Raw genomic sequence first — 144,179 nt, forward strand, 5'->3', positions numbered from 1 at the left:
GTGAACAGCCTATAAGGGCTTTTTCTACTGCAATTCAGTTTATTTCTGTGTTTTTAAGATGTGACCTTGGGATGCACCAGCTCTTCAGTGAGGGGCGGGGCTTCATGAGTCTGTTCATTTGCGAGATCATTCGGACCTGAGACAATAGTTCAGCTGCTCATTGCATGTGGAACGTGGCCCCTATCCCCAAGCAAACCAGGGCAGGCTTTTTTTTCTCCAAAGCATTGTTCGCATTTTATGATCTTGTTGCAAGTAATTTTCATGTATCTGATCTTCTCGGCGGACTACTGGACCACTATGCTTCTTTGGTTTTCAATAAATCTTACAGCCCGAGAGATCTTTGCCGTTTTATTTTCTCAATCCAAACCCGAAGGTGTTTTAACCGCTGAACCGGGGGAGAGAGCGAGAGGGGTGAAAGGTGAGAACGGAACAGGAGGAGATGACAGAAAAGGATGGTTGTGAGTTTAGCGAGGAAAGAAGGAGGAGATGTGAAAAGCGAGCCTCCAAGTGCTGTTATGATAGGAGCCGTTCTCGCTAGGCCATTGCGCGTGTTGCCGTGCATTCACTGGACCACAGGCTTCGGCAAGAAAGGGCCCCATTCAGCAGGCTTCGCCCGGATGCTCGCCTCAGCTCCACACTCCTCCAGGCTATGGCAGAGAGCAGGGGAGCAAAGAGGGGCCACCACAGGAAAAAGAGATCGGAATCTGATATCCTATCATTAACAGGCCAAATAAATGGAGAAAAAAAAAGGCCCGGCTAAACTATTGACCTCAATTACAGTGTTTATTGGCAGGAACATTAGCAACAAAGGTGTAATTAGCTCACAGCTCTGGCCATGAAACAGCATCTGGAGAGAAACCAATGAAACTACTCCAGGCTCTAAAACATGTTTATTTGAAAAGGAACAAATATCTTTTTTCAGGCTGCCTGAACACATGAAAGATTCAACAATAGTGGTTTCGGTAACACTTTAGAATAGGTATCAACTATTAGTTGCTTATTAGCATGCAAATTACTAGATTATTAGTCATGTATTAGTGCTAATTAAGAACACATTAATGCCTTATTCTACATCCCTAATCCTACCCAATACCTAAACCTAACAACTACCTTACTAACTATTAATAAGCAGCAAATTAAGAATTTATTGAGAGAAATGTCGTAGTTAATAGTTAACAAGTGTTGCCTATTCTAAAGTGTTACCATGGTTTCTTTTGGGCCAAAAAAGTAGCCTTTATAACTTGGTCAACAAATGTCTGCAATGAATGTCTACAAATTAATTCTAAATAAGCATTAAAAATGCAAATCATACAAACAATATTATATTCATCATAGAAGTGGTGCATTTAGGGTTTATTTAGGGTTAAGTGTTTTTTTATCATCTCAGGGTGATACATGATTTCATCATAAGATCATCATAATGAAGAAAAAAGCCTAAAAATACAATAAAATAGAATAGAATAGAATAAATAGAATTAAATAGAAAAAAATCATAAGTAGTTTGGAATAATTATTGACAATAATAATTATTTCTACAAAACTGTTTCACTGTTTAATAATGTTCAAACACATCTTGCCCATCATGTGGTCCAACTAATATGCAGAAAAAACCAAATAGGAAATGACACATCACTGTATCACAGTGAATAAAACTCTTCAATATCAGGTCAATTGACTTTTACAAAAGGCAAGTTTAGTTTAGGTTTTAAAATGGCATGTCGTTCAACCAAAAGCATAATAACATTTATGATCAATATTAAAACATTATATTAATAATGGTATACATTTTATGAAAACCATATGAAACCTACACTAATACAATTGAATATCATGAATAGCAAGAACTTGGCAAGAACACTAGATTTTAAAAAGAGTTGTCCTTTTCTTTGTCATGGACACTCTTCATTGACCAAGGTATGCAAAACAGTAAAAAAAAAAAAAAAATAGCCACCAACCATATAACAAACATGCTACCAGACAGCATGAGATTACATTTTCTGGAAGATTCAATAATAAAATAAATTATGAGCACAATTCAATTAAACAGAATTTTCCTTTTCTGACATTAAGATCAGCATTCTCGAAGAAAGGTGACACTGCTGTTTATATCATCACAGAAATGAATCCATAAATCTGTATCCACCAGTCCACCTCTGACTTCTACAGAGTGACCGCTACATAGTGACCCCCACACAACACATCATTCTCTCCCTATGCATTTTAAGGGGCTAAGGCTATGAGAATATATCAAATAGAAATAGTAATTTAGGCATCCATTCCCTGGGGGACGGGCCAGGACGAGAGAGCATGGAGCAGAGTGGGACCTGTCCACACAGCCCTGAATAATACATGCAGTCTGCCTATTACAAATCTAGCAAGGACATCCAGGCGCCGCGTGCTAATATTGCTATACCTCACCTCTCACACACACAAATGCAATACACATGAACGCAAATACAAGCACTAGCAATTACAAACTTAAGTTCTATGTAGCAATGCATACATATGCATGCACACATGGATTGCAAAACATTCTTTTAGTTAAATAATGGACAAACACGATAAAAATGAAATACAGAAACAAATTAATTACTTATTATTACCTCAACCAGTAATTACTTTGACTGGGGTGCAAGACAATGGAGGAAATGCACTCAGAATTTCATCAGATGAATGAAACATCCATGGCAATTTAGCAAACATTTTCCAGCTCTATGTTTACAGTAATAACAGACTCATGATTTTGAATCCGTCATTAAGAAAGGACTGTGCCTTGGCTGGACAAGTGGGACAGACAGTTAAACAAAATTGTATAGACAGAGGAGAAACTGTGCCATCTTCAGATAATTTAATGAACTGCCACCATAAACACGACAACTCTCACTCATGACAAATACAAGCCTGAAAATACCTCATAAAACCTCACTTATACAAAATAACTGACAAAATAACTATATATATAATAGGCCTACAATTGAAAAATAAAAATAAACGTAAAAGTGAGAAAAGTTGTTACCTTGTGATAGTGGGCTAAGATTATCAGCTAAATAACGTCCCCTTGTGGATATTATAGGTATACGCATTACTAGAGATACCAAAAATGATAAAGGCTAGGCTTAAATATTTGCCCATTTTAATGTTTTAGATATTTTGACATGAACGTTTATATAAACCTTTGTCTTATAATATTCCCACCATCAAATCTGCGCTGCGAGGTGCTCCCAAACTCATTTCATATAAGCGTGTGTCCGAGAACAGTTTCTTACAGATAGAGTTGGTGTGGTAGACTTATTGTATTTATAAAAGATTTGAATGACCAGAGGTGACTTAGGCTAAGCAGCCTATAATCAAGAGTGTTTGGTTGGAAAATTAATTGGAACGAATAATGATAATAATAATAATAATAATAATACTAATAATAATAATAATAGTAATAGGCCTAAAACTAATAGACTAATAATAATAATAGGCCTAATAATAATATCGTTGATTAAACTACATTTTATTGTTTTAACTGTTGTAGAGGCTCAGTTATGCAAATCTTCCCAAATCTTGACGTAGACATGTGGTGGGGGGTTAAAAGAGACGTTGTTGGAGGACGTGGACCAGTCTTAACTTTGATAAAGAATATCTCTTAGGGTTTCAGACTTCAGACTTTGCAACTTTAGGGATCTTATCTATTCACAAACAGCTTGTAACACTCCAAAGTGAAACGGAAAATTTAAATCGCATCATATGACCCCTTTAATTTCAGCCTTTTAAGACATAAAATAACATATTATAATATTTGTGTTTTATACTTTACTTGGAAAACAATGGCTGACAGTGTTCATGCTTTTTTTTTACTTCCAAAATTACAAAATTCTGCAAGATTAGCAAGCACAAACAAGAAACAGCAATAACTCAGCAACAAAATTAAAACAACAAAGCATGAAATTAAAATGAAAGGACACTACAAACATTTAAATTAAAAAAGGGCTTTTTTTTACTTTACAGATTCTAAATACACTTTAAAGGCTGTTTGAAAATGAGCAATATGAGATTTTGAGTTTACTTGATTTGTTCTGGTGATGATAGTTCATTTTCTTTTGGAAAAGTTATATTCATTTGAATGAATTAAATCTGATGATATATTTATAATATATATAATTTCCCCATAAAACGCATTTATTTATTTATATTATATCAATACTAAAATGCTATAATTTAGCTCCCCAAAACGCTACAGTAAACACCTACAGTACAGAAGAAATATGCCTACTGAAAGTACTAGTTTAATTTTTTATAAATCTATATATAGATTATAGTATTTTAGTATTTGTTTCAGAACGGTTTCCTTTACGTACCCCATTTCAGTGAACTATGAAGAATGCAGTTACGACAGCCACCACTAGACGGAGTGCTTTTACTTCAAAACGGTTTTGTCAGCGCCAGAGACGTTGTCACACGTGATGCAAGAATCCGATCGAGCTTGTAAGCTTCCAAGACCTGCTAACTAAAATGCACAGTTGTAATTTGTCAAACTGGCAGTAGGCTGCTGATTCAGCCACCAGTGGTGCATTCATTTATCTCTAAACGCACCCTCTCTCCTCTCTCAACCTCGTCGCCTCGCTCATACTGAACACGGGTGGTGAGACAGATATTTTAAGATAAAGAGCAGGTCCGTCCCGCGCGTGGCTGTTGCAATCTGAGAATGAGAAGTTGTCGTCATAGCACAAAGCCCCTCCCTCGATATCACGGTCTCCGCCATGTTGGAAGGATACCGGCGGCGAAACAGGATTGTTTAAATGTGTTTTTAAGAGGAGGTTCTCGCAAATCTGCACTTTTTTACCATGCACGGAAGTTACACGATACATATGGAAAACATAGGAACAACGGAATACAGTTTTTTTTTAGGTTACACCAAGCGCAAAACAGTGGTATTTGGAGAAGCTCTCAAGCGGCACAGATACCTGGACCATTTACCTCCATGCACACATATAGACATTGGGAATGATATATTTTTTGGTTTAAGTTACTTCACAATGCCGGAGTTTAAAAGCCACAAGTCTTTGGAAAGTTAGAAATTTTAACTCAATGACACATACTGTAACCAGGTTTTTTTGTTGGGGGCTTTAAAGTGGACAAACCAGTTCTGGGTTAGCTACCGTGGTTAAATGTGTGATTGCGAGATGTAAATGTCCGGGTTAGATTAAAGCCATTAACAGCGTGAATGCAAAGTGACTTACATTGTAAACAGTATAATTCCCAATGTCCATATGTGTGCACTGAGGTAAATTGTTCAGGTCTCTGTGCCGCTGCTCGGAGATGGGATATCATGCATCGTAAGGTTTGGTGAGGAGGGAAGCAATAGAACTAGCCAGGTGACGCGCAGAAAGTCGAGAAGAGACACATTCCTGCTCAGCTGTGAAACGGAGGAGAAGCGAGGAAAAGGTAGAAACAGTTCTGACTCTGAGCGGTTTACATCTCCCACGCTTCCTCTGTTTTGCTTTGGTTTATTTTCGTCCTTTTCCTGTCTGCCATCTTTTTTTAAAATATTCTTACCGACTTTTCTCACAAGGAACAAAAACAGTTTGTTGTTAAGAACATTCTGGTGGTTATTTTTTCATTAATGAAAGTGAATGAGGACTGGTGCTGTCAGACTCGTGCACTGTACCCAAATCTTCGGAAGCCATACAATACATTGTGACACTGCCCATTATTACTGAAAAAACTTGTTATCTACCATAGCTCTACTTGGCCGTTTTATTCATAAGGTAAGTTGCAATAATGTCCATTTTGTAAATATTTTTTTTTTAATGAATCAGATTAATCTTTTAATTAATCATTTGACCCATGGCTTTTCTAGTTGTTCATGATTTACTGGATAATAATTAAATATATGATTTAAAAAATACTTTGTATTTAATATAAGAATGCCCATAGAGTTGTACAATTGTATTCATTTGCATAACTCTTCTAGCCCTAGAAATGACAATTTTAAAATTAGACTTTATCACAATCAGGTTTCTTTTTTTTAAATCAAGTTGAGGAGCTAATTTAATAAGTAAAATAATTTAATTCATTAAAAATGATTTTGTCCCTGGTTGAAACCATCTCAAGATCAACTCACTGACAGTAAGAAATGTCACTGTTTCTCACTCAAAGCTCTTATGTGTTTCAGATGACTATAGTATATAATGCACAAGTCACATGGACCACATTTGTTTTTGTAAGCATTAAAGCTTCAGTCCCCATTTATTGTTGTGAATGAAATGCATTATTCAAATTTGTCTGCTTTCATGTTTACACAGAAGAAAGTAACAATGAGGGCAAGTAAATGATAATCCTTTAAGCAATGCTACACTGGTAATAGTGCAAATCCATTCAACCAAAAGCTAGTGGTCAGGATGCATCCCCCTGAGGTTAGGCATGTCAGATGAGTGTCATTGATACTTAAGCTCACAGCTAATAGCTTTCTATTGATCTCTTTGCTAAACCATAACTTACTAGATGAACAGAGGAGTATTTCTTGCCACAGTCTGCAGTGACTCTCACTTAGAAGTTCATGGTATTCGCGCAAATCCCATCTCACCCCGAGAATCATTTGAAAGTTTCTCATACATCAAAGACAAGACCACAAAATTAAGGGTTTGAGATGACTTACTTCTGCTGAACTGTTGAAAGTGTTTTTGTCCATTTATTAGATGTTGATGGGGTCCAACTTGGTTTTTGAACCCTGTTAAATCAGTTGGGCAAAAACAGTTGAAATTGTTTTTATTGTGTTCCACAGAAGAAAGAAATGCATACAGGATTGGAACAGTTGGAACAAGGATTAAATAATGACCTATTTTTTTTTACCCCTTTTTGGGTGAACTATAACTTTAAGAGTAGAGAATTAAAGTAAATAAAATGTGAAAGGTCTTAATAGGTTTCTGGGGGTGGGGGGCAGTTCCGAGAGTAGCAGATTAAAGACTAATTTCTTGATGTCAGGTGTCTGTGGCTTCTCATTCATGGTCAACAAAATCAGTGACGACTCTGTGCCACTGGAAGGCTGCTTTATTGTTAATAAAAAGTTTCGTGCTCAAATGAAGACAATCTTTTATATATTCTTACTAAGAGTTCCTGTGGTTGTGCCATACACACCATTATATGTCGTCCTGCAACACTGTGTCAAACAAAACAACAGTTTGAAAAGCACTTTTGAAATCTTTTCACAAAATGGAAAGCATTTTAGTCATGCTAAAAATGGAAGTCCAGTAACTGAATATCAATATAAAAGTGAGTTTCAAAGATGGAAAAAAACACAAGTCTGAAGGCAAGCTGTATTTTTTTCTTTTCTTTTTTTTTACAAGCCAAGTGGATGATACACAAAATACAGAAAACAGAACATCAGAAGATTTCAAAACATTGAATCTGGAAGAAGTGGACTTGTTTTCTTGGTTTCAGTGTCCCATTAGCAGTACACCAGACTCCTTGTTCAGACTACAGTCCCTGATTTGCATTGTGCTCCATTTACAATTTTCATGTCTTTACCCCATCATCAACTAAATGTTAAATATGGCACCATCCTCCAAAATTGCAGTGAAATGCAATTCAGAAAATGAAGGAACATGGAGAAAATGCAGTAAAAGGCACACAACAATTAGTGAAGTAGCACTAGAAACAGACCACTGAACACATAAAACCCGGATACAAAATGCATACAAAACTGTTGTTCAGGCCCGCAAGTAACGGCACTGAAGTGTTTGGGGAGGCCTTTAGAGTACAATACATGAACTGTTTTAGACTTTCAGGCTCAGGTGGGTGACCACACAATGTCCATAGACAGGATGGCGGATGTCTATATATGCATAACCCTCTCATTGTACAGTATCAGATTTAAACATCCTAGCAGCGCTGATAACAACCGTGCATGTGTTCATCCCCAACATAATTTTTTGGGACATCAACTGGACATATTGCATTAAATATTACAGTGCTCATTTGTATATCCTTTCATATTATATATATATTATATATATATATATATACACACACACACACTCACATACACGTATATATTCTTTGTATAATATTATTGATACATTATATTATTTAATTCCCTTTAATAAAAGTGAGAAAAAAAAAATTAATATGTGACAAGGGCATCAGCTGGAAGCCATTCTATATCATTGTTATAATTTATTATTAGATTAATAGCAGTATTTCTTTAAAATTCTGTATTTACAAAACCCACAACAAAGCATGCCATTTAAAATAAATTAATATATTACAATGCTCATAGTTTTCCTTAAAAAGTTAATTCTTTTCAGCAATTGTGCCATGTACATCATGACCCTTTCCTGTACATGAATGATACATTAACTTGTCATACAGTCAGTGAGAGTGATTTTTCATTTCACATCTGAACTAAAATGGGAGTTGGGGGGAAAACTACACGGTAGTCTAATTGATTCACCAGGCTTCATTTGGTTCAAGTCCACAGCACCCACACTGATTTACAGATCTCAGGCAGTAAACAGACCTACAGGTCTGAGAAGTAGAGGAAGTGGGTTTGTAAACTAGTGTGCTCTCCCGGACTCTCTGGTGTCCTGTGCCTGCTGACGCAGCGATTGGAGATGTCCTATGATTTCATAATCCTGTTCCTATGTATTAGCATTGTATTACGTTATCTATGATCCACCGTAACACCAGAATAAGTGTTCATCCTTATCAAATAGGAGAGGTAATGAAACATTACTAAAATATTGTAAACAAAGGAATTACTGTTGCAAATTCAAACAATTTCTATTGCACCCAGAGCAAGAAGGAATGGCAGTTTGCTCAAGAGGTAGCAACAAGCCAATCTGTAGTATCACCAACACTGGCTAAAATAACCTACATGCTGTCAGGCAAAAAGTACCCACCACTTCATTCTAAAAGTGCCACCTTCCTTGTTTTCCTGCTGTTTAAGGCCAGTTTACGTGTATAATCCAAGCTGTTACAAATATACATCAATAATTTTTTTCATTCAACAGGGAGAAGGCTATTAAAGGTCTACGAGATGCATTCAAAATGGCTACTCGAGTGCTTTCTCCAACATCTTTCAGACAAAACAAGATGCTAACACAACTGACAACCTCTTTTCATGGTAAACATGAGGATGTGCTGACATGAAGACAAGTACTCCAGGAAAATCGAAGAGATGGTATCCCATCAAAGCATTGTAAGGGTTTAAATGGCATGGTGGCTGTACCTTTTGAAGATCTATTGAAGGCTCTACCAGAGCCTCAGCTGCACATCAAGGGGCAGTTGAATCATATTGCTGGTGTAAAAAACAAATCAAAGGTTTATGAACCCAAGATTTGATTCAAGTGATACTGTTTCTCCAAATGGTCATCCCAAATTCTACTTAGGTCCAGGGCAGTGAAACACCTCTATGTGTGTGCAGATGTGCAGTTGCCATATTGTATATCCAAACGAAGGAACAGCTTTGATCGACCACCTTAAAATACACACATGACGCATGGTGTGAGAGTCGGTTAATCAGGAAGCAAGCCATACGAAGGGTAAGTATACATATACTTGCCATAGCCAGTAGTTAAATATGTTGCTATTGACCAATCATTTCCCAGCTATATCTATTTAATTTGATAACTAGTGGACAGTGTCGAATGTATGGTCAAGCCACTGATGTGGTTTGAGTAGCAGTGCCAAGTGGACTATGATTATACATGCATGATTCCTGATCTAAACATGCCACCATGCAAGTCATTTATATGCATTGAACGAGCACAATTATTTATTTATTTACCAGGAACTCAGTCTGAGTAAGTCCCTTTCAGCCCAAGTCAAAACCCTGAAAAATTCCCCAACCCTATATCGATTTGAAAGCCCATGTATAAAACTTTTTTTTCTGTAAGTATAACAAAGAGATGATGATGAGATGAATGGCATGGGCTGAGCTTTTCCCCTTACTTTTTGTGGGTCAAATAAGGTGAGATATCCATCACAACAACTGAAAACCCTTGCATAATGTGTCCGTGTTTCTTTCTTTTTTTTAAACACGGACACTCCACATGATTGAGTTAACGTCGTTATTACTGGTTCTCCTATGGTTAAAATACAACATCCCAGAATCCACAGGATGAGTGGGAGGTTTCAGTGGGATTTTGGCAGTGTAGTGTTTAAAAAAGGAAGGTTCAAAGCAGTCCATAGCAGAACTCCACGTGTTTTGGTGCAAAGGAATCCATCTTATGAGCTTGCTTTGTACTGCTTTGTCCTTTGGCAGGTGGTCAAAGATGTCTGCCATAGGTCATTATTTTGTTTCTCCTTTTAAGTGCCTTTCAGCTGCAGTTGGAACAGTAAAGTATTGGTCACTGAGCACAAATGTTAAGACAGTAAGCTCATAGGTTGGTTTGGTCATCATTAAATCTATAAAAAACTGAGCTGCTTTCCTGGTGCATTTGTTGTCTGTAAACAACCTTGTTCTCCCAAGATTTCTGTGTTTTTTGTTACAAATGATTTTATATACATTTGTTGGAATAGATAGTTTTAGTCTCGAATCACTAGTTCAGTCTCCGTCATTCTTAACACTTGGATTCCTCGACCTCTTTTTGGTTTGTGCCCTCTTGGCCATTGCTGTCGCTCTCCTCCTGGTTCTCCTTCTCGGGTTTGGTCACGCTGTCGTAGGAAGGCAGCGAGGCAGTAGAAGGCGTGCCCTCCTTCTTGTCCCGATTGGTCCCGCCATTCTCCAGCCTGCTGCTGCTGAGCAAGCGCTTGCAGATGAAGCCTCTCCGAATAAGATAAGCACGGTATGAACGTTGGATGACCGCGGCAGACATGTGCTCCTGCTTTCGGCGCATAGTGGTGGTGATGGGCTCAAAAGACACTTTGGAAGGATTGGCAGCAATGAATCGTTCCTCCATTTGTTGCCGCATCATGTCAAGGTCACCGCTGTCACCCAACACGCGTTTGGTGAAGGCAAACAGGATATCTAGGCAGTGAATACGGTCGCCGCTCACCATGGGCAGGTCCATGGCGATCAGCTCTATAGTGTTGGGCTTGGGAACGCGCAGTGGGTACTCCAGAGTATCAGCAAAGTCACCCAGCTTGGCAAAGGTGATAAACTGGGAAGCAGTGGGGTCAAACTTTTCCCAGATTTCGTAAAAGGACTCAAAGTCATCCTCACAAAGTGGATCAGCGCTTTCCTCTGTGGCGACGCTGAAGTTCTCCAGAATGATGGCGATATACATGTTAACCACGATAAGGAACGAGACAATAATGTACATGACGAAAAAGAAGATGCCCACTGAAGGGTTTCCGCAGTCTCCTTTCACTGTGGTACCTGGATTCTCCTTATTTGGGTCACAATCAGGTGGGTAGTTGAGAATGGGAGCAAGAAGGCCATCCCACCCTGCTGAGGTGGTTATCATGAACAGGCAGATCATGCTATTCCCAAATGTTTCAAAATTATACAAGTCATCTATGCCAGACTCCCGCTTCACGTAGGCAAAGTTTGACATACCAAAGATAGAAAAGATGAACATGACCAAAAACAGCAGAAGGCCGATATTAAACAGGGCTGGTAGTGACATCATCAGTGCAAACAGTAAAGTCCGAATGCCCTTTGCTCCTTTGATCAGACGCAAGATACGTCCGATTCGAGCCAGACGGATAACCCTGAACAAAGTTGGTGACACAAAGTACTTCTCGATCAGGTCAGCCAGAAACATACCTGTGGTTTGGGGGATAGAAAGCAAGGAGAAGAAGAGGACAAATGAGCCAAACATACGCCACTGTATTTCCAAACCTAAATGAAAAACAAAATGGGAGTTTTAAGTGAAACATTGTTTACTTACCCACAATAGAGAGTATGACCACAACACAGTCAAAGACGTTCCAGCCATTGGTGAAGTAGTAATGACGCAGTGCAAAGAGCTTCAGGACAAACTCGGAGGTGAAGGCCACGATAAAGATGAAGTTAACCCAATACAGAATGTTTTCAGTCTCCTTTGACTGATCGTCTGTCTCAACCATCATGGTGACCATGTTCAAACAGATGAGGATCATGATGGAGATATCAAAGACCTGCTGTGTCACAAAGTCAAACACCATGCCCTGGAGCTTGTTCTAAAGAAGAGGAGAAATTAGAATAGATTTGAGATTAGGACTCTATTCAAGTCAATTCAATGAGCGAAATATCACACTTTTTATCAGTGTTGTACCTGTGGTCTGGGTATGGGTTTCTGAGGTTTCTTTGAGCCAAGCTTCTTCATAGCATTGTAGTACTTCTTTTGTTCCTCTGTCATGAAGATATCCTGACCTCCAAAGTATAGTCATAAACAATATTCGGTTAAAATCTGCTCCACTTAAGTCCAAATATGCTGTGAAAATCACTTGTTTAAATGCAAAAGAACAAATAATTGAAAGTGAAGAGAAAAAGTGGAGACTTATCTTTTTCTTCTGCTGGTTGAAGTTATCAATGATGACACCAATGAAGAGGTTGAGTGTGAAGAAAGAGCCAAATATAATGAAGATAACAAAGTAGATATACATGTAGATGTTGTCCTCATACTTTGGTTGGTCTCCCACCTGAGGAGAGAAAGAAAGTTTAAATGGGAACTTTGACTCAAGTGGCAAGTAAGATTGCACAAATAGCTCACCTTTCGTGAATCAATTGCTGCATACATGATGTCCATCCATCCTTTAAATGTTGCCTAAGCAGCATAAAGAGAAAGTTAATATCAGTGTTTAACATATTTCTTCAGCCAAAAAACATCCTACTAGAAACTAAAAGCAGGCAGCTACACTTACCACTTGCAGTAGAGCCAAGTAACCAGCACCCACATTGTCAAAGTTGATTTTGACGTTTCTCCAGCGCACCTCAGTGAAGTTCTGATCTATCAATGCTTGGCACTCTGATTTGTTGTTGACTACATCAATTTCGAACAATGCCTTTTCAGTCATATTGTAGCAGTAGTAATACTTTCCCGCAAACAGGTTGACACCCATGATACTGAAAATCAGCCAAAAGATGAGGCAAACCAGCAAGACATTCATAATGGAAGGGATGGCACCCACCAAGGCGTTGACTACCACCTAGACCATAGTAGGACAGACAAGACAGTACAGTGTAAGAGACCCGAAATGGCCCAGCAAATCCTTAAAGAGAAACACATTTAAAGACTCTCACATTTGTGGCTGCATATTTGTATGGCATAAGAAAAGGAATGACACTATGAACATTGCTCAGTGTCCAATATTAGCAAATTATAAAATATCTTTGATTCATGTTTCAGTCACATGGCCATCCAAGAAAATTGCTATAAAGCTTATCATCTACACTGTCTTTATTTTGTTTCAGTCATAGGCGGAGAGTGTCCTACAGTCCTAGCCATGGGGATTTGGGGCAAAAATGGCTCTAAATTGGACAAAAAAATTTCCCTGTACAAACAAATAAAATATATTACGTCCGTTGCTAACAAAGTGAAAATTAATAAACCGTGTCAATTGTGTAGTCAGACATCACTGAAACTAGACTGTTTTGATGAGTGCGTGCATGTTGTCTGAGTGAATTCTGGACTATTGCAAATTCTCAACATAAACAACAAAGCGTAATTGTACGTACAATGTAAGTAAGAGATTAATTTCACAGTGTATAGCTACAGCTTCAGTGATTATAAATGGTAGTTTTGTTTTTTTGAGAGTACTTAAACTCGTGATAGATCAAAGTTAGTGATAATGTCACTTTCTATAGCCTGTATAATTTATTCGCTGTTTGAATAGCCATGGAAAGGAAATATTATATAATTATCAATTTCTAAAGTTTTTACTAAATTGTAATCACGTTAAATACAATTAAACATGTTTTATTATCCTATATGACACCCATGTCTGGTTCTTGCCTAAAAAGATGGGTTTATGATGTTGAATACATTTGGCTGCTTTTAGCCTTATCCCGGAGTTGGTTCACCCTCCGCCTATGGCTTCAGCTCCGTTTAAAATGTTTCCAAGGTTCCTACTACTATAATTCTACATTTGATATTTTTGTTAGTTTTCCTATAGATGACAGTTTTAATGTAAGATGATGACATCAGTGTGCTTTCTGACAAAACTAGCAACCAAAGATTACTGATTTGCACCCCTGCATATAGTCTCTTTTAGTTGTTCAAGAACTGTTATACTTAAAACAGCGGTTCTTATATGAACTTAGTGTCAGGGAAAGTTACTTTTAAAAGATATGCATTAAAATATTGTGTTACTCCATAAAAAGCTACCAAGTGTTAGCAATTAACTTAGTGGGATTTGTAAATTGATTAATTATTTATTTGCATAAGTATGAATTTATTAGTATAGTACTGGTTGAATTCAGCATATACGTATACGTGAGGTTTGGGAAATATTTTTTTACTGGTTATGCTGTCAGCACAATTTTTCTTTTCCTTGGGTGGCCCTATGACTTTTAAAAAGTAAATACTTTTACTTGTCTATACTAGTTTCAAAGCCAGAAAATCCTTTGAATCCCCAAAATTAGAGTCCTAAATAAGTGCTTCATTGGATTATCCCAGCACTGCATGTGGAAAGATGCATCCAAAATTACACACTGTATTCAATGAAGAACCTACAGAAGGTACTTCATTAACAGTATGTTAATCAGTTTATGTTAAGTATGTAGGCATGTAGTATGAATACAATACATACTACATCTACCATGTTGCCACTGTTATGTGACCTATGATTTTTCATACAAATATGCCACACACTCACACAACTTCTACATCCCCAAAGCAAACAGTTGCATCCTTAACACTACAACCCACCACCCAACTACTTTAACATTGCCGTGGCAAGCTTAAGTAACTTAAAACCTGTTACACATCATCCCATCCTTCCCACAACCCATTTGTCTCCATATCCTTCCCCTCCCCCACTGTCCCAGTCAGGACGTCATCCATCAGTGATTAGCGATGAGCAGAGCGTGCCAGGAGACGCTCACTAACTGTGTTAGGCAGCCGAGCCGCAGCTCTCAGGCAGCTGAGCATGCAGATCTCTCACATACTGAAAAGTGGAGCCATATTCCCCCCTTGAACACACAGAGGCACAGAGGATGGCAGGATTCTCTCAGCAAGTGCAGATGTTTTTGAGTGCTGATTTGTTTTACATTTTCAAAATGAGAAATACAGAAATACACAAAGATTATGAGTGCTGGAGATTGAAAGACCCCCAGGAAAAAGCACTTGTCAAGAGAATTACTGTCCATCTTTCAACAGAGCCTATGTATTCAAATGTCACATAGACATAAAATATTTTTCTGAGAATCGACACAGATATCAAAGTGAGGGAAAATGGCTTTCAAAAGTGCATAATGTGCATTTCCAATTGAACAGGACATGCGTGTTACATGACATCTTTGTGCAATCTCAAGAACCGTTAAAATCAATAAATAAATGGACAGGAGAGGCAGCAGTGTGGAGCAGTTTCTGCCATTTCAAAGCTGGCTGGCTTTCGATAAATGATTTGGGGTATAGAAAAACTAATAATTGAATTAGGTAACTAAAATTTTAGATAATCAAGACAATACATCAGTCGGAAACTAATTCCTATACTTAGTGTGTTTGTATTTGGTCAGAGAATCGGTTATCAAAAATCGCAAACAAACCACTGGTTTTATCTCTCAACTGTTGCGTCTCCTTATCAAGTCATTTATTCATTTTTAACTCTAATTTCAAACAAAACAGCATATCAGTTTAGGAACATCTATTATTCACTAGGGTAAGAACTCATTGTTCCCTCTGTACTTATTTTACTCATATATGCTTCTAAAGGTTACATAAAATGAATTTCATACACCCTCATGAATCCAATTAGATAAAACAAATTGAACATATCTAGGAAAACATCATTTCGATTCACCCAAAAATGACAGTTTAATCTACGCACAATACTTAAAGTATTAATAGACAAAAGAAATACAGAAGACAAAAAAACAAAAAAAAACAATTAGAAATAAACTGCCATAAAATAGTACAACAAGGCTCCAGAATAAAATACAAATGACTAACGAGCCACTGGCTCTTAAAATGAAACATTTAGGAGCCAAAATATTTTGACTATGATCTATAAATTACAAACAAAATAATAATAATAATAAAAATGGTAAAATAATATTTTTTAAAATTAATTCAAGTAACATATCCTGGTCCATTTACAATCGGATCTAAATATAATGTTATTCACCAAGGGAACTCATTGCATGATTATTTCACTGACTGAGCGAGTCTTCTTTAAACAACTAACTCAAGCACATTCGTTTCTTGAAACATTTACTCAAAGCAAGAACATGGCTGACACTATGTTCTTTACCCATTATAGCTGACAAACTGTATATGGACACCAAGGTGCTTTGACTATCACCAGTGGTGACTAGATTTTACATTAGTGGTCGTGTTTTGAAAATCACATTTGCAACCATTTATTTGAAACCTGGAGCCCTGTTAGCAGATGTATACACATAAAGGCAAACATAACATCAAATAAAACTTTAAATTCGATAACTGAGAAACCTTATCTGTCATTTTTGGGTCCAGCCATACCTTTAGTCATAACAGCAGTGAGATCACAGATCTCTTTACTCTGATACCTTTTCTGTTTGGAAGTAAAACTAACACAAACCTCTCACTTCCGTGGTCTCGCACATTTCCTAAGCTTCTGTGTTGACTGCTTGTTAACCACTGACTAGTAACGATTATAAATGTCCTAACTAATCAAATCTAAAAGATGTCATCCATTACACATTGCTAAAGGCTTCAACTGAAAACCAGTTGGAAAATACAGAGCTATACAGAAGCTTAGCAAATATCTCCCTCTCACTCCCGGGGTTTCTCTTTTTACAGTTCCATGTGCAGATCCTCGGTAAGCACAGAGGGGTGAGGTGAGCCTCCAGCGGCTTGGTTCCTCGACGCTGCTCTGGGCTGGGCAGCGCGGGGCCAAATGGGCTGAAGTGAACAGTGTGAAATGGAGGGAGGGAGGCAGGGAGGAGGTGAGGGGGGGTTGAGAGGATACAGCTCAAGGAAACCAAGTCCACAGGTAAGAGAAGAAAGACTGACAACAACCAGGTGCAACGGTTCACATCCATCAATGGGATAAAGTACCTATCTTTGCCAAATTTGTTAGGATGGCCTGCATGTGTTCAAACAATCAGCACTGAAGAAAAACTGTGAAACTGCACATATTTTTGCTCTCTGCCTAAAGTAAACTAGCCCATTTCTTTTACCTTGACCAATTGACTCTTTGCTAAGCCTTAAAACATCACTGACCTATTATACCTTAGTAATTCTTGCTGTATCCAGCTTAGTCAGTTGTACATATGCATCTTCAGATAGTTTTAAATGGAATTCTAAAGATTTTATACTACTATTCATAAGTTTGGGCTTGGGAAAATTCTGTAATGTTTTTGAGAAAAGTCAAAATTTTCCACCAAAGCTGCATTTATCTTGACAAAATAAAGCAAAAATAGTAATATTGTGAAATATTATTACAATTTAAAAATCGTAATCTTTGGTTTTCAGTGTCACATGCTGATTTGGGGCTTAAGATACATTTCTTATTATCAATAAAGCAGCATTTAATTTTATTAACATTATAAATGTCTTAACTTTCACTGTTGAGTAATTTGTTGCATCCTTAATGAATAAAAATATGAATTAAAATTAAATGAAAATCTAACTGAACCTACAGTTTAGTGTATCCACCTTATTTTTCAATGCAGAAGTCATTTTCTGTGAATGAGCGAGACTTCTGGTTCATTAGCTGCTGTAGGGAAATAACGAGAAGAAAAACAAAGTGCAGTACATGATAAAACGGTTTTCACTACATACCAGTGTGTTCTTAATTAAGAAATTACATTAAAATAATATGGTAAGACACCAGTTTGCAATATCAAGCAGCAAAACAAGCTGTTTCATACAGCTAAAATAGCTGGAAGCGGATGACAGTGGAAGCCAGACACATACAATTTACAAATGGCCACATCCACACAAGGGAAAAATAAGGTGGATACAAAATGGTAAAATAATTTTGCTTGATGACATACATGCAGTGTTTCCCAATCTTTATGATCATTATAAGATGTTATATCCCCACCCAAAAAAACTTTAACTTAAATATGGACAATCTGAATTGTAATTAATTTACATATTAATTCATAGTACAGTATTTGATGCATTTTAGAGCTTTCCTTGATTCAACCTCTTAATCGCAGTATTGCATAATGTAATTTCCTTAGAAACTTTTTACATTTTAACAACACTCACAGAGAGTGAGTAACAGTTACCAAGGGGCGTGGAGCTTAGCAAAGAGTAAATTATATTAAATGTGCTCTGAGTCATCAAGAGAATATCTAGTGTGCTGTAGTACTGGTGAAGTGGGGACCTCAGTGGTAAAGTGTTCTGTGCTGCTGGTTGTTCTCTGAGAGACAGGGTCAGTGTAACAGAGGAGAGATGGAAGGAAGGGGCTCTCCATCCAAAGCAGAAGTTGAGAGTCAGGCCAAAGAAACAGCCAATTGCAGATCAAACGCTTTGTGAAATGAGAAAGGATTTGAATGGTGTTGTGTTTAGTTTTGTAAATAATTGTTCATGCTGTTTTTGTCCTCCAGGGCCAATTGGAAATATCATTTGTAATGAGGCAGCTTTGATACGTCTGACAATGACTTAACTGGGAGTCAATCATACACCTGATTTCAGTTAAATCAGGGAAGCTTTTCACATCCTATTTTTCAAGTTATCTCAGCTGCATCATGACTGGATCATTAATGTGGTACAGAAGAGGTGTGCATGAAAAGGTGAGTCCTTTTAATTGGCGTCTGTCTTGAAAAATAAATCCCCAGGTAGGGTTTCGGTTGGTCCTTGTTTTTTTTTTCCTCGATCAGTTCTAGCATGCTTTAACTGCTGAATGGGCATGCAGAGAGATCAGCTCTATAGCTTTGTATCTTACCCTCATCCCTTCAAAACGTGACAATGCTCTGAGGGGTCTCAGGGCCCTTAGTGTCCTGAGAGATTTAATGGGCCCTAGTTCGGAGTAGCCCAGTGCATTAGCTATAAGGCTGATTATAGACACCTACACAGAAACAGAGAAGCAAAAAAGGATCCATACTGTTAGACGAGAGAAAGCTCTTCAGGAAGCGATGGCCTGTAGAGCTGCTGGAACGTTGGTTTACACACATACACAACAGTTCGGATGGGTATATACATATATAACACTGCATTTATACATGTATATATCCCCAAGAATGAGACAGAGAAAGACTCATATTTAGTATCGGTTACAGGATAAACCCAAGATTTTGTGCTCTGTTCGTTTTGGGAGATCACCAACCCTTGTGAGCTTCCTTACACCTGTTGAGAAACTTGTGGTTGAAAGAAAGAGACAGATAGAAAGAGAAGCATAAGGCTCAAAAAAAAAAAAAAGACAGAGATGCACACAGCGCATGTCTGATAGAGTACGTTAGGGGACCTTGGGGACGTGGGGGTTGAGAAGATAGAGGTGACCCCTGTAGATGCATCAAAAAAACAACCCAACATACTGCAAGAACCTTACCCTTGCCCATCTAACATTGTCTCTCCATGTCGCTCTTGGCTGAGGCATTAAATCCCATTAAATTTAAGACAGACAAACTAATGGAACCTGTGAGAAAGAATACAGGTAAAAATGTACATGTATGCCAAATTGCATTGATTTTACAGTTTAAAGAGCATCACATTGACACAGTAACGTGAGGGGCGGGCGCAGATAGTAAATGGACATTAGACAGCACCCAAAGGATGAAATAAAATCACTCTGCGGGAACCCAAGCCCTGGTTACACAAAATGCCATCCATGGGGAAAACTAAACAAAGGTCATATCTGTCAAAATGGCTCTCTAGAGAACCGTACTGATTATATCACATGTCAATGCAAAGGACTGGTGCAAACAAGAACATCAAAAAAGTCTTGTAAATGTTCAGGAACAAAACCACCAATGGATAGACAGTGGATTGGGACACCAGGCTTGAGCACCCCTATGAAAAGGTATACAAATAGTCCACAACACTGAAAGCTAACCAATTCACGGAAGGGGTTCTATTAAAGGTGAAAGCTTTATTCTAAATGGCTATCATATTCCTTTACTGAAGAAACCATGCTAGCTGACATTTTAGAAACCAAAACCCAAGAATTATTGGTGGCTTTTAATAGGTATGACCCACAAGGGCAGCAGTATGCATCAATAATCTCTGCACAGAAATATCCACTGTTAAATTTCCCAGATTTTTTTTATTATAATTGATTTGGTGGCATCAATTAAAATGGACACATTTTTTAGTTTTAGTTTTAATTTACAAATAATTATAAAAATGCAATTTTTTCGTCTCAAAATATACAGAATATCTCTTCACAAAATTAGTACTTTTTAGAAGCTACCATGTAATAAAGCTTTCTCCTTCATCTACCTATCATGTGATCTTTGGGGTTAATTGTCACCTTTAGCCTCAGTTGGAACCCACAAGCACCCCTTTATGGAGGGCCCCGGGGGCCCCGGGGCCCCCTGAGCCGGCTGAGATGGCCCCTCAGTGTAAGCCTTCTTCATCTGCTAGCACGCTCGTTCTGTAAGGCAAGGTCAATGAGATGTGTGGCTGTGGCCAAATGAAGACAGGAAAAAAAATAAACTAAAATTGAATAGATTCAAAACAATCAAAAATGGCTGATGTTTGTCACTCAAACCACTATTAAATGAATTTTAAGATAATAAAGCATATTAAAATAATGTTTTATATATTATTACATATTTTTTTGGGAATGGATCATAGCGCATAGACTCCCTTAATATATATTTTTAAAAAAAAATAATATGAGCATAGTCAAATAATAGTCTGTATGGTTGATGGCACAGATATATAGCATGACAGACAATAGGAAATAATGGAACATATACAGTATTTAAACATACATGAACACACAAACGCATGCTAGATATGATGCCGGTCCCTTGTTAAAGCCCTCTGAGCATCACATCCATAAAAGCAAAAGCAAATAACAGTGGAGGAACAAAGCATAGACTAGTCAGGAGGACAACTCACCGTCTGCTACACGTCCTCAACATCAACACATCTCAGCACTACCTCATGGAAGGGAATAATGAACTTTTGATCCATCTTGGGATATGGAGTTCTTCCCAACTAGCACAAGTGTTAGTCCAGCACCCCAGGAATAGTTAAGATGGAATATTAGCTCCCATCAGCCTCGATTAGGGCTGAGGAGTAGGGTTTGATGGACAGAGGGTGGGTATGGGCTGTAGTCAGAGCAAACTCACAAATTTGGTTTATTTTTAGTTGTGGGATGACTCCTTAGTCAGTTGCTGGTCAGACTAAGTGTTATGCTGCATTCCACTCCAAGTCAGATGGGGAATATTCCTACATGATATCTTAAAATCCCTGAACAGAAAACATTCCCAGACACTAAGACGATGTATAAATAAGATGTTTGACAGCTTCATTTAGGCATTTGGTACAACTTGCATTCAAGGAATGCATTTTGTAAGTTAATGCATTCCATGAGAATCAAACCCATGACTTCAGCATTGCTCGTCATGCTCCACAGTTTGAATCACAGCAACTTCATGGATTTAACCAACTAGTAACCAAATTGTGGAGGATAAATGATACATGTTAAAATATCAGATACCAAAATAGTACCATGTTTCGTACCAGGGGTGTGGGAAGATATTTTAGGTTGGGGGTGCTGTATGCATTGTGGGGGGGGGGGGGGTATTTACGCTGTGAAAATAGCATATTTTCTTAGCAATAGATGCTATTTACACTAAGTGCCATTAAATAGATTCTATTTATACGGTGTTAAAATAGCAGGATTTTCTGCTAATTACTTATTGCAAATAGTGGTTAATTACCTGCACCTCAGCATAGTAATACATTATAAAACAGTATGCAGTAATAACTTATTGATTTATTTCAAATAAATATATTGATTTCATTTAAATTATTAAATGGGTGCCACCTTATTGAGACAAAAGCCTACCCTAAACCTTCCGGATACTTTATTTTCAACTTTTTGATTATTTCCTTAATCTTTATCAAATATAAATGCTTTTCTAATTTGATTTGATATTTGAAAATGGAGAAAAAAAAAGTTTGGTCGATTGCGTCAAAATTAATGTAACACATGCTTTATCATCTACGCCACTGAATCTTATGATTGTAATGTTGACAAGCCCAGTCAAATGTTGGTGGGTGAAGCTAACGTTAGTGTCTCTGCCACCAATGTGACCTATTTGCACTTACTGTACATGGACAATCCATTTTTTTTATTATTATTTTTATTCCTGACAGTTAGACCGTTGCCCACAGAAAGCGCCTATGTTTCATACTATCTGAAAACAACTTATACCCTCATTTAATACCTCTGATTTATTTATGTATTTCATTTGCTAAAAAATAATAATATAAAGTATTATAAATAAACATCCCTGTGCTCATTTCCCTATATACAACTATTCAAACGTTTGGGGTGGTTTTTCAATGTTTTCAAAAGAAGTGTCTTATGCTTACCAAGGCTGCATTTATTTGATTAAAAATACAGTAAAAACAGTAATATTGTGAAACGTTATTACAATTTAAATTTTAGTTAATTTACATTTTATTATAAATCTAATTTGTTAAAGCGATGGCAGAGATACATTTTCAACAGCCATACTCCAGTCCCATAACCAAATCAGACCAATCATGATTTGGTGCTCAAGAAACATTTCTCAGCATTGTCACAGTTGAAAACATTTGTGCTACTTAATATTTTTGTGGACATCATGATACATATTTTTTCAGGATTCTTTGATGAATACAGAATTTATTGGAAATGGAAATTTTTGATCATTTTAATGTGCCTTTGTTGAAAAACAGTATTCATTTATTTAAAAACAAACATTTCCCAAACTTTGAACAGAGTTTGCAAGATGTCATAAAACCAGTGTCTCTTCATGGATTCTGAGATGGAAGTCTGGTAGTAAAGTTCTTTTTAACTTTTGCATGCAGGAAATTAAAAGTTTCAGAGTTGGAATGAAATACAGCACCAGCTATGAATGAGGGATCAGGCTTTGTGTGTAAATAAATAAATGTGATAATTAATTAATTTTCGATGTGTAAAAATTCTCTTTATATAGTGCTAAACAATATATTTCAGAATAAAACTTTTGGGAGAGTTTATATGATTTTGGATAAATTTTTAGGTGGATAAAACTGTCTAAAATAGAATAAACCAAATAGACTGTGTATGAATCTAATAATGTCACACAGCACCTCATTAAACAGCATTTGGTGTACGAGTTCTGCTAAAAAGTGGTTAGTTCAGGAACCAGGTCAGAACACACAATCAAATAATCAAATTGTATCTTGACATGGTCACAGCAATTGTAACATGTCCTCCACATATCATGAGAAAAGCACATCCACATGACATTTCTCTGAATCCCTTAGTTTGGAGTCCAAGTGTGAGCATTTTAGTCAAATAAACAGCTTAATATATTTTCATCAAATACTTTGAATCAAAATTTAAAACTACATAAGAGTCATTCATTTGTTGTATAAAATACTCTGTTGATGGAACAACTGATTGCAATCATAACTTACTTGTAATGGACTCTAAAATGCATTTTACACTTGGTGAGTCTCCCACAATAAGGGCAGAAAATGAAACCAGTCAGAGGCCATGCATATCTTATTGTTCACACAGTATAGACATCATCCACATGTACAAGATTTAGAAACAAGGTTCATTTAGAATGAGATATGCTTGAATATCTTAAATCAATAATCATTTGTTATTGATAGACTAATTCTGACTAGTAATTTCCATTACAACACGTAAACCATATAACGATTTACTAAAGGAAATTGCATACAAAGGGGGAAGACAAAAAAGTACAATTATTTGCACAATACTGGTGACATTCGAAGCCAGTTTATCATTCTTGATAGCAGATATTCAAGCATCTCGGTCACGTAGAAATCTAGCATTTTTGCACAGCTATGCATGGGTGATAGAGCTTAAAGAGATGATGCCATCTTATGAAATAACATGATTTAGACACCAAGAATGTTACATAAGCATTTATATTCAAGATAAGCGCAATGTTTTTCCTTCAAGCTTCACCCCTGCATACCAACACACAGCTTTAGTCTTCATATAAAAGATCACATTTGACTCTTCTTTGTCCAAAACATTAACATCTTGTTGAAAGGGGAACCATCCTGTTGTTGGCCTCGACTATCACATAAAACATCTGCATAAATACAGGAGAGGCAGATATCTCCTCTGCTACACCATTTTCCTTTTTAACTGACAGCTCAAAGAAGCCGCTCCACCAGTTTTAGCTATTTTTAAGTCATCTTTAAAAGTTACCTTGCTGTGAATGGCAACCAGTATTGTCAGGTCTATGAACATGCAGAGTTTATACGTCTCTGCTGTCAGAAACGCCAACGAATTTATTTTATCAGTTTAAACAAAGCTTCTAAAGTCCCTGACTCAGTCCGGTCACTTGGTAACAGAGAAAACAGAGAATTTTCCAAAGCTGTCTATCAAGACAATTTTATTTTACTTCGTTAGTTAAAATCATGTTAAGCAAATCAAGTGTTTTTTCAGTATGGTTCTAGAGCAGCAGTCAGGAACCTATGACTTGCGACCCACACTTGGCTCTTTGACAAAAATCATCGCCAGATCTCTTACCCTTTACCATCAAATGATCTATTATAAAAATGAGACATCACTAGATATCAGCAATTCCTTTGTTTTAGAGCCTATATAAGCTGAAAAAAGGTCTGAAATAATACTTACACATTTTTCAAATAAATTTTTTTGTCCAAAGCAGCCATATGTGTTATCACATCATGCTGCTTGGCCCCACACAATGATGCATCATTGGTGCAAAATCTCGTTCCACATAGCTTCATATTAGAAATGAAATATGTTCTGATCCAGGTTGTAATACAATATAACACTAGTCAGACTTTGCTTTTGGCAGGATGGAACCCATCAACAAAATGTGTACGTTAAGGGCATTTATCAAACTGACAACAAACACAGCACAAATTAGATCGTAGACTTACGTCAACAATGAAGAAGTCCAGCCAGCACCAGGCGTTGGTGAAGTACTTGACAAAACCGTAGGCCACCCACTTTAACAACATCTCCAATATGAAGATGTAGGTAAAGACCTTGTCAGCGTACTCCAGAATAATACGGATTGTCTTCCTCTGTTCAATGTACACATCCTCAAAAGCCTGCAGCAGATAACATTTAGTTGCATTAATAAAACTAGTACTATCTGCTTCTCACAATACCTCTCAGTGGTTTTCATTTAAATTAGAAAACTAAAGAGAATGCAAGAAATAATCATCAGAAAAAATGAAATAATGATAATGATATTATTATTATTTATGCACAACAACAACTGGGAAAACAACTGAACAGAAGGCTACTATTTTGTGCAATAATTCAGTTAAAAACAGTCAGCATTAAAAAAGCAATCGTATAAAGCAAGACCCCTGATTCTATTACATTCCTTTTTTGGCAACATTAGCAGTGCTAAAGACAGAAACATTTCCAGTGCTAGAAATAGATCCAATAGGATGAATAGTACAGTCCATTAATCACAACACCCAGCAGTTCAGCTCTGGTGCCAGGTTTCTACAATGACTCAATGCCTGCTTGAACCTCACATTATATATACCTCACATGAACATTCATTTAACAGTCAGACAGTATCCAAAACAAAATGGAAATCGGTTCAAAAGGACAAAAAAAAAAAAAGTTTTTATGTTACAACACAATATAATAATTGAATCCCAAACAATATTTAAGCAGCATTTTTCTACTCAAGTAGTTAAACACAAAGTGCTTCAGCACATCCCTGCAAGAAATTTGTGTGTGTTTGTGTAGATCCTCACCAACGCTCCACTACTGAGGAGGATCATAAAGATGATGATGGTTTCAAACCAGTTGTGCTCCACAATGAGATAGCAGGTCTTCCGGAGGAACCACCAATTCTTACCCCAGCCCTCCGTGATGGGCACATCACAACACTTGTAGCGGGCCACACAAGCTGCAAAATGCCACACATTATACTTCTGTTCTCACAATCTATTACAGTTTCTGAATTGAAAAATTATTATAATTTGCAAAGAGGAATCTATGAACCCTTTACCTTCAGTCCAACAAGGTTCTGGGTCATCATATTCCTCTACTGCCTCCACCACCACCGCTTCTTCTACCTCTGGTTTAAGATCTATGGTGCTGCCCTCTGAAGAGCTGATTTCACCCAACTAATTAAGAAGAGTTCACAAGTGCCATTTTTTATGTTAATAGCAAAGCAAAAACAATGTTCAATCCCAACTGTAACCGCATTATTAAAATGCTTAAAAAACTCAAGATGCTCAAAAAGAACAATTTCTTAAATAGCACAGGTTTTAGGACTGTTTGCCTGACCAGTGGCAGACAAGAAAAGGTATTTGTAAACTGTTGTTTCACTATGCTAGACATCCAGAACTAACACACTTTAGCTCCAAGAATGAAAAGACAATCATCTGTATTAATGTTTCACAATACAGTGTTCTAAATGGCCTACACACGTTTGAACATCATTTTGAAACAATACACTGCTCTTTACTCCAGATATATCAATATCATGGACAAAAATTAGCAAACACCTCAGTTTAGAATCACTAAACATTTACTCCTGAGGCCAAATCAATAACCACAGGGTATTACATTTCACCCACTAGCAACTAGGTCAAAGCCTCAAAGCATCACAACATCAGCTCTTTTGCATACTCACTTCTTTGCCGCCCTCTGCTTCAGACTCACTGCTGAAATCTTCTGTGTTGAGATTCTCAAAGTCTGACTCGCCCACGGCAATGGGCACGCATACGGTCAGGTTGGGGTTGTGGATGAAGGACATGTGGTCATCATCAATCATGTACTTGCCTACACTACTGCCTATACCACTGCTGGTTCCGTTGCCATTTTTCTGATAGTCCATGTCACGACTGATGTCCACGCCAGTATGATTGGTGATGCAGTTTAGCTTCCGGTCGTACATTTCATCTAGCGGCTTGGCCTCGTCAGTGACCTTCCTCCTGAGGATGATGTTGACCAGCTCTCGAACTTTGGCCTTCACCCAGGCAATTCCCTTCTTAATGCGAATAACGGCAATCTGTAAGTTGTTCATCTCGCCGTCATCATCAGAAGCTGCCAAGTTGTCTGCGCTGAATGAGCTCAGCAGCAAGGCAAGGAACAGATTCAAGACCTGATCAGTGTGAGAGAAAAGTAATATAAATTAATAATAAATAGCCTCAAATTACCAAGACAGCTGCCTTTGGAGTCATTTTATGATTCATAAACTCAGGCATACTGCTACAATTTAAAGTGATAGTTAACCCAAAAATTTTAACTCTGTCATCGTTTACTCACTTTCACATGGTCCCAAAGCCAAATTTTTTTATATTTTTTTATTAAACCTGAGAAGTTCCTCCCTCCATTGAAAGTTTAAGTAACCAAAGCTTGAAAGACCCCAAAAGGCTTTAAAGACATCATAATGCAAAAATAGTAATGTAATATAAATTTAATATAGATATACACATATACTATATATATTGCAGGCAACCATATAGACTGTATCTCTTCACTTGACTTGGATTAAACTGTTTGATTCATATAGGTTAATATAACCCAGATTTATAACCTTTTTGGATCTTTTAAGTTTTGGTTACCTGGGCTTTCAACAAAGAGATAGAAACCTAAATCTTGCATTTATCTCCATGTTTGCAGATTTCAGTACAACTTGACAAATGTATGACAAAATTGCATTTTCTGCATCTAAAGAACACTTACCACCAAGTTTCCTATGACCATGACCATCATGAAGACGATGAGACACATTCCCTGTCCAGCCACCTCCATACAGTCCCACATGGTCTCAATCCACTCTCCACATAACACCCGGAAGACGATTAAGAATGAATGAAAGAAGTCATTCATGTGCCAGCGGGGCAGCTCGCAATCTTCAGCGATCTTACACACACAGTCCTTGTAGCTCTTCCCAAACAACTGCATGCCCACAACGGCGAAGATGAAGACGATGATGGCCAACACCAGGGTCAGGTTCCCCAAAGCTCCCACTGAGTTGCCGATGATCTTAATCAGCATGTTAAGAGTGGGCCATGACTTGGCCAGTTTAAAAACTCTCAGCTGTTACAAGAGAGCACAAGTATAATAAACATGTTCAATATTGCTCTTTGAATGTGGGCTATTGAAAACAAAGGGCAAATTCATTAAAGAGTTGTGCCTCTTTTTCATTATGTCTTATTCACTAACCACCCACAATACTGTTTAACCAGACACTGCTTTAAAATAATGTTGCTCTGTATTTAAATAAAATAACTCATTATTTTCAGTACAAACACACCTCCTTTCTATGCAAATTAGACTTATTATACTCACAATCTGCCTGATGCAATTAACATTGTGCTATTACCTCCCACAGAAAGAAGGTGCTAAACAGAATTTGTTATTTATTTATGAGACATCTGTGTTCATGCTTTTTTATTTGTATGGAAGCAGATGACAATCATAACATAAATGACATACTGTCCAAACCTGACAACATTAGACTTTTTTTTTTATAATCATCAGTGTGCAGTGAGAACAAAAAAAATCATTATGTTACTCAGTGTCTGCACTCAGTTTGTGATATTACTCTTAAACATTATTTTATAATAAACAGTAGGAATGCAACAGCTTCGCGTCTTTGATCAAGCGCTCTGTGTGTGAATGTCATTTGTTTGTCTTGTGAGTCTTATTTACTGTTGTCTGTCCAGTTAAAGCTCCAAGTCATGTCAAAGAGCAATGCGAAAGCAAAGCATATGTTCAACGGGGTCATTCCGACGATAGTCAGCCCCAGGCAGGGTCTGGTTATGGAACAGGAAGTGAAAACCCTATTAGAGGAGGAGGCCATCGAGGTGGTCCCTCCTCAAGACAGGGAGTCCGGGTTCTACAGCCGGTATTTCATAGTTCCAAAAAAGGATGGGGGGTTGCGTCCGATTATAGACTTGAGGGTCTTAAATCGTTCAGTTATGAGATTGAAGTTCAAAATGCTCACGATCAAACATCTTGTAGCTCAGATCAGGTCCGAGGACTGGTTTGTCACAATAGATCTCAAAGATGCATACTTCCACATATCCATCCTTCCACAACACAGGAAGTTTCTGAGGTTCGCTTTCGGGGGCGAAGCCTACCAATATCGAGTACTTCCCTTCGGCCTTGCACTCTCACCCCGCACGTTCACAAAATGTGTAGATGTGGCTCTGGTTCCCCTTCGCATGCAGGGCATCCGCATTCTCAACTATATCAACGATTGGTTGATTTTAGCTCAGTCAGAGCAGGTTGCTCTCGCACATTTGGGGGAGCTGGGTTTGAGACTGAATGCCAAGAAGAGTGTACTTTCTCCGGTTCAGAGAACCACCTATCTAAGCGTAGTATGGGATTCGACCGCGATGCAGGCACGATTGTCCCCTGCTCGTATCGAGTCGAATCTCATCTCAGTCGAGAGAGTCAGAGAAGGCCAGTCACTCACTGTCAAACAATTTCAAAGATTGCTGGGTCTTATGGCAGCTGTGTCCAACATGATACCTCTTGGCCTGCTGTACATGACACCCCTACAGTGGTGGCTCAAGACCAAGGGTTTTTCCCCGAGGTGTAATCCACTTCGCACTATCAAGGTCGCCAAGCCTCACTCTACTTGGGGTATGGCGGCCTCCAAGGCCTTCCTAGCAGGTGTATCCATGCTGGACATCTGCAATGCTGTGGGATGGTCCACGCCCTCTACATTTGTAAAATTCTATGGCTTAGACATGCCAGTCACTCCAGGCACTTCTGTCCTCTCGTCCTAAGCTGTGCTCTTCGGATACACACTAGGCAGGGGTTTAGAAGTCTGGCGGCATTGGTACTCATTCCCCAAAACGTTGTTTGACACAGCTCGAGGTCCTGAAGAGGAATGTCTCTAGGTTACGTATGTAACCCTAGTTCCTTCGAGGGAACGAGCACTGCGTCTCGGAGCCATACCCCCGGCACCCCTGCTGGTGCTTGCTGGTACTCGAAGCTGATGCCAGCTGTGCAGCACGTGCTTTTATAGCTTCCTGGTCGCTTACATCACCCTGCCTGTGACGTCATGCTCTTCCATTGGAGTGATTACACACGATATTCAGAGTCGCTCACGCGAAGCGCGTTCCCCAAAGCGTTGTTAGAAGCGCGTTTCGCTCCCTCAAGGAACTAGGGTTACATACGTAAGCTAAAGACGTTTTCAGTTTGGATCTGTTGGTTTGGTACATCAGAGTTATTTTACAAGCAAGGGGTTATTGCATGCAAAAAAATCACTTTTACATGTTGTTTGAACATAAATATGTGTTGGCAGTTTGTGTACACAACCACCCTATAATAAAAATAGAAACACCCAGTGCTTTTTTTTTTGCTCCAAACATCTGAGCCACTAAAGATGCAGTAGATTACGTTTGGTTTTGAAGGGGATGCGTCCCCAAATCTACCTTGATTATTTTATGTTCACACAAATCATTTGTGATTCAGCTTCACCCACAGAAGAAGTAAGTTTTTTTTTTATTAATCTTTGCGAATCACCTTTTCTAACAATGTGCTGTTAAGCAATTTCCACAGCTAAATGTGACTAAAGTTTACAGTCTCTCAGAGAACGGCTCATCATCCCACAGAAGAGAAAGGTGGGGTGAGCAGAGCTCATTAGCATTTAAAGGGACATGCACCAAAACTGGTCGCTGTGAACAGAGCCATTTTTGATGTGGTAAAAAGGGTGTTTTAGATTACCATCGTGAAATTTTAACCAAAGTATGTTATAGACTTTTCATTAAGACCCTAAAGAATCATATCAACTTGTGAAAAATGGGCATCCAATGACTTCTTTAAAAAAATTCCAGGACCCTTTAATTAAAACTCCAATACACTTTTTTTTCACTGTAAAAACATGTATTATCAAATGTCTATTTCTTTTGAGAGAAGTATTATTTTTATGGATTGGCCATTATTTAGTGCTATAAACCCATGTAATGGCGCTTTTTAAGCAGTGTATACCGACAGACACACAAACAGAGCCTGTTTGGAGATAAATAAAACACATGGAAATTATTTATATGCAAAAATGATATGATTGGTCGAACTCCATCTTTTTCTGTTGCTTGTTTTGAGTATTGCATCTGGACGGAGGCGTCACCAGGATTCATGTATTTTAGAATGATAAACTGCTACATAAATTGATACACAAAATGCGTACAGGTTGGCAGGTCTGTACTGCATATGCAGACATACAGACAACACTAAGAGCATGGTACTCAAATTTGTTTAAATAAGCATTAAAGTTGCAATGTAAATGAAGTAGCAAAAAAATATTTTACTCTGTATTGTGATGTACATCCGAGTAAACCAGGTTATTCAGAAATGTAGGGCAGGGATCAGTTGTTGTTTGAATAAAACACGTGTGAATAAAACATATGCATGGATGAACTTTTCACAATAGTATGCAATTAAAAATTAGACAACCACTGATTCTGTTCCCTAAAACACATAATTTCTTAATGCAATAGCACATGCACACACATCAAAAATATGAAGTAATAAAAATGCTTACCAATCGGAATGATCTCAGCACAGAAAGACCTTCTACATCAGCCAAGCCCAACTCCATTAAACTCAAGCTCACTATAATTCCATCAAAAATATTCCAGCCTTCCTGGAAATAGTAGTATGGGTCCATTGCAACCAGTTTGGCAAACATTTCGGCAGTGAAGATACCAGTAAACACCTGGAAGAAAGAAAACAGAAATGACACAGATTGGTGACAAACAGCTCACTTTCTCTTCATAACATTAAAAAATAAAAATAAATATATATTCCTGTTCCTGTCCTTTTTATTTTGGATGTCTATATATATGTGTCATTGATTAATTACTTTTTATAAGATACTATGTCATGTTGGTAACATTGTGTGCTTTGCTCAATAAAGTAACATCTCAATTTAACAAGCCAGACTAATTTATATAAATCAACCCCATATCAACAAACTGATTAAAGACAAATTAGCAATTCAGTTATGAGAGTCTTTAGCGCTTTCCTAACCTAGCAGCAACAACATCCTGGCCTACACATTCACAATAACTCCCTGACCAATCGCTACACTACACTCTGTGACGTTCAAAGTGTCAAACGTATCATCCTGCTGTCACAGTTAAATGGTGCAGTTAATCACCCTGCATGCGGGTGAACTGGGGGAAGGTACAAGGTGGTTTTGACTCCACGAGGCCTGCTGCATGTCTGCACAAACAGCGAATGTGAGTCACACGGACGCCTGCACAGCCACGACCTGCTCCGTCCCACATGTGTACTGAAGAAGTTTGAATACTTGCATCATTATATCACCATGTCAGCTGAAATTTGCTGAAATTTCATTGAGAGAGGCCTGGCTATTGCATGCACGTGGTTTACTCCACAACGCAGGTTACGTTGTTCAGAAAATCATGATTTGTGATAGGTGTATGTTGCACTGCATTGATTTATGCACCCTTAACAGACTCTGTATCACTTGGCAACATAATATAAAAAGCAATTTGGTTCATAAGTGAGGAACATTATCTGTGCTTTCCTGCAATGTTGAAAATTTTTCAATTATTTTTATACTCATTAAGATGCAAGAACCAAATTGTACAGGTTCAAGCTCCTAGAACTGTGAAAACTGCACCATTTTACTGCTGCTCATCGATTAGGCTAAATGAAATATTTATGCTGGTTCTGTACCACCACACTCATCCAGTAGCTTAGCACTGTCTCTACGTCAAGCAAAAAAATGGCTTTGAGTGTTCCAACAACGTCCCTGCAGAGACTACAAAAATAAGTAGTGGGGGAGGGGCATAGTTTCATCAAGCAACAAAATAATTTTTTATATTTGAATTCAAAGACACTTGGGGAAAAAAAGGGCTAGGCAGAATCCTCACCAAGTTTCCGACAGACAGCACATGTTCAAAATTCTCCGTCATAGGGTAATGCTCCATGGCCATGAAGAGAGTATTCAGCACAATACAAATGGTGATAGCCAAGTCTACAAAAGGGTCCATCACGATCAGGTTCACAATCTTCTTAATCTTCATCCAAACAGGTCCGCATTCCCAGATAAGAAACTTGTTGGCAAATTTGTACCAGCATGGTGGACAATTCCTCTGAGACTCTTCCAATTCTGGAAGCAAAGAATGAGAAGTATGGTAACCATGGTAAACATATTTCCTTTTTTTTTTTTTTTTTAAGCAGTACATTCCTTGAGTTAAAAGATATGGACATACCCTCAACCAATGTGTTGGTTAACACACTCATGACACTGTTGACTCGCTCCTTGCGCCCAAACGATGTGTTAAGCTGCTCTAGAGAAACCATTAGAGAGCCTGAGAGTTTCTTCTTGATTTCAAGATCAGTGGTTGACTGTCAGGAGAAAAACAATAAGGTTAAACAATAGCACCACAACATTATACAGTGCAGTCAATGGGTAGGGAAAAAATCTGCATCACAGGGCTAGTTAATGAAAGGCTGGTTAGGAGAAGAATTTTTGTCAACACATTTTGTCCAAAGGAGCCATTTTTCATTTGAATGCATTAAAGCAGAGACATGCTGGACTCTCACAAGAGAGAAGGTAGGGTGGAAATTCATGGGTATTTGTCATTAGCATTCCTGCGATGCATATTCCTATCATAAGCATGTGATTAACATGCTATATGTTATCAAAATGCTCACTCTTATGGCCATTTAAAACAGTCAGCCATGTTTTATATACTGTTTGTTTTAAAAATGATCCAGAATGCTGGGAAGGCTATTAATTCAAGTTTATCATATTATAAATCTGCCGTTGTTCTCCACTCCCTCCCTCCTCTCATCTGAAGCCCCTGCATCTCCAGAGGAGATCCAGTCAGCATGCATCAGCATGCATTCAGTCTAAGAAGTCAAGAGAAGAAAAGTATAAATATCATGATCCATTAACCTCATGCTGAAGATCTGAAGCTAGACCATTCCTCTTTATGATTCATAAAGCTAGCAGACTACCATGCTAACTACCAGGCTAACTAAAATGCTTCCATTATAATAACAGTATGAAGAAATGGTGCTGATCATCATATTAAGTAAAAAAAAAAAAATGCATGTATTCACTATAAAGAAGAAACAGAAAAAAACACATGGTATACAAAAAAAAATTCTAGATTTAGAGAAAATATGAAAAGAGATTTTAAAGCTAGATGGTGGAAGTGGAAGAATTTCATGGTTAATTCACCTTTGCTGAATAGAAAATGAAATACAATTACAAAGGACCTTAAGTTGACATGCATGTTAAAACAAACAAATAAATAAATAAATATGAAAAAAATGAAGAAATATTTTGCTTGTGGGGTGTAATGAGACATTCATTACCATTCAAAATGTTGGGGTCAGCAAGATTTTTTCAAAGAAATCAATACTTTTATTTAGCAAGGATGCATTAAAATTAATCAAAAGGGGAAATTAATATTTAAATTAAACAATGCTACAAAAGATCTATTTCAAATAAATTAAGTTCTATTAAACTTTCTAGTCATCAAATAATTCTTAGAAAAAACATGAATTCCATGAAGATATTAAGCAGCATAAACATTTTCAACATTGATAATAAAAATATATATATAATGCTGCACCAAATCTGCATATTAAGCTAATTTCTGAAGGATCATGTGACACTGAAGACTCCTGAAAACTCAGCTTTGCCATTACAAGAATATATTACATAAATATATATTAAAATAGAAAACAAGTATTAAAAATGTAATAATATTTTACAATATTTTAAGAAATTCAACCCCAATTGTTTGAATGGTAGTGTATGAAACCCCAGTTTTATAAATCTTAATGGTTAATTTACTGAGAACTATATATTAGCAGCTTGTTCACTAATTTCAAACTGGCATCAGAGGGCAGCATATCACACAGGAGCAGTCCTCAACTGACAGACAGCTCATTTTAGAGTAAAAGTCAAAATAACCATTACATCAGAAAACAAATTAATTAGAAAGAGAGAGAGCCAAACAGAGAGAGAGCCAAGGTTCAGAGATAGATAATGCCCATGCCTAGACTGATCTACTCTTAGACTTCCTTACGCTGTCATCAGTGACTGCCTTATCTATTATCACCTCAGGCAGTAGGCGTCCGCCAGGCCCCGGTCCGATGAGAGAAACCACTCCATTGCAATCCACAGTGCTGTTGCACTTGCCGTAGTAACCTGTGTAGCTGCTGCGACGTTGTGGGTTTAAGAACGAATCACGCCGCTCGTCGTACTCCTCAACTGTGCTGTGTTCATCATCTGCAAACTCATTCTCCGAGCCTCCGTCCTTGCAGCGGCTGAAGATGCTGCTCTTACTGTTGCGTCTTGAAGGGAATGGTGAGCCTGGGATGCTGAGCAGAGACTGAAGGCAGGAAAGACAGAGAGACAGATCGAAAAGCTGACATCTTTGGTTTTACATACTTTTGGAAAAATTTGTCACAGACATTAGGAACTTCTTTACTTCTTAAAGGGGTCATCGGATGCCCATTTTCCACAAGTTGATATGATTCTTCAGGGTCTTAATGAAAAGTCTATAATATATTTTGGTTAAAATTTCTCAATGTAAAACAACACCCCTTTTACCCGGTCAAAAACAAGATCTGCAAAAAGATCTGGATTGCGAATGATTTGAGCAAACAAACACATTTATGCAGAAACAAACGTAATCCACAGCTACTTCAGCGGATCAGATGTCAGAAGTAAAAGATGACTGCTATGTTCATTATTACATCCAACAACAAAACACCTCAATTTCTTAGAAGAAACAATGGTGGACTGATGACAAGCTCACTCAGGGTGGTTCTAAGGTAAAAAGCCAGCGTAAATCAACAATCGTGGGAGGGGCCTGGATCTGCGTGATGTCACACAGCCAAGAAGCTGAGAACGGCTTAATTTGAAAAATGGGATATATTATTTATAGGGATTAAATAAAAAAACAAAAAAAAAACACTGGTTGGATTTTTATCATTTAAGGGTGGATGTGTTCACACACTGCCAACACACATTTTACTTCAAACAACAATTAAAAGTGAATTTTGCATCCGATGATCCCTTTAACAGAACAAAACAACAACAACAAGTAATTCTTTACCTGGTTCATTATAGAACTCCTGCGTCCTAAACGGTTGTCAGGGAAACGTAATCTGCTCCACCTGCTTCCATCATCTGATTCAGATTTGACAAACTTCTCACTGTCCCCTTTCTCCTTGTCCTGCTCTTTCTGCCGCCACTTCTTCTTGCGGTTGCGTCGCTCTTTGGCACTCTTGGAGCTGAGTTTAGACATCTCGGATGAGCTGCAGGACAAGTTCCCACCTCCATCACCATCATCCTCCACCACGTCCTCAGACACCGTCCCCGCCGATGTCGCCATTGCGTTAGCCTGCAGTCCCAAAATGTATCAGTCATTCATCAAAATTACTCTGAGTTTAATTCGTTTTGATTGTAGTCACAAAATTCAATTTCAAATATTAAAAGTCCACAATTAGAAACCAACAGGCAAACACTGCACAAAAACACATGTAAGAGGACCCTTATTATAAGCATTAAAGCGTGTCCTGACCTGTGCATCCTCCTGCTGTTTCTTCAGCTGTTCCAGCATGGCTTTAAACTCCACCTCCTTTCGCTCTGCTTCTTCCATAGTGGCCTGGTTCTGTTCTTCATATGCCATGGCCACCACAGCCAGGATCAGATTCACAAGGTAGAATGAGCCAACAAAGATCACCAGCACAAAGAAAATCATGTAGGTCTTCCCCGCTGCTCTCAGGGTCTGAACATGAGGGGCAGATCAGATTATATTACAGAGCATCATACATTAGAATAGAAAATTGTTTGTTTTTTAACACACACAGAAGAATTTCTCAGAGATGTACTCGCTGGAAAAATGCAAATGTCAGTTCATTACTCTGAGCCTCAGTCGCTTCTATTTGACCTACTTGTGCAAAGAATTGAAATACACATACATATTATTTAAGCATACATTCATGCATGTATTCAATAGACTGGCTGAAGGCAGCCACTGGCATCCTGAGATGCTGGTGTGCAAACACAGAGACAGACTGTTTGGATTGAGAAAATTAAAACGAGGAGAACAGAAAGATAACCAGTAATGTCATGGTTTTAATAGTACAGCTGGTTTGCCAGACAAAATAATGAAAAATTACTAAGCCTAACATATGAGGAGTGATATTCCTTATAAGCTTTAAAAGAGCTGTAGTTACCTGTCTTCTAGGAACAAATACATTCAATTATTTAATACAGTGTCTATAACATTCAGTTTATTCAACTGTATTAAAACTACTAAATTCAATCAATACAAATTTCAAGTCATATAATAACTCTTATTTAATAATTGAATTAGTTTTCATATTTCTTGACAACAGATTAACATAAACATGAAAATTGAATCTGTTAATTAGTTAATTAGTTTTATCTACATATAAAGAGTATAGAATCAACTAGAGCTCAAGCTATATTTAGTATTTGACTTTTTAGTCTTCTAGCTGTCCATTACTGCTCATGATCCCAAAGGGTTCAGTGTGTTTGTGTGCATCCTGCACAATACAGCATACATTGTGGCTCATCCTAAACACTTTTTCATGTGAGAAATTTAGACTTAAAACATATTGAATAATGAAAATACAACCAACTGCAACAAAATAACTGGGAAAAATAATTTTGAGAGATCCATATCACCACAGTTGCTAATTGCATATTTTCTGTTCTTTACAAATGTAGTATAAAAGGCATAAGGGTACCTCAAGCACTGAGTTTTGTTTAATTTGCATGTTAAATACAAATAATTAAATGTGACTTTTTTTCAGTGTGCAAAGTTAGACCAGTATAATTTAGCCATTTTAATTTTATTTACATAAACAAAGATTAATTTGCTCGGTAGCAAAATTATTTTAAAAAATCTATAATTGGGACTGAAAGTGATGAAAGAGGGAAAAAAGACCATGCCCTCACCAGCTGGTACAAGTTCTCCCAAAAGTCCTGCGTCATGAGGCGGAATAGAGCCAGGAAAGCCCAGCCAAAACTGTCAAAGCTGGTGTACCCATAGTTTGGATTGCGACCAGCCTTCATGCACGTGTAGCCTTCAGGACAGCGACTGAGAGGGGAAAGGAGCACACAACCCAAAAATGGCAAACTTGGCACCAGTCTAAGTTTTAGCATAAAACCCAGTGTCTCAATGAACTCTTGCATGTTTTGTCTTTTTTAACAAGTAAGTGTTGTTTATTATTTTTAATGTCTGTATTATGTCATTTATAGTTTTGTAATTATGTTACGAAGGAGAAGGCCAGACACTCACCCTGAATCAGAGCTGTTTCCACACAGCAGAGCATCTAGCTGGTCAGGCAGGAAGTAGAAATTGGCTGATGACAGAAAGAGAATATTAACTAGACTATTATATATATATATATATATATATATATATATATATATATATATATATATATATATATATATATTAGTGTTAGCAGTGTTAAATTATTAATTGATTAATATTAAATAAAAAATCTAAATATAAGTATTATATTATATTATAGTTAAATTATAGTTTGTTTTTATTAAAGATTAACTTTAAATGATTGTTACATGGCAGTTAAAGCAATGCACGATAAACATAATACTAAAACTAATATATTGTCTTAACTGTTTTTGTAATTTGTGTGACAAACTAAACAAAAGCTCACTTTCGTTCATGATGTACTCATCCCAGTTGAATGCATGGGTGCCATTGGCCTGGTATAGTTCGGTGATGTTGATGGGCCAGATGACACACTTTTGTCGCAGATTTCCCATGAAGAGCTGCAGGCCAATGAGGGCAAAGACACTGAGGCAGAAAACGGTGAGGATCATCACATCTGACAGCTTCTTCACCGACTGGATCAAAGCGCCAACAATGGTCTTCAGACCTTTGAGATATCAAATATGGACACACATACACGCACACACAAAAAGGCAAAGACAGTTGCATGTGTGTTCAAGTCCCAGAAGTGTATAAAAAAAGTTTCAAGGCATGATGTGAGGACATCTACATCTTATGTTTAATATATATGTGGTTCTCTGCTGGTGGTGTGCAGGTGTGTATTTGTGTATGTATGTATGTATGTATGTATGTATCCATCCATCCATCCATCCAATAAAACTCAAAAATCATCTGTTACTTGGTAGAATCATGAACATGATGCTGGACATGGCATTCATCATAAACATAGTTTTTGGCCTAATGAGTTTTATATGATAAATGAATGGCTGCCAAGAGTATGAAACTGTATGTAAATGTAAATCTGGCTCCTGAAACAAAACCAGTTGAGAACCACTGATATGGATGCTTAAGGGTGTGCTTCAGCATAAATTAATGTTTTTAATTGTGAATTATTATTTTTTCATAATATCATACCTTGAATCCTTATTTGAATTCACATTGACAATGTATAAATAATACAACCACAAAATATGTAAGTGTCTTTACACAAGTACTGTTTGGGAGCCATCCCATCATTTGCTCTATTTATTCTATTTATGCAATAGCAGATGCTTTTATCCAAAGCGACTTACATTGCATTCAGGCTAACAATTTTCAGGCTAAAAATTTTGAAATAATAATTCACTTTTTTGCTTAAACATGGTTTAAAGAAACGGCTACAACATTTAATATATTATTTCAGGAAATGCAAAACATTTTCCTGAAATCTTTTTGAATTCCAGCATTCCAGAATAGAAGCTAAAGGTTCTTGAAGGTTAACCTTCAAATAATTCTCTTGACAATAAAGGGAGGGCTCCCTGAAACAGTGAGAACAGCCTGACATCCGGTTGTCTATAAATACTGCAGCACAACCAGAGGGACATGACATGGGGAGAATAAACCAAGCAGGGAGTAGGGGGGATGAAGACTGCATGCAGGTCATTTCAGCTCGAAGGCTGAACAGAAACATGTCCAGTGTAAAAATCTTCCATGGCTCCATCAGACATGCTGAGCTAAACATCATCAGAACTGCACTGACCCCTCCATTACTCCATCCCAAATAAAAAAAGAGCTGCTTTAACTTCAGGACAGCAGACACTCAAATTACTATTGATATGCTACAATCCTCTTGCCCATAAACCCCACAAAAACATAAAAAATCTTGCAGGGCTCAAGAGATTTGATGAGTAGGCTTTAGTTCATCGCCTTACTGAAAAGAACACAGGATGACAAATATGACTTGCAGTAAAACCTAGTCAGCTAAATAAATCCTGTTGTTTCACCGAAAATGACTAGCATACGACACTAATGTGAACAATTTAACTAACTTCCTTGACCAACTGCACTATTCTTATTTTATTTCCAGATGCAATTTGTGAGTTTCATACAAAATAAAGGAAAAAATAAATGAATCGTCAAAAAAAAATCAAAGGCAGCCAAGCACTTAGTAGGTTTAGACTATAAAAGCAAGTGACTTTCAAAGCATCATGCAGCATAAAATATGTCCACAAACTAGGCTTGGCAGTCTTCATAAATAAGTAATAAGTATATTCTTTGGGAACTCACTGAGAGCTATGCAATTTTCATTTTGGGCAAGAAAGCTTGTTAAAAATATCTACTAGTGTTCTGAGGCCAGGGGGCTAGTTTGAAAAGGTCTACTTGTTTCCTAATATACTGTATATTAATCAGCAAAATGAATGTGTTCATACCTTTACTGTTTGATTTTTGAGAAACATACAAGCTCACATACTAGTGATTTCTACACTAGTGAATTCTACACTACAGTTAGTTTTTATATAAGTCCTCAATGTTAAAATCTTAAATAAAACATGCCTTATGTAACACAAAGATCTGCTTTAGCAAGATCTCAACAACAAACCAACAAATAATACAGTAGCTTGAGTTCAACCCAGATCAGGGTCTGTTCATACAGTAGATACATGTTTTGCCTTCATGAAAGAAGTTAAAGAGGTTTGTTCGCTAATACTTTCTAATTTGCTCTAATCTGCTCTGAAGTTTCTAAAGGGGCAAAAGGGTGTCAAAACCAAGGACTCTGGAGATTGATAGTAGACTGCAAAGCCTATCAAAAATGTATAATTACCATTTTTGATAATTTTGGAGATTTGAAAAAAGCAAATTAAATGGTCCTCTCCAAATTAATTTCTGCTTAAAAAAAATTGAATAGTAATAGGAGATCATACTGAACGTTAACCTCAGCGTCAAAACTGCGTCTCACCTGGAATGACAGAGATAGTTTTCAATGCTCGGAGAACTCTGAATGTTCTCAGCGCAGATACATTCCCCAGGTCCACAAACTCGGTTACATATCTGAAATAAGGGAGGATCACACACAGACACCAATGACAACCACAAACACACCAAGAACACCACCACCACGCCAATGAACCAACCAGGAGGTACGCTACTCACAGAACCTGTCCACTACGGGGGGAAAGGAAGGAAAAGAAAACCAATATACATACACACACCGACACACCGAGAGAACACAGACCCGACCCCTCCAGCCCACACACTCTCTTACCTGGGATTACAGAAATTGTTTTCAATGCCCTCAAAACTCTGAACGTGCGCAGAGCTGAGACATTGCCTAGGTTTACAAACTCTGTTATATACCTGCAATGATCAGATCAAAGTTACATGGAGACATGGTCATGACTTAGTACTTGATGACTTCCATATGCAGACTAAAGCACTATTCGGACGGGACTAGTTTTCTAAACTACGTTTGAGTTTCGATTCTTACCACCTGACGTCTGTGATTTGCATGTACCAATTCGGACGGGACTAACATCTCCGTGTTTATTACAGAGGTGGGAGGGTCTGATTTGTGCATCTGGGCGTCACAGAGATGACGCGCTCTGTATGCGTGCATTGCATCCATTCAGAATGATTGCCTTAGTATTATTACACAATAATACTAAATGGCTAGTATAGCAAAACCATGTTAATGTGTCGTTCCTTTAGTTTATCTTGTTTTCCTTTTTTATATATATATATATATATATATATATATATATATATATATATATATATATATATATATATATATATATATATATATATATATATATATATATATATATATATATAAATGTAACTAAATTTAATAAAAAAAAAAACATTATGTAACTGAGTACATAAATGAACGTGTAAATGCTCTTGATTTTATTATTATTTTTTAATTATTTATTTGCCGCTAAGCAAATATATCAAACATATATATTAACGGTAATTCACGTTGGCCAAAACACAAAAGGAAACGATAACGATAACGGCTAAAAACGTTGTGAAATAAAATCTCACCGGCAATCACAGACATTCGCATTCGGACGGGATTAGTTTTCTCAGAGGATCACTGAGTTTGCTGTAAAACAGTAGGTAATTTGCTCTGGAATTATCACAGAGGTTGTGTGAGAAAAACACAGACGTGGCAGATTCGGACGGGATTAAAATCACCAAGTACATCTATGAAACGCAGATTTCTCTAACGACCCCCTGTAAAACTAGTCCCGTCCGAATAGGGCTTTAGATGATCTGTTTCTTTTAAGGTGTGGGATATTATTATAGTGTAGACAGAGTACAAAGTAGAAAAGCCAAATATTACAATATTTAGATGACAAATGTAATTTGTTTTGTTTAAACAAAAAAGAAAAATAATACATTTAATAATAACAATAGTAATTATTACACAATGAATATTTTCTATGTTGAAAAATAAACATACTATGAAAATATACATTAAAGGTCCCCTTCTTCGTGATTTCATGTTTTAGACTTCAGTTAGTGTGTAATGTTGTTGTTAGAGTATAAATAATATCTGTAAAATGCTAAAGCTCAAAGTTCAATGCCAAGCGAGATATTTGATTTAACAGAATTCGCCTACAAAAAACGACCCGTTTGGACTACAGCCCTCTAGTTCCTGTAGTAATGACATCACTAAAACAGTTTTTTTGACTAACCACCGCCCACATGAATACACAAAGAGGGGGCGTGGCCTTGTTGCGCTCCGACGGAGAAGAAGGAAGAGCTGTTTGTTTTTGTCGCCATGTCGTTGAAACGCTGTTTTTTTTCATCTCTGAGTACAATCACATTTGTTTGGGCTTCCCAGGAACGCTGTACTTTGACATTAATGGTTACAATTTATTTTTAACTCGGTTCCCGAAAATTATAATGCACTGTAAAACTATGTGCAGCTCATTTTTTGCTCAGGACAGCTTGCTGAGGACAACTTTCTCAATCTCAATCAGTTTAATGCTGGATTTGCACAAAGATTATTCTTGAAAGATGGAGCAGTTCCCTCTTTGTCTGGAGAAGGCGTTGTTTATGGACCACAATCGGTAAGTGTATTTTATTATTTAAGTTGGTGCGTTTTACAGTTTCTGTAACTTATTACACAAAGGGCAAGGCTGTTTAGCTTTGTTAACTAGATGTTAGGGCTGTGCAAAAAAACAAATGCGGTTTTCATGCGCATCTCGTCAGTAAAAACGCTCCTGTGATTATAAATACATCTCCAGCACGTGCGTTCTAGCCCAATCACGTTACCAGGAGGTCAGCCTGCTCTAAGCTGCTGTCGAATCACAGCACAGGTACCGCTGGCCCAATCAGAACTCGTTACGTATTTCTGAAGGAGAGGCTTCATAGACCAAGGAGATAGGTGAACTGTGTGAAAAATACTGTGTTTTTTTACATGCGAAACATGAACACATGTTAAATTGCACATTGTAAACACAATCAAAGCTTCAAAAAAGCGCGTAAAACGGGACCTTTAAAGATATATTTCAGATAGAATATGTGGGCTATTTATGATTTTTATAATATATTATAAAATATATTATAATAATAATATTTGGCACAACAACACAAAACCTAGTGTCTGTCTCCCACCCCGACAGCTTTTATAAACAAACAGTCTTTTATGGTGACAAAGTATATTTCAGATGAATATGTCTGGTATAGTTTGTATGCAGAAAACATGACAGATAAATAACAGATGCAGTGAAAATGGAGAATGAGAACTAGAGTCAGTGTGTGAGAGAGAAAGAGAGGAAGGGAGAAAGTTTTCTGCGTGGGCTGCTAGGAGGCTTGTTTTTAGTAAATGGCTCTAAACACTGATCGGTAGGAACATCTAAACGATGAAAGTTCTCAAAAGAGAAGAATAGAGGGAGTATTCTGGATCAGTGCAAGAACTAGGTATATCCACAGAACAGCAGAGAGATGAGGAGAAAAACAGTCAGAAAGACAAATGCAGAGACATGAGCAGAGCTGCCACATCCAGAAAGATGCTACCTAAAAAGTGTTCATATGGTTAGAGACGGAATATACAGTAACAGCTGAAAATGTGTTGTCTGCATCCCCCACATACAGTAAGAGCTCCGTGTACAAGCACCTTTACAGTATTTATTTTCATCATCACAAGAATGAGGCAGAAATTTGTTTCAGGCAAATGTAATAATCCTAACAAGTTAAATGACTTATTTTTCATAATGATATTAATGATAGAATACTTACGCCATTGAGATGACCATGAAATCCAGCCAGTTCCATGGATCTCTAAGGAATGTGAAGTCATCTATACAGAATCCACGGGCAATTATTTTTACAGCTGATTCAAACGTATAAATTCCAGTAAAGGTATACCTGAAGGAAAGAGCAGCAGTACGTGAATTGAGAAAAAGGAAATAAAATCTGCTTTATATTTTGAATGTGTATATCTATGATTTTGTGATGTGAATGGCAAGCTGTGGTTACGATAAATACTTACTCTACTTGTTTGGACCACTCGGGAGGATTACTAAAAGTCATGAAGACACAATTGGTCAAAATCGTACACATTATGAACATGCTGAATACTGTGAGCGTCAGTTAAGGAACTTCTGGGATATAAAAAAAAAAAAAAAAGGAATTTTACAGTATAAATATAGATATCAGGACATTCATCAAAACAGAATGCCAAATACAGACAGAAAATGGTGAATTTTGTCTAGTTGTAAAGCACTGCTAGGTGATTGATTTATATTTATATTTATGTATTCATCTAAACAGCCATTGTTGCAAAGTAGATTAAAATCTTTAATGCAAGAGGTATAATTTTGCATACAGTATCAGACAAACACTTATTTTACAAAGTTTAATATGAACAAATTATACATGTTTTCCATGTTTGCCACTAAATGAACAGAGATCGATGTTTAATCATGTTCATTTATACAGTTTATCTTTTATACTGTTGAAATAATAAAATATTCACACAAAAAAAACATTAATGAATTGTGAATATTTAATATATTACCCAGCCCTAGAGCTTACATCATAATGGGGAGTTTCCAGCTCATCTATGTCAGTTATGTAGGCAGTTCAAATCTTTTTGTTTGGACTACAACCACATTAACCAACAAATCAGTCCTCAGAGGACAGGGAATAGCATTACACTTCAAATCTTTGTGGTAGCCTATATGTTTGAAAATTATTGTTTCCATTCAGCTCAATATTAACAGCAAGGCTTCTGTCTGTAAATATTTTATGAATGAACTGGGAGTTAATGTGGCATGACTGACATCACAATCAGCCACTATTTGATCAGAAAGACAAGTCAGTTTTAAATTGTGCTGTATTGGCCAATAGGGAGACTGCTTCTGCATGGCATATGACCACTCAACTAGATGTCCTCAGCCATGGGTTCCAGCATCAAAACAGGACACAAAGGGGCTAAAAACAGGCAACAGCGCTCCACCATTTTCTCTCTATTTGGCATCTCTACTGTCAAACAAAACAGTTGCCATGCATCTAAAATTCACACCTACATCCACACCCACTGATATGCTGTTACAGTTCCACACTAGAACACATGGTTTAACTACATATTAGTATGCATCTATAGCATTACTCCTGACCACCGCATGCACTCTAGCGATAAGCAGACACATTACATATTTGACATAGAGAGAGACAACATAGACATTCAACAGATACATTTTAATAGCTGAAAAAGGATATGAATGTATCAAAATTTTAATCGCTATTCGTCTAGCGAGATTAAAAGGGCTTATCATGTACAAGGAAGGTGTGGCACTAAAGCGGAAGATTGTTTTCCCTTTATTTAGGACTATAAATGTCTGTGGAGAGGAAAAAGGAACAAGCCAGAGAAGAGAAAGAAAGAGAAAGAGAAACATCAGATTAGTTGCAAGCAGAGAGAAACATCATCACTTATTCAACTGGACTTTAAGAGGTAATAATCGCATACTGAAAGCTACGTCTGTTTCTAGAGGACAAGGCATCATAATGAAGACAAACTGCTTTATATACTACTAAATAATTAAAATTGCATTCTTTGGCAAGTAGTAAGTAAATCCACAAGTCTTTATGCAAAACATCCATACTGTCTATGGAGTACAATAAAGTTTAAAGATTATATAACAATCTTTATGCAACAGTTAGTTCCGGTTCTCGAATTTGATTGGTTGAGAGTGCTGCTATGTAGTCCAACACAGTGATCTGAATATCAGCATGGTTGTAATTTGAATTTAAGATTGAGGCTGCAAGATGCTTGAAGGAATAATTCACCCAACAATGAATAATAATAATACATTATTTTATATAAAATATGCCTTTACAAGAAATAAAAATACTTAAATAATGAAAAATCTATCATCAGATTCTGCCATTTCTAAACAGCAATGTAAGAGTTTAATTTCTACCACCTCTGTATCCACTACTGGTGTGGCAGTTCTCGGTAAAAAATAAAAAATAAATCGAACTATACCGTTCTTCACCCACGGTTTGACACGCACTTACACAGAGGTTCAACTTAATTCTGACAACACATCTGTAAAGTTATAAATATCTGTTCGGCTAACAGTATTCACATTCGGTATTCGCATTCTGGCTTACAAATGCACTACAAAAACCGTGATGAACCCACCCTGGACAACCAGTCTTTGTTCAGTGCGAGTGCTATATGCTTGAATAACATTTATGTCAATTATGCAATCATCTCTCTGGTGTTGATGATGCGAATGCCCAGATGAGATCTGAACAGCACACATTGCTATTGGTGTTTAAATTTAACTCAATAAATCCTTGCCATTTTAAACACCAAAGAGCCTAAAGATGTGAATGAGAACTCGTGTGCGCCGTGAGAAGATTTATGTGTGCACTCATCCAATGTGCATACGCAAATATTGAGTTAACTTTAAGTTGTGTCCTTGAATTTACAAATTCACACAAAAAATTATGTCAGAATGCCTGTCTTGGTAAGTATCCTAGCAGAGATAGCCAGCTGAACGTGCAGTATCAATGCACTGGATCCATGCATTCTCTTAAAGTGACAGCACATTCTTAATGGTAATCGAACAGCAACAACAAAGAAATCACTCATTGCTCTTGTTAGACCTACCTGAAAAACATGAAAAACATTGTTTATATCTTTGCTCTTTTGTGTTTATTTGTGCTGTTACCTGTAATTATGTTGTTTGTTATTTCTTTATTTTTCCCTAAACATAGCACATACTGAACCGTACCAACTCTTAAACCATGTTACAAAACCACAAGATGAACAATTGAAGCCGTGGTGTCCACCACAATTTTACTGTTAAGACTGATTAAAAATTTGGTTATTGTTAACCAAAACATTGTCAGTAAGCTGTTTTTTGCTGACACTCCTGTTTGCGTTATTAAATCATAATGTACTGCCATTGTAATGAAATCACCCAACCAGATATTCATTCAATTAAATTTTGTTTTCTGTCAAAAGTTGGAAAGACATGAGGGTGAGTAAATGTTGACATTTTCACTTCATCATTAACCCTTGAAATACCCAAAATAATGATGGAAAGTGTAAACAACATATAGGATTAGGAATAAAGAAACATTACTAAATTCTGTTTCGTAACTAAAACATACAATAGAATTTACCACATAAGTAGAAAATGATCTTCCCTGAGCTGTGACTAAACAACTGAAAATAGCAGAGCACACCAGAGAATTTGGAGAAGCACTACTGACTCATTAGGCCACTTTACCCCATTCCAGGAAAGTACATAAAACACACAAAGGATTTTTAACCTTACATAGCCCACTGAATATTTGACACATATACATTTCTAAGGCCACTAAATTATCAGCATGATCAAAACTGCTGAAAAATCTGTTACACAATTTACTACATGCCTTCTGTCCTCTTATATTTAATACTTTTAAACTTTTAGTAGAATTCTAAAAGGTTTGCACACACCTTTTTCTTTTAAAGTAAACGGGAATAACTGATGCTGTTAGTAATATTTCAATAAGATGGTCTGAACTTGTTTACTTGATTATCCATACATCATTTTGTGTGTGTGTGTGTGTGTGTGTTAAAATGTATCATAATAAATAACTTTTGGAGAACATGTATTTGCATATCTCTCAATCATCAGTTTTGCCCACACAATTAAAATGACAGCAGCTTGATAATAAAATTAAGCATTAAAATGTTATCGAGAGAAATAGCAAGACAGCTGATATTTCTATGAATTATTATGCATATTTATGTAATTCTGCTATACTGATTTACAAGCTGCAGAAAATTCATCTTACCTTTTCATAATCTAAATAACAACATTACCTATGCAACAATTTCTATATTTTTGTTTGATCTGGGCCTATGAAAAAAAGGTTTTTTTTGTCTCATGGAATGCGAGTCCTGTATTCTATACCATATCATGTCATAGCAATAATATCCTAATAAAACTTAAAACACATATGCAAACTTTTTAAAAAATATTATGTGTAAAGGTTCAATAAACTGTCTGTTAAATATATATATAAATGTCTGTCTGAATTTATATGAGCCCATGAACGAGTCAGTGTAAGCTCACCAGCCTTTCAGCAGATAACCTCATAATTGTTTAAATAAAATATGTTCACTACCATGAAAGTTTCATGGGAGGTTGTGTACATTTGCAGAGAGGGGATGTACCCCTGCACTTCCTTTTACATGCCTGAGTTTAGAGGAACACTCTTCAGCACCATGGAGAGCGCCAATCTATGCAGCACCATATCATCATCATCATCTGCACTTTACATGCAGAAACTCCTCAGAAGAATATATATGCATAATATGATACACAATGACAAATTAGGTTAAAGAAGCACAGCTCAGTAAATAACACTTTGTATAAGTAACTAAAGATGGAAAAGAGCCACATCTATTCGGGTCAGACTGAATCAGGCCACCATGTCAACTACATACTGGGACCTGCTTAGTCAAAAAAAATCTGCTCACTGCTCAGCAATATCAACAGCATGTGTGACATCAGGGTTCAAAAGCTGCATGCTGTGGGGACAAAACAGGAGAAGACTCCTTCAAACCAGCAGCCCACGGCCAACTGCATATGAAACATTAGATGAAAAATAATCAGAACTGATGCATATATGAAAAAAAGTATTTGCTTGCTATAGTACATGCGCACACACAAGAGAAGTGCATGTGGGTTTCGTCTTTTTAATGCTTGACAGGCTGCACAGCTACTGAAAATTTCATAATCCAGAACGGAGAAGAAAAAAGACATAGAGAGATAAAGTGACAGAGAAAGACAGCCCATAGAGGAATGAGTAAGCAGTGAGAGGAAGGGAGGAAGATGGAGAACGAATGGGGCAACAAGAAAGACAATTAAAAAACAATAGGAAACAGAAAAAAAGAGAGCAGAAGCTATAAAAAAAGCTGTAAAACTGGACACAGCCTCAAGCACTGAAAAAAAAAAACTCTGAAAAATGTCCTTCAAATCAGCTAAGGTAATAATAAAGAAACAAGGGGGAAAATAATACTGATGGAAATGCACCATGATATAAAATTTGTTCATAAAAATAAGAAATTAAATTAATAAAATCTCAGTTACATTGTTAAAAAGTATAGGAAGTTATAACATTTTGATAAAATGAAATGCCTGAGTTAAAATAAATAAATAAATAAACGTCATACTTGCCAACATATTTCTATACAAGAGATGTCACTAACTAGAAATGGCAATATGTTCAGTTAAAACTGTACATTTACATTTCTAAAATAAATGTGCACATTTTTGCTAAATAATGCTGTTATTACTAGACACTGCAATATGTTCGGTTAAAAAAATTATTCAGACACTAAAATGATTACATGTATTTATTTTAATTTTCCAACTGAGGCTTCCAAACAGGGAAAACACAGAAAATAAGAGAGAGAGAGAGAGAGAGAGAGAGAGAGAGAGAGATAGTGTTACAGGATGATGCCAAGTGAATAGGTAAAAGTGATGTAAAAAAATAAAATAAATAAATAAATAAAAACAATGCAGGTGAAGCACAGACCACACCTTTGGCTGGACACATGGGGAGGAGAGAAACATGAAGAATCATAAATGACAGAGATGGTGACTAATGTATGATGTAAAAGAGTGAGAAGATTCAGAGCCAAAATAACTTATATCACAATCCAAGGTCAAGCTCTCTTCATTCTGTAACATTTAATTTCATACATTATAAAATATTCTCAAATAGCTTCATTTTCAAACCTGTGCTTTAATTATGTTTATTAAAATTAAAAGAATTACTGCATTACGTATATTTGTGACCCTGGTCATCATAAGTAGCACGGGTATATTTGTAGCAATAGCCAACAATACATTGTACGGGTCAAAATTATCAATTTTTCTTTTATGCCAAAAATCATTAGGATATTAAGTAAAGATCATGTTCCACGAAGATATTTTGTTAATTTCCTCCCATAAATATATAAAAACTGGATTTTTGATAAGTAATATGTATTGCTAAGAACTTAATTTGATCAACTTTATAGGTATTCAAATATTATCATAAATCAATATATCAATAGCACCTTTATTTGATCAGTTTTACATTTCAATATGAAAAAAAATTGACCCTTATGACTGTTTTGTGGTCCAGGGTCACATTTATCTTAAAATAAAGCACAGAGAAAATTGTACAGGCTTGTTCCTGCATGTAGCCATTTACAGCACATGTACTGATGCATGTAGCTAACAGAAACAAATGAGATGCCTACATTATAAGATGAGTATTTATAAGAGCTTCTGAGAGTGCTGAGGCTGTGAACAGATGTGAGAGAGAAGTGATACGCCAATTATACTGAAGCAGTGCATCACCCTGCCTTCCCCAGCCCCCCAACCAGCCCAGACAAGCCCACTCTGAGTGCCGCGTCATCAAAGGGGGAAGCAATGGTCCTACAAGGCACATTTTGAAGAGCCCCTTCTAAGATTTATGACCCCGTATGGAGCTTTGACTCTCTGTCTTTCTTCTTTTGTCTCCCCTTTCTACAAACCCTTTACTCAAACAGAACATGTTCCTGGATCAACAACAATCTTATCAAACAGTCAGAGCACAAACCTGATTCCCAGGGATCACACTTACTAATTAACCGCATATCTTGCGTCCAGCGTAAATCACATTGAAAATAAAACCAAAAACAAAAGATTTTTATAAATGCATAAATATAAATCAATGTGGCTTAAGAACCTGAAAAATGTAGATTCAACATGTCTTTGGGTAAATACTGTTAAGCCTCTCTATCTCACAACTGATTTGTTTTCATCATACTGGACTGTATAACCATCTCCTTGATTCATCTGTGCTGGAGGACTCAGGGTTCATCAGCTGCTCCAATAGCAAAGTTTCCTAGGCTAATTGCTTCTGATAGTGTCACAGGTCTGGATTTAAAAGCTGCCAGCTCCCATTTCTCAGCTGGTTTTACACTATGAAGAGAGCTGCCCTGAGCCTACTGCTGCAAGCTGCAAGTCAAGCCTAGCGTGTGGAAACAAAAGGACAATGGGATGCGGAGAAAAACCTCTTCCATGAGGTTTTCATTGGGAGACTGAAATCTCCTTCCTGTGCATGCATGGAGCAGGCGGTTACGTAACAGACAGTGTGTGCTGCATGAGAGGGAGGCAGAGGAATGAGACTGAGGGAGAGAGCAAGAGAGGGAGGCAGGGAAAGGCTCCAACACATGTACACATTAACAAGCATTAACACTCAAATGAGCCTGTGCATTATTTAGTAAAGTCCAGTGTGGCAGACACGGCTAAAGCCTCACCACTGCACTTAGCGCTGAGCCAAACAGAAACAGATCTGAGCCTGCTGGGCTCAATTACAACTCAGACAGAAAAGATGACCTCATCTTCACCCGTAGGCTACATCTCATAACAACAACTCGCACCTGAAAATCTGTTTGAGGACTAGCTTGCATCTGATATTGTTTATTTTTAACATAAAAAATAAGCCACTGTTTTATGACTTGTAACACATCAAGAAGTTGTGCATTCATTAAAAAGTCTTCAAGCACAAAATGCTGCACTTTTATTATATTCACAGCATTTTTCACCACATACTAACTGCACAATATTTTAAATGAAAGGTTGAAAAATTTGAAATTATAAAATGTTGTGGCATTTGGTTTTTACTCCACATGACTGTGTAGAACCTTTAGCATGATTTGTGAATGATCTTAAGAGCGTCTTGTGCTTCAGTGGAGGTTTAGAGTTAAAAATTCATATTCATGTTACATCATGACAATTACTACTTGTTTTAAATTTCAAACACCTAAAACCTTTCCAGGTTTCTATTTTGAGCTCCAGATTTTTTTATCATAAAAGCCAGTATTTGAAAATCAAAAGAGTCAAAGGTTGGCATACAGTTCAGAAATACTAGTAAACACACAGCATGATGTTATATTATTAGGCAAAACGCAATAGATTAACCATTAGTTGTGAGCTCTGACTGGACCCAGCAATTCTGTCCATAACATGGATCTAAACTAACTTTTAAGCATTTAAAGATGTTTGCTGAATGAAACAATTATTTAAAATGAAAGTAAAAAAAACATTTATAATTTTACATTATATTTTGAACAAGGTCTTACAGCACAACAAAAAATTTTAATGTAAACGTTTTTTTTTTTTTTTTTAGTTCAGCATATTAAACAGGATTATGTGACACTGAAACCTGGAGTAATAGCTGCTTAAAATGTATCTTTGCCATCAATCTTCTGCCATTTCTAAATATATACATATAATTTTTTTTTGTATTTGTGATCAAATAAATGCAGCTTTGTTCAGCATAATAGACATCTTTTACAATGAAATCACTTGAAAAATCTTAGCAAAGCCAAACTTTTTAAGGGGAGCCTACATTTTAGTTAGATGTGTAATATATGTCAGAGAAGTAGTTTAACTTTTTTTCTCATATTTTTTCTATCTTCACATACACATGGCAACACAAAAGACTACCAAAAACCTTACACAACAACATTACAGATCTTTAAGTATCCTAACTATCCTCATCCCACTACTCAGAGAGCTATTCAAATATGCCGCACGGTTCCTTTAAATGCACTGGAGCATTTCTTTTGGCTGTTCATTTCTAAACGATTATTACTGGAACAATTAAAACAAGTCTGTCAGCTGGAACTGTAAAGCTTCAAGAGACCACTGCAAACCTCCTCTACAAGCCATTTTTAAGCATCATCTCATACTCAACCTACAATATACATAAACAATAAACAAATTCTTCTGCCCTGTAGTGGATTACAGGAGGATGTTATTCACATTGTCATATGTTTACCAAGTAAATCCGACAACTGCATGTCACCATCAGAGGTTTTCGCACATGAGAATAACAATAAATGACCTGGAAAAGTTAGGGAAAAACACATCAGCTTCTCCACTTTTATAATGATCCATAGTTTACTGCTCAGAATGTAACATGTGAAGGCCAGATTTCCAAGACTTAAACAGACATAATGACACACTCACTTTCTTATTCATGTAGAAAGGATCGAGATCCTCCAATGGTGTTGCCACCATTCCAGGAGGGATATCCCCATAGATGAAGGGCAGACTCTTGCCCACCTCCAGGTCAGTGTTAGGCTTGGGTTTGTTCTCGTCGTCATCGTCGCGGTAGCTGTTGTCTTGTTTAGGTGGCGGCTTGGCTTTCTCCTCAGCAATGCGCTTCTCAATTTCACACAGAGATTCCCTGGTAAAGTATTTGAAGCTGTCAGGTCCTGGCGGTGCAAAAAATGGTGCAGCCATGTTTTCATCCTGCAGCAACTTCTTCTCCTGTTATGTACCCTCCACGGCAGCCAGTTCTATATTGAAAAGAAAAAAAGACATTATTGGACAACTTGACTCAGAATCATACAGTAGTCTTGTCCACACTACAACTTGTTTTGTCCCATAAACAAATAGTTGTAAAGCAACTGTGCACTCTTACTCCCAAAAGTCAGCCAATGAGATAAGAGCTTACCAGATCAAGAAAGTATTTTCTAATTTCACATTCAAAATGTTCATTTAAGCATTTTGCATATCCTTTCAAACATTCTGTATCAGTTCATGCATTCCCTGGGAATCAAACCTGCATTGTTTGTGATAGTGTGCTTTCTGAGCTCGTATCAATATTATATAACATTCATGTTCTATACATTTATTTGCATGTAGCATAAGATATCTGCAAGATACAAGCATTGGCAGAAACCGAATCATTTCTAATCTGCTGGTTAAGCTGTGACGTAAAAAATACTTTTTCTGGGTCTAAGCCTCCACTATCTTGAAGAATTTGGGTAACCAAATAGTTGCTGGTCCCCATTAACTTCCACTGAATGACAAATATACAAAGATTTTTTTGCAGTACTATCCCTTTAACGTAAGTTTACAAAAACTCACAGTATACACTAAAGCAAAGACATTAGATACAAAGACTGGGAGGAAGTGCAATGTGTACAATGATGGAATAAGCCCAATGTTCTGAACATTTGCATTGGCAGGTTCAGCTTGAAAGCTTTTTAAATACTATTTGAGAATAAAAAAAACAAATATGAGACAATTGTCAAGATTTTATTGCTGATTTAAGTGTAGCATGCAGTTTTTGAGATTTTGAGATTTGAGGCTATCCCCATTCAAGTAAGTAAGAGTTGGTTTTGGACGCCTGAAATAGCTTCCCAGAGGCTCTGTAAATATGGCTGCCGAGTGAACAGACTTTCACTCAAAGCGACTTTGACTGCAGTCTCTGTGCTCACAGTGTCCTGGACACCAATATTATTCATTAAAGATCATTAAAGATGAATCACTGTGTGGCCAACTGAGATTTCGGTATTGAGATAAAGGTTAGAATCATAATTTTTAGGTAGTAGTATGACAGCACACTGTGAGTGTATATTAGCACTTGTGTATATTAGTTTGTTTGTTTTTGGGATTTAACAGAGTAATTAAAATCTATACTTGGTTCATCTTTAATGAAGGTTAGCAAATGGAGAAATCTAAAATTCCAGGACTTAAAGTTGAGATGAAATAGAAGTAGTGACAGATCAGTTGACTGCAAGAAAATGATTTAAGATGACTAAATGATTGGAAAAATCTAGTATACATCACCAGACAGAAGTTATTTGCATTAGAATTTTAAATAAGATCTAAAAATTTGCTTGTATAGAAAAACTGTAAATGTACATTGTGTCTACTTTCAAAATAACTCTGATCTTAATATGTAGCTAGATTTTCTAATCTACAACATTACAATAACTATTCATTCCTACATATGATAATTTGTTGTCAATTGATCACCAGCTACTATCTTGCATCACATTATCAATACTTAAAATCGAAGCTAAGAGAGCCCACACAATCTTGTCACAAATATAAACAGCAAAATGTCATTTAGATTTAATTCTAGCTTGTGGAAAGATAGTCTTACTGAACAATACTACCTTGTTACATCATCCGCTCACACAAACTGATATGTTAAGCACAGGAAAGTGAAATGCTAAGCCTTGATCTAAAAATATTACCTTACACATCAAAACAATCTGTTGCTAAATTGAGCGCATGTTAAAGAGAGACTAGCACTAGATCCTGGATGAGTCATCCACTTCATGAAAAATGAAAAGCACCCTCCATTACAAGCAGATAAAGGTGATACTTAGTGTTTGTCTTTGGATTACACTTGCAATAATATTAATTGCCTTTGTGATAAGTGATTCATTGGACTTTATTCCTGATTTGTGTTTGCGTAATCATGGTATGGTTCTTTTGGGTCATTATGATGGATGTTTCTATTTTAGATGAAAGGGTGCTGGGAGCTGAAAGGATGTAGACTGGATTAGAAGATACCTCATGAGATCATAAGCAGTTTTGAACCTGTCTTCCTCATGAACAAAACCTCCACTGAGAGGCCGATTTGGGACATGCATTATGTCCCTAAGGCTGCAGAATGGGAAATGGGGTGGGTGAAGGGAGACCTAGTGAACCACATCATCTAAAACCTTGTGTGCACTTATGGGCCAGAGAGGTTCTTATTTACCTTCAAGCAAATAAGAACCTTAAACAAAATATCAAGGAATGCTACAACCAAATGTTGGCACATAACAGACACAATTTGTGGCAAAAGTATGAATCTTATATCACTTCAAGACCTGCTGGAAATTAAAAAAAAAACAGCTTAAAACAGCCTTAGACTGTTTATCAGTTTTAGCAGGTCTCTTGGCAGGTCTAAACAGGGGTTTGGCACTTACTTGGTCAGACTAGGAGACCAGCTTAAACCAGCAAAGAGCTGTAAACCAGTGTAGGCCAGTTTAAGTAGATTTTTTTCCCATAGCAACGAAACAGATAAACAAAATAAATTATCATAATAACATCCAAACACATTTTGTAATTGTCATTTTCAATGTCTTATTAGTAAAACTGTGTGGTCAGAGAGGATCTTGCCTTACGGGAGCTGTCCAATCAGCACCACACTGTAAAAATTTACTTATACGTTTATTTATTTATTTTTATTATTATTATTATTATTATTATTATTATTATATACAAGATGAAATTAGAATTACTTTAAATCTAAATTTAAATATAAAATATAAAAATTAAATGTAAGAGCAACAATATTTCTACACATTTCGGCCCAACAAGCCCAACAGCGTTGTCTGAATACACATCTACTTTCTAGAAAAACCTGCTGATTTAAGGTTTCCAGAATTTCCAGCATGCAATGCAATATGAACAAATTATGCATTTATGGTTAAAAGATTATTATTTTACCATATGCTATTAATTGTGTTGTCTTGTTAACTAATTGTTAGTTATGTGTTAAAAAGCACATCTTGTTACTTAAATACATTTCATTAAAATTGAAAAATTAACAAATTCTCTATTATGAAGCACACACACACAAATAGTTGCCCTCACAAGATTTTATAAGCTGTAATGATCTTTTGCATTTTGTAAACAATCACACTCAAATTGGTTAAACAGTGCTATGTAGTATTACTAACGATAGTTAAGAAATATAAGCATATTGTTTCTCAGGGGATTATTAAAAAGGCTGTAAGGGAATTCGTATCAAATGAACGAGGTGGGCTTCTGTTTGGTGGGCCTAAATATCTAGAAATAACTGAAGAGACTATGCTGGGCTGCACAGGGACACAGCTTTAGAAAATTTCAGGTGGGTGCAGCTTATTTACAGATGAGAGGACATAGGTTAATTTTGAAAGCATTATGAATAAAATTATGAATTCATTTCCATCCATGTGCTTTTCGAGATTCTTTGCACACCGAACTGTCAAAACGACACACTAACGTCTCCAAATGTAAAACACGTCAACAGATGATGTAGCCTATATTGGGACATAAATTAAAATTCCTTAAAACAAACCTCTACCTTATTTCAAGAACATCGTCAAGTGTGGTTATGTGACTCGATGCGAAGTGGTCCTACCTTGATTTCATCAATGTTTGGTCACGAAATCCTTATCAGCACAACGGTTCTTTGCGTTCTCCAAGCATCTTTGCGTTTTCCAAAACGTTGTCACGTTTTCCTCGGCGTCAGAAAACTATTTTTCTGAAAACGTACGTTTCTAAACAGCCCGACGCCCTCACGAAAGCGGGCCAAAGCTGCAGAGGGAAAACGGAAAATAGGCTACTACATGGTTTTTTTTCCTGCTATTTACGTTTTAGTCACATAACCGCATTTCTAAGCAAAACTTCTATCGCTTTTAGAAAACAGTGAGATATCTCAACGACGCTCGTGAGGAACATAAACAAGAAAATGTAGCATACCACACCTGTGCAACCTGCGTCCTCCCTACAAGCAGCCAAAAACGTATTTGAACGTCTTGATTACAACGGATCACTTGTTCACTGTCCACGTGTGCATTTTTGCTCATTTGCTCAGCTTGACATATGATAAATTCCTGCAAGAAGACCTGTATTCAGATGAGGGTGCAAAGCTACAGGCTACGGATCACGTCATTGATCATGCAAATACAAATAACACACCACATTTTGCCTTGCAAGAATGTGTTTAACTCACATTATGACCGCTTGATACTGTCATTTGAGCGGGTCAAATGAAAGGAACTAATCACAATAGGTTCACTTAAACAAGAAAGAGAACTGCATTACAGTTATTACAGCTATAACGGAATATAAAAGCGAATGTGCATTGGGCGAGAAGAGTCTAGCAGTAGAACCCTGCGATATTCAGTGACAGTGCAACGACTTCCATTGCAGGGAATAAACACAATCGAGAGTGTGATATTTAAACACAACACTTACTATGATTACGCTAGCGGGTATCCAAAAAAGTCCTCACTGGACTGCAGATGTCGAATAAATTGGGAAGAAATTACGGATTTCGCCATATTGTTGCTGCTACCTTCCTTTCAGTGTGCACTGTGTTATCCTGCATAATTGATGACTCCCAGCAAAATGTTAAGGGAGTGTCGGCCAATAGGTAGCACAAGTTCCACAACAAGAGATTTCTTTTTAGTTTTCGTGATTGGAATTTCAGTTAAAGTGCCTTCTTTGAGAATTTGGTGTTTCAAGAATGTTTGGGAATGACGATTTTGATGTTGTGTTGCCTTAAATGTCTGAAGCAACAATCACACTGCCTTCATTGTGTTTCACTTGGAGTTTAAAAATATATTTAAAACGCTATTAAATAACAAATAAGTTGTTGGCTTAGTGTATTATCATGAGGGACAAACTCGCATGAAATTTATGTCAGTGTATTTGTTTAATGGTAGTGTTTTGTAAAGGATGACTTTCCTTTCTAGTGTCAACTTTAAGACATAAAAGTTTTAAATATGTATGCCTACTACAATACGCTGTTGTCTGTATAAACTAAAGACTTGAAATGTGTTGATTTGCATGTTCTTCCTTGTCCGGGTCTTTTAAAACATTACAGAACGATGTTACGTCACTTTCCGAATCTTTTCAGATAACCTAATAATCAGTTCCAAAGAGATTCGAATGTTTCTATCTGCTTTGTATCTCCCTCTTATTGCTTTCACATTTAAAATGTTTATCACAGCCCTACAATTAGTCTTCATTAGCTCGTTATCGTCTGGAATCACAGGTAGTTTAATTTTAACAATATTATTATTATTATTATTATTATTAACCCCTTTAATCCAAATAAAACAAATTGCATGCCTTTTGTGAGGCTTCAGACAATTCTAGTAAAAAAAATATAATTAATATAAATTCCTTTCGACAACTTTTATCAGTGGCAAGCTATATATATATATATATATATATATATATATATATATATATATATATATATATATATATATATATATATATATATATATATATATAAAAAAAATTCTTAAATGTTTATTTATGAAGTAATTTCTTGAATGTTTTATTTTTATGCAACAAATTTTTACTCTATTTTGATAACTTTACTCTATCATTACTTATTCGATACAGGGATCTGTGTCTTCCCACTAACATTTACATGCATTGTGAGAGGATCATCTTAATACATCATTAGACCTTTGAAATATTGTACATAAAAAATGCATATAATTGGCTTATTAAATGTTACTGGCATTTTAAATGGGTTAATATTATTTACAGACAATTTAATCATCAGTGGATGTCATATAAAAAGGAATGAAAAGTGTTAAGTGCAACTTACTAAATTCTCTTTTAAGGTTGTGGAAAGCGACCTTTGCTGGATCCTCCAAACGACCTTCGTATTTCAGGAGGTCTTTCTGCATTGGAGGGTGCATGGCCTTGGCAGGTGAGCATACAGCGAATGTCAAGACATGTCTGTGGTGGGTCGGTCATCAGCCATCAGTGGGTAGTCACCGCATCCCACTGCTTCAGAAATAGGTGAGACACTTATATGCTTCTCCTCCCTCGTGCCATGCAGCATTTGTGGGCAGACACACATCTTACTGTTTTAACTTTAAGCAAGTAGTTAAACTAAAATTATATACTTGCTTGCAGTAGTTGTTCAGTTTATTATATCTTATCCCTTTTTAGATTAGCACTGGATGTAGACTACTTACTACAGCAAACCCTTTAACTCACAAATAAAATGCCTAAAACAATTTATACAAAAAATAATATGTTTTTGCAGATCTTTTGCATGCATTTTGTATCCTAATTTGTCCCTTAAATCTTTCTTTTATAGTAACAACTATAAATTACGAATAGTGGCTGGAGTGAATTCTCGATCTAAGTATGGAAAGGGTGTCCAGTATCGTTCAGTCCAGCAAGTGATCCTGCATGAGAATTTCAGCCGATGGAATTATGACAACGATGTGGCACTTTTGCATCTGTATCACCCTTTGTATTTCACAAAGCATGTGCAGCCTCTGTGCATAATGGAAAATGAAATGGATGAGAAACAACTTAGCTTCAGTGAGTGTTACATCACTGGTTGGGGCAGCTCAGTGATAGAAGGTTAGTATTTAAATGTCAAAAAACACTAGTCCAAAATTAAATAAAAACATTGTTAAAACCTGGAAATGCATAATCACAGTATTAAATGGGTTCATATATCAGAGAGAAGCTCTATTTTTTTCTTTCTATCAAACTGTTAAAAGTATGTTTATAAGTTTTAAGTAAGTTTCTATAATAAGTTCTTTCCTTCCTCTTTGAGAAGAAAACCATGAACACTTACATTTTACATGACAACAACATTTTTCCTCTAACAAAATATATATACATAATTCTGAAACATTTGACTTTTTTTGTAGGAATGTTATTTAGCACTCTTCAGGAAGCTGAAGTTGATCTCATTGATGCTGGGATCTGCAACCAAAGGAGCTGGTATGATGGCCATGTTAATGACAACATGATCTGTGCAGGATTTGACAAAGGGGGAGTCGACACATGTCAGGTAATGTTGTCTCATTATTTCAGAGTAACTAGTCATTGAAAGACAGTGATTAACAAGATCTCTTCAATTAAGGGTGACAGCGGTGGTCCGCTACAGTGTTACAGCAAAGACATGGAGAGATTTTACCTTTATGGTGTGACAAGTCATGGAGAAGATTGTGCAATGCCAAAGAAACCAGGCATATATACTCGTGCTAGCCGGTACACCGTCTGGCTAAGAAAAGCTCAAGCAAAATCTGTATCTGCTGCCTCAATCGAAGATCTGCCAGTTTTTAAATTAATCTCAGCCCTGTTTTTCTCTGCCTGCATGGGCCTGCTAATGTGAGCCATCCCCCATCAGAGATCAGAACAGCTCTCTGGGTTATGTGCTCTGTTCCTGTCATTATAATAAAGTGTAACAATAAAATGTACTGTATTTAACATTTTTTCTAATTGTATTTTATAATCTCATTTATTTTATGTTTGGAAATAGAACTTTACTTACCTTATTAGACATTATTCTGAAATTAAGGTTAATTTTGAGCACAAATTGCAGTTTGCAATTGTATTAATTGAAAATATGTTTAATTGTTTTTTTTTTTTTGTATTTTCATTCACTTATGGCGGCCGAGAGAGCTCACTGCGCTGCAAATGAAAAATACATGCAAATAGAAAAAAAGACCTACAAATTAAGAAGACATCATCAATTTGACAACACATATGCTGCAAATGCTCATAACACAAACAAATAAACGCACAGCAAAAACAAATACATGCTGCAAATACAGCACAAACAGAAACACAAAGCAAATAGGCACAGATCACATCGAAAATGTTTAATGGGGTGGTTGATTGTGATTTCACTTTTTTAATGTTAGTTAGTGTGTAATTTTGCTGTTTGACCAAACAATATCTGCAAAGTTACGAAGCTGAAAGTTCAATGAAAACAGAGTTATCGTCTTTTAAAATTCTAGCAGTTTAATGCCTACAAAAACGGCTGGTAGGGACCAGAAGAAGTTAATTTCCGGATTCGTGACATCACAAAGTAAACCCAGATAAACAAGTATAGGTCTCTGCAGGAAAGTAATGGGAGTTACCAAATTAGGGTGTTTTTACACTATGATACCTGATTGGTTGATGTCATAGTGACATTAGGTTTAGGGGTGGGGTTGGGTAAGGGGGATCATTTAGATTGTATGATTTAGAAACACCCAGCAGTTTGAAAACACCCACATGGTGATAAACGCCCACTTTTGCTCTGCAGAGACCTAAGTCTCGATAAACCCCACCCTCAGGAAAAGGCAGCAAAGGGGGCGAGGCCATGCTGCACTGTTTTAGAGAAGAATAATAGAAAGCTAGCCTAGAGGTGCATGTAAATCTGTTCATATATGAATCCTGATTCTGTCTTCTAATGAATCTAATGGACTTTTCTAATGGAGTTTCAAAATCAGGGTTCTAAAGCAGTGTTTCTTAATATGGTTCCACACGTCCCCCCTGCTCTGCACATGCTCTGCATCTCTCTCTCTCTCATTCAGCTCAGCTCCGGCAATGAACTGATACAATTATACACTTATTTTCACATAGCTATGAGAAGTGTTAAACAAACCATGCTATATTAAAGCTTTAATCAGAATAAAACTGTATATTGAAAGCTAACATAAGCAGTAGCATTTACAAAAAATAGTGTATCTAAAAAAAACAGCGGTTAATTCCATCGTGATTTCACATAGAGCAGCTGTTGCTACACAGAGCTGTTGTTAACTGAGGAGATGCGGCAATTAACGCTGAAAATGAGGTGGATTTGTGCATCTTCTCTATTAACAATGGCTCTGTGTAGTAACAGCTGCTCTATGTGAAATCACGCACCTGATGGAATTAACCGCTGATTAGATAACCGGCTTTACTGACGAGATGCGCATAACGATCGGCCGATCATGATCGGAGCACCCCTAGTTATTATACTATGTGTAAACATAGTATACCTGTATACTAGATTTCATGATCTAAGGAAACGCTATCATGGTACGGAACGGGCCGAACCACAGCATTTCGTTACATAATTCAGGGAACAGTAGGTTACATATATAACCGAGATTTTCCCTTTCATAGGTCACTTCAATGCTGTGGTGATGTCACCATATGGGAACACTATACCATCACGTCTGATGTACCTGAGATAGCTGGGATCTGAGGAAAGAATCTGCTCAAGCTGAAAGAACCCGGTAGCCAGGAGATGTCCTTACATCCAGGCTTTAAAACTTGACAAAAATGCACAGTGAGGACCATCCTGCCACAGCACAAGTATTGTCCATAGAGGATCCACTAAGGAAGGCTTGCGATGAAGACACTGACCTTGTGGAATGAGCTTGAATTCCTAAGGGCAAAGTGAGTCTGCGTGCTTCATAGGCTAAGGATATAGCCTCCACCGGGGCCTTTATTTTTATTCCCAAACATATGAACAGCTGGTCGGACCCATTGAGCTGTATGATCAACATAGATCTTTAGCACTCTCACAGGACAAAGGTTTAGATCTCCTAACCCCACCTCCATGGGGGAGAAAGCCTCCAAGACTCGATGCGACCTTAGGAACGTAACCAGACCTTGGTCACAGCAAAACTTTCACAAATCCTGGTGCAAAATCCATGCATGAAGATGAAACAGACGGAGCTTGTAAATCCCCAAACTCTCTTGAGGGAGAATAAAGCTAAAAGAAGGATTGTCCTTTCTATCCACCAACAACAGTTGTTCCACTCTGTCCAACCATATTCTGTATAGCACCGCTGGAATTAGTTGAATCAGAGGAAACGCATACAAATTGGTCTTGGGCCATTCGTGTGCTAGAGCGTCCAGTCCCAGGGGTGATGGGGGGGATATAGAAACCATAGCGGGCAATGTGTCGTTGTGCTCGACACGAATAAGTCAACTTCTGCTTCTCCAAATGCTTACCATATATAGCTCACCATTTGATTCCCGAACAACGAGATGAAATCCTTTGGCTTTTCGTTCACCATTGAAATGGACTCATGTGAAGTAAGCCTACACTGATTAAAGGGGATGCTGCTGCCATTAGACCCAAAAGTCTGAGTCATAAACTTACCCTCACTGTGCAGTCTGTTTTGAAATGGCAAAGGCATGATATAAAAGACTGAACGCGCAGGGAAGACAATCTTGCCCTCATCGTGCGAGAGTCCAGATCTATCCCCAAAAAGGTTATCCGCTGGGAGGGGATCAAAACACTCTTTTGGAGATTCGTGTGTAAGCCCAGGCTGCTTAGATGATTCAGCACAAGATCTTGATGATAGCGTGCTTGAGTCTGTGATTGTGCTAATACCAGCCAATCTTCAAGGTAATTTAGCATATGAACACCCTGGAGTCGCAACGGAGCCAGAACTGCTTCCATGCATTTCTTGAAAGTCCATGGAGCCAGGGCTAACCAGAAGGGAAGAACATGGAATTGATATGCTTTGCCCTCTAAAGCGAATCTGAGAAACTTCCTGTTGCTCTTCTTGATCTGACTAGGAAAGTATGCATTCTCAGGGCGATCGTGAAAAACCAATTTTTTGGTTGAATCTGAGACAGAATAGATTTTACTGTCAACAACTTGAATTTGCTCATCCAGAGTGCAAGATTCAAATGGCGTAAATCCAATTTTGGTCGTTAGCCGACATCTTTTTTTGGTCCCAACAAAATAACGCCTGTAAAATCCTGACTTCATCTGCGTTAGAATTTCAGAGAATGGAAAGTAAGCACATCCGTAACGGCATCCATAAGCATGGGAAATGCACATGTCAAAGTCGCTGTGTTATGTTGAATATAATCCTGAAGCCTGTTCATGGCAGGATTTATTTCAACCGGATGAACAACGGGCAACCACTGTTAGCGATAATGCGGCAGCTTTATGGGCCGTCATAAATGGCCGTCTTTGCCAGACCCTTGTGCTGTCCCTTGAACTCTGAAGGCTGAATTGCGCAGAGTGTCTAAGGGGGAGCTCTGTCCAATACTGCTCGAGAAGCCTTTTGCAGCAAGACAGTCAATGTTAGAGCGTGGTGACTGCAGTGAGAGGGTTGGATGCGCATTAGCGGTCCAACAGCACTCTCTAATGGAGGGCACAGTCCCTGACGAACAGCTAAAGTATCAGGGACTGCTGTTAGGGGCCTGAGGACAAGAGGTCTATGCTGTCGAACTGAGGTCTAGCCTTTTCCTTTGGCATTGTCGAGCCAGTGGATTAGCCCTAGGATCCCAGTCCTTACGAGGGGGTGGCATAGGTGATGGCTCTTCCTGTGTAGAGACCCGTTGGTGGTATGAGGATGTTGAACGTAAGTGCTCCAGCGGCGCCTGGCGTCGCTCCGTTTCTCTGGGCCTGGAAGGAATCAGCTGGTGGAAAGTGGCTGATTGCTATTTGATAGAGTGTGGCAGCCGCTTGACCTGCAGCCAGGTAACACTGACCGTCGAGGTTAGACGTGACTCAACATGCCTTCTGTCCTCATAGTCCATGTTGCACATGTCGCCCCAAGCCATCGCCTCATGCGGTGCCTCGGCAACCATAGAAGCGATACGGCGTGGGTTAGATGCGGGGGCAACTTTAGAGAAGACATCTACCCTCGAGCGCAGAAATTTTAGCCGTAGACTAACACAGTGAGGACAAGAAGAAAGGCCGTTAAGCACTGCCTGCGCATGATGTAGGCCCAAGCACACTATGCACCTTTCATGAGTACATGCCAAGCGCTATTTGGCCAATAAAACTGGCAAGATGGTACAGGGCTTCAGACATTTGTCACACCAAGAGGTGACGTCACTGCAGCATCAAAGTGACCTATAAAAGGGAACTGAATCTCCTGCGCTCCATCAAGCCACTCCCATAATAGCTGTCATCACTCAAATTAATGCACAACTCTACATTATCTGTATGGCATGTGTGTAAGACTTGAATACAATTATGAAGTAACTATTTAATGACGAATAAATCTTTCATTGAGTAAAACTGACTTTGTCTAAGGACTACAAAACATTATTATATTGTCTATGCAACAGATGCAATCTAATACTGTTTACATGAAATAAACCTGCTCCCTAGCAGGGTTATGCTTATGGACCTGTTGCTATGACAGCAACTCTGGGATGAGCTTCGAAGAACCAAACAATCCAAGATTAAGCCAAATCGTCAACAATCAAAAACGGGCCCTTGAAGCCAGTTTGTTTCAGTCTGATCAAAACACTGGCGTTTCAGATATGATTAATATGCATATGCCTCTAATTCTGCATTCCTAAACTCAACAGAATCATGTGTGATTGGTTATAATGAGCAATGCTGTAAAGCGCTTAAAAATAAAATATAATAACATTAGCAGGTCAAACTTTAATACAGCAATCAAAACTTAATTTTAAGTATTAAGGTTTTTTGGAAGAAAAAAAAACAAGGAACCTCCCAAGTGTGTGTATGTGTGTGTGTGTGTGTGTGTGTATTATTTATATATATATATATATATATATATATATATATATAGCCTATTGGGTGTTATGGGGGTCCCTTAAAGGTCCCGTTCTTTGTGATCCCATGTTTTAGACTTCAGTTAGTGTGTAATGTTGTTGTTAGAGTATAAATAATATCTGTAAATTTCTAAAGCTCAAAGTTCAATGACAAGCGAGATATTTTATTTAACAGAATTTGCCTACAACGAACGACCCGTTTGGACTACATCCCTCTAGTTCCTGCAGTAATGACATCACTAAAACTGATTTTTGACTAACCCCCACCCACATGAATACACAAAAACGGGGGCGTGGTCTTGTTGTGCTCCGACAGAGAAGAGGAAGTGTTGGGTTTGTGTTTGTCGCCGTGTCGTCAAAACGCTGTTCTTTTCATCTCAGAGTCCAATCACCTTTGTTTGGGCTTGCCAGGGACATTGTACTTAGAGATCAATGGTTACAATTTATGTTTAACTCGGTTCCCGAAAATTATAATCCACATGTAAAACTATGTGCAGCACATTTAGCTGAGGGCAGCTTCCTCAATCTCAATCAGTTTAATGCCAGATTCGCACAAAGATTATTTTTGAAAGATGGAGCAGTTCCCTCTTTGTCTGGAGAAGGCGTTGTTTATGAACCACAACCGGTAAGTGTATTTTATTATTTAAGTTGGTGCGTTTAACAGTTTCTGTAACTTATTACGCAAAGGGCAACGCTGTTTAGCTTTGTTAACTAGATGTTAGGGCTGTGCAAAAAAAATCAAATGCGATTTTCTTGCGCATCTAAAATCGCTCCTGTGATTAGAAGTACATCTCCAGCATGTGCGTTCAGATTAGGATTGCCAGGTTTTCAAAACAAATCCTGATCACTAGCTTCTCAAAACTAGCCCAATCGCGTTTCCAGCAGGGGGCAAGGAACTCGACCGGAAGTTGAAGTCGGGTGGGGGCTGCCATCTTTTAGCAGAACTTCACTTGCGTTAGCATTCCCATTGACTCCCATTCATTTTGGCGTCACTTTGACAGCAAATAACTTTACATCTGAGGCGTTTAAAGACTCCGTTTGTCCATTATTTATTTCTAAAGATACACGACAATGTATAAAGGGCTCCATTACCTTCTACGTTACATTATGGCCCTGTATAAACAGTTTTTGTAAAAAAATAGGCTAACGATTGCGTCATAACCACTAGGCTCTCTGTCGCATTACCGTACAGACAGGAGGAGAAGCTCGCAGGCAATTAACTTAATATGGCGTACTGGCGTTACATTTTAAAATACTATACAAAATAATAAATCAGATTACTTACTCCTGCTCACTCACACCAAAGAACTCCCCGCTCAAGCTCGCCGTCTCTGCAAGACTAACGATGGCAGTTTGCACGCACAGCCACTTAGAAGATTTACATCTGTCAGACAGGTTGCTGACGTTGTCAAGCTTCGTTTGAGTCTGCGCGTCAGAAACGGAAGTGCTAAAAAATGCTAAAAATGGGCTTCACTTGTCTCAATTGTGTTCCAATGGGGTCGCTGTGTCCATTTCTTTTACTGTCTATGGTTTCCATAGACAGTAAAAGAAATGGACACAGCGAACCCATTGGAACTCGATTGAGACAAATGAAGCCCAGTTTTAGCGTTTTTTAGCACTTCCGTTTCTGACGCGCAGACTCAAACGAAGCTTGACGACGTCAGCAACCTGTCTGACAGATGTAAATCTTCTAGTAGCTGTGCGTGGAAACTGCCATCGTTAATCTTGCAGAGACGGCGAGCTTGAGCGGGGAGTTCTTTGTCGTGAGTGAGCAGGAGTAAGTATTCTGATTAATTATTTTGAATAGTATTTTAAAATGTAACGCCAGTACGCCATATTAAGTTAATTGCCTGCGAGCTTCTCCTCCTGTCTGTACGGTAATGCGACAGAGAGCCGATTGGTTATGACGCAATCGTTAGCCTATTTTTTACAAAAACTGTTTATACGGGGCCATAATGTAACATAGAGGGTAATGGAGCCCTTTATACATTGTCGTGTATCTTTAGAAATAAATAATGGACAAACAGAGTCTTTAAACGCCTCAGATGTAAAGTTATTCGCTGTCAAAGTGACGCCAAAATGAATGGGAGTCAATGGGAATGCTAACGCAAGTGAAGTTCTGCTAAAAGATGGCAGCCCCCACCCGACTTCAACTTCCGGTCGAGTTCCTTGCCCCTTGATGGTTTCCAGGAGGGCAGCGCACGCTCAGCTGGTATCGAATCCCAACACAGGTACCGCTGTTCCAATCAGAACTCGTTATGTATTTCTGAAGGAGGGACTTTATAGAACAAGGAAGTCATCGGCCCGTTTTTATGACATTGAAAACAGCAGTATAAAGATAGGGGAATTGTGTGAAAAATACTGTTCTTTTACACGCGAAACATGAACACGTTATATATTGCACATTGTAAACACAATCAAAGCTTCAAAAGGTTTAATTCGGCTCATATTCATTTGGTGATCGTTTTACGTTTTTTATAAAAATAAAAATCCGTTTATGAAGAAAAAAAAAAAGGTTTCAGATCTCTGATTCGGTTCCCAGAGGGACGGAACTGAGCTACATTATCGTTATGCTTCACAAAATTACGTCATAGAATTCAAAAGTTGACCGTTATTTGTCAGTCAAGCACCCTCTTCCTTTAAATTAACTAAACGTGTCCGTGATGAGCCCTAGCATGAAATATCTCATTTTTATGGGTGCTTTGGGGTGGGGGGTAATTTTTTATTTTGCCGCGATGGGTACTCCGCCCAAAGAGCGTGAGTTTCAACTTTAAATTTTTAAACAATGAGATCAGTGCACTACTTTAAGCGAATTTGTTTTTTGTTTTTTTTTTACCAATCTCTTAGATTATGTGTGCGGACAAAGGCCTGAAAGAGTGGTTGCACATCGAGATAAACGGATGATCGGAGGCGAGACCGTCAAAGTGAGCGTGTGGCCGTGGCAGGTGTCTGTACAGTACCAGTCCAATTCATCTGCCCCGTTCATTCAGGTCTGCGGTGGAGCTATCGTCCACCGATACTGGATAATGACAGCAGCCTCATGTGTAAATGAGGAGCAACAAAGGCAATATTTACACTTTAATCCTAAACAGCCAGCATATATATCTGCATATGGCCTCTGATAATGTTGTTGCATTTCCTCCCATAGCCGATTTTTGATCCGAGCAGGAAGCAATAGATTGGATGTTGATACTAAGTCCACACAGCAATCAGAAATCGCCAGGATTATTAAACACAAACGATTCAATCCTGTCACTTTGCGGTACAATATTGCTCTTCTAGAAATGACGACCCCTTTTACGCTTAATGAATTTGTCCATCCCATCTGTGTGCCTGATGAAGGCACTGCCGATCTCAGATATGAATCGTGTCACATCACAGGATACAACGCTCAACCTGCTGGTGAGTTGACACTGCAGCTATCTACAATAGCCTACTGAAGATGTTTGTATTATATATATAGAATTTATTTTTTTACATTTATCAGATGATATTGGGGTACTGCAAGAGGCAAAGGTGGATATAATGTCACGCTCCTTGTGCAATAAGCCCGAGTATTGGAACTACACAGTGCCAGCAGACATGCTCTGTGTTGGTGAATTCGGTGGGGGTGTTAACGGATGTGAGGTATGTTTTAATACACTTCTTAATCCTTTAACTTTATTTATCCTATACTTTATAAAGTAGTTAAAGACATTCAACCTCTTCTACAACCAGATTAAACATTTGAATGGTATAGCATATATAAATATCCATTTTTAATACTGTGGATCATGCCAAAGTTCACTTGTAGCATTTAAAATGGTTGATCTCAGTTTTTTATTTTATTTTTTCATTTAGACAAAATAGTTTATTTTTGGAGTGAGTTAAGCCACTTATCTGAACTATTTATAATTGTTATATCATTTGATATGTGTATTTATAATTATAATAATATATTGTGCATGTATGTTTATGCCATAACATACAGACAAATCTTGGTGGACCGCTGAACTGCTATATCAAAATTGAGGAGCGCTACTTTTTGATTGGGATTCGAGTGAAGGCCACTTCTTGTGAAAATCCCAACCGACCAAATGTTTATTTGAAAGTCTACAGCCACTATTATTGGATTGAGCGTGAAATGAATATCACCTCAGATTAAATATGATTTACAGTATTACATAATGGTATTTTGTACATACAGTAGGCCAAATTCAAATAGACAGTAGAGTGTGCTTGTGTCATGATTGTATTGACAGAAGAACTACAGTGACGAGAAAGAATCAGAAGATATGGTGACCTCTGGTGGACAGATCTGAATTTAGCCTGAAGCTTGAATCCTGATGGTTTTATTTGATGATTCCTGAATTCATGAGATGTTATGTGAATAAGAGATTATTCCTGAAAAATATTTTGTGGATTATCTGAGGTCATAAATGTAATTTCTTAATATGCCCTTGTATTTATACCTTCAGTAAGATTGCTTTGAATGAAAAGCCTGTGCTCCATAATGGTCATTTCAGAAGCTAAAAACAGCTCAAATAAATTTTATTCAGTATTTATTTTGATGTAGTTTTGCTAACCCTCTTTACTGATCCTATATTATCACTAAATCTTTGATTCATTCTTTTTATCGATTTATTTTCTTTACATTAACTTCAAACTAATTGTGAATAAGGATTTTTCAGCACAGCACATAGGTTAAATTTTAATGAACCAGACAGCCACTTCCTTACAGAATTGGATGCTGTTTCAGTGTGGAAGAGCACTAAATCTTCTCCGGCTTGTTATTTGCACAATGCTTACATAAAGTTACTGTAATAAAGACAGTAAAAGATTCAGTGATGACAACAATAAATTTATTTAACATAAAACGTTATAAATTTTGCACCAACACACTCAATATTTTGACAATTAAGAACTGAATTAAAAATACAAAAAAAGAACAGTTATGAGAATGTTTGCATTGTTAAAGAAAAGAGCTGCACAGAATTTCACATGTAAACAATCTGCAGGAAGAAAGAAAATTTTGATATCTAAGGCCATTTTGAAATAAACGTTAGGTGCTAATAAATGTTACTGTAATTTTATTAAGATAGAAAACATATTTCCTCTCTTAGCTCACATTCTCTTTTTCCATATGTCGGTTAAAACACCCTTTTTGCTTTCTCTCTTTCTCTTTTTGCTCACTCTCTCACACACATATACACATCCAAAACACTGAAAAAACGAAAAGACTTGTTCACTCGGCGACCCCAGTGTGTCGGTGGGAACGGGGCTTATGAGAAACAATGAAAACAATCAATTTTGTGTGACAGCTGTAATGTGTAAAAAGATTTTTATTGTTTCCGCATCATGTCTTCAGTCACCGCTGCTAAGAACTGCTATCAAGTATGAAAGACCAGTCAAGTTTTTTGGAGGATCAGATAACAGGGTCCATTTGTTTACACAGTAACACCAGTGAGACACTACAATATCTAGTCTACGTACAGACACCTTCCATCTCTTCAGTCCAGTCACCTCAAATCAAAATAAAGACAGACAAGTTTCATAAGGCATGGAACTGTCTTGATCTCCAAACGTTTCTGTCAATCTCAATATAAGTTTAATGCATATAGATATAACATTACGAATGTATTGTATTAAAATTGCTTTGCTTTGAGTGAGGACAATGTCACAAATCCCTCCTCACTCCAATTCTTACGGTTGGCAATGTGAGTAAAAAAAAAAAAAAAAAACCTGTTCACGCAATGGTAAAATGCGGTGCATTTATTTTAAAACCATAAAAATGACTAGCAGTTTTTGAGTAAAAGAAGATATGTTTGTTTTGCTGGTGATACTGTTGATCCATAAAACGAAGTTAGCACTTCCAGAATGAAAACTGAAGGGCACTTCTCCGGCCATGAGAAGAGATAAAGTGCGCAGAAAAGCTTTGTGTTAGTCCCTCGGGTCTAACTGCAAGAGCACAAGCGCTGCTCTATGGAAAAGGCAAATCGGAAGTGGCACCAGAAGTTGGACTTTGAAGTCAATGCAAGTGACGAAGATGTGGTTTCACCTGTTTTAAAGGGCAGAAATATGTTCTAAAAGAAGAGCACCACCCTCCTGGATGTCCAGAGAAGGTTGGATGGCTTGAGCCAGGGGACCGCCATTGGTCGAACAGGCCACAATCACATTAAAAAGAACATAAAAATATGTACAAGGCTCAGCGCAGGGGCAGAAAGAGGACTAGCAAGCTTCTTCCTCCGTGTTGCGTGCTGACGGCACAGAGGAATAGCTTGTTGTGAGTGGTTCTTTTGGGTGAGCTTTAAGCACGTTAGTCCACGCTCACATGTTGTACGCCACGTAGATGGGATCCAGCTGGTCGGCCAGGAAGGAGTCGCGCAGGTGCATGCGTTGCTTCTCGCCTCGCGAGTTGATAGGGATGACGCCGGGGTCCACGATGACCGCCACGCCGACTATGAGGTGATGCTCTTTCAGAACTACATTAGTGACCAGGGGGACCAAATCGAGAGCTTCCTGCTCAGATCCACTAAGCTCCACTACAACCACCAGAAGGTTGGTCCATGTAAAGACGGCACTGTAAGATAAAGCATATGATCCAATCAGAGACATGAACTTAAAACACAAGTATAATGTGCAGTGACAACAAAGCTTGTTTAGCCTGGTAATCAGAAATGGATATGTTCAGACAGGAGTGTCAGTGTTCATGAGGATCTCACCTCTCAGCGATGCTGCGGTGCGCCCGAGACACAGAGGTCTCAATGTCAATGGGATGATAACGCAAACCTCGCAACTCCAGTGTTTCATCGAGTGAACCCACCACAAACAGGGCATCATGGGGATCTGATGTGGAAGATAAAGAAGAAGAAAAAGGAGCATTAGAAAATGTCTCTTGTCCTATTGGAGCAGTACTATACTGTATGTTACATTGTCTAAACATAGGGCTGTGCAAAAAATCAAATGCGATTTTCATTAACATCTCGTCAGTAAAGATCAGGGTTGCCAGGTTTTCAAAACAAAACCTGCCCAATCGTGTTTCTATCTGGGCGATAAAATACACGTTTTTTTGGCAGCGTTTCCTTGGTAAAATTCACATTTTAGGAGCTAAATTATCATGTTATTGTGACAGGGGTCTCTTCGACCTGCGGACATGAAAACAAACCACAGACTTGGCAACACTGGTTGGGATTTACTATACAGAGCCTTAGTTAACTGACAGTGTACACAAAATTGATTTCAAAATCGCAGGCAATTCATTGCCGATTTTGAAAGTTATTTTGTGTAGCTTGTCAGTACATACGGCTCTGTGTAGTAAATGCCGCTCCACCTGAACCAGTGTTGCCAAGTCCGCATTGTGTTTCATGTCCGCGGGTTGAAGCGACCCCAATAGCGTGATATTTAGCCCCTAAAATGGAAATTTTACCAAGGCAACCCTGCCAAAAAACGTGTATGTTATCCCCTGGATGCAATTTTTATTTTAAACACCCTGGAAACGCGATTGGGCTAGTTCTGAACTACCGTATTTTTCGGACTATAAGTCGCACTTTTTTTCATAGTTTGGCTGGTCCTGCGACTTATAGTCAGGTGCGACTTATTTATCAAAATGAATTAGACATGAACAGAGAGAAATGAACCAAGAGAAATGAACTAATAGAAAACATTACCATCTACATCTATATGCTGTCAGTGCTCCTGTAGTCTACAGTGAAAACATAGAGCGCCCTCTTGCGGCTGTAGACGGTAATGTTTTCTCTTGGTTCTTGGTTCTAAATAAATGCGACTTATATATGTTTTTTTCCTCATCGTGATGTATTTTTGGATTGATGCAACTTATACTCAGGTGCGACTTATAGTCCGAAAAATACGGTAGTTTTGAGAAGTAACTGGGCAGGCTTTGTTGTGTAAACCTGGCAATCCTGATCTGAACACACATGCTAGAGATACACTACTAATCACAGCAGCACCTTTACTGACAAGATGCGCATGAAAATCACATTTGATTTTTTGCACAGCCCTATCTGAACATATATGTGCATTTTTATCCCCTGCAAACTTGGTTGTGAATATGTTTCTGTATAATTAACAAAAAAATAAATATTTTTATTTATTTTATTTGATCTAAAAAATTTAATCCAATAAAACATTCAAAATGTTATATTAGATTATTAAAAAAGCATATGTAAATAATTAGACAATGTTAATGATAAAATATTATTTAAATTCATACAAATGTAAAATGTTAGCAGAGCAAGTGAAGGCTGCGAATGTGGTTTATCAAATCCAAATTCGGCGTCTAAACAATCCATTTTGAAATAATACTTTCACAATAATCATCAGTCTGTAATAAGGTACGGACCTCCTCTTGCATCCAGAAGCTCTGTCCTCGTGACAAATCCCAGATATCCAGTTCTGGCCCAGAGCGTTTCAGTGTCTCCAAAGCTCAGCCGTGTGTTGAAGTGGTCTGCCTGCAGGCTCTCCTCACCGTAGATGGTATAATAACCACTGGCATTATGAGGACTGCTCACCCAGATCTGGAAAACAAGGCAAGAAAGCCATGAAGATGTTAGCCATCAAATAGAGTAAATTGAGGGATCTCCGACATGGACAGCCGTGGATACATCACTGAAACAAGTTGTTTTTGTGTTATTACTCAAATAATACAGTATTTGATCACCTCGCCTAGATGAGAGTCTCCTAATGGTCCTCTCGTCTCTGGGTTCACAATGATTACTCTCACTCCAGGAAGAATCTAAGGTAAGGCAGAGAAAACAATATGGGATGACTGATATGTCTTTTAATAACAGTGTAAGGTGAAGTAGGACAGAAGTAGGAGGGCCTTACAGTCCCAGACTCCATCAGCGGCAGACTCTGAGGAGCTCCTTTCTCCACCAGCCTCACTCTATGACAGAGAAAGCAGGACAATGTCACACTGCAAGCATGTAAGCAGACTGTCTTTATGTCGCCACCGGGTTCATCTCACACATACCTGTCATGCCGGAGGGACTTCATGTCTACATAAACAGTGGACGGGTCTGGACCAGCAGTGCCCTGATGGAAGGAGACAGAAATCAAAATAAGGCCCTGCTCTTGCATCATGACACTGTTGATGCAATACATCAAGCGTGAAATGCCCCAACCTGTAGACAGATGGCCAGGTTGACTCTGGCGCCGAAAGCTGTGCTCACTGCGCGTGGAGACAGGCCCAGGTCTTTGAAGAGCTTGGAGAATGACTGCGTGAGTGCCAGACGAGGCCTCTCTTCGGCTATGACGACACAGCTCCTTACACATGAGAGGTTCACGCCGCGCGCCTGCACATACATCTCTCGTCAGCTTTTATAGACACTTCCACACTGTTTATCTTGAACATCCCTTTCTGAAAGCTATTTTTCCCCACTATTGCAGGATTAGTCACCCAAAAATTCTGTTATTTACTTAACCTCATGGTATTCCAAACCTGTATGACTTCAGAAGAATACAAAATAAGGATGGTTAATAATGTACTGGTTGTTCTATTGAAGTACCATATTTTCAGGACTATAAGTAGCACTTTTTTTCATAGTTTGGCTGGTCCTGAGACTTATTTATCTAAATTAATTTGACATGAACTGAGAGAAATGAAACAAGAGAAAACATTACCGTCTATAGCCACGAGAGGGCGCTCTATGTTGCTCAGTTCTCCTGTAGACTACACTGAGCAGCATAGAGCGCCCTCTTGCGGCTGTAGACGGTAATGTTTTCTCTTGGTTCTAAATAAATGCGATCTGACAACTAACATGGTCTACAAAACGGACATTGGTTTTACATGCCAACCAGAGAGGAGTCTCTTCATGTACTTGAACCTATTGTATGGTTTCAAAAGGCTTGGAATGTAGTAAACAAGTTGATTGGATCACTTTTATGTTTTTTTTTTTTTTTTTGGAGCTGTAAAGAGTGGTCAGGATATTCCTCAAGAATATTCCTTTTGTGTTTCACTGGAATCATAAAAGTTCAGAATGACATGTAGATGAATGAGAACTTTTATGTGACTGAGTGTGTGACCGTACACTACCGTACACAAAATATGGGGTAAGAAACAGATTTTATATCTTAAAATTTTAGATTTTATATTTTAAAGACATTTACATTACTACCAGCATTTTTTCCTAATTTTCTAATCAAAGAATCCAGAGAAATCACGGGTTACAGAATTTTTTTTTCAACTTTAATAATAAAAAATTTATTTTGAGCAGCTTAGAATGCTTTCTGAAGGATCATGCGACACTGATGACTGCGGAAAATTCAGCTGTCATCACATAAATAAATATTTTAAAATATATTAAAATAGTAAATACTTATTTTAAACATTAATAATATTTTGTTTTTTCATGTATTTTGAACAAATAAATGCAGCCTTGATGAGCATTAGAAACTTAGTTCAAAAACAAATCATAGCAACCCCAATATTTTGAACTGTAGTGAGTCTACATCCTGTTGACTGACCTTCAGAGCTTCAGTCTGTGTGCCAAGGCCCTTGGTGCACAGCTCCATGACCGAGTATGAACAGAAGGTGTCTCTGATCTTATACTGACTAAGCGTGCTCAGCCACAGAGGCAGAGATGTCTCCAACTCCATGGGAGGGATCAGGATTGACTGATGACCTGAATAAACACTAGAAACACACAGATACAAATTACAGAGGTTATTCTAGAAATTCCATGCATGGCATCCTGTCCTAACCAGGTGCAGTCTCAGCTTAACCTCAGATTATAGATTTGATTTATTGCATTACGCATGGTTAGGTCATATCTAAAAGGTTTGACTGTTTGTACTACCTAGACATACACCACAGCACAAAGCCAAAGCCACAGTAGGGGTCCATGCAGATGGCAATTTGTCTGGACGAGTACAGCTCACACTGCAGTTTGATGGACCGACACAGAGCATTGACCGCTGAGTGAGATATCTAAAAGAAACAGATAAACAAGTTGTTTAGCATTTAACCAGTCAAAGATCCTACATACCTGTAAATGTACGTTGTAAATGAATAGATAAGTCTTGCCTTAACTCCGGTCAGCATGCCTGTGGTGGACACACTGAAGTCCAGGTAGGCCAGCATTTCCGCAGTGGGAGGTTTATAGATGTGTGAAGGCCGTTTCCTGGGAAGATCATCTGCACACCCAAAATCATTCAAGTCAGGGACAGTTGTCATAAAAGCTATGTGAATATATTTCATTTCTGTACCTGTGTCTATGATATTCGGCCAAGTCTTCACATTCACACTGGCCGCCGCTTCTTTAGACCGCAAAGTCTTCATCAGGGTCTGAGTTGTGAGGATGCAGACTGCTTTGCTCACCTAAAAAAGGCAACATTTGCCAGATTAACATGCTAGACTTCATAAAAACATAAATGGATGCCATATGCAAAACAGACTGACATCTATGATCATTCGGACTGTGGGGAGAGTGGCAGCAAGGTTCTGTGGATGAGGAGGCCTGACGGTGACCGGGATGCAGCCAGCATACAGACAGCCATAAAAGGAGGCAATTAAGTCTATGCCTGTAGAAAAAAGAAAACATATTTCTTGAAAACATTTTATTGGGATGATTCATGCTGAGGGTGCTGAGAAATGCACCTGGTGATTTTAATGACCGGTAGATAAAACCTACCAGTGCCTACCAGTGAATAAAGTTAGCATATTTAAATTAAAAAGTTGCTAAAAAATGCATATTAAAAGTCTGTGCATTAATGTGTTAAATTCTAGCTGTATATTCACATTTATAAATGTTTGGTGAATTTTTCTGTGCCAACAAACAATGTTATTAATGTTTGTTTGCAGAATTTAAATGGAATTTCGTTGGAGTGACCACATCCTAACATATACTATGAAAGCCAAGATGGACATCATTACCGGGAGGATAGAGCAGTACTACATTGTCTCCAGTGTTAATTCCTCCTCTTTCCTGCAAAGCTGCAGTGATCTTCTCTGCTCGCTTGTGCAGTTGAGAACAGGTGACTGTGCTCACTGCTACACCCTGAAGACCAAAGCAAGAAGAGTCTCAGTACAAAACGGTTTGACTAAATGATCAGTTTTTTATGGGGGTTGTATGCGTGTCACCTTTGCATTCAGCAGCATATAGAGCACATGATCCGGATCAGTCTGTGCTCTCCACTGCAGGGCTTCAGACAGGAACTGATGCTGTAGAACAGAAGAGGACAGGCCTCAACTTACCATCCATGCAAAGACCTCAATAACAGAAATCTTAGCCTTGAATATGATTACAGAAGACAAAAATCAACTCATAGCGTTATTTCAGCAAACAGCATTACTAAGCCAGCAAACAAAAAATGATCTAAGGTTTATAATATATATAATAAACACTCATAGCAGGACTCATGCAGGTAGCGGCAATAATAACCACACCATGCAGCAAAAGAGCAAGTGTATTCCTTCTGTTTCCAAAACACAATATTTTGTCTCTGAGTAGAAAAAAAATAGAGGCACTTTAGCATTTTATATATTATAAGATATAAATATGAATTGTGACATATACAAAGTCATAGTTAAAAGAAACAAAGTCACAATTCTGAGATATTAAGAGATTTTTCTCCATTTTGCTTTTTTTGTTGAAGTAAAACCAAAATGTCTTAAATAAAATCTGATTCTTTATGCATGTTTTTAATGAGGTTGCTGTTTTTATGGCTGATTGCAAAGGGGAATCGAAGCTCAGCGCACACAAATAGCAGAGCGTTGCTGGTATACAGTCTTACCATGTTAGTGGGCCACACACAGAGCTACAGCCCCGAGTACAAGAGAAAAAGAAAGACCAGAACACAAGCTTAGAGGAGACAAGACAATCTCTTGATCCCCAGTTTTCTCTTTAAACTCTATTTGTGTTGAGTTATTGACACTATCATTTAAACCAAATCGAAAGTTGGTGTCTGGAGGTACTTAGAAACTGGAGGCTTGATGTTGCTAAATAATTATAATAGAGTTAAAGTTGTGTATTATGATACAATTACAGATTCTATTACTTTATTATAGAGACAAGAGGGATTAATAAAATTGCCTATCATCATATCCTGGGACATCTAGCTCTATAGTGAATTTATTAAGCAGTGGTCCTGAAATCTCTGACTAACCTTTCTGGATTGCTCTTGTTCATCAATGAGTTTAAGATCTCTCCCACTAGCCTGTGCGATCCTCTTTCCTGCCACAAGGTTGCCCACCATAATGGAGGCAGGACCGACTCCCACTGTGAAAAAAGCACAGTATATTTTTAAAGCAAATTTCACACATAATGGTAATTTAAAGTGCTTTACAGATGAAAAATAAAGATTATGATAAATATATATATTTTTTTTAATAAAAAAATAAAAAATAAAAGTTTATATTAAAAAATAAACTAATCGATAAAAAAAGAAGAAAAGATAAATATATATTAAAAGACAATCTGTAAACATAAGTGCAGGCTATAATAGATGAAACAGTTTAAAAATCTGATGTCCTTATAAACTTTTCTCAGTTAACTTGATGCTTAAAAGTTATTCCCCTCATCATATTAACAAAAAAGTGAGACAGTTCTTTAGGTTTTGATTTAGGTGCATATTGAGAGTACCTGGTTGCTTTTGTCTGGGTTTCGGAAGGTTGGTCACACATGTATGAGGGCACATCAGAACATTGCAAGAGTGCAGAGATCCCTCCAGAAAGTGCTGCTTGGTCTCAGACAAATGAATACCACCCAGAGGAGTTTTGGGTAATGTGTTAGCAGGGACCAGGGCCAAACAGTACAAGCCCACCTGGTGGATACTGTCTATAGCCTGTGGGAAAGCATGCAGAAAACAGTCATGACACCAAAATCTATAAATGGCAATATTGTATACTGTAAATGTGTCATTGTTTTCTGCCTCATTACATTTAGCCTGTCAGCTCAGGCCTATTCATCTCAATGACCTACTTTAAGACTAAACTAAATAGATTTTAGCTAGGTCATTGAGGGTAACTTGTGCAGTACCTGTAGGACTCTACTCATCCACTGGAAACTGTCCTCTTCGTTGGCATCGGGCCTCTGCTCTGCCACAATCACTATTCTCTCGTCATAGAAAACAGTGACGGAGAACACAGCAATTCTGCGTACACGAGACACAGTCTCAGAAGAACCCCATCACGCTATGACATTAGTCTACACACTTTCACCTGTAATCGGAATGAGTTTCGTGGCATTCGTACCTCCCTCGGTAGACAGTTTTGACTGGCTCCACCGCCAGCGCTGTGGCCACCAGGTCGTCTGCATTGTGTCTGCGCCCACTGACTGAAAGCAGACCCTCTATCTTTCCAACCACAAACACTAAACTTCCCTGAAGGCACAGAGAAGAGGTTTTTCAATAAAAGACAGATAACCCATCACAAATCTGCAAATAGGCTTTGTTCTACAGGTAATCCAACTGGCCCCAAATGGTCAGAATGGCAGAGAGGCTTTATAAATGCAACAAAGTCTACTATACTTTTACTTACCGGACCCACAAAGCCCAACAGTCCAGTGCGTATGAAGGGAACATCTCCAATAGGGGTACCACCTGAGTTTATAGGAATCACCTGCAGACAATAAGGTCAGTGAGACAATGTTTTGAGTGTTTTTTCTGTGTATTGATTGTAGAAATATTTCTTCCTATGCATTTTATCCATACCTCAAAAGAGTTCTTGGTCACCCCGGGCAGGCCGTAATACATGGTGCCTCCGGCATGGGAGTTCAAAACTATCTCTCCGATCTCATCGGTCTTACAGAGCATGGGCGGCCCATCAGGCTTCACAATACACATCAGAGCTGTGGTTCAGAAAGAAAAAACAGAAATGCTCTTTAATGGAATGCATTTACTGAAATCTTAAAATATTTAAATCCAAAATTAAATTAACTGAAATGGGGAATAAAAAAAAAAAAAAAATCAAGGGTATATTTAAGACTATACAATCATTTATATTTATTAAAAGTAATAATAAAATAATATAACATTTTCCCACAGCATTGCAGTGAGCATTCAGACAAATTTAAAATGATGCATGAATGAGGTTTGGACTGTATTCATAAACACTGCATTTCGTGCATGCTACTAAAAAGATTTAAATCTGATACAGTTTTTTTTTTTATGTATTGCATGCTAATTTTGTTGCCAATACCCATTAGTAGTTTCCAAGTTGGCAGTTGGTTTCAAACTTGGCAACAGTTCACGTCATGTATACATGATCTACAGTAAACATTTCAAATGGTTATGGAGTCTCACCTCCAGGCATGACATGTCCTACATCTTGCACGGTAAGGGCAGAGTTCTTATCCTCTGTGTTGACCCGAATCACCCTGTGACTGAGTCCTGCCATTGACAGAATGGCCCTGGCAGGGAGCGGAGCGCCCTGAGTGCCAGGCCTAAACACATAAAGTGACTTTAAAACATATCTATGGCAATTAAGTGTATAACGTTGATGTGTATGCCTCTTGATACATGCAGGTACCTGCGGATAGCCACCGTCATGGCCTCAGGAGAGGAAGCACATGGACAGATCATCTCAGGTTTCAATCCATGAGACTGAAACACGTTCAGGAATGCATCACATGAAGAGACAGACCCTAAGACAGAAATATGGATCATTAATTTGCACTGAAATACAGAAAAACAGTCACTTCAAGCTATTCCTTACAGCTTGTTTACTCACAAGGATTGGCTCCATCAGCTACGATCAGCATGCGCAGGGAAGACAGATTGGTGTCTTTCTGATCTCTGTGAGCCATCATAGCCCAGTGCAGATCTCTACATTTCACCAAGGCCACACGAGCTATGCACACACATATACATGAAAGGTATTGTAGCACAGAACTGTTGCTCTTTTGATAATGTGCCATGATTTCTTTCTAGATGACTGACCATCAGCCAGACTGCTGAAACAATTAGATGCACAGATATTGAGGATGTCTTTACCTTTGTGAACATGAACTCTCTGCACCCAGGACAGAGGACAAGCCTTCATAACAGAGTATGACACACAAATAATGTGGATCCTGTTCATGACACTCTGTAAGAAAACAGAGTCAGTCATGTGGGAAGTCTGTAAAACAAAAAAAAGAACTCACAAAACGTAAATAGTCAGTAATACTCACTGTTAAAACGCCATGCCAAAGGCCTGAGTCTTTCTTGAAATCCAGGACATTAACCAGTGTTTCTCCTAAGAAAGAGAACAGAAAAATACAATTCTCTTTGTAAAAAGAACATTAATATAATAGCATCATGTTATTATATTATATTATATATTAAATTATTAGTTGTTATTGTTAACTAAAACTATTAAGAATAGTTTCTGGTACCTGAAATAAAATAAAATATAAATATTAGATGAAAAACTTAAATTATAAAGTAATTGCCTTGGCCACTATCTGATATAAATACATTTTAAATTCAAGCACTTAAACTAGCAAATAAGAGCTAAGATTTAAACTAAAATAAAAATGAAACAAACAAAAAAGCTAATTAAAAAAAAATCATAAATAATACTATAATACTAAAATAACACTAACTGCAAAAATTATTTTAGACCTAAATTTAAAGTATACAAATTTAAATTCTAAAATTAAGATAAGCCAGTCAGCAGGTCAAGATTCAAGAATTAAATGGGGAAAAAAATGACAGAAACCAAGTATCTACACAAATCTCCACTTCAAATTGCTATTCAGAAAAATATAATTAGTATAAATCTAATGAAATAATCTACGACTAAGCACTGGCTATAAATTCATTTCTCTCACTACTTAATTCTAGAGCCAAGAGCCGCTCAGCATTTGATAACTGCAATAACAGGATTACGTGCGTTTGTTTTACAGCAGTACGGTGGCACTCACCTTCACAGTAATTACAGGCCTGCGTTAGAGCCTGACAGTGTGTTAGCATGGAGATTTTCGACACAGCCACTCCCATCACTGTACCCTCCTTAGAGGCCTTGTACTGAAAACACACACATCACAGATTTAGACAGACTGAAAGGATTCTTCCTCATCTAAACAAATGTGCGCTCTCCTGCCTGCACTCACCTCTATGTAAGCAGTGTCAGTGTTTGCAGTAGGAATGTGTGGCTGCCAGTCCTTGGAGGGTTTGGTGAGATACTTGCTATCAGTGACCACCCATTTGAGCCGAGGCCATCCTGTAAGAAAACAGGTTAGACTTCCATTCTACAGCTTCAAAAGAAAACATATTGAATTTGATGAAGCTAGGTGATAAAATGAGAAGAAGCAACAGGGAGCTAACCTTTAAATTGCATTATTTCTCCATTCTGGGTCTTTGGAAGTCCTTTTAGACACACTTCACTAGTGAGAGCGAGACCCACACCACAGCTGCCCAATAAGAAGCCTATCTGCTGACTTCCTGCATCCTGAAAATCAGGAAAATAACTGTGAACACTTCATTTTTTATCGATATCACGTTTGAAGAGTTGTTAATACTTAATCTTCTCTTATACCTTCCGAGATAAAGGCACCTCTATCGGGACAGGAATGACCTCGGCGAGAAGGCACCCGTAAAAGGCCACCCAGAACATCCCAGGGTCACTGTTGGGATAAACTAACGCCACCTAAAGGGAGAATAAGACGAAGCCTTGAGCTGAGAGCAGTATATGATCGCAGTGAACCAAGTACTGTGTTGAAATCTTACCCTATCTCCAGGTTTCAGAACTGGTTCATTTTTGGTGCCAAGTTTGTTTAACAGCGTGTATGCCAACTTCAGACTGCGACTCCATAGTTTGCCTACAGAGATCAAGGGGTGACACGAGCTCAGACAAATAATAAATATAGTAGCATATGGGTTTTGAATGACATGAAGGGTGAGTAAATAGTAAAAGCTTTCATTTTTGGTGAACTATTCCATTAAAACGTTTCCAAACTAATGTGCCAGTCCAAACATCTTACCATAAGTAAGGGTGTAGAGTGGTTTGCCGGTGATGTCCAAAGCAGTAATGGCTGGACTCTTGGCCTGTGTGGCTCCCCAACGTGCCAGTGCCGCCTGCAGAGCTGGAGGCCAGTTACTGACCACCCCCAGTGGCTCCCCCTTTACTGGAATGATCTGTCGCCCCTCTGGCCTGGGTGTGTTGGGATCTGGCTGGGGAACTGTAAGTAGAGAAGACAAAGCATAGTAACAGTAAGGTCCAAATGACTGGGACACGACTGAAAATCTGGGACTAATTCTAGGTCACTAATAAGATAAATTTGGGACTCTGATCAAGTGACTATTTGTAAAAATGTTCTTGCTTCCACTTAGGCTTAAGATGCTCTTTGGATCATTGTTGAATCATGCTAGAGACCAAGATAATCAAAAACTTGTAAAAATTATATTCGGTTATAATTTATATTAAAAAAAAATTATAAAAAGCAAAATAAAAGCATTTTCCACATTTTATGAAAACATCCAAATAAATGTAGTATGGCACCAAAAATAGCGTCCTACCTTCAACAATCTCTTCGGTGTCATCCAGGAAGAACTCGCAGAGTGGAGGCCGCTTGGGTCTCTTTAACGTGTTGAGCAGCTGCTGTATTTTGGTGGAGACACGACTGTGTGCTGGGACACCTGTTGACAGAAATATTCTCATTCACCTGTTCATATTACTGGAACATGAATTTGTCAAAGCACACCATATGGAACAGACAAATACAGATGATTCGGGTTTGTCACAACAAGCAAGCTGGAACACCACACATAATCATACAGGACCAAGTTGGGAGGACAAATCCACTGGGTGTCACTGCACTGCACTAAACACCCCTCCACCCCTACCTTTTCCTACAGTCAGATGGCATCACGAACAAGAAGGAAGCAAAAAACAATAAAATGTCAACAGAAGAAACTCTTACAAAAGGGCACAGACAGGAACATTTCTGTGTTGCTCATTCGGGAAAGTGAATAGTGCTTATAAACGGAAGTGAGGAACCAGGCATCACTTTTATACGTAACAGGAAGCGAAAAAAAGCCATTCAAATCAATTAATTCACATTATATTTTACAGTCGCTTGTGATTACTGGATAAGGATTTTTTTTTTAAATAGGTTTTCTTGCAAACAAAATTTGTATGAGCTGAGCTTAACTGGAATTGCTCATAAAAAATAAAAAAAATGATTATAATTAATATATTTGAAAAACTAATTCTAAATCTAATTTTTTTAATCCTCACAATATTAAGATATAAACTGCAATCATACTTTCCATCAATTAGTTATATCTTACTATATCTTCTAAAACCAAAAAGCAATAATTAATTTATAATTAATTTAAAATAAAAAATATATGTTTATAATAACAGCTAATTAGCTATCTACCAAAGGTAATATTACAATTTAATATGGGATGTTGTAAAAAAAAAAATGCTATTAGGTAAGAAAATACACAAAAAAATAAAAACAATAAAAAAAAAAATCACAAAACCGCAGACTAATATGAGTACATTGTTAGCAATGCTTCATATGATGATCAAATCATTCATTTCATAAATAAAAAATGCTTTGAATCAAATATTCAACACAAGCTAGATATGTGGTGTTGCTCATACCGCCGGCAGTGTCCATCATGCTTGAGCGGCTCTGGCCGCGGCTCATGCCCCTCACTACGATGTTGGGTGGCACGTCCACTTTGGAGTTCCTGTCCTGAGGCGCTGTGGACGTGACGTCAGGCGGAACGCTGCTGCTCTCTGCAGTGAGGACACATGACAGCACAGTGATTCATCCGGTGGACATGCTCAATATGAAACACAACTGAACAAACAGGTTAGATTAGTCTTACTAATGCTGACTGATTTGGAAATTATGATTTGCTACTGCTTTGTTTTGCCTTGACCAAGACAAATAATGCCTATGTAAGTGTGAGACAACTATAAAACTGAAGCTCTTTTGTGTGTGTATCTGTGGTTGTCTATGATTCAGCACCTGAACATGTGTGTATGTGAGTCATTATCCTGCAGTACCTATGCGGGTGTGTGCCAGCACGTCAGCGAGCACGCTGGTCTGCCCCTGGCTGTGGTTGTGAGTTTTGCCTTCTCCATGAGAGAGGGTTGAGGAGGCAGAGGAGGAGGTGGAGGAGCCCTGGACAGAGCGATTGATCCAGTACTCGGGACTCTGGAGATTCTGAGCCAGCATTGCACTGATTGCGGCCTGACGCCTCCGCAGGGAGCCCTCGTCCTCTGACGCCGATGATGTATCTGTGGTGACACATATACAACAACAGTTAAAAAAAGAAAAAAAAAAAAAATGCGGACAAGACAACAAAGGGCAGACATATATATTGCCTTAAGAGTGTATAAGCTATATATATGGGGCCACGGTGTGCCCTAAAGGTTCGGGTGTGCTTGTATTTTCTGAAACCCTGCTGGTCAGTGAGATCTGGACAGAAGGAGCAGCAGAAGGCTTGTGGGCGAAGTGGGACCAACCTGGAGGTGTGCAGTTTTCCGCAGGAGATTGGACGAAGGCTGAACGACGCTTAGTGGGCATGGGAAGGGCCATCTTCCCCTCTTTATGCCTGGCCAGAGCTGCCTGCACAGCCTCTGTGTGGATATCTATCAGACGGATGCAAAGAACAATGACAAGAGAGAACAGTACAGAAAGGCGAATGGAGAGAAAAACAGTTACACAATGCCGCATGACAGGAGGCAGATGAGGCATCCAGCAATGTCACAAAATAGTAACTGTAGTTACTAAACTGACTCATGTGGAGACAAAGAAATGTCTCTTTATGGTGACAAATACATTAGAGAGCTACATAGAAGCATTCAGTAAAACAATGCACGTTTATTTGGGCCTGATTTAAGAAAAGACTTGAGGTTTGGCTGGTTAGTACCCTCTGGTGGATGCTGTAACTACATAAGGAGATGCATCAATGCATCTTTCTCCACTGCTAACTTTTCAAAAATCCTCCATCTTCCAAATCTTATAGATATTTTGCCTTGTAAAAATGTGAAATCAGCTACTTTGGATCAGTCTCAAAAAGCAACGGTAGAAATATAAACTGCTTCTTCGGAAGAGAAGAAATTATTGAATACATTTGTTATTTTTGTTTTCTCTGCACACCAAAAGTATTCTTGAAGCTTCATAAATGTCACATGGACTATTTTAATGATGTCTTTACTACCTTTCTGAGCCTTGAAAGTGTTGGTTCCCTTGCTGTCTATGCAGGGTCAGAAGGCTCTCGGATTTGATCAAATATATTATAATTTTTGTTTGGAAGATATAAGAAGATCTTACAGGTTTGGAATGACATGAGGGTGAGTAATTAATGACAGAATTTGCATTTTGAAATATATTAAAATAGATTTTCATTATTTTAAATAGTAATATTTCACAATATTACTGTATATCTAATAACATAAATACAGATGAGAAAAAAAAAAGAAAAAAAACACTTTCCAACTAGGGCTGCAGCCCTATTACCAAACCAAAAAACTGATTTTGCTTACCTGACCGGTAGCGGTCATCTCGTGTTCCCCCGCTGCGGTGAGCTCGGATTTGCCGTGGGGCGGCAACAGGGACTGCATTAGGGGTAGAGGTAGGGTCTGAAGAAAGGCCCGGGGTTAACTGGATGCTCTCATCCACATCTATAAAAATCACAGGATGAGTAATAGTGTCAGGGTAAATAATGGTGAGTAAATAATGACAGTAAGCTGTTAACATATTTGGTATAACATATGTTATATATGAGGATGGAAATTAGGTGCAGAAAAGGCAGAAGTGGACAGCAGGGGGTGAACTTTTAACTTCAAAGCGTTAAAATGGCACCTTTGAAGACACACTGGCACATCTGATATCCGCGGTTTCAAATGAAAACATATCTACACAACAAATATGGCTACATATTGCGATTGAGATATTTGAAGGTCAAACCTATATTGTGTAAACAACTTGTCCCTGCAATATAGTATGTAATGATTTGTGTAACTATAGAAAAAGAACGTCAAAAATGAGGCCAATGAACTGTCAGAACCCACCAATATTGTGAACTTACCTGTTTCTGTTCCTCTTTCTTGCCTGCCAGTGGACTGCTGCTTACAGGAAGCCTATATGTATGTGTGTGTGTTTGTGTGTGGACATTAACAGGCCGGAAAGACACTGAGAAGTGTGATGGTATGATCGGAAAATAATCTAATTTCTTGATGCTTCCAGATAAGATGGTTTACTAATGGCTGCTTTGGCCACAATACTATTTAAAATGTTCATTTTATTTTTAAAGTGCAGTCTCTTAATGAAGCTATTAATGCCTTCAGCAGTTGAAGTTCTACAGACCGCCATTAGGGTGCAGCAAAGGAAATAAAAACAAATCTCAGATGCATATTTTATGGAACTGGGTTAAAATAGTGCAGCATAATTAATGCAATGTCACAGATGTCATACTTCTACATTATACTAATCAACTCAACCAGTGAGACGATGGCACTGTGTGGCATGCAAAAGAAGAAACGGAGAGGAGGAGGAAAATTAGCAGACAGGAAGTCTGTGTGGTAAGTCTTACTTTGGGTCTGTGGTGCGAATGGTGCGAGAAGTTTAGCTCGTTTCTTTTCATAGCCCTTCTGTGTAATATCACCTGTAGAAACAAAATGCAAAACACAGATATATATTTAGTTTAAGATGTGATGGGGCCACACATCTACAAACATAAGCTGAGCTTTCTGTCTTTGTGACGAAGTTTCTCACAGTGTATTTCCCAATTAGCGGTTATTGCAAAATCAAAGCATCCCCACTGTTGCTAATACTTATGGTTAACTTGTATCTTAATGCTTTTCGTCTGTGGAACACAGAAGAAGAAATGTATATAAATTTTTTTTTAAAAAATCATATTTTCAGTTGTTTTCATTTTTAACTTATGTTGTTTTACCATTATAGTATTTATTATTCTGAATGAGCTTTGATCTGTATATTACGTTCATTTAAATATAGGCTATACTTCAAGTTTTATAATTTTGTGCTTTTTGAATTTATTTTTTTATATCTCTATTTTGCTTATATCAGCTTTAGACATTTTTTGTTATTTGTCGACAAAACATTTCACATTTTTATTTAAATGTACATTTTTCATGTGATATTTATTTTATTTTAGCTGTATTTCAATGAACAAAATTTTTTTTATAGTTCTGACCATAACACTGCATGAGACTACAAGCTATTTTTTAAGTCTCCTGAAGTTACATGACAACAAAAATCAACATTCACTTATCTTCCCTTCATATCCCATTTGCACTTACACATATATTCAAACCAATTGCTTCATTATTGATCAAGCAACCACCTGAAGGTTAAATGGATATGGATTGCATTACTTTCAGTCTGTTCCTCACATAAAGCTATCATCTTCAGAAAACCTGGAAGGTAATAATTTTGACTGCTTTTCTAAAATGTTTATGGTACTTTCGAATTATTTTGAAGCTTGGCAGCACAGATCCCCATTCACTTTCATTGTAAGGTAAACAGTGGTCAGTACATTTTCAACATTTCTCCTTGTGTGTCCCACAGAAAGAGGAAAGTCATAAGGTTTAAAACAACACAGAAGTGGGTAAATAATGACGGAATGTTCATTTGAGGGCTAACGGTTCCGTAAAATTAAGGAAAAACAAACAGAACAAGTGAAAACACAGAAGGATGGCCACGTGAGTTACCATCACGTGGATCTACCTTGATTCTGTTCATTTTCTCATTTCTCAAAGTAGTTTTTGGCCTTTTACCATTAAAGACCACTATGAGAGCTCCTCAAACTTACACAAAACACCCCTTTCTCTCCCATATTCTCCCACACACACACACACACACACACATCTCCTCTAAGCTGTGGCAAACAAGTAGCTCCTAAACTCCAGAGACACACGGTGAGATGAGATTCATACTTTGTGGCCTGCAGCGAGTTTGAGGCAAAGTGCATTACACAGCCAAATCGGGGCTAAACAAAACCAGGAGTGACAGATCTGCTGACGACTGTTGTTTTTCCAGAGGATACAACCAGGCTCCCGGTAATTTTTTTAAACCAGATCTGGTCCGTCTAAGAGACAGCTGTCAGCTTCAGGTGATAAGATTACACACAATGGTGTTTATGCTGAAAAATCAACATGCAACATGTCAGCATGAACTTTTGCAGACAAAGGAAGTGAAAAGGAGGCAGGTCAGAGGGGCCAAGTGGGTCAGTTCAGCTATGAGAGGGGAGAAAAAAAGAAACCAAGCAGAGAAAAGAGAGAGAGATGGCTCTTTCTGTGGTTGTATGAGAGGGGACGGGCCACAGTGAGCACAGACTTCATGCCTGGTTACTCTCTCTGCTTAAGAATGTGGCCTAGAAACACAACAGCCCTTTCCTGCCCCCTCTGCTCAGTATGTGACAGCTCACAGAAACACGCAACATTCCTTATTCAAACATTTAACAAACATTATAAATGTTATTTTTGCGCCCCAAAAATAGTCGTGGTTTCATAAAATTAAGGTTGAACTACTGATGCCACATGGACTATTTTAATTATGTCCATATAGAGTCCTGCATTTCAGTCCGGGCCCCAACTTTTTTATGCCCCCTTGGGCTGGGCTTCGGGCCAAATTTCACGTCATAGTTCAGACGCAGGCAGGGCCTCGGGCCTGTTTTAGTCTTCTCCTTATTTTTATATTTTAGACATCCATCAATAAGTGATGAAAACAATTGCTGCACTGGTGGAAACAACATGAGACCATGCTACCATGACTGTCAAGTGGCTTGAAAGTTTACTGTCTCGCAGCAGGGGCATGTACGGTGTGTGGCATCTGCGCAACTGAAACATTATGCGTTCAAATGCACACAATAGGCTTAAGCTTGCTGTAAAGCAATGGCAAAAGTAATTACCATAAATGTGATAGGGGGAAATAGTCAGCAGATATTTGAATTATTTACTATTAAACTATGGATTATGATTATAAATTAAGGAGTTTTTGTTTTCGAATAGTTTTATTTCGTTAAGTAGTCTTTTAAAGCTTTCTACAGTAATATTTATGTCTGTGAGGCAGGTATTCACCGTGTTTAGGTTCATTATTGTGAAGTGCTCCTGTTAAAGACAAACACTTTATTTTATAAAAGCACGTTTTGTTGATATTGTGCGTGTACACAAATAAAATTAAACCCTTTGCAGTTCCGAATGTTTACCTTTATGAGCAAAAATTACGGCGTATCTACTGAAAAAAATGATTGAAAAAAAAAAAAACACTGGCATCTCCATGTCCAGCAAAGGGTCTACTGTATATAGCACACATTTATTTAGGTTTAATGTTAAAACATCATTATAAGCTTGAACTGTTTTATATCCCAAGACTTTATTTTAGGCAATTCATGATGATTTGAGAAGGCTCAGTCACTGGCCGCTTGGTCGTTACTTAAAAGAAAAAATAGATTATATTTAACAAACAAAAAATGCTCCAACTGTTTTTTTACATTAACTTAACTCAGAATGTTTTACATGCCAATGTTTCCTTAGGTTTAGGGATTTGATCAAAAACCTAAACATGAGTAGCATCAACAGTAATAGAGATGCTAGTTTCAAACTGCGCTAATAAAGGGCTCAGCTAAAAACAACTACACACAAACACGTTTGAGAGTGTAAAGCTGCTCTTTGCATGCGGGCAGCGTGCTGGGCATATGGAGGGATGGCTGACTAGAGTCTCATTGTGTGTGTGGGTGATGTGGGAGACTGATGTAATGCTGTGAGGGCAGCTGGGTCACACACACACACACACACAGAGCAGGGTCTGTGTTCACACAACAACAGGTCCCCACAAACTGTCAGTGCCACTCCAGCACTGAGGGAGCTTTGTGCCCACTCGTTCTTCTCTAAAGACCAATTCTTTCCTTCCCTTTCTTACATCCTTTCATCTGTTCATCTACACATACCTGTCGATTTAAACACTCAGGAATCATGCCTGACTGTAACTGATTGGCTGACAAACTCCAGAGTACTTTTTTTTTTTGGTCTATTGTGACGACTATGATGTCTCATACAAGTGTGTGTGTAAGGGTCAGAGCACAGGATATGAACATTACCCCACCCAGCGTGGCCTGCCAAAAGTGGTCCAAGTGTATTCAAGGGGAGGAATGTGCTGATTGGATGATGACTGGGGCCAACTGGCTAGCAGAAAGGCAATGGTGGCCAAATGGGATATCTAGCCAGTTCCCTTCAGGACTCGAAACACAGATTTCATGCTGAACGGACACACAAGCACACCATGAGCGGCCACGATGTGCGTGTTTCTACAAATACCTGTTTAACGTCCATGCTGTTATCTGTGTCAGTGTGTCAGCCCATGGATTCACCCTACAAGTCTGTCAGGACCTGAGTGTGGGAGTGTGTTTACCATACACGCGGCTCAGGCAGAGTCAGAAGCAGAGGAAATGATAGGCTTGTGGGGCTTCCTGCTCCCTTGGGCCCCAGGATGACTGGGAAAAACCCATGAGCACAAGGGAGGAAGTTCAATGAGAACGCGCACACACGCACACACACACACACACACACAAGAAAGTAAGGGCAAAAATAAAGAACCCGACTAAGAGGGTGCTGAATACCCCACCACAGGAGTGCTGTGTTTTTTTCTGTGGGTTGCTAAGCTTCAGGCTTTAGCCGTCTCTACAATGAGGCGAAGGCCCCGAGAAAGACAGGAATATAAATAACTCGCCTGATGACTTTTCATAATCTAGCCCATGCTAAACATAATTCCCATCAGCTAACGACTCTCATTCCTCAATGGTAAAACAGTTGCTGAGGTGACGTCCTTGTTTAACTCATACACCGCCTAATAAACAAAGCTAGGTGAGGGGTTAAGTAAGTCCAAACTACATTGATTATTGCAGTACATTTTATAAGAAAATACCATTTTAGTATTTCATCTTCAAAATGTCACATTTAATCCAATATGTTACTTTCAAAATCAGGATCAGAAAGAGCTTTATTGGCAAGTGTTTGTACAAGAAATTTGTTTTGGTGACAGAAGCTTCCAGTATGAGATAATGAAATAATACAGATATATGAATAAAACACACACACATTTTGTCTTAGAAACAATGTCAGTTGTACTCACAATTTCTAAGTGAACATTGTTTTAATGTAAATTCTACCCCATTTCTGTCAGTGTAGTGCTATCGGAGTGACTTGTCATTAGAATTAAAAGTTGCGCGTGCAGCATGTATGCAGCAACCTTTTTTGGGTTGTGATTAAAACAGTGAACTGCAAAAAGGTATTCCTACTGACTGACAGTGATTTGCAATGAAAAAGTGACTTCAAGTTGTTCAATTTCTGAGCAATTTGAGATGACACCATCTATTGGGAATTCAAATGTTGAGCAGTTTAACCTCATGTCCATCAATAAAGATGATTAAATTAATGGTTCTAAGTTCATATTTAGAATGATTTAGTTTGATTAAATTCACAATTACATTTTATTTGATTCAATTAATGATTCAATTACATCTTTTTTAAAATGCATTTTAAACACCATGAATCAAACTGATCATCGCTTATTTTGAAATATTCAAGCAAAACATTATTCGCTTTATGATGCATAAAAAAATCGGTGACCTCCTGTGATTTAAACACCCTTAAAGGAAGAACTTAAGTAATTAAACTGTCATGAGAGCAAAATATTGGAACCGTAAACATACTTGAGACAATCTACAGAACAAATCTGAAAAACATCATGATAGTATTTTACAACAACAACAACAACAAAAAGCGGCACATTTTTTTCAGCAACACTTCTCAGTGCTGACTTGACATATCTGTGGTCTGTCTCTGAAAACTGGTTCACCGATGCAAACAGGTCTTTCCAAAAAAAGAAACCCTAAACGATTGTTCCCTACACTGAAAACACTTATCAAGGCTCTGTATACAGTCCAACTGATTTAAGAGGACTCTTAATAAACACCCTCACAAAAGCTGCTTAACAGCCGTTCAGTGTTACTAATAAAAACACAGTGCCAAAGAAGTTGTCCTGAAGGCAGGAATGCATATTTGCTGCATATTTGACTTTGACCACAATTGGGCCAAATTTAGCTGCTGATGCATGTCACAGGGTGCAGGGGTCAGTCCAAAAGAATCAGCTGTTATTAAGACAATGTGATGAGCTGGTGAAGATATTAACAGACTTAAAGGGCCCAACTTGGCAGATGGAATGTGTGGAATTACACACTGATGTGCGAACACCCACATGCACACATACTCGGCACACTTTAAATCCATATTTCATCCATATGGTGCGGGGCTCAGCGATAGATCTGCATTGCTTCATTTTCAAATTTACGCAACTATCAAGGTTGTTATTTGTCAGTGTACATACGCAAGGTCATATGAGTGTGTTTTGAAAGCAAATGGTTGCCAGCATCTGCCATTTTCCCAAATATTTAACTCTGATCTAGCGGTGCAAACTAACAGTCTTGGTCAAATACAACTTTGGGACTTAATGCTCTTGCAAATTTCCTTGCATCCCAATGTTCAAGTCTGTTGAACTCTGCCCTGCAAATTTGTATCACGTTGAGATGTGTGACCAATAGAAAATCCATACATCATGTCATTACCTCTCAGCTAAAAACAAAAAACAAACATTAAAAAAAAAACTTAACACATCAGGAGTACAGTGTTTCAGTAAAGTGTAGTAGATTGTATATTTACATGACCAATTTAAATTATTTCAATATTTTAAATATGAATACATTTAAATAGTTTGCAACCTGAAAGAAAAAGTGTGCAGAGTGTGACATCACATTACACGGACCAGTACATTTCTGCTTATTTTTTGCTGGCCAGTGTTCTGTGGTGGCCATTTGCACTGCTAACAACAATGGCGAGATGGAAGACAGGGCGTCTGGTGCTGATATCACTTCCTGTCAGCTTTTACAACCATCGTTACCACCACTCTCACACCACATGCAAACAAACCGCCTACTGCGACTCATTTCAAACCTCTACTCAACAGTGTGAATTTCGAGTCTATAGCACATAAAGGTATAATGAGTGTGGCGGTGCTAGGAATCAATCAATCCTAATTATGTTTGTGTGTCTGCAGATCAAAGAGATGATCTGAATCAACTAAGAAACAGGATCTAGCAGGGCCATACCGTATATCTCACCCTCACGTGCAGTATTGTGATGCTGAACACTGCAATCTGTGATCAAATGATGTGAAACAAGATCTTTGAAACAAGGTGCTGATTGTAGTGGGTGATTTCCGCTTCTTCATGTATGGGTGACAGTCTGGTCTGTAGCTTCCGGAGTGAGAAAAAGCTCCTCGTGAGCAGCATAGAGCACTGATGGACAAACAGACTGGATGCCGAAAAGAAAAAGAAAACCTGTGTCATGCCATGCCAACTGATTATTTCCAGAGAGAGGAAACACCAAGTGTCATCAAGAGTAACAAAAACCAAGGGAGCCTCTAAACTAGACAGCATTTTTTGCCCTCATTGGTTTGTTTGCTATGTAGGTAGTTCACTAGGTTTGAATACACAGTTATAGTCTCTTTTAAATATAAATGTTGGCACTAATGACAGTATTTTTAGGAGACAAACACATTACAAAGAATGAAAATGAGGTGAACAACAGCCTAGAGCGGTTGTAGCATGATTGGATACAGTTCTTTTGGCCTGTTCCGAGATGTTTAACTGCCTCCAATTTTTAATATAAGAATTAAAGCCACCTAAATGCAAGGAATAAGTTACATTTAAAATATAAAATAAACAACTACTCTTGTATTAACCCCTTACCAGTCACTCTCCATTTTTGGCATGGAGACAGAAACGACATACCCAAAATAAAAATGTTTTTGCTCATGATTATATCATGAGCCCATCAAGCCTATCAAGGGATGCAAAATGGAAATCATATTCTACATTCTCTATATGTACAATACAAATTATTCAGCTGCTTCTTGGCTGGAATCATGATATTTGCACCGTTCCCACCTAAATAAACCAATGAATAAATAAAAAAGAACTGCTCTTCTATTTAGCATTATTAAATTTGTTATGAACAATCTAACTTTTGATATAAATTTTTAGCTAAATTATTTTTAAATACTTTATATTACAATAAAAATTAAAACACTGCACTACTTAAATTATAAAACCCATTATCAAAGTAATAATAAATTATGAAATTTGAGAAAAATAAATCTAATAATACAGTATAATTGTAAATGTTAATATTAATAATACTACCTTATTACATTGTTATTATATAGCAGATTATCAGAGTATATAGCAATACATATACATATATAAGATATGTAAAATAATTTTATAAAAATAATTTTCTATAATTCTAAATATTAAATAATAATACTATTATTAGTTAAGATTGTTATTAATGAGCTTTGCTCTGTACTAGAAGAGCTGAGAGGATAAAGTCAAACAGGCAAAGAGGCAGGAATTCCATGTAATCTGTATTTAATTCTTCCAACAGAAGAGAGAATTCAGTACAGCAGAGCCAATAATGCTACACTACAGGGCTACATCCTGATACCATCACTTTATGACTACAATCAGGGTCGGAAAGTAAAAACTGATTGTCTTGAACTGCAGCTTGTTGTTTCACATAAAGAGAGACCATTAGACCATCAGGCTGATTAAACTTCAGTAGTGCATGAGATTGATGATTATTCCTAAACTACAGTTAAAAGAAACGGGAAGACACACATCCTCCAGCAGGTTGGTCTTTAGTCGAACAAGTGAGATCAGTCATAGGGCACCAAACAAATCAATAATCACACTGACCTTTGAGATCTGCTGGTTTGTAAAGTGCACTGTGTAAAGAGTGGTGTCACTAGCATTTAACAGGCTGACACTCTCCATCACAGAAGCGCTCACAGATGTGTTCCTGTCTTTAATATTTACACACCAAGGCAGTTCAATGGCTCAATAAAAGCTCTGCAGTCCCAGTAACAATGAAACAACCCAACAGGCCTGAATTAACACCAGGGGAATGCCAGCTATTTAAACAATGTGTGAATTTAGCCACTAATCCTCTAAATAAATGAAAAGTTGGGGGAGCATTTTCCACTGAGTGTACTAAAACAATAATATGTGACTGTGTGAATGGTATGATTCATATGAGATATTAACACGTCACAGACGGAGGAATATCCACTGTAAATCAAACACAGGATACAAAATTGAATCACCGCACTATATGGGCGTTCACTCTGGGCTGCGATTTGCATTGACAAAGCAACCACAAATAATTTGTTTTGAATTCATTCAATGTGCAACAACTACAAATGGGAGGGCAGATTAAGATTGTGTGGTACACCGGTACAAAAAGTCAAACAACAGAATTTAAACTGTAAGTTGCCAATATTTCATAAATCTTGGACCCTGTGTTATCACTAAAAAAAAATCAATCCATCCATCCATCCATTATGGGTGCTATACATTGTCAGCATTGCAGCACATTCAGTTTTGATAAGTATTTGTGTCTGTGTTTCAGACTATTGCAGACACGTCCCTGCGGGGCTCTGGCCTCATTTAACCAGCTAAATCAGGACACTACACCTCCGTAAGCTTCCCCAGAGCAACTAATGAACAGGCCATGCAAGGGTGTGGCTTAAGGAGACTTTAAGAACATGTGTTCGTGTGTACTTGTTCTTGCATTTGAGGGTTACAGTCTCTCTAATGCAGATGAACATGGACCCCGGGGAGCCGGCTCTGTTGTAGGGCCGTGAGAGAAACAGACAAGCCTGAACTAGAGCTAAACTGCAGAGGGTCAGCATGATTCTCTCATCGAAAAAATTCCCCTGGTCTCTATGGCAAAAACATCAGCCCATTCCCCAAACCACAGCATTCATAAGAGACCAGACTGGATCCCTCCATGAAACCTCTATAGTGCTTTAACTTCAGCCAAATGTACTCTGTCCCACATCAGTTCCCCAAAACACTTTCACAACAGTCATAAAACATTACACTGACAACAAAACGGAAACGACTAAACAATGCTACACTCATATGATCACCATGTGTGATGGATGATTCATACAGAAGCTGTAATGGAAATTTTGTTGAGTTGATTGCTCCACTTCGAAACATAATAAGGTGTCTACAGAGGCAGTTTAGGCATCATAGGCCCAGCAGTACGGTTTTTCCAAAAAAATAGGTAACTTAATTGTGCTGCATCCAAAGAAACATTGTTTTTGCCAAATTCTAAGACACAATTCCAGAATGCACTGTACAAAAAGTAGGGATGCACTGAAATGAAACACTGGGCCGAAGGCCAAATATAGAACACGGTTTTTCACATTCTGCAATGTATTTACTAATTGTTTAAGGCCAGTTTGTGATTTTAATCAAATAAAAAGCAACAACCACCCATCGAAGACATGCGATGCAGTACTAAACAGTCTCTTGCTGTCGGTGCTCATCGCTGTAGGTCTTTCTCGGACACTTGTAAATGCTTTCACACTGATGTCATGTCTGCTTGCATTAGTGCACGCCTCTATTTGATGTCACGTCATTGTTCAGTTCAACTTATCTCGTCTTTTAGCTTATTTGGATAAACTATTTTCAGCCCAATATTCAGTGCGTACCTACAAAAATGCATGTAAACATATATATATATATATATATATATAATATATATATATATATATATATATATATATATATATATATATATATATATATATATATATATATATATATATATATATATATATATATTTGCAATGCATCAATTAAAAATGAAATATATTTTTAAATGTGTATTCCATTCTTCCATGTATATGCATCAATGCATCACTTTCCTGATTAAATTAAAATACATTTTCAGTGCCCTGTGCGCTTTGCATTATGAATGCTGTTTAACTAAAGGGTATCAAACCAGTGACTTACGGATCTGACTTTTAGGAAGCAGCTGCCTATATAGTAGGAATGTGCATTTAAAGCAAAATATAGAAAAATCACTGGGTATTATTTGATTATTATTCAAAAATCACACCCCTCCCCCGTATGCACACAAAAACACTCATAAAAAGAGAGAGAGGGAGAGAGACGAGATTCACACTTTCAATCTGTTTGATAAACGGTTTAGACGATAGACTACCTTAACTCAAGCCATATAATGATTGCAACGTGCTAAAACAGTCTGTCAAATTAGCATAAATCTACTGCTCATAAGGCTAAGACACTTCAATAAAAAAATAAATAAAAAATGGAACCCCTAAAGGGAATAAATACGAGATGGGAGGACAAATCTACTTCAGTATCTTCTGTCACAATTATATCATTGGGTAATTATACTGTTTATAAACTGTGGGCATCAGGGAGCCGGTATTAATATGTGGAGCATTGAAATCGCTTATGAGCACACGTTTATGTAGCAAAAGAAATGTTATGTACTGTATCAGTCCCTCCAGGATTTCAATGACTGATTTTGCTGCTGTTTTTCTCAAAATGTGCTGTTATATTTGCAGCATTTCTTATTGTTTTGCAATGGAAATAAGACTTATGAATTTTCTGACTTTGAGAACCACTGTATGTCTCCAGACTAACGTTTGAGGACACCAGCACTAGTGCCATTACGTTCTACAGAAGGTGGCACCAGCACCTTACAGTAAAGCAATCACCCTAATCACACATGTACATCTCAGAGATGTTTATCTGATGTCTGCAAGATGTATTTTTAAGAGTGCTTGCTGATCTGCAGTACGTCTCTGAGACGTTTCCTGTCAGATGTCCAATAGACATTTGCATTTAAAACTGTTTCCGAAACGTTTATAAGAGTACACAGCATATGATTCCCAGATCTTTAGTAATAAATATATTACTGGATCTGATAACAAGTACTTTTATTAGTCATTCATAATGTCTAAATATAAATATATATATATTTTTTTTTTTTTGAAAACATTTACCATTTCTGTCACAAGTTGTTCCTGTAGTTTTACTAAGTTAAATCCATGGTGAAAGGTGGTGGAGATTTGTGTTTACTGAACAATGTTTTTCCTAGTGTCCACATCAGAATTCTGTGACAAAATTGATTGCTTCTCACAAGATTTCACAGAGATGTTTATTCTAAGGCAAATTCGACTGCTTTCTTCAGCGTATCTCACAGCGCTGTGTATAACATTGTTGCGTGATCGAGATCAGCCAGCTGCTGCGGCTCGAGCAGATAAACAGTCTGCGCTGTGTAGCACAAACTTATAGTGCAGATTCGTTCCACTTTCGGTTTGTTTCTTCAATGTAGCTCTTGTAAATCGGTTATGATGAGAGCGCAAGGCTGTTCATTCCATTTTTGGAACAGAGGAACAACCTTTCTTTGGTTGAATGCACATTGCGATGATGTCACGGGATGTGTCTCTCTGTAGGAAATTTGCGCAATTACAAAAATTTTCAAAATCTGGCAAAAATTGCAGAGTTTGCTTGATTTTGTGATCAATTCAGCGATCGCAAAATCCTGGAAGGACTGTGTAATGTACATAACATTTATGTATGTACATACATAGCAAGCAGCTAACCATGTCCCTTTAGTGGCTCTGTAAAATGCTTTATTTGTTTCCCAAGCCTTTCTGAATAAGGATTCAACCACAGCTCTAACCCAATCAGGTCAGTTTGTGGTCCATACAGAACTTTTTTCTGCGTTATTGGCAGCGCCACCCTCTGCTTACATGAACGCAGATACATGAACAGGACATGGTTACATGGACACCACCACATCAGCACAGAAAACATGGGGATATTTTTTAAGACGATAGTCGCACAAAATATTCAATAATCTATAATTAAATCAACTAATCGAATATTCGTAAATCGCGACCCATCACTAAAATATAGGCAGTGAGGCAGCTCACTATGTTGAAGCGGAAACAGAGCTGATGTGTCCGGTTCATCCAGGCTCGATTGGAGTCATTTAAAGTGTCAATGGCAGATTCTAAATGTAATATTAAGGTTTCAATTACCTCTATGAGGTTTTCAGTAGATTATAAAGTTTTTCTTTTTCCAGTACAATTCCTGGTAAGGATTTCTAAAATGCATTAAATGTCAAGGTTTTGGCTTTGTTTTCCTATTGTTTTGTGTACTTCACACTTTATAAAGCACTTTAGGGTCCACATAGTTGACAAATTGTGGCATGTGAGAAGGATCAATAAAGGACGCTCAAAGCAAAGCAAATACATGTACATATAGTGTCTGAGGACTTAGAGTGTATCAATTTTTTTTTTTTACAATTTACAAAAAATACAGAAAATAATTTTGAAAAAAGAAAAATTACTGATTTATTTCAGAAACGTTTGGTTAAATGTAAAAAGTAAAATTATATAAAAAATAAGTTTCATTTTAATTTTATGTGTCTAGGATAGTCACACTAAATGAATACTTTGATGACTAAAAAAAAGTTTACTTGAACAGACAAGTTACTTTTTAATCCATGTATAACACCCACAGTGTATAAGAATGTATGTTGGGTCAAGCACTACAACTAACGTGTGTCTGTGCATGTATGACATCTAAGTCTTCTCTAAATGGAAAAAGGACGTTTCATGTTGCAACTGGATGTCTGGAGGGCTTTGTTTTCGAGACGTGTCTGGCGTGACAGACAGTGGAATCAACTGCACACCACTGACTCAAAGATTTTGTGCAACTCCACTGATATCTGAATACAGATTCAGAGACAAACCATCCAGCGGGTCAGAACTACAGAGGCAACACATTCAACACAGGCCAGTTAAAGTCAACCAGTGATGTGGATAAACCACCTCACACAAACACACACAAAACAAACAGGAAAAGCAGGAGCTGGCAATGGCACAAGTTCATCTTCTATGCTCAGACAATTTCTTATTTTCACTTTCTTATTATCAGCTAACATACTGCTAAATTAGAAATCCATTTTTTTAACAATATTTTTAATAACCAACATTTAAGGTTTTTTTTTTTATTTCTCCCCTGCGCTTCTGTGTTCGTCACTTCTGAGTGGTGGATGTGCAAGGCCGACCTCATACATCATGCTCTCGGAGCTGCTTCTGTGTAAAACAGTGAGTGCAAGCTAGATTCAATTGATTATTTTCTTACAAAAATGCATCGATTCATTAACAGGAGGACTTTATTCACCCCCTTGAGCTCTGAGAGATACTTTTTATTACAGATGGGCGCTTTTTATTTCCCCTTATTTGGACTGATGGACTGATGCACTGCAACTCCTGCTGAGTGCCATTAAACAGCTTGAAAGATCAAAGACAAGTTTTTATATAACTCAGACTGGATTTGTCTGAAAGAAGAAAGTCTTATACACCTAGCATGACTTGAGGGGGAGTAATTTATAGGCTAATTTTCATTTTGGGGTTTATATTAGCCTTTATATTATGAAGGGAAAAAAATAAAATATATAATTTCACTTTATCAAACACGGATATACCATTTTAAATTTCTCATTTCTCAAGCCACTCTTCTCAAGAAACCATCCAGCCTTCAAAACCACATAAACATGAGGAAGCACAGAAACATCTGCCCTTACAACATGACATCTCACAGCCAAATGTAGATTTGGAACATTTATCAAAACAATCCCGACTCCCTTTCCTTACTGTATCTCTTACTGTAGTGGGATAAGACTGAATTTTCAGCTTCAAACGAGAGTGAGCATTGCTCACTCCAAACTGTTTACATGGAAAACTGTGACATCATCTAGGCCGGCCCTGTAAGAAAATAGCGGATTTAAACATGACCAGGAGGGGAAAGCCCAGTTTTCAGGATATGTTTACTCCGACTGCTGTAAATACACACTGATACATGCAAAAGTTGGCTGATCATTATATCAGAGTGTATCATAAGGCGGCTTGGGATTGGTTGAGCTGCCAAGCTCTGACGCATCCTGGTCTCCATCCAACACTTTGGAAACATGGAACAAGTCCCTGAGCAACAGGGTGTGTTCGCCGGGAGAAGAGCAGGAGGAAGGGAGCGTTTCATTGCGAAAGAAACACATGCGATCCTGATTCACTCCTTGCCACTTTGTGACCTCACACCCCCTTGACCCTCACTCACTTTTAGGTGGAACCTATAGACAAGCATATGAGTCATTTGACAAGCAAACCACTAGATGAGCCATAAGGCAGGCTGGGATACATGATAATTTTCTTCCAGGAAATGAGGGAGAGGCAATAAAAACAGGTGACTGGCAGGTCAGCCCACCTTTTTTTTAGGAATCGATTTCTGTCACCAGATTTAATGATGTTCACAACAAATTGCAGCCTAGATCACACTACAGAAAACCTTGATGCTTGACAGCTTTATGATGTGGCAAAGTGCCAAGACATCTCAACTGCTGACAGAGTCCAGGCATCTGTGCAACCACACCTCTAAATATCTCCAGCTTTTGTTCTTTTGTAGTCTAAATAAACTTCACTAAAGAGATTGCCTTTGAGTCAGAGTTAGTAGTGGACACCTATACAGTACATATATAAACATATATGTGGTATCCATTTAAATTTGTCCTAACTGCCCCAAAGCAAAAATGTCACGTCGAGTCAGATTCACAACCCATTTTACTACTGTAATGTGATACTTGAAGTGTATTTCCAGTAGAAAATTCCAGTAAGTGCAGTAGCATATTAAATGAGGAAAAAAACAACAAAAAACACAGGTTTATAAACCAGGAAATTGCTTAGATCTGATTACGTACTAGAGATCTGAATGTATATAGACTTCAATTCTTGAGAAGTGACAAAATCTTGCAAGCCCTTCTGTGCCTCATGATGTCACACTTGGATTTAAAATTAGACCATGGAGTGCTCCTGTTAAAATGCTTAACAGTGTCGACACCCTCCACCAACAATCGAGTGTTCATAATCTGATTCAGCAGGCCCGACGCCAGCACAATGACACACTGAGAACAGACAGAGCAAGGAAACAAGGGAGGGAAGAAGATATTGGAGAGAGGATTAGAGCTGAACTTTTGTTAAAACACAAGAGGTGTTACTCTATCTGTGTAGACTGTTCCTTAAATCAGTTTTTCATTACTCATGGGTTAAATGCAGTTCACAACAACATAGGCCACAGCAGACTTGACAAGAAACACAACAATTAGAGAGAACGCGAGTGTTGTGACTCACTCCCGACTGGGTCATTTGCTAGCAGAACAATAAAAGTAGTGATAGAATGACTGATTAATGGCCAATAATTAGTCATTTTGAGCTTAACGCCATCATATTACCAAACCCACTGGGCCGATTCTCAGAAATGGCATCAACCTAAAGTCTCAATGAAAAGTTGGCTTCAAATGTTTTTGTTTAAAATAAATGTTAATTAGTTTTGCTTAAAAAAAAGCAAACAGATTTAATTTTTGATTAAAATAGAAGGAAAACAGATCTGGAATCTTGGCGGCACATTTGGTCAACAAATAAAGCAACCATGCTGTGTTTTATTTTACAACATATGCAAGAACTCCCAAAATTGACTCGTGAAAGTCATACACGCATCTGAGAGAAACAACATGCAAAGTTTCGACCCAGAACCTCCCGTTCACCTATATCACAACAGATCTGAAGTCAAACAAACTGTTGTAAAGAAGCACTGACTGAAACCTGATGTCAGTGAAGGTGACATGGGAGTTCAGGAGGGATCTGTCAGCACTTGCCAGTCAATTCACACTAACTTTGGGCCTACAGGACAATAGTGTGCAGTGCAGCTCATATGTCAAGCATCAAGAACTCAAAACTCAGGTTAATCCGGTGCTTGTCTGAACTGTGGGGTACAATACCCTTTTCCTGAAATGTAAGATCTCATTCTAGGTGCTTTTACTCTGAGAAAAGTGCAGAGCAAAATCCCACAAGGTATGTGTGCAAATCGAGCTAACACAACAGGACAAATGCAGGGAAAACTGGTTTTCACAGTCTGAACGTGTGTGAAACGCTTTTCCCTGGAGGGAAGCACAGGATGGAGGGATACAAAAACAGGAGTGTCCCGGGTGCTTTGAATAAAAGCTGTAAACAAGGATGAGGTTTGCAAACAGCAGCACATTGAAGACTGGAGAAAGCTCTTGAATTCTATTGGTCTGTAAATGTTCAGATTTTTCCCTAACAACTGCAAGATGTTCTGTAAACAACTTTGTCAGGATGTAACTAACCTAAAATGTACTTTTTGGGCAGCATCAGCGACTGACTCGCTAAATATAGACTTGGGTCTTACACATTACTGCAACTCCAAAACAAGCAATTTTTTTTTTCATTTTACTTTTCCAAAGTAGTTCAATTATATCCTTAATCAAGGTTTCTTTCACCGTGCAGTTGTAATTTACTTTTACATGACCATTTTCCATCTTATCGATGAATCTAAGAAAAAAGGCTGTTGTTATGACTCATATGTAAATGAGCTTTGTTTTGATTGGTTAAGCTCTGTGCACCGGCGTCGTTCACGGTGTTGCTCATCAGGGCGAGCCATGATGGAAACTGAATAGGAGATAATGTGTAAGTGTGTGTGAGAATATGCAGGCCCAGACAGATATTTTAACACTGATGTTTGGAGTAAACTCTGTGGAATTCTGTTCAAAAGTTTGTGGTCAGTAAGTTTATAAAGGAAGTTTCTAATGCTAACCTAGGCTACGTTTGTTGAAAACTTTTTTCGAACCTACCCTGTTTCCTACATTCTCTGTCCTCCGCTGGAACGCCACTCTCTAGTGAATATGTGTACGAGAGCTAGTGAAAGATAGAGATTACGCTTTATGAAATTTTAAATATGGATATTACTCTCACACAAACACATCGATTCACTTCAGAAGGCCTTTATTAACCCCCAGAGCCATTCAGAGTCATTTTTATGATGGATGGACGCACTTTTTCTGGGTTCAAAATCTAAACCACCATTCACTGCAATTCTAAACTTTTGAAGAGCCAGAAAATTTATTAATAAAACTCTGATTACATTTGTTTGAAAGAAAAAAAGGTTGTATGGGATGACTTGAAGAGAAGTAAATAACCATTTTCTGTTTTGTTTTTTTCTTTTTTTTACTGTTCCTTTTATGCATCCTTGTTGAACATTAAAAAATAATAATAATAATAACTTGAGGCCAAACATTTGAACAGCCACAGCTCTAGGACATCTTACACGTAAGGAAATGTTTTGATATGGCCTTTATGAGAAGACCTCATCATGTTTTTGGATGGTACATTGTGTTGTAAGTTATGAGTGTTCTCTTGGCAGTGCATCCTCCATTATACCAAAACACTAACTTTCACTCATGGAGCAGCATGACGGCACTTCCCCCGTACACACCCTGGTTCACATAGTGCCTGTAAAGGGAGGTTAAAGCAAAGCCTCGTGGTATTTAATGAAGGCATGTTAATAATTCAGGCTCAGCCCCATTTAAGACCACAGTGATGCAGCATTAACTATTCACAGCCAAAGGGCAGCCTGGACCGGTTTCTTATACAACCCACGCTGAGGGAGCAGACCCAGTGGGCCCTGTACCAGGAGAAGAGGCTCTGGGCTTTTGTTTGAGGGAAAGGGAATCTGTGTGAAGCCTGGACATCTGATCATGTCCCATCTGTCTAAGCTTAGCACTCTGTATAAATACGATGCTCCCACAAAGAAAGCATTTTGTGCTTGATTCCCATGAGGTCCCTCCTGAGGACAGATTGGAGGTTAAGTTTGACAATGTAAATCTTGACATGCAAACCTTGGTCACATGTGGTGACCCAAAAAGGAGCTTGAACACTTTTAGACACTTAAGCCACCCTTAAAAATGTCTCGATGTTTGCATTAGATATGAACATCCAAACCAAATGACATCTGTTAAAGGGGTCATATGACGAAGCAATTTCAATTTTTCCTTTCTCTTTGGAGTGTTACAAGCTCTTAGTGCATAAAGAAGATTTATAAAGTTGCAAAGACTAAAGTCTCAAATGCAAAGAGATATTCTTTATAAAAGTTTAAGACTCGTCCACACCCCGCTAAAATGGGTCATTCTAACACGCCCTCACATGTCTACCTCACTATGTGGGAAGATTTGCATAACGGCACCCAAATGTTTACGCAAAGAAAAAAGGAGTAACTTTTATTCTCGCTGTTGTCACTGGCGCCATGTTATGGAGTCGCGGTGTGTTTCGTTGTGAAAGCTAAACTACTTTGTTTGGCCTTCGAAAAGAGGACACAACTAGAAATCAGTGATTAGCAATGCATCTATGGCACAACGGCTGTTATATAAAGTTGGACGGTTCAAAAGTTGCAAGGACAGTCTAGACTTCTGACACAGCCTTTAAGTTTTTAACATTTAAATAATTTGCCAATAATGATTCAAACAAGAGTTTTGAGCAGTGTAGAGTAGATTTGTTCCTTGTTTCTCAGATCACAAATGGAGATATGGTTTTATATTTATGCAGCGCGACATGTAAAAAGACAGTATAAGTCATAATAAGCAGTAATTATGTCCCCACTTAATGCAACAAATGCCTCGTGTGTAATGGCTTTTATTGGTTTTATCTCATCTAGTGATGTCTTGACCGTGATCACTAGACCATCACTAGACCAGTTCAACCAAATAGATCTGAATTGTTTAAAATGGTTTGTGTCTCCAGTACGCACTAATCCACAAATTACTTAAGTTATACGGTTTATAAACCTGCTTGACACTCTCTCTGAAGTGAAATAAACCAATACCCCAAATGATTTGGGGCACAACATTTACGTCACACGCTTGAGGCATTCGGCAATCACAAAGCACTGGATAGCTAGCCAATCAGGGCACATCTCGATTTTCCAGAATGATGCGCTTTGTAAGAATGTATGCGTTTCAGAAGGCGGGGCATAGGGGAGAAACAATAATAAGCATTATATGGAAAATAAATGTTTTTTTAACCTTAAACTACACACATTGCATTACACCAAATACACAAAATAATGTTCGTTTTAGCGGCATCAAATGACCCCCTTTAACAAATGTATCCAAACTCTTTGTCTTGATTTAAACATCTGTATTATTGTTTTATAGTTTCTATCAAACAAATGTCACTTGGTTTGATATTTATAAATGAAATGAAACTCATGTAATTTTAAGTTTGTTAAGTCTAAATAAACTTTGTTTATCTAACAATTATGTGACAAACGTTCCTCCATAAAATGTGTAACAAAGGGACATTTACAGAAAAGAGGAACTGTGATGGTGTACTTATGGTCAGAGTACATCTGCACGCACATAATCTCCGCAACACAAAAACTGCCTATAGTCAAGTCATTTTGATTTGTAAAGCACTTCTCAATCCATGTTGTTTTAAAGCAGCATTACAGAAAACCATGTCTTAAAGTTTTAAAAAGCAAAAAAAAAAAAAATTCCTACAAAGGCTTTATTTTTACCCAAACATGTGTTGACCTTTTTGTGACTTTCCAATGGAAAAAAATCCTCAGTCAAACTCTGAGCAATTTGATGGATTACACAAAACAACAGATGAAAAAGGGGAACAACTTTATGGCAAAAATAGATATCTGTGGCTTCCCTTGATGGTTAGAGCTCAGAGGACAGTTGAACCGAGAGAGAGAAACAGAGAGAATGACTCAAGAGCAAATGAGACAAACAAAGTTCAGTCCATGTTCGGTCACTCTGTGTCATAGATCGGAAGCAACTGGCAATAACATTCTTCCATCAGTATGGCAACAGTAAAGTCTCAATACTGAAGTCAGCCTGAACTCAACCCTCTTCATAACAGCAATCAATACTAACAGACTACACACATTAGCTTCACATCACAGCAGTCCACAGAGGCCACTAACAATCCAGGATTTTAAAATAATTCACTGTCAAAGTGACAGGAGTGATTTAAGTAAGATGGCACACCATAGGGGCCATCCATGATGTTCAGAAGATGCAGGGTACCATATCAGACTAATTTTCCTTTGTTCTTAAGAAGAACAATAAACTATTTAGAAGAGATTAGAGAGCTAAGTATCTTCTGACCAGATGTCACCAGGAGCTTGCAATATTGCATTATTTTTTATTGTTTGAGTTCAATTGCACATTAAGCCGGTTAGACAAAGAGTGGCAGACATTCAAAAGCAGATTCAGGTTGCACTCCACTTCCTGCAAAAAGGTTTTATTACATGGTGTACAAGCACTACTAGACAGAAGAATTATAATTAGGAGCTCACTTGAATAAATAGAGATTATTAAGGTGTTATTTTTGTTTATAAGAGTCTAGATTTATCACAATTGTTGATGGGATGCCTCATTTGGTAAGGAGGCGATGGTGGATGAGCATGCACGCAGACACAGACACACACACACACACACACACACACACACACTTGCAGACTGAGTCCATGTCTCCTCTCTCAAAGCTGGTCATTTGTGACACAAAGGTTTCAGTTGAAAGCTTCAAATGCCAGTTGAGATCAAAACCACCATAGTCCAGATCAGCTCAATGGTGCTTATTGTTACTATTATCACTACAACCCTGCAGAATTAGGTCATTATGTAGGAGATCATTTGGACAGAGTCTTTTCACTGTAAAAAGCCCCAGCGGAGCATGGTAATGAGAAATAGTTCTACCCTCAATGTGTGCCCTTGTGGAAACTATGCACAGATCCAGAATTATAGGACAGACGCAAGAGATGGCTACAGCACAAACACCTTTTACACAGCTATTCAGAAACCAGTGTTCGTACAGTTTCAGACCAGTCCATATCCAGAAGTTTTCCAGACAAATTTCTTGAATTAATAGATTTAAACATTTATAGCTACTTATTAGTGTACAAATGTTTGTAATAAGATGCTTAGTAGGCAGACTTAGTGCAGACTTGTGGTCAAGCTTTGCTTTAGATGCAGCCAAAGCATTATTTTACAGGAAAGCAAAACTAGAATAAAAAACAACATTCAGAATTTTCAAGTCTTTACATTGTATATGGGGATTTAATGCATTTTCTTTTTAATGAAATAGAAAAATACCTTTTAGGAAGGTACGAGAATACTTCTTGTGCAAAATTATTTTTAAATAAAATAACTTTATTAAACAATTTCTTCTGTTCCATGTCAGTCTTTGAAGCATGTTCACGAGTCACGACATTACCACGACGCTTAATAAAATTAGGGTTGAACCACTGATATCATATGGACTATTTTATTGATGTCTTTACTACGTTTCTGGGCCTTGAGCTGCGTTGCTGTCTATGCAGGGTCAAGAAGCTCTCGGATTTTATCAAAAATATCCTAATTTACGTTCCGCAGAAGAACGAAGGTCTTACGGGTTAGGAAAGACATGAGGGTGAGTAATTAATGACATTTTTGTATATAATTAATTTTGACATAATTTTCATTTTTGGTTGAACAATCCCTTTAACAACATGAAATACTGTTATTAAAGTATTTGCATTTTTAAAGAGATGCTTTGGTGAGAGTGAGGGATTCTTACATGCAGAATTGACGTGCTACATGTAAACAATATTCTTTGTTTTTTTACAGTCAAAATAGTTCCTTTGGATTTGTTCAGTTTTTAAGAACTTTAGGTTTTCCAGTAGTGAGCAGAACTAATGCACAAACGGCAATCTCACCTAACTGGCACTCATCTATTATCATCCCTGGTTTGATTTCAGCGAATCACTTCGAGTGAACACACACAACCTGATTAATATTCATGAATCCAGCAGCTCAATAATCCTTAGTGCATTTAATACTGTTCTTATTAGTAGAATGTATATTATTATTATTACCATCATCTTATCAGTATAATTGTTAGTTTTTCCCCATTTTTTATTTTACAGAAATGCTGAATGACCAAAAAAGCACCACCATCAGTCCTAAATTAAATTGTATATGCATTCATACATGGTTAACACATTTTTATTCTAAGTGCTAAAGTTCTATCATTAAATAATATTTTATTATCATAATAATATCATATTATAATGCTTGACTGACTGATGTTAAGAGCGTTCTTTCAGATATTTAAAAAGCTGTGCCATTTTGCAAACATATACAGTATTATACAGTAGGAATACACATACATACATGCATACATATACATACATACACATACATATATTATATATATATATATATATATATATATATATATATATATATATATATATATATATATATATATATATATATAAAATAGTATATTGGTCTGGCAAATACTAATGTACTAGCCAATGGCGATTCAATTGCCAAGGTGTCCATAGAGGGTTGAATTGTTCTCCTGAAAAACATTCTTCATGAATTCTGGCATATCAGTCCTTCCTTATAGTGCTTAATAAACATGATTACTGAATATTGAGCAAAATATCCAAATATCTTATCTGTTTGTCTGATTAAGATGATTAAGATGATTAATGTGCTTGTGCAGAATTTCGGTGTCTTTGGATAGGTCAGTGAGCAGTGATTGGTTTGAGTCATATCTGCTGGAACAACTTAGCCCAAGTGTTAGAGAGAGAAAGAAAGATGGTGGAAGCAGAAGAGAAGCAGGGACAGGAGTGTGACAGGCTAGTGGGGAGGTGACCATCCAGGGAGGCGATAGCGAGACTGGCAGCTGCTCCTGTAGGAGGGGGTAAGGGGGTCTGCAACCGCCCTCCAATTGACCAAACACTCCAGATCACTCACCTGCCCCAAGGGCACTAAATGCCCTCCACTAAACACACAGTTGCAAGAGCTTTCATGTTGTTTTCACACACTCTCAAAAGTCACAGACCTCTAGTTCACATGCAAAACATTGGTTTAAAACACAGTTCACTCAAAAATGAACATTCTGTCATGATTTACTCACCCCATGTCATTGCAAAGTCGTATGGACTCTCTCGCTCCAACATTGGGGTAAATTATTCCATTACTTTTGCATTTAGCAATCTTTTTTTTTTTACTGTGGCTGAGTGACAAAAAATATCTGACTCAACGGTCATCAGTAATTATATGGTCATAATTTATAGTATATCATCATACAGTAATAAAATGTTGTGTTTCTCCAGTTACAGTTTCTAAGGCTAGTTTTCTTGATAAGCAGCCTGAAGCTGCACACGTCAACAAGCTGTTTGAGAGTGTGGCCCACACACTAAATGTTTCCAGTTGTGTAACACTATTACTTAGCTGAAAACTGACACATCTCCCCCACGTAGTGCTCTCTGACAGAGTGAATGAGTACAGCAGCCCTGCCTTTCACAGACAGATGATACGACGGCGAGAAGATGCATGACGGTGCATGAAACACCATCGCTGTGATGTCATGAACATTGAATGAACTTCTAAACCCCGTGAATAGACAGGATGGCTGATGTATCACAGAAGAACACTAACATAATATCATATTGGTCAAACCATTAAACATTTATCAATGCAAAAAGGTTCTTTATGATACTGAAGGACTCTGTATGATTCTATGCATGGTCTTAAATATTAACAAAAATTCAATACAATATCATTCCAATAATAAGAGTAAGTAAGATTTTTTTAAGTACCGGTAGTAATTATTTTATTCCGCAAGGATGCATTAAACAAATCAAGAGAGACATTAAAGTGTTTGTAATGCTGTTCCTCTGAACTTTGCATTCATGATTCAAAAATGTACCATGGTTTCCACAAAATTATTAAGCAGAACAACTGGTTGCAACATTCATAAAAGTTTTATGAGCACCAAACCAGCATATTAGAATGATTTCTGTAGGATCATGTGACACTAAAGCCTGGAGTAATGGCTGCTGAAAAAGCAGCTATGCCATGGTAGGAATAAATTACATTTAAAAATTACAGATGCACCAATCGATCAGCCAGTGATCGGAATCGGACGATCAGTCTTTCGTCTTTTCCGATTTTGAACCAATCCGTCTACATGTGGCTGTGAGAGTGAGCATCTCGATATTAATTGATTCTTTTCTTATGGAATGATATCAGTTCTTAAATCCCAGGATTTTATTAGTCTAGCCTGTTTTTAGTTAATGGACAGAACAATGAATGGCACATCCCATCCAATAAATCACAATAAGCATTGTGCCTTGGAGCTTTTAATATGAAACAAAGTCTCAGGTTTCAATTTATGTCCATTCATTGTATTGCTGTATTTAAACAATAAACGCCATTTTGGTGGCGTTTAATCTGGAGTGACAGTGTAATCACTCAATCAGTTCTTCAGCCGCGCAAAGACATCAATATAACAGCTTGTAAACAATGTCACGTAACGTCATATTTACCTCAATAACAAAATATTCTGTGACCATAAACTCTTTAGTCAGATAAAAAAAATAAACTGTAGAGAGGGGTATTTTGCTAAATATATGCACCATATAACATATTCATTATAATTTTTACTGTTCTTATGTTTGTTTATTTTTTATGACAGCCAACATGTACATTTTTATATTTAAAAAATACGAACTGAAGTAGAAATATTATTATGCAATTGTGACATTATTTTAAAAACTTAATGGTGTAATTTTAACAGTTGTATGCTATAGCTTATAAATCAGTCAATTTTAACCTTCAATATTATAATAATGTAGTACCAAATGACTCATGCATATTTTACAGCATTAATTGAGACATTTGGCAATTACTGTACCTGATATACTGTATATCCAAAATAACTGATATTGAAATGAATCGGTCGAAAGCTTGTGAAAGAGAATCTAATCAAATCATAACATTTTCGTTAAAATGTAATGCAAACATGTCGTTGGCATGGAAGTTTTTTTTACTGTGAGTGAAGAAGACACTAAGTTTGCTATCTGTGAAACTTGTAAGGCTAAAATAAACCACATAGGAACCACTTGCCAACAATGCTCAAGTAGATATTTTGCCTATAGATATTCTGGCAACATTTATTACCCACTTACTGCACTATTATTATTTGGAAGAGTATTGTACACTTCAGTTTGGTTCATTCATAGGATCTTTTGACTTTTGTAAGAAAAGTAAAAAAGAGAAAAAGGTACATTTATCAATTAAGTTGTTTTGTTTTATAACTCATTTTCAGTTAATTGTTATCTCTACTTCTTTCCAGTCACAAATCACTTTTATTTTTTGAGAGTCGTTTAAATGAGAGAAAATCCTGTAAGTTGGGAAATTGTTATGTTTAATAATTTCTTTTATTATGAAAATAAAATGTTGCTTTGAAGAAAAGTACATTTTTGGTTGTATATGCTGTCAATTACAGTTCTTAGAAATAAAATCGGAATAAAAAAAAAATCGGATCACACTTACAAAGAATCGGAAATCGGAATCGGCCAAGAAAATTGCAATTGGTGCATCTGATTAAAATGTATCAAGATATACATTTTAGAAACTCAAAAATATCAATATCAAAATATTTCTGTTTTTACTGTGTGTCAAATGCAGCCTTTGTGAACCTAAGAAATTTATTTCAGAGAAGATTATTACAAAGATCTTGAAGAACCTAGAACTTTGAATGGTTGTGTATACATTCTTTACAATATACAAGAAATGAATTATGGCTTCCATCAAATGCACTGTAGAACTGTACGGTCAAGTGTCAACCAGAAGTCTGGGTGAAAGGTACTTACTGTAGGAGGCCTGCGACAGAAATACAGAACTATTTATAAACTATATATATAACTACTTGAATTAACTAAAGTAGTGACTGATAAATAATACATTTAATAATGGTGCCCCTAAGCTGACAAGAGTCTGTAAGGGCTGAAAATAGTTTACAAGAATCAAACAATGGAAATATCAATTTGGATAATCATCATTTTATAATAATGACTAAAGGGAGAGAGGAAATGTCTATAGAAAAGGTGTGTTTGACAGATGTCTGTGTGCAAACAAGGAGTAACGTTACAGGGAAAAAAACAGATCAGCGCTGCCATAGAGTTTCGCATTAAAGCCCAGACACAGTAATGACAGCAAAAGTGATGCCCCTTTAAACATTGTCTCAAATCTGAAAACAAAGGGCCTCGAGAACAACAAAGATGGTAACATACATAAACCCATATTTGCTCGATGTGTCTCGGTATTGTGTCTAGCAGAACTGTCAAGGGCTCTCTTTTCTTTGAGGTCTAGATCACTAAAGAAACAATAGTCTCAGTCTCTTGAGGTGAAATTAACTACCGGATGCAGTCGTATTTTTATTCTACTTCATTCACGTTCGATTCTTTTAATTTACACGAGTTTAAAAGCACAATTGTGAAAGGAAAATCATAATTCCTGCCGACACACTACGGCTGTGTTTCGAAACCTAGTGAGCTGTCTACCTAGACAGCATGTCTGGGCATCAAAGGCGCGTTCGGAACGTTGGAATCTACATTTTGGGCATCCAGACATCCTCTCTAGGAAGGCAGCGCACTAGTTTTTGAGACAGCCCGTTTGAAATGAAATTCTCTGAATTGAAACAGAGGACATTCAAACAGTAGACAGCCGTACGTTTGAGCTTATAAGTGTCTATTATAGCGATATACGACTGTAGTATTCAAATATTAGGTTAATATTATTGACATTATTAAGGTTGAGGCGATAACTCCCTCTCTTACCTTCAGACAGCTCGAGCTCCAACTCCGCCAACTGCTCCCTAAGCTCTTTCGGTAGAGCTGCCAAATCCACACCGCGGTCTGCCATTGTCGTGAGAATACGCTGAAGTTGTTTTAAGTGTGATGAAATGCGTTTCGATAGCCAAAAATCCTCCCGTCAAGACAGAAAACATGAATTTAAAGGGGAGTAACAATCCATCCGGACAACTACTCCTTCCGCCATGCTGTAAGAAGAACTCACCAACGGCACTGCGCGGTCACGTGATCGCGTTTACCTCCTGTGTGTATGGCAAGCCAAAAGGGTCAGAATTACGCCTAGATTAAACGCGTTTGCATACAAAACGCCGTTTTTTACGGCGTTTAAAACGGTATTAGCGCCGTCAAATACGCCGTCCTTATAGCAGACGCCGTAAAAAACGCGCGTAAACCGTAAAAAACGCCGCAAAAAACGGCGTTTTAGTGTTTGTAAAAAGCGCCGCTTTTAACGCCGTCGGCTTGCCACAGGACGCCGTAAAAAACGCCGTTCTGAATGCACAAAAGCGCGCGTTATTTACGGCGTTTTCCTTGTAGTATAATGAGCCACGCCCGCTGATTTCCACAGCCAGTAATAATGAACTGTTCTCACCCAATCAAAGACAAACAGAACCAGACCAGACTAATTTACCACAGATCGTTTAAGCGGAAGAAGTGCCTGTGAACTGATAGGAATATTAAGTAACTTTTTATATATTTTAATCGCTACAAACATTGAACATAGGCCGATTACACATCTTTATCCTACTTGAATGTAACTGTTAATTATTTAACAATTACAAACCCTAGTTTATATATCATTTACTACCCAAATACCTTTTATGTTTATACATAAGTGCTGGTTCGAAATATTCAATTAGCTTTGAATCATTTAATTTCCAATACAAGAAATCATACATGATAACGGAAGTCGACCAGAGAGTGTGTAAAAGCTGTGCAGCTACAGAAGTTGGAGGCAATGGTCCTAGTTTTGACCACTATACACCGCTACAACCGCTGGTTCGAGCCCCGCTCCAAACTGATTCTGGTATACAGGGGAGATTATTTGCTGTTTAACAAACAAATATACGTTGAGGCATTGCTTCCACACATATCATTTTTTTCCGCTCTCATGATAATAATGAGTTGTTTAGTTAAAACGGCATATTTTCTCGTAATAACGAGATGTTACGTCCTTAAAACGACACATTTCTTTCTCAACAACATTTCATAAAAAACAGTATGATTTTCCAGTTATAGATTACATAATGTGAGCAAGCGAAGCGATTGTCCGAGCTGCTGTCGCCGTGGTCCTGACATAAAAGAGCATCTGCACGCTACTGAAATTCGAAGAATACACTGTTTTAAATGTATAGTAATATTTTTACTGTAACGTCATGCTTATTTGGATTAATCTCCAATCTTACTACAATATTCTATCCAATAACTGCATTCAGACCAAGAGGATATGACATGATCAAATCAAACCAGTTACAAAAAGAAAAAAAGAGGAGTGACAGTTTGATTCTATTATTATTACATCACTATTATTAATATTTCGTTCTGTCTGAAAAACGGAAAAACGAAAATGAAGCTATATTTTTCGTATTTTTTTGTTTGTGGATAAAAATGATCTTATGCATTTGTGTGTGAGCGGCCCTGAAACGCCACTTTTCAACTCAGCCTGTCTTCACTGTCTGTCCTAAAGCAGAATAAGAGTTCATCTGATACAGCTCTGCAATTTAGTCACATCGTTTCTTCATATTGTTTGGCTGTTGCGACTATATTTCTTGCAAATATAGATCTCATATAAAGAGCAACACTGCACTTCTAGGGTCGGTGGCGTCTGGGCTTCTTATCTGCATTGTCCTCGCCTCACACCCACGCTCAGCGCAGCCTATTCCTTAAAGCCTGGAATATACCCCATGCCCAAAGATTCGATACGACGCATGGCTCGATTCAGGTAAAGATAGCAATGTATAGTCAATAATATTTAATAATCGGACTAAAAATGGGCCTAACGCCGCCCACGCATGTGAAAGAAATATTAAAGAATAGTTTATTTGCTTATTTGTTTTTACCCACGAAAAAAACATCTAGCTTAATTTAATTTTTCCGTTTCTCAAACAAAACGAAATAACAACAACAATAATAATAGTCTAATAATTATAAAATCAAACCGTTTGTCACTCAAATAAATAAAATATAAAAAAAAAACATTTTTTTTAACAGCAGAGAGAAGTGCATGTGGGTGACATAAAACAATTGCATGTGCATGTCAGTGCTGCTATATTGTTAGCTAAAACTTTTTAAAAGCTCAAATGAAATAAAATAAAAATGTAAACAAAAATAAAACAAATCTATTAGATTAAAAACTTAAACTGAAAATAAAGATGCTGCCTCCACAACAAAATAAATTAAATAACTAAATTAAGTAAGTTCTAAACAACAACAAAAAATAAATAAATATTCTGTCAAATACAGAGTTTTAAACAGTATCTGCGCCGCAAAATACGTCGTTGTGATAACAAACGCCGTAAAAAACGTGCGAAAATACGCCAGTGACGCCGTATTTGACGGCGTTTTAGTGTGTATGAAAACGCCGTTTTTTACGCCGTTCATGTTGCCATATGACGGCGTAAAAAACGTCGTTTTGGTTGCACAGAGAACGCGTTACGGCGTTTTGCTAATAGTATAATGAGCCACGCCCACTGATTCCTACAGCCAGTACGTATGAACGGTTTTCCAATCGGCCAATTGTAATGCTGCTCATTAAAACTGCTCGGTCGGTGCCACATTATTTTATATTTGCCCGTTACATTTTTATTTTGAGCAAATCTGAGTCGTGATACTCTGTTCGTGTTTTCTGGATAATCGCAAATGTCAGTACAATTTAAATGAATTAAAGATTGTTTAAAGCAGTGGTTCTCAAAGTGTGGTGCGAGTAGCACTAGTGGTACTCAGGCTCCCTCTAGTGCTACGAAGAGGAATCACTAAATGAAACATTAATGAACGTTAATAAATTTTAATTTGATCTTTATTTGAGTAAAGTTGTTTTTTTTGGTTGTGTTGTTGTTGTTTTACATCTAAGTACAGTACAGTTTTTATTTCACTTTTGGTACAACACATTTTAATTCAATCATTTTTTTTCATTTACCGGTATGTAAGCACAGTACAGTGTTAATGCTCAAACTGTGTATTTACAATGTTGAAGTGGCTGACAACAATAAATAAAACTGCCTCGTGTAAAACTGTGCAGAGCTGTAGCTGAATAGTTAGGCCTACGCTGCTGAAATGTAATGTTGCTCATTATGGTGCTGCTTGGAGAGCCAAATATTTTCTGAAGTGGTTGGTATTAAAAGTTTGAGAACCACTGGTTTAAAGAAATGGTATAAAATGAATTCATGCTTTTTAAGAACTTCTCAGTAAAACATTTATTCTTTCCCCTTGTAGAGTCATCAAGGATCCAACTTATTATGCAATAAATTATGCAAAAAATATTTGGCAGAAGAGCTGGGCCAACAGATGAAACTGGTTCACTTTCATTAAATGGACAAAACATAGACCTAACCTTTTCAAGTTTGTTTAGAGTATGTCCCGTTATACATTATTACTTTCATGTTTTTATTTCTTGACTCCAAAAAAAAAAAAAAAACTGTCCCCAAAACATACAAAAATTTTTTTGGGAAAGTTGGTCATGTTTTTACATTTTTATAGACCCAAATAAGTGCTGCTTGTGGCAATGACTTTAATAGTCATTATTTTAATATGTAAATATGTTAAGATGTTGTAGTAGTCATTTTAATTTTAGGTCATGTGAATCAATGTCTTTGTTTAGGTCTTCTGGAATGTTGGTGAAATAAAAGTGCCAAGTTTCCACACCAAATTTGTTTTCTGATTTATTATTTAACAGTCAAATACATTCAGATCTTGCCCCACAATTTTTAACAGAGCTGAAAGGAAACAAAAAAAAAAAGAAAAAAAAAAGGTGACGCTTATACCTTCCCAAATCCGAGAGATCCTTTTATTGCAAGGAGCATTAATTCCCTGAATTCCTCTTCTTCTGACACACCTCTTGGCAGGTAGAGAGTCAGGGCACAGGTTGAAGCATATGGAATCATTCAGGTAGGCTCCTCTTGGTCATAACATTCCACTTGGCACTTTTGCTAAAAAGCAAATTATTAACCACCACCTCCCACAACTGGCCACAGGAGTTCAGCCCAGAAGTGAACTGCTGGATCATACTAGCCACTCAAAAAACAGTATCTAGATTACTCCAGTGAGTAATCACAAGGGTAATATACTAATATGAAATAAATGCTTCGTTAGTACAAAGAAGTACACAAGAGAAGTAAAAAGCATTATTTACATAATAAATAGGTATATAGTTTATCAACCAAATGTTACACTATGTCACGATTAACTCATGGAAATGAGAGGAGAAAGTTCAGATTTTAGTTTTGCTTTAAATAAGTTATAGGCTTAGCATTTAAAATAAATGTTGTTCGTAAATAATTGCAATATAATTTATTTTATGACATACAGTTAATTAAAACACGAGGAAGAGGGTTTTTCCTAATAGCAGGACCTTTGCAAATGTTTATTGAACTGAATCAATATAACAAGTACGGTATTTTGAGTGAGTTTACTATTAATAGTAACTAAAATTGTAACTATTTTCTCATTTTGCTCTATTTTGACAAAAAGAGTCCAAACAAAGCCACATCAGAACAATGTCCTCTTCAAGCAACAGCAGCCTTTGGTATTAAATGATTCACTTTATTCCTCATTGAATGAATCAGCCATTTGAATTAATGATTTAATGTCTTACTCTAACCTCTCTTCTTTGAAAATTTACATTTGTGATTATAAAATTTGGCAAGGTAGTAGTAGCCTTAATTAAGAAGAAATTTAAAATGAGAAGAGTCTAACTTCAAATAGTCGCTAAAGAACATTTTTTGACTTACACAGAACTTTAAGGATAGATACATTTTAACAAAGACTGAAGTCAATCCAGAATAGTAGCTATGTAATATACACAAATTTAAACTAATTTAAACTGCCTAACTAACTTAAAATCCTTGCCCTAAAAGGATCTCTTGGCTTTGGGAAGGTGTAGGCTAAGTGTTCTAAAACTTAATTAACATTTTAAAGTCACTAAGCCAGGGCTGTCCAATCCTGCTCCTGGAGGGACACTGTCCTGAGAGTTTAGCTCCAACCCCAATTAAACACACCTGATCCAACTAATCAAGGTTTTTAGACCTACAGGAAATTTCCAGGCAGTTGTGTTGTGGTAAGTTGGAGGTAAACTCTGCAGAACAGTGGCTATCCAGGACAGAGTTTGGACACCCCTGGACTAATTTTGTCATATTCAATAATCCTGAATGATTAAAGGGATGGTTCACCCAAAAATGAAAAATTCTCACATCATTTATTCTAAACCCTTCTATACAGGTTTTTATAGACCTGTATAAATTCCTTTGTTCTGCTCAACACAAGACATTTGAAATAATGTCATTTAACAAACAGATCTCATCCCCCTTTGACTGCCATAGTAGGAAACATAAGTACTATGGAGGAATAAGATCTGTTTAGTTTGGTTTCTGACATTTTCAAATGTGTTGTGTTCAGCAGAACAAAGGAATTTTATGAGGGTTGAGAGTAAATGAGAGAATTTTCATTTTTGGACAAACTATACCTTTAAGTAAAATGTTACTGTTCATATCTTTGTAAACAAATCACTGAGTATTTAATGTGATTGACAGATGAAATAGAGGCGTTTAAACCCACCTGCCCAGCCCCTGCACCAAGGAATGCAAGAACTACAGAAGATGAGAGGAATGTTGGCTTTAATAACTCAAGTATACCTTTAGTATTTTATATAAAATGGATGTTCTTATGAAATATAAAAAATAATTTTTAATAATCCAAAAAAGTATTTTTACATTTTTAAATGACAATTCCGGTAAATATTTTCTGGTGATGTACAAGTAAATCAGAGGACACTTAATGTGGGAAATAGAAACTTTTATTTTCAAGTTTCAAATGGTGAACATGCTATTGGTGATGTTTCTTTAAAATTTCACGCCATCCTAAATGGTTAGTTCACCCAAAAATGAAATTTCTGTCATTAATTACTCACCCTCATAATGTACCAAACCTGTAAGACTTTCGTTAGTCCTCAGAACACAAATGATAGATATTTTAGATGAAATATGAGATTAATTCTAAACAAGATTCATAAAGAATTGAAGCTTCGTGAATTATTGTTCAGAGATCGTCCTTCTCTAGATAGTTGAAAAAGTTGTTTTGTTTTTGCGCACCAAAACTATTCACGTCACTTTATAATATTAATGTTGAAACACTATCAATGGCTTTTAATACCCTTCTGGACCTCAAAAGATGCAGTACCATTGCTGTTTATGTGGATCATCCTTGGATTTTACCAGAAATGTCTTAATTTGTGTTCTGAGGACAAACAAAGGTCTTACAGGTTTGGGGCAACATGAGGGTGAGTAATTAATGACAAATTTCATTTTTGGGTGAGCTAACCCTTTAACCATACTTAAATATTGTAACAGCTACTCAAAATATAACTTCAAGTGGATCTATCCACACCCACGACAAACTTCAGTGGTTGGCTCACCAAAAATTCAGTGTCCATATAATTAGTCAGTGGTGACCATAATCTGTGATTACAGAAATAACCATTTATTTTTCTTTAATGTTGGGGATTCAGAGACATCAAAAGAGATAAAATGTTTTGAAGGACATCCACTCAGAGTTGTCCCCTTGAACCACCAAGTGGATTAATTTGTGCAACAAGTTGCTCTAAGGCAGCACTCTCCAATGTGAAGTCACTTTGAGGAACAGCTACTCCCTCTGGCCAGTCAAACACTGGTGCCTCCTGCAAGCTTGATTCTGCTGCCGGTGCCTGAAGAACAGGTTCATCTGCTGGTCCAGCTGTTCTGCCAAAGATCTCTTCCATTGCAGTGGTTCGCTGTCCTTGTTGTTCCAGGCAGCCTCGAACAAATATCTGCATGGGTGTCTGGTGTTGTTCTGTTCTCAGCCCATGGTTGTTCCACTGTTGAGTAAAGGCTGATAAACACCTGTTGATCCTCGGCACATAGACAAAGTGAAGAGCCCCATATGTGCATTTCTTTGTCTATGTCAGAGATACCTTCAGCCTCCAGGAAGTGAAAGAGATTGTAATATACGTTAGTCAATCCCCGCCACATGTCACCCCAGAGACTCTCAATCCTTTAGTTGTGAACGCTCCTGCCTCTTCTCTCTGAGCCCCTGAAAATGTTCAACATCACACAGACATCATGGTTTTCTCCTCCATGGTCTGTTCTGACCCTAGAAGGCATTACAGTGCTGCTGTGGATGTTGTTTGAGGCATGCAGAAAGACTATGAGATGACTGTAGCCATCTATAACACCATGAATGACAATTCTCCATCTAAAACATAAGAGAAAAATGGCTTTTAAGTAAATAAATAAATATAAAAGAGACATTAAAAGACAAGTCAACTTTCAAAGTTCATAGTATTTATACTATGGAAGTCAATAGCTACCAGCATTCTTTTTAGTGTATTCTTTTGTGATCAAGGGAAGAAACTCATACAAGTGTTGAACAAATTAAGGGTGAGTAAATGTGACGAATTTCATTTGAGTGAACAATCCCTTTAACATTTGATTGTCATTTGCTGCAAAAACAGCCAAATCCAAACATTTTTTTTTCCAGAAACTCTTTAGTTTATGCAGTACTCACAAAACCCTGTCATTGCCACTGCAATGCTTTTCCTTAGCCTTAGAAGGGGCAGAATCATGAGGTTAATGTATCCCTTTTGCCAGTGACAATCTATGACAGGTTCATCCGTTCAATCATACACAATTTTATTTAGTTAAAAATCTCTTTGAAAGGATAAAAACTAGGGGTGTGCAATATTGACAAAATTACATCAATACTTTCTGAGGTTTTATTGTTAATGATAATTAGAGGATATCTTGCTGTGCGTGTTATTGTGCTGGTACCTTAACAAATAATATTTTCCATTTTCTTAAATTTAATTTGATTCAATTAGTCATAATAGGGTTGTTACCACGTGAATAAAAAAAAAAAAAAAAAAAAAAATCTGATATCTACCTTATCAATTTGTGGTTGCCATCTAGGTGCCACAGGGAGTTTGGACCAGCAACACTGTACAACCTTCTGTGTGGTCTTTGTGACATGTCCTGTAGTGCTGCTGCAATTGGGTTAATTTGAACCAAGCTCCTGCGTACTCTGTGTCTTTGTACACGATTTCCACCTGACCGTAACTGTGCCCTGACAGCCTCCGATCCCAGCTGGTCATTTCCATCCACAATGTCTGTGATCTACATCGGTTATTTCAGATTAAGTCAGAGAGCGATTCAAATGGAATCTCCTGGAACAAACATGTAAACATAAGTATTATTGCTTAAACTAATTTTGAACAATTCATTCTAAATGCTCTTTTCATGCATGACAAGTCATAAAAAGCTAATTCTAAAACCAAACTTACTTCCATGCGGCGTTTGACGGTAGCCAGAGACACTTGCAGAATCTCTGCTATTGAAGGAAGACTAAAACCACATGTCCTCAGAAAGGAAAGTTGCTCTCTGGTGATGCTGTAATGGGGTGCACCTCGATCAGAGTGGAGCCTGATAACTGGAACTGGCTTCAACAATAAATTATTGTAAATCTATGATCTGCTTTAGGCCACAATAGTTTATACAATATTAGGCCATAAGAAAAAAAGGATTTTAAAATGTACTAAGATTTTTAAAGTGATGAGACAATCTCATCAGAGATAATCTATTCAGAATGGCTAATGTAATAAATTCAGTTCACCATTTCAATTAATCTTCACTAAAAGTTAATATTGGATCTTTTATACTTAGAACCTGCTAGACAGACAATTTGAAAGCTATAGCTAGAAGGTTTAAAGAGAAGACAAATAGTTTAGAAATTACTTACCTTGTTGTCCATGCTGCCTATGCTTTTGTACCTCTGCTATATATTCATTGAGATCTTGGAGTAACTCGTCTGCTTCTGGTGCAGTGATCAGCCTTCCTCTCGCCCATTCAATGCTTCTCTACATTGTTTCTAGCCTTAAAAAAAAAGAAAGCCACTTATAAGTACTGAATTTTCAGGATGCAAAATGTTCAGCAATATAATAAAAGAGATAATTAAGTATAGAATAAAGAACATTCAACTTAGTGCTAAAGACAGCACACAAATCCAAGGTTCAGAAACAGGGGTGTCTTAACTCAGTCGTAGAAGATCACTGTCCTGCAGAGTTTAGCTCAACTTGCAATACACCGGACTAGAAGTTTCCAGTATGCCGTTGAGGGCTTGATTAGCTGAATCAGGTGTGTTTAATTGCGGTTGGAGAAAAATGGTTGCAGGACAGCGCCCATGTTTTATATAATCTGAAACAAAGCAATCCTTACCTCACTAAAGTTGATTGTAGTACACCAGAATCTTCTGTCAGCTGTCGAGTGCAATTGTTCAGCTTCTGCTGACAACGCAAAATAAAGATTCTCCTGGCCATCTTCATATCAACCAACCAACCAATCGAGTGATTAAAATAACAATCGAACTCGGATGTAAACTAGTCTGGTCTGAGTCAGGTCATCATTGATTGGGTGAGAACAGTTCATTATTACTGGCTGTGGAAATCAGCGGGCGTGGCTCATTATACTACAAGGAGAACGCCGTAAATAACGCGCGCTTTTGTGCATTCAGAACGGCGTTTTTTACGGCGTCCTGTGGCAAGCCGACGGCGTTAAAAGCGGCGCTTTTTACAAACACTAAAACGCCGTTTTTTGCGGCGTTTTTTACGGTTTACGCGCGTTTTTTACGGCGTCTGCTATAAGGACGGCGTATTTGACGGCGCTAATACCGTTTTAAACGCCGTAAAAAACGGCGTTTTGTATGCAAACGCGTTTAATCTAGGCGTAATTCTGACCCTTTTGGCTTGCCATATGTGTGTGATCAGACACCCCCAAACACGCGCGCGCGCACACACACACGCACACACACCTCGAGACGACACGCACGCGCCCTCTAGCGACAGGTTGTAATACTACCATGGCTGCACTATGATGTATATTATCCATAGACAGTAAATGATACTATCACTACTATCTGAAAGACAAGACAAGGAGTCGGTAATCTACCGATTTACCACATAAGGTAAATAAATCCTCTTCAGAGTTGTATAAGTAAGTTAAGAACAACGACTTGCATCGACTTCCTTTTTTATAAAGACAACTTACAAAGGTGCCCATTTTGTCATATTTTTGTAACACAAAGAATCTCTTATTTACAATGCGTGCATGATGTGTTATAATGAGTAGTTTCGCGAGTTTTTACTGAGCAAGGAAACAGCCTTTTGAGAGGTGAGTGGATTCTAACTCCTCTTATTGGCCATCGTCTTCAAGAAATCAGTAGATATGTCTGTGATTGGCTACACTGCTCAGCGCTGCAAAAATACATTGTAAAAAGAAACATTTGGCGCTCTGTGAAAGCCTAACACATAGTATAGAGATGTTTTTACAACTTCAACTGAGGGTGCTCTTGTTTTCGATTTAAATCCAGATTTTCAATTTCAAATATTTATTATAAAAACTGATTATTTTTTTTCCCAAAATGCAATAAATCCATTGAATCAATATGTTTTTTTTTCTTCATATTTAAATAGTTGAAAATACACAACAAAGTAAGTTGATACACATTTGACAGCCTCTGCAATTGTTAAATAATCTAATTAATAGCTTATGTTTCTTCCCTACTCCAGAAACCACCACAGGTTCGTCAATGCCTTTAAAATTCTTCTTTTTTTAGTGCTGCATGATAAATCACATGTGATTTTCATGCGCATCTCTACAGTAAAGCTGGTTCTGTGATTAGTAGTAAATCTTCATAACATGCTTTCAGATGGGGCATTTAAGCCATAGATCGCTGACAAGCTAAGCAATATCGCATTCATAATCGAAGTGGATGTCTACGCAGTCTATAGAGAAGGAAGACTGGAATTTGTCACAAGTTTGGAAAGATAGGGAGAAAACATGGCAGAATAACACCGCGGATATCGCATTTTGCCTAAAATTAAAAATCTAAATTGAAATCTCTTTTCAATGGCGACTGGATACAATACAGATTATATATATATATATATATATATATATATATATATATATATATATATATATATATATATGTGTGTGTGTGTGTGTGTTAATGATGTTGAAACATTTAAACCAAGCAGGGTAACAATAGTACTTAACCCTGTCAGACTTTCAAAATCCTTCATTACTTGAATTAAGCTTATAATCATACATTTTTTAAAGCATAGCCACCACAAAATAAGACTTTAGCACCTTCTGTCAGGGGAGCGGTGTATAATGAACACACAAAAAGAGAAAATTAAAGTAAACAGTCTTTAATCCGCACAGAAGGTATCCACAGAAGGCAAGCAGGTAACACATACACAACCCAACTTTATCAGTGGACAAGGAAATGTAGGACAGCCTAGAACTAAATACACAGGCAAACAAAGAAAAATTAACAAGATACAGGTGAACTGAATGACACAATCAGACACAGGGAAAAACTAGGCCATGGAGCACATGAGGGAAAAAAAAAGTGGGACAGTTCACCCCCCTACCAGAAAGCGTGACCTTGCACTGCAGACACAAAGGGAGGGACGGAGGGGGGATTGGAAGGAGGAAAAACAGAGTGGAGAAGGGATGGTAACGGGATGGTGAAGGGCTGGCAGGAAGGTAGGCCGATGACCAGGTAGAAGTTTGGGTGGAGGACGGATTCCCAGGAGGAGGAGGACAGACAGAGTTCAAGAAGGAGACGATGGAGAGAGAGAAGGCATGTAGGAAATTGGAGGAGCCAGGAGAGACCCAGATCCCAGCCAGTATGGCAGACCAAGGTGGAGCCGACAGAGGAAGGAGCCATGGTGGAGGAAGGGCTGACAACTCCAGGGGGTCGACCATAGCAGGTGGTGGTGGAGCCCAAGGTGGAAGCAGATGGCTCTGGTGACTGAGGCAGAAGCAGGGATCCAGAAGGCCGCAGTGGAGCCGGAGCAGCAAAGGACCAAGGTGGAGCTGGAGGGAAGGATGAGCCTGACAGATCCGGAAGGGCAAGGCGCAGCCAGGAGCTGAGCTCCGTGAAGTAGGGTGTTGGCTGGCTGATCTCTGGATCGAACATAACTAAAATAAAAATTGACAAATATAAAAAAACAAAACGTAGGAATACATATTATTGATATTCAAAAAAATGATATTTATAGAAAATGTTTTGTATTAAACAGGTTTAGCATTGAATATAAAAAATATATATTTTTCCATAAAATTTTAAATCATATAAATTAATATATTATAAATGTCACGCTTCCAAACATTTTATATATCCCAAAAAACAATAATAATAATAATATAATATAAAAGATTAAAAACGATTCCATGAATTTAGTTTAGTGGACCAATAAATCTCCAAATCAAAGTTTACATGAATCAACAATTTTTTATTTTATCATCATTATATTATTTCAAAACAAAACTATAATAACATACAAAGATTTTAAGTATGTAAAGTCTTTAATGGTGCCTAAATAAAACTAGAAACATTTGTTTTGTTTTGTTTTTTGTTTAATCAAATCTGCAGCACTGTGTTCAGAATATTTCACTTCAGCATGCATGAAAAATAGTAAATATATATGGTACACATATGTACATGACCAGGACAATTCCAAAAACTATCAGTCCAACTTGGAGTGAGGTTATTTCCCATAAAACACATACACTTAAAACAACTTTTATTTCCACAATATCCTCTTTTATCTTTGGCCTAAAATCATCCTATTCAAAATGACTTTTGTTTTGTTAAGTCTATCTAAGGGAAACTGCATTGAATTCACCTTGCATGAACTAATTCCGTAATAAATTAATTGTGCATCATGTTGGAATTATGGATCATTAAGTCCATCAGAAATTTGGTACAACTTTAAAGTGATTATCAGTAAAAGGGGGAATCAAACGAGCATTCTTATTAATCTATACAAATAAAAATACTTACAAATATTTGAGTACAAAGTGTTAGAAGAACACAAAATAGAAATAGAAAGAGAAAAAAAATTACAAAAGAATTTCTACTTTTCTGTCTTACAACACAAACACACACACACACACACAAAGATTTATTGTAATAGGTTATTTCTATAGGCCTGGCAGCGTACAATGAAAAAAAGTGCCAGTGAAGCTAAAAATTCTCCATTCTGCTCATTTCAGATCAACAGTCCTCTACATGGGTTTGGCTGAACAACTACAGTGCCAGCAGATAACAGAACACAAAAGCCAGGGTCAACACTTAAACCAGGAGTCATTTGGGAGATATCGGTTAAGTGGTAACTTTGACATGCTATTTAAAAGACTAGAGACACCAAACTGGAAAAAAGAACCCAATGTTTTTTTTAGTGCATTCTGACAGGCCTATATACAGTTTGGACTGACGTTGTGTTAACTGTCATTGTGTTAATATTGAAAAAGTTCAAGTTACATACATTGAGCAACAACAGTACATCGAAGTCCCTTATATATATATTTTAAAGTGTCTGATATTGCGTTAAAAGAGCATGTGTTTGGATAAACATCTTAGTAGAGATAAAAGCATTCAAACAACAGTAGAATTGGACACTCTTTGCTCCCTGCAGCCTTTCTAGTTACATGTAATAGCACCCTATTACATCCAGATGGCAGTATAGAATATGCTTAGAATTAAGGGCAGTGCTCTCTGATAGTTATTAAAAGGCATTACTGTTAATTCATTACCCCAGGTCTGATGGTACAGATGCCTGAATATGCTAGGTGACCAGTTGTCTCAGCGACACAGAGTGAGGTTAACCAATAAAGAGGCACTCGTGTGATTAATAAGGCAGAATCCCCATCTCTTCTAATAGTTATAAGGGATTGTGCATGTTAATGAGTTGATAAACAACCGAAGAAACAAATAGTGTTACAAAGCATGGTGATATCAACTTTAACAGTCAGGTAATCGTGAAAATAACTGAACGGGAGGCACTAGGTCTGTATTTCTGTAAGTTGAGCAAAATGGAAGCCAATTTCTGCCACAAAAATAATTATAATAATAATTCATAAATATATACACATATATATATATATATATATATATATATATATATAGTCAAAATTTTTAGATAGTGAGATAAGTCTTTATTCTAAAGACGATATCATGAAATTATGAAATTGTAAAAAAAAAAAAATCGTGACATACTAAGTCATCATTATGAGAAAATAATTATGACTTTTCATTTGTTCTGATTTCTGACATAATTGTGAATTTTATCAATTTTTGGGGGACATTTTTTACTTTTATGAATTGTTATGACATACTTCAGAAGTCATAATTATGGGATAAAAGTTAAAAAAAAAAATATACGTATTTAATGTACTTTTACATAATTTTAATTTTGACCATCTCTGTTATGTTTTTTACATCATGGCGTTTATGCTCTATAGTCTACTTTTTAAGCTTGTAATTATGCATGTCATACTTGGTATGCATATGTTTGATGTTTTATCTCATAATGACTACGCATCTAATAATATTGACGTTTTATCTAATAATTATTTACCAAAGCATGTTTTTATCCCTCTTATGTAGCAGAAATGGGACTCCATAAAGAACACAGCAGCAGAGATAGACAAAAAAGTTATAAAAAAGAAAAAGACGGGGCAAAAAAAAGTCTCAGACTACTTTAGGCTCAACATAACTCTATCTAAAGCTGCATTTAAAACACTGTGATCACAGGGAAAAGAAATAACATCATTTAAAACAGTTAATCTATTGATTTCTCAACACAAGCGTCCTCATCGTACATAATGACCTCGGACAGTATGCCGTTTGCTGTTTCTGAGTTTGTCGTACACAAGAAAACAATGATAGGACCAAACTATGAGGTTCCATAGCCCAAACTGAACACAATGTGCCAATAAAATACAGTTTATATATAGCAAAAAGTTTGCATGCTAACAAGGCAGTTTTAGTGTATCAGTCCTTTACAAACTGCTATCTTCCATTGTACATCATTGTACACCCACACGAGAAGCACACATGCGTACGTCGATTATAAACGTATATAACAGATTAAAAATGAGGTAAGATGAGCGCGGGTCAGATGAGGGGGATGGCCACCAGAAAACTAAAAACCTGCTGTAAAATAGCAAGGTAGAAGATCCTACAGAACATTAAAGCATCATGTTTCTCTCAAACACACACTTACTGATACATATATATATATAAGAATATATAAAGTATTGCATCGTCGCAACTCGTGACATACACCGGGTGCTCAGTCACGGTTCAAACGAACAATGTCTTTATTGCAGCGTGTGTCTGTGGTGATACATTTAATGACAGGAAGTGCTTTGCAGCCCTACAGCCAGTGAAGGAGCAGGAGGAAGTTGAAGGAAGGAGCAGGAGTTACAGAGGATGCAAATGAGAGCATGGTTTGGAGTCCAGCCCCCGTAGTCTATGGCATAGTGAACGACAATCTCCTTCTGTCTCTCTCTATATGTGTACATAGTCCCAGTTTCATTCCCAGAATGCAGCTGAGCTCCAGGCCAGAGCTTGATGGCATGAGAGGGAACCAGCATTCTCCTCTGGCAGATCTGCCCCCCTCTCCCGGGATGCAGAGAGTCCCAGGCAGACTGTTACCTGCTGTCATCATCTGTTGGATGGGTGGGACTGTGTGGCCATGATGACGTGTGACGGGCCACCACTCTCCCCTCGTTGGCTGCCCATCCCTGCCAGCACTGACATGGCCACCGCCTCGGCTGCAGCGCGGGAGTTCAGGCCGTTGGGGCCTACCGCAGATGAGGGGCTGGGGGCCAGAGAGCTGTGCTGAATGACCGGTGCCGGGGAGCCCGTGGGCTCAGACGTCTCTTTCATGTGCTCCTCTCCTGAGAGACATCAATAAATGAAGGTTAGATCCCGCAGATGCAGGCCAGAGACCTCAATGTGGGCTCCACTCACCCAAGTAGACGGCTTTCTTCTGGAGGTTGGTGACGGGACAGTCTTTGTGAGCTAACAGCAACTGCTTCAGATGAGCAACTTCGTTTCGCAGATGAGACACCTCGTTCTTGTACACGGAAATACAGGAAAACAAAAAAGTGTGAACATCACTCTTGGACAAACTAGCTGACAACAAAGCACTTGGAAACACATTTGTCTCTACTCAGTTTCAAAGTACAATGCCAAACCATCAATGCACACAACAAAACGAATGAAGAAAAAAATAATAAGAAACATGACAAAAGTCAAACAAAATAAGGCAATGAATGGTAAAACAATTGAATAAATATGCAAATAAAAATATTTTATATAAAGCTAATGATTATAAAATAATAAACAATAATAACAAAATAAAACTAAATGAAATAACAAATAATAAATACATAAATAATACATAAAAATGTTTTATTCCTACAATAAATAAAATGATTATTTTTTAAGTGTCAATGATAAAGTCAATTTGAAATAATCTCAGTCTCAAATAAAAAAAATCTAGTCTCAGGTTATGTTTGGAATGAGACTCTAGCAATACTGAAGTATATGTAAAGATATTATAAAATATGAAAATATTTTAAAAACCAGGATGTGTAAAGTTATGCATTATGGGATACGGAATCCCACACAGTATGCTCTGGTTTCATAAAATCTGGGTTTTCCATGCGTTGCATTCAGAACTGTACATACTGTCAAAATTTGGAAGGACACAGAGGAACCACGTCACACATTTCTCAAATTGCAATAAGCAATATCAGTGCTCAGGATTAAAAAACCTTTCGCATACACTAACCGACAGCGAGACGTTGATGGAGGAGAGTTCTTCGGCCTTCTTCTCCAGAGAGCTGACCCATATCTTGCGCTTCTGTCTGCAACGAGAGGCTGCAGCCCGGTTCCGCTCCAGGAAGCGCTGCCTCCTCTCATCAGGGTCGTCATCAGTCGTCCTCCGCCGGCGACCTCCGGTGGGCTGAGCGGGTGACACCTGAACACAGCAGGGCAGAGTAAACGGAGATGTTTACTGCATAAAGCCACAGCGAAGTGAAAGATTGCTCCCTGACAAACACAATGGCATCTGTTGTATACAGAATGTTTACACTCAACAATTCGAGGGGTGAAGACATGCCATACCTGTGGCTGAGCAGGGGACGGGGCGTCTGGATGCTGGACCAGCAGCTGGCTTTGCTCCACTCTCTGAGGGACCATCGCACTGGACCCCATCGCCACACCAAGGCAACCCTGAGCTGTGGGCATCTGCTGAGATAATGCTGCCTTCAACCTCTAAGGACAACAACAAAAACATCATGGTAATACGGAACAAGACGGCATTCGGTCTAATTATAAGGCAGTTTACAGCCGCAACATTCAATTTTATTACTCTTTCATGTGGAATGGACATGAACTGTGAACACATACCACAACTCATTTAGCACTGAAGAGAGAAATCATGTGACAGAAAGGAAATAAGAGTGTGAACTTCTGCATTTTATTTCTGTAGTTTAGGACGGTCATCTAGATTTTTTTCTCCATGGCTTATCTTTTTTTTCTTAAATCTTATGCAAACACCTCTCAAGAAACCAAGACACGTAGTGCTATTTATTAATAATAAAGATAAAATAAACATAGCAATGTTTTTCTAGTGTTATTTTAATATTCTTTACTATTATAGCATTTATTAATCATTTTTGAATTGGCTTTTTTTCTCAGTTTTCATTTCAATTTTAGAAACAAAATTACACAGCCTCACTAGTCATCAAACCACACACCAACTAGCCTATCACGAAAAAAACATAATCTTTGTATATCTGAAATCTGAATGTATCTTGAATCTGAAATACAAACTGTTAATGACAGAGTTGCTTTGTTCCAAAGTGACGTGACATTCAGCCAAGTATGGTGACCCATACTCAGAATTTGTGCTCTGCATTTAACCCATCCAAAGTGCACACACACAGAGCAGTGAACACATAAACACACACACACTGTGAACACACACCCGGAGCAGTGGGCAGCCATTTATGCTGCGGCGCCCGGGGAGCGATGCCTTGCTCAAGGGCACCTAAGTCGTGGTATTGCCAGCCCAAGATTCGAACCCACAACCCTAAGGTTAGGAGTCAAACTCTATAACCAATAAGGCCACGACTTCCAACAGCTTGTTTGTTTGTTGTGAAAACTATGACCCATGTGAAGTGCTGGATAAAGAGTTGCAACACAGGAACACTAGGCAAGGCAAGGCATCCGAACATTCTGCAAAATGATCCACATGCTGGATTAGGAAGAAAACAGATTTGCCCTCACCATCTTTGCCTCATTGTGGGGGTAATAGCCTGAGGGTGAAGACGAGCCACTGCTGCTGCCCCCTAGTGGAGGGCCGGGAATTCCTGGAATGTTGGGCACCATACACAGGGGCCTCGCCAGCTACACCACAAGGCCAAATGCAAAACATATTATGAGGCAAATTATGAATGACTCTAAAGATCAGAAATGACAGCTCACATGAAAAACACTTTTAAAGAGAAGTGGGGCATTTTTGAGTTACAAGGGACTTTGTGCTGATGGGGTTGTATGGCACTTTAACCTTGGAAAAATATTACACACTTTATCTTAAATTGAAATCACAGCAAAGTCCCTTCAAGGTAAGTCATGGACTCCTAAACATAATACTAAAGACCCCTTTCTCAAATTATAAAGGCAGCTATATATTTAAAAGCTGATATATATTATGTGCGAAAAAAAGTGTGATAAGAAAAACTAACTTTTTATAAAAAATGAAATAATTTATACTATTGTTTACTGTACTAAAGTCAAAATAAACTATTTAAATATTTTTTGGAAAATATCAGTATTTATAAAAAAAAACAACAACTTACTGTAAACTTTTCTGAAGTACTATTTTAGTATTATTTATATAATATTATAGTAGTTATTAATACATTTTGCATTTATTTTTAAATGTCCAGTTTTCATTTCAATTTTAGTTTTAAGTTTTAGTACATTTGTAATGTCCTTTGTCATTTTGTTGTTTCTATTTACATAGTTATAGTTATATACAGTAGTTATATAGTTATATTCTAGCTATCTTATTTTATTTCAGTGTCAACGCAACAGGTTTTTCTATTCACATAATATTTATATCTTACTTTATTTCAGCTTTAATAAAGTAAAAAAAATATTTTAATAGTTTCAGTTTTAATTACAATGAATTTTCCACAGATCTTGCAGACCCTATTAATGAAAATCAATTTTACAGTAAACAAAAAGGCAAGTGTCAGCAACTCTCCCATTCCTTTTCCTTTGAGTGGGCCATCTCTTTATACTCCACATATTCATATACCATGCTCAGAAATACACTTCAAACTTACAGATATTACAGAGGGCATCTGCATAGGACCTGGAAGCACAGGAACTGTTTGACCATTGGGAAGCATCATCATTGGGTACGGCACTGTGGGAGATCTGAAACAGAAGGAGAGAAATGCCCAGTTTGCACAAGCAGCGAGAGCAGAAAGCAATACACAGACTGAAGTTCTGCTCTCTTCCTGTCCACTATCTCACCAAACATTCATGGACAGTCAAGCACACCTTAAATGAGCCAGCTGCCCACAGTTTCCTAAGCATTCCTACCAAATCAACTTAAAGCAGCACAGTGAGTCATATAGAAATGAGTCACAGAATAAGTTGATGGGCCAAAACACTGGCTGCTCATTGATAGGCTGTGGTTGTGCTCTTACCCCAGTGTGCGGTTGGATGGTGGGGTGTGTGTGATGACAGAGGTAGGGGAGGGCATGGTGGGCTGCAGGCCGTCATAACCCAGGTGCAGTGGGAGGGAGCCAGGACGCACTATGGCAGGGGTGGGAGCCGAACTCACGGCAGGCTTAAGAGGAGAATTCTGTAAAAGATAATCAGCCAGCTAAGCACATAAAAATTCAAAAAGCAGCACTCTTTTATTGCAAAAGCAATGTCATCCAGTCATAACTGTTTGTTTAGTGATGCAACACATCCAGGTCATACAAAGATTAGTGAAATGTACAATTATGGTCTCTATAGTGGCCATATGAATGCCAAATAACATCTGACTGTACAAAAATACACATGATCAATAACAATCTTAAATGTTAAAATCCTAAAGTTCTAGGTTTAAATCGGGCTTCGAATTGCAGATTTTCAATGTGGTTTCAGATTTTTGGACCTTGGTGTTTTTGGTTTTGCTCTAGCAAGTCTGCTTTGCATAACGCATGTACCTTTCCTCTGCTGACGGGCTCTCTGCTGCTGTCTGACATGCTGGAGATGGAGTCAGGGCTGGCAGGCGGAGAAGAGTCCACCTCCACAGGGTCCTCCTCCTTCACCTTAATGTCTGAAGGCGTCTGCAAACTCATGTCAAGTGCTCCTGAATTAGGAGCAGGCAACTGCATGGAAAAAAGAAAGACAGGTGAAGAACGCGACAGACAGAGACAGAGAGAGCAAGACGAGGTGGTGTTACACATGAGAACTGATTGGGAACTCTGCACTTCATAAATTGGAAGTTTTTGGCAGCAGGCAGCCGAGCTCCTCATGTTTGGAGCACGTCTGACTGTATGACTGAATCCCTCCACCCAGTCCCATAGCTCACCGGGTTCTTGGCCCTCTTGTCCTCATCTTCCTGGGCCTTGGGGAACTCCTGCTCGAACGAGCTGGCCAGCTCATTGAACAGGCCCACCTCTTCACAGTTTTTCAGGAAACGAGTGGGAGTCGGCGTCTGGTCTGGAGACAGAGAGATCTCATTGTTTCCTTATGCAAGACGGCCTCAAGGACAGTATAAACTCTGCCACACAGCTAAACGCCTCTACATACAAGTACTAACCAAATCAACTTGCTATTTAACATGATTAATCTGGGAGAGTTCAGGGCTGTTATTACATTAGTTTTTTTTCCCCAAGGGTTTAATGTGACAAAAAAAAAAACTGCACATTGTGCATTTTCCCCCTTAAAATTACTAGTTTAAGGGGACTTAGCTTCACTCCACAACTATAAAGTAATGATATCGAATTACATTGTTAAATCTCTGTACTACTTGTTTTGTCAGTACCATTAAAACATGCCAAGTTACCATTAACCACAAAAGAAGTGACAAAAAACATGCACATAAATATGGGATGGATGGTAGAAATATGCACCTACCAAAGACAAATTAATAATCACTATTTATTTTATACATATAAAAATTCATTCACTATTTCCATCATTTAAAATAATCAAAATAAAGTCAAACATAATAATTAGATAATTAAAATACACACGTTAACCCAATTTTTTTTAAATATTTTATATTAAAAATTATATAATATATATATGTGGTTGCTAAACGATTAATTGAGATACTGTAAAAAAAAAATATATACTGTAGAAAAATACTGTGTATATATTATGTATATATAAACAAAAACACATATATACACACACACACAAACACACACACTGACTGACATGTATATAATTATACAAAATGCAAAGTACCTGCAATGATGACGGAGTCCGTTCTAACGGGTCCAAACTTCAGCGTCATTTCATGTTTGTGTTTATGAACAGCCAGGTGGTCCTCATTAGTAAACCTCTACAAAGCCACACAGATGAACAGATGGATTACCAGACAAATCTGACCAGAAAAAGAGAAAGGTTCATTTCAAGACCTCAGGGCAGAGATATATTTCCAAATTAAGAAGAGGGAGCGGCACTGACAAGATTTGTCTTTTCGAAACAGATATTGTAGGCCAGAGAGGACTTAATAATGATCGTTTTTCACCAAACCCATGCTCTGCTCAAAGTCGCTGAAGTATTGAATGTAACTATACAGTGTCAGTGTCGAAGACGTACAGTGGCTTTCGGTTTCACAGCTGACCTCTGTGCCCTTATACAGCCTCAAGGCTTACAGCGCTAACGTTTCTTTACGCTTCCGTTCAGAAGAGCAGCTCTGCATTACACAGTAAGTATTGAACTTCCACATTTGCCACATAATAAAAAAAAAAGTTCTACCAGCTTTCATGCAATACAAAAATACATTGTGCAAATTACAAAAGAACTATCACTAAGGTGGAGTTTTGTGGTTTAGCACTTTGTCTTTGACCCAGTGGCGAAGCCATGATGTTATGCATGCAAGACACAAAAGCTCATGGGCAGAGCAAACTACACACGTGTATTCAATTAACATTTATGACAGGCAATCATGCATTCTCCAGCGTGCTTTTATATTTACCTTTGAAACAAAACAGCTGTTAAGGTGGTACAGTAAAACTGTACACTGCTGATGCACAGCCAGTGAATCATGGATAATGTATTTAATTTAATGTATTCTTATGTAAGATTTTGACTCTACTGAAGCATAAAAATACCATAATATGTTTGCAGATATTTAAGAAGCATGCTAAGTTAACATACTGAAAAACAATGCTACAGTCAGTTATTCTCCTTTGAAAATGTGTGTTCCGGGCCGGAATGTCTGTCGTTGTTTTGGTTTGTGGAACCCGCCCTCTGCAAGTTTCCCCAATTGTATTTCAGCACCCTGGGTTGCCAGTTGGCAGAAAACACAGCATATTATTTTTCATTCATCGTCAAGTGCACTCGTTCCTGTTGGTGTCCTCAACCTTCTCCAATATTTTGAATTTGGACTGCAATACCTAGTTCAACCACTCGGTGTCAATCCCACAAACAGCACCTTCAAGAAACCAGTATTAAAGATGCTTTTTTAGGAATATGATGCATACATGCCCCTATGATCTGACAGATGAACAATGAAATGGGTGTGCGAAGCAGGAACGGAAATCTAATTAAAGATATACATAAACCTCCTTTTGTTTCATTGTTATGATTTCAGTTCCTTAACAGTTCCATTACCGAATCTTTCACAATTTTCACAACAGTAAATCTAAAAAAACAAAAACAAAAAAAAACTCCATTGCCAAACGATAAGATAACTTTACTTTATAAATACAATATTTTAACAATTATTGTAAAAAGTATTTAGGTTTTTTTAAAGACTTTTCAGTCTTCTTAGAAGCAGCATTGTCATATTGTCTGTTTTAACTACATGTCAAAGGAATAATATTAAGAATATAATATGGACAACTAGAGTAAGTACAATATACTCTTTATTTTTGATTCACTAAAAAACTGCTCATAAGAGTCCTTCGTTTAGGAATCAGACTACTTTGATGTGTTCTAGGTTATGTTTCATTCAATTGGGAATCCAATACACTGATTGACAGCACTGTACTGTATGTGTTTGATTCACTAAAAAGATCTAGTTTAAAAAAAAAAAAAGGAATTCGTTCAGGAGTTATTTGCTCAGGACTACGCTGTTTACACTGTATGTTTGTGATTCACTACAGAACTGATGGATTTGGTCAAAACTGGTTGCGATGCAAAATCTGGATACACTAAAAAGTTTGACTCAAAATAGTAATTTGCTCTGGAATCAGAACTACACTCTTTGTGCCATATGTTTCTGATTCACTAAAAACAATGGAATCAAACAGGTGATTTGTTTGGGAGTTAGACACCATCTGTCATGTTGTTACGTTTTTGATTCGCTAAAAAGAATCTACCCAAAATAGCTGCTTGCTCTGGATTCAGACCACATCATCTGTGTTGAAGGTTCTTGATTCACGAAAAAGAACCTATTTAAAAGAGTCATTTGTTCAGGAATTGGACTATACTGTTAAACACTGCATTTGTTGAATTCATTAAAAACTGGAATCAGAATACACTTTCTAAAAAAAAACAGTTTTTTTTTTTTATATAATGGAACGTTTTGCAGAAAATAACAGTTGTTTGACGAAGCGCCTCAACTACTGGATCCTTGCGGTCTCTTCCAAAACAGCTCGAGCAGACATGGAGCCTCTAGGATTAGCTTTTCCTCTTTCTGAGTGGATTTCATGACTCAAGCCATGTTCTCTGGGCTTCACAGTCTTCTTCAGACTATTTCTGGCTCCGTGTCACGGTTACAGTTCAGCCGTGACAGCGCAAAGTGGAAACACAGTCAAGTGTCAGAGGCGTATTTTTAGATGTGCCAGCATCACCAATACAACAACTGCATGGCCCGTTGCTTATTCTCCCTCGACTTAAATGAGTTACTCTGGCAAGGACAACACACGATGACAAAACAAGGACAACAGAATGACTGAAGCAAACAGAGCAACTCATTAACAGCAACAAACAAGAGGCCCAGCTAGAGTGCCTTATGTGCATGGAGTAGACTTGTTATACGTCCGCTTTTATAGGTGTCTCTTAAGATTGTACTTTCCTCTCAGAAAGGAGAATGCGACACTGGAAAAATGCAACAAATAGAGCTTATCTAGTAATCAAGATTGAGAATTAATGTTATATAGCAGCACAGTCTAGTATTAAACTGACCTTACTAAGATCAATATTATATGCATTTTTAATTAATTCACTTAAGCATAAAAGGTAAACATGGTTAGCTCAAATAACGTCATGCAATGCACGAAGCAATGCATATTATTTGTCAAATACCAAAGTATAAATACTCTGACCAAGTTCTCCCAGTAGGGCATGGTTATCTGTGCATAAAATCTGAGTTTTTGTTGGACTAAGGTTAGTATACAAGCTCCTACATGTTGAGCTGCGGTGCTCATGCGGGCAGAAAGAAAGCTTGAGACCAGCTCACTTCTTTTCCTGGTCTACTTCCAATTATTTCCTGTTCATTATAAACAGTCTTCGTTTGCTCATTCCAATTGCTAATATTTATTGGTATACCATAGATTTGAATCCTAATAAAAAAAGACAAAAGCAGCACAAAAAAAAAAAAAAAAATGATATATATATTATTAATTTCTTTAAAAAAAAAAAAAAAGTAAAACTTATTGAACCCAAATAATTGAGTGTATGTCCCGGATTTCCTTTTGTAAAAACTAAACCACAAACTGACTAGCAAGCACCAACTAAAGTGTAGCCTTTAGTTAAACCCAATCAGAAATTTTTGCACAATGACTATGATACAGAGAAAATTAGTCCAAAATATGCATTAAAAAGGATTAATTTACTCCGAAGATAGCTTTAAACAAGCACTAGCATTAAGAATCTCAAAGCTCAGTTTCCTCCAGCGTGTTATTTTTCAGTAATAGGTTGACGAACCAGAGGACTCGCATGAAAATCTGGTTCACTGGGAAGAAGCAAAACAATCCTAAACCCCTATGGACTTCAGTATGACGCAAACAGCGTTTGCTCGTCAACAAAAGAACAATACCTCCACTAGAGTAAACCCTCACTCCCCTCATCCAGCTACACACCGGTGTTAATAGAGCCTGACAGATGTGCACAACCTGATCTCTAGTTCAACTATTAGTCTTTTTTCCCACTTATGTGGCCTTTAGTTTTGGTTTACAGGAGCTGAGTGGTCATATTTTCACCTCGCAAATCACGACATGATACGTTATTACCACTTATGAACTAAGATAGTCAACTTAAGACACCTGGATGCTTCAATGTACGCTTTGGGGTCAGTAACATAAAGAAATGAATATATTTCTTCAGCAAAGATGCGTTAAATTGATGAAAAGTGATATTTGTCAAAAAATGCCCTAGTTTCCACTAATATACTACACCGTTTTCAAAATTGATAATAATAAGAAATGTTTCTTGTGCAGCAAATCTAGACTAATGATGCTGAAAATTCATCTTGCCATTACAAGACTAGAAACAGATAGAAAATGAAAAACAAATATATCCTAGGCCTATACCCTAAGTATTAGCAATAGTGTTATCTAAGGCACTTTTTTTACGTAAGGAAAACAGATTTCTCCTGCTCGAAGTCTGGCTAGGCCAGAGCAAGAAGTATTAAACAGTCATGGTCCCTGTGGCATCTGAGAAAGAAACATCTGCAAACGACTAACTCACATAAATTATTCATCAAGTTCATGTTGTTCCTCTCAATTCTCAAGATTATGTTGCCAACGGTACGGTTAAATGATCATTGTTGCTTTCAGTATCGGAGAGGCAGTCTAACTGTTAAATTCCCTCACTCTGATCCATGCTACTTTTCTCATGCTGTTTTCTACGTAACTGCGGAGGAGAACATTCAGATCAAAACCACAGAACGAACATGAGTGTCTCACTGAGTAGGACGGGTCTCGATCACTTCCTCTTTCGGTTTTCAATGCCCTGAAATCAGCACATGCCTCCAAAGGCCACAATGTTTTTCAGTTCTTACAATGGAAAAAATTATTTTCTGGTATAATGATCCTTCAACCAAAATCTATTTAATTGAGAAGCAAAATTACATATATAGCAAAAAGATATATATATGCAATTAATTTGATTCAAATATTATTATTTATATATTATCATTTTTATTAGGTATTTTTTATTTACAAATTTAATCAGGAAATAAATTCTCTTAACAGTTTTACTACATTACGCAATTTTGCTTTTAAGGTCCTTTTTTGTTTTAGTGATATTTTTACTGGAAGAAAAACAAGAGATTAAATGATTGTTTTGCAGTGCACTCACTCTCAAACTGCTTCGTCTGCAAGTTCATCATAAATGCACTTATTAGCATAAATAACATCATCGCAGCGTCTGCGTGGACTTTGACTCAAACCAGACAAGTGCAGACGATAACTGAGCTGCGATTACTCATTGGCCAAGTTTGTGAGTGAGTCAGACAGCGCTAGAGACGTTAGCGCAGTTTCACAAGCGCGCTATCAGCTTCATCGGTTTGGCCCAGGGCTGCAGTGTGACAAAAACAACACATTCTCAAAGCGGTGAAGTTGGCGCACCTCCCTTCACACACACGCCGGGCAAGACGTCTGGCTACCGTGCAGCTGAGAGGACGACTCTTCAATAACCAGAGAATGCCCTATGAACCAGAAAAGCAGAGCCAAGTGAAAGTGAACTTACCTGCCCACAGCCAGGAGCACTGCACACAAAAGGCTTGTCGTCCCCCATCTTTGCAAAGGCTTTGCAATATAACTGTGGAAGAGAAGACGAGAACATTACTGAAGGGTTTTTCTAGAGGTTCAAGCCAGCAGAAGTTCTACATCCAATCCCAGGGATGATTCTGCCTGGATCCTCGCTCAGTGCAGGAAGCGACGGGTGTTTAAAAATAACGAAGAACCGAGCACATGCATGTTAGTGTAGCGACTACAAGTTTCCCTGGTGATTCTTCCTTTACACTGGGGGCATCTGGCAGACCAATGACACGCGGAGTTCGGGATTTGCTCAAAGCAAAGTCTTTTTAGCCCCTCCTTTACTTCTCATTGTAGTCCTCCTGACACCATCTCCACAAAGCTCTTCTGCGGCGACGACTCTAGTGCCACTCTATACCTTTGTCTGCAGTCACTCTCTGAACTCCTCCACCCGATTCTCAGGCTCAAATATCAGCAACCCACACTCCCAGACGCTCATCACTTTTCACAGGAACTCAAGACATCTACACTGACATCAAGAGCTTGTGCTGGTACCGTTTTGCCAGACGCCGGGAAACGATTTCCCTCGGAGATAAGATCGATTGATTGCTTTCATCTAATTCAAGAGGGTGTAAAGCGGGCAAGTTTTAGAATTGAGGAACGGAGAGTGCAATTCTGGTAATTTTGGAGAGACATGTCTGGAATGAGCCACTCAGATCCAGGAGAATGGCATGCGTGTGTATTGGCTTGTCATAGACACTCCTTCTTTTCCTATTAGCTGAACCACTGCAGTTACTCCAGACAATCTGCCAGCACCTTCCACACAAACCCACACATGTTCAACATTACACTGTAATCAAACTAAACGAATGCTTCCCTGGACTCTGATGGATCCATGAGATGTTCAGAAAATGGCTGGGCAGTTAAAACTTATGTACAGGTTTTCCAAAAATTGGACCAATTATCTT

General features: G+C 37.6%; 5 protein-coding genes and 1 long non-coding RNA gene across 18 annotated transcripts in view; 2 read left to right on the top strand and 4 right to left on the bottom strand.

The window, feature by feature from the left end:
- Positions 1-7,020: 7,020 nt before the first annotated feature.
- Positions 7,021-58,887, bottom strand: scn8aa (sodium channel, voltage gated, type VIII, alpha subunit a). 8 transcript variants are annotated; one of them, XM_026243905.1, is made up of 28 exons: positions 58,754-58,887; positions 57,915-58,090; positions 53,969-54,300; positions 46,170-46,288; positions 44,938-45,027; positions 44,685-44,813; positions 41,392-41,483; positions 38,881-39,102; positions 38,496-38,559; positions 38,153-38,294; positions 36,747-36,953; positions 36,279-36,566; positions 35,277-35,549; positions 33,411-33,546; positions 33,069-33,307; positions 31,709-31,882; positions 27,892-28,248; positions 26,837-27,307; positions 26,207-26,324; positions 25,950-26,104; positions 25,110-25,283; positions 18,955-19,077; positions 12,778-13,062; positions 12,627-12,680; positions 12,418-12,555; positions 12,189-12,293; positions 11,823-12,093; positions 7,021-11,698 (listed from the first exon to the last, which is right to left on the bottom strand). In XM_026243905.1, the coding sequence occupies exons 3-28, from the start codon at positions 54,242-54,244 to the stop codon at positions 10,551-10,553; spliced, it is 5,850 nt and encodes a 1,949-aa protein (XP_026099690.1). In that variant the 5' UTR covers positions 54,245-54,300; positions 57,915-58,090; positions 58,754-58,887; the 3' UTR covers positions 7,021-10,550. The 8 variants fall into 8 exon arrangements, with proteins under 8 accessions (XP_026099690.1, XP_026099689.1, XP_026099688.1 ...); XM_026243904.1 differs by lacking the exon at positions 58,754-58,887 and adding an exon at positions 58,261-58,398; XM_026243903.1 differs by lacking the exon at positions 58,754-58,887 and adding an exon at positions 58,256-58,398.
- A 480-nt stretch (positions 58,888-59,367) lies between these two features.
- LOC113070497 (acrosin) lies at positions 59,368-61,736 on the top strand. The gene is made up of 5 exons (XM_026243802.1): positions 59,368-59,555; positions 60,142-60,322; positions 60,627-60,898; positions 61,195-61,337; positions 61,410-61,736. The coding sequence occupies exons 1-5, from the start codon at positions 59,450-59,452 to the stop codon at positions 61,659-61,661; spliced, it is 954 nt and encodes a 317-aa protein (XP_026099587.1). The 5' UTR covers positions 59,368-59,449; the 3' UTR covers positions 61,662-61,736.
- Positions 61,737-68,976: 7,240 nt separating this feature from the next.
- LOC113070535 (chymotrypsin-like elastase family member 1) lies at positions 68,977-71,342 on the top strand. 2 transcript variants are annotated; one of them, XM_026243914.1, is made up of 5 exons: positions 68,977-69,033; positions 69,650-69,866; positions 69,951-70,204; positions 70,290-70,429; positions 70,773-71,342. In XM_026243914.1, the coding sequence occupies exons 1-5, from the start codon at positions 68,982-68,984 to the stop codon at positions 70,944-70,946; spliced, it is 837 nt and encodes a 278-aa protein (XP_026099699.1). In that variant the 5' UTR covers positions 68,977-68,981; the 3' UTR covers positions 70,947-71,342. The 2 variants fall into 2 exon arrangements, with proteins under 2 accessions (XP_026099699.1, XP_026099698.1); XM_026243913.1 differs by lacking the exon at positions 68,977-69,033 and adding an exon at positions 69,385-69,559 and having other exon boundaries at positions 70,773-71,340.
- Positions 71,343-71,621: 279 nt separating this feature from the next.
- On the bottom strand, positions 71,622-116,435 carry dip2ba (disco-interacting protein 2 homolog Ba). Of its 2 annotated transcripts, XM_026243910.1 has the most exons (39): positions 116,186-116,435; positions 89,279-89,350; positions 88,230-88,367; positions 87,207-87,332; positions 86,745-86,978; positions 86,334-86,471; positions 85,238-85,357; positions 84,703-84,900; positions 84,449-84,540; positions 84,258-84,368; positions 84,047-84,170; positions 83,833-83,942; positions 83,644-83,746; positions 82,909-82,973; positions 82,730-82,823; positions 82,467-82,586; positions 82,266-82,380; positions 82,040-82,179; positions 81,449-81,585; positions 81,276-81,356; positions 80,991-81,118; positions 80,776-80,890; positions 80,380-80,581; positions 79,904-80,016; positions 79,532-79,555; positions 78,879-78,959; positions 78,672-78,795; positions 78,198-78,319; positions 78,005-78,116; positions 77,823-77,932; positions 77,596-77,726; positions 77,264-77,432; positions 75,922-76,092; positions 75,771-75,832; positions 75,626-75,683; positions 75,459-75,533; positions 75,141-75,315; positions 73,504-73,627; positions 71,622-73,361 (listed from the first exon to the last, which is right to left on the bottom strand). In XM_026243910.1, exons 1-39 carry the CDS (start codon positions 116,268-116,270, stop codon positions 73,109-73,111), a joined length of 4,752 nt encoding a protein of 1,583 aa, XP_026099695.1. In that variant the 5' UTR covers positions 116,271-116,435; the 3' UTR covers positions 71,622-73,108. The 2 variants fall into 2 exon arrangements, with proteins under 2 accessions (XP_026099695.1, XP_026099697.1); XM_026243912.1 differs by lacking the exon at positions 79,532-79,555.
- A 5,769-nt stretch (positions 116,436-122,204) lies between these two features.
- On the bottom strand, positions 122,205-126,200 carry LOC113070536 (uncharacterized). 2 transcript variants are annotated; one of them, XR_003279938.1, is made up of 5 exons: positions 125,671-126,200; positions 125,195-125,328; positions 124,740-124,895; positions 124,343-124,622; positions 122,205-123,655 (listed from the first exon to the last, which is right to left on the bottom strand). It is a non-coding gene; the product is annotated as an uncharacterized LOC113070536 (long non-coding RNA). The 2 variants fall into 2 exon arrangements; XR_003279937.1 differs by lacking the exon at positions 125,671-126,200 and having other exon boundaries at positions 125,195-125,396.
- A 5,407-nt stretch (positions 126,201-131,607) lies between these two features.
- atf7a (activating transcription factor 7a) overlaps positions 131,608-144,179 on the bottom strand; it is a 21,360-nt gene continuing 8,788 nt past the window's right edge. For 2 of the 3 annotated variants that reach the window (XM_026243917.1, XM_026243916.1), the window contains 11 exons: positions 143,204-143,275; positions 137,807-137,903; positions 136,923-137,053; positions 136,555-136,719; positions 136,045-136,202; positions 135,676-135,769; positions 134,612-134,731; positions 133,445-133,594; positions 133,110-133,298; positions 132,284-132,389; positions 131,975-132,210 (listed from right to left, as the gene is read on the bottom strand). In XM_026243917.1, the coding sequence (XP_026099702.1) occupies positions 131,975-132,210; positions 132,284-132,389; positions 133,110-133,298; positions 133,445-133,594; positions 134,612-134,731; positions 135,676-135,769; positions 136,045-136,202; positions 136,555-136,719; positions 136,923-137,053; positions 137,807-137,903; positions 143,204-143,251 (1,494 nt within the window). In that variant the 5' untranslated portion in view covers positions 143,252-143,275. Of the gene's footprint in view, positions 132,211-132,283; positions 132,390-133,109; positions 133,299-133,444; positions 133,595-134,611; positions 134,732-135,675; positions 135,770-136,044; positions 136,203-136,554; positions 136,720-136,922; positions 137,054-137,806; positions 137,904-143,203; positions 143,294-144,179 lie in introns of those variants that run through there. The other variant, XM_026243915.1, reaches the window with a different exon arrangement.

The sequence above is a fragment of the Carassius auratus genome, unplaced genomic scaffold, assembly GCF_003368295.1.
Source record: "Carassius auratus strain Wakin unplaced genomic scaffold, ASM336829v1 scaf_tig00004557, whole genome shotgun sequence".
Classification (NCBI taxonomy): domain Eukaryota; kingdom Metazoa; phylum Chordata; class Actinopteri; order Cypriniformes; family Cyprinidae; genus Carassius; species Carassius auratus.

Excerpts from the sequence above, each read along its gene's own strand:
- dip2ba (XM_026243910.1), bottom strand. The coding sequence starts at position 116,270 with ATGGCAGACCGCGGTGTGGATTTGGCAGCTCTACCGAAAGAGCTTAGG. Across the intron at positions 80,582-80,775 it reads GGATGAGTAGAGTCCTACAG|GCTATAGACAGTATCCACCA; the intron begins GTACTGCACAAG and ends GCTTTCCCACAG. Across the intron at positions 77,727-77,822 it reads GCATGCTGACCGGAGTTAAG|ATATCTCACTCAGCGGTCAA; the intron begins GCAAGACTTATC and ends TGTTTCTTTTAG.
- LOC113070535 (XM_026243913.1), top strand. The coding sequence starts at position 69,466 with ATGAGCCCTAGCATGAAATATCTCATTTTTATGGGTGCTTTGGGGTGG. Across the intron at positions 69,560-69,649 it reads GGGTACTCCGCCCAAAGAGC|ATTATGTGTGCGGACAAAGG; the intron begins GTGAGTTTCAAC and ends CCAATCTCTTAG. Across the intron at positions 69,867-69,950 it reads GTAAATGAGGAGCAACAAAG|CCGATTTTTGATCCGAGCAG; the intron begins GCAATATTTACA and ends TTCCTCCCATAG.
- LOC113070497 (XM_026243802.1), top strand. The coding sequence starts at position 59,450 with ATGTTTCTATCTGCTTTGTATCTCCCTCTTATTGCTTTCACATTTAAA. Across the intron at positions 59,556-60,141 it reads GTTATCGTCTGGAATCACAG|GTTGTGGAAAGCGACCTTTG; the intron begins GTAGTTTAATTT and ends TTCTCTTTTAAG. Across the intron at positions 60,323-60,626 it reads TCCCACTGCTTCAGAAATAG|TAACAACTATAAATTACGAA; the intron begins GTGAGACACTTA and ends TTTCTTTTATAG.
- scn8aa (XM_026243906.1), bottom strand. The coding sequence starts at position 54,244 with ATGGCTGCACCATTTTTTGCACCGCCAGGACCTGACAGCTTCAAATAC. Across the intron at positions 41,484-44,684 it reads TTCATGGTCATCTCAATGGC|ATATGTAACCGAGTTTGTGG; the intron begins GTAAGTATTCTA and ends CCCTTATTTCAG. Across the intron at positions 27,308-27,891 it reads TGGTCATAGGAAACTTGGTG|GTCTTGAATCTGTTCCTTGC; the intron begins GTAAGTGTTCTT and ends CACACTGATCAG.